Raw genomic sequence first — 144,179 nt, 5'->3', positions numbered from 1 at the left:
GGTTGAAGATCACCTGCAGACACCGCAGCGTGGAGTGTAGCCGGCGGCGGTAACAGCAGCCAGGTGCCGCCCATTCACTGCCATCGCGTCACGGACGGCCAGTCAAGCTGACAATAGGCAATATAATTGTTTTTTGCGCTTATGTCACGCCTGCACATGAAGGAACGCCTGATTCGATGCTGGCCGTGACAGGACACGATGACTGGCGTTCGGAGAAGGCTAGTGCGATAAATTGAGTAAATGCACCGTGTAGTGAGTGACCTTCCATGACTGATGCTACATAGCAGAGGAAGGTGAAGAGAAGTACAGAAGGACGACGTAGAGAAGCAGAGAAGGACGACGGAGAGAAGTAGAAAAGGACGACGAATAGAAGTAGAGAAGGACGACGTAGAGAAATAGACAAGGACGACGGAGAGAAATTTGTAGAGAAGGACGACAAAGAGAAGTAGAGAAGAGACGAAGTGAAGTAGAGAAGGACAACAGAGAGAAGTAGAGAAGGACGATAAAGGGAAGTAGAGGAGGACGACGGAGAGAAGTAGAGGAGGACGAAGGAGAGAAGTAGAAGAGGACGAAGGAGAGAAGTAGAGGACAGTAAAGGAGGACGACGGAGAGAAGTAGACAAGGACGACGAAGGGAAGTTTGTAGAGAAGGGCGACGGAGAAAAGTTTGTGGTGAAGGACGACAAAGAGATGTAGAGAAGACAACGAAGTGAAGTAGAGAAGGACAACAGAGAGAAGTAGAGAAGGACGATAAAGAGAAGTAGAGAAGACGACGAAGTGAAGTAGAGAAGGACGACAGACAAAGTAGAGGAGGACGACGGAGAGAAGTAGACAAGGACGACGAAGAGAAGTTTGTAAAGAAGGACGACGGAGAGAAGTAGAAAAGGACGACGAAGAGAAGTAGAGAAGGACGACAGAAAGAAGTAGAGAAGGACGACGGAGAGAAGTAGACAAGGACGACGAAGGGAAGTAGGGAGGGACGAGGAAGAGAAGTATAGAAGGACGACGAAGAGAAGTAGGAGGATGACAGAAAGAAGTAGAGAAGGACGACGAAGATAAATAGAGGACGACGAAGGGAAGTAGAGAGGGACGAGGAAGAGAAGTATAGAAGGACGGCAGAGAAGTAGATAAGGACGACGGAGAGAAGTAGGGGACGACGAAGGGAAGTAGAGAAGGACGAAGAAGAGATGTAAAGAAGGACGAAGGAGAGGACGAGAAATAGAAGTGGAGGAGGACGACGGAGAGGAGAATGACTATAAAGAGGAGGAAACGGAGAACGACGACGAAGGGGAAGAAAAATGAATGGACGTCAAAGAGGAAGAGAAAGAAAGGGACGACGAAGAGGAGGACGAAGAGAAGGAGAATGACAAGCAGGAAGTGCAGAGGGAGCGAGAGTTGGTAGAACAATGGGAGGAAGAAGAAGAAACGAAAGATTATGAATTAGGAGGAAGCAAGGAGAAAGTGAAAGAAAGGAGTAGGGTAATAAGCAGCAGAAACGATTCAAATTACAATATGGAAAGCGGAACGGAAAAACAAAGGTAGTGTTGACTTGGGGGGGGGGGATGCGGAGTGTCGCAACAGCAACTGCTGAGCTGTCAACTTCCTTCTTAGCTCATAATCCACGGGTGTTCCTGCTAATTAAGGCTTCAGCGTTTTTGTCGTCATATGGACACGGATGGTATTTAGCATGCGACCTTCATCTGTCGGTATCTCGTGACGTGGGCCGGTGTTACTAACCTGCGGACCACAGGGTAACTGACCTTAGCATCGAAGTCAAATGATTCACCACCTAACACGCCATAACAAAAATTCACTCTTTAAGAAGCAGTTTGTTGAATATTTCTGTACCGTGAACGAGATTTTATTATAAGTCCAAATATTGTCACTTCTGGTCTCCCTCAGCATGAATGATGTAAAAGTCTGAAAACGCGACCACAATTATACGCTAGTTGGTATGCAATCAAGTAGTCCACAGACGTTCTATTTCATATTGAATTTCTGTGTTTACCAAGAAACTAGGCTGTGAAAGTTGTAATCAAGGAATGATCCCCGTTGATGGAAAACACTTAACTTACTAGACAACCTTTGCTTCTACTGTAACGACAGCAAAATTATATTGCTGATTTATGGTAGCTTTCTGTTTAACTCTGCAGTATTAGCAAGACTGAGCACTAATATAATTAATTAGAGGCCATGAATGTGGTAAATCGAGAACTAAAAACGAGGACAAGGTAGAGTATCCACCGGCCCCTGAACGAATATTGCACACTTTTACCACAGCCAATATGGCGCTATAAACCAATTTTCAATACTTTTATCATAGCCACAACACTTTTCAATATGTATTTCAATGTCATTATTCCGTGTATATATAAATACACATACACTAGCCGTACCCGTGCGCTCCGCTGCACCCGTTAGAGATAAATATATAATAATTACATAATTAAAATAGGACATTTGATCCAGGGAAATTTCGTGTATGATAGAAGGATAAATCGTTTATTATGTTACTTAATTTAAATTGTATCAAAAAGATTAAAATGCGATCATTTTGATCCACAGACCATTCATTTGGTCATAAAAATTATTTTAGGAAATACAGGAAACGTATGTACAGAATAGCCTATCAAGTTTTCTGTGCATAAGAAGCTATTTTAATCTTACCTGTCCTCGATTCACTCAGAAGTTACTGTAATAACATTATAGCATTATGTCCATCTAGAGAAACTACACTTTCCAATGGTGAATTAATAATTAATTATACAAATCGGTTAATTTAGCTTCCGATATTACTTCATACAAACACAAATATTCTCTGTAGGCTATGTTTCATAGCTTTCCATTGTTGTTGTCCAAGGCCCCTTATAGATGAAGTCATTTGTTTTTTTATTTCATTTCACTGCCTTAGATTGCGTTGTTATTGTAATTTTGAAACTCATTTATCTCATTAAATATCAGTCCTATCAAAATTTTGCATAGAATAAAACTTATCGGAAATTAGTTTTAATGAACATTTTGTTATGTAACATTTTTCATGAAAATTAATAATAAGGGAGATATTTCGATTTATTTAATTCAAGCCCCCTTATAACTCCCCTTTTAAATAAAATGTTTTGAATGCCATATAGCCTAAATTCTAAGTTGCAACGAACTTAATTTATATTCCAATTTTCATATAAATCGGTTCAGCCATTATCGCGTGAAAAGGTAACAAACATCTAGACAGACAGATAGACATACAAACAAAAATTTCAAAAAAGCGATTTTCGGTTTCAGGGCGGTTAATTATATATGTTAGGACCAATTATTTTTAGAAAATCGAAAATTTCCAGAAAAATTTCGGCTACAGATATATATATGTATATATATATATATATATATATATATATATATATATATATATATAGTGAGGGAAGTTGGGGGAAAAAACCAGAGGCGGTATGCTACTCCAAGATTTCCCTCTGGCATACCTCGATTTAAAAAAGGCATACCCCCCTCCCTTACAACATAGACATAAATAAAGTATACATTAAATTGTTTCGTGCAGTCAGTAACGCGAATCTTTGAAGCTTATGCAACACATTAAATTTCTTAATAAAATAATTTCAAGTTCCTTCAGTTATTTACTAGGTCATTTTACAACGTCCTTTGAGACTTATCACTTAAAATAATGTTAAAGATTCAAAGTGCCTTACTTAATTATTAATAAAAAGTGCAAAATAAATGACACAGTCACTAAATTGGCAACAATGGCCACCACAAGCTACAGACCTCAGCCTTCTATACCTGATATACTACCATTGTAAATATTCCAGGGGTTGAGCTTATCAAATAAGCGTGTCTAAATATACACTGAATACAGTTCCAGAAGCTATCACTGCATTAACACATTGATTAATGCACAAAACACACTCTTAACGAACTAAATGTAATTATGAAGAATGTAGATAAGTGTCGCCCACCATCACGTTCCACTTCTTCCACTAGATGGCTCCCGACACGACATACACCAAGGAGGGCAACATTTGTAAACGAAATGATACTAAACTTGAGGAATGTTAGTACAGGTGTATAGTATTATGTGACAGGTTAGGTGAGGTTAGATTAGGTGTGTATTATGTGACAGGTTAGGTTACGTGTGTAGTATTATGTGGGGTTAGGTTAGGTTAGGTTAGATTAGATTAGGTGTGTAGTATTATGAGAGAGGTTATATTAGATTATGGTGTTGTATTATGTGAGAGGTATTTGGCGATACTGAAAACCCCGTCACATAAAAAAAATATGGTCAATTTTTTTCATTCACGTACGACGAATTTGGTATATAAGTAAAGTACGTATTTGGGGTGGGTGATCACATCGAATTTACACTACCCCATTCTATAAATTCTAGGTATTTTCAAGGTATTTTAACATTTTTCTCTAGTGCCAGGGACATAAGTAACCTTCACCAAAGACGAAAGTGGTTTCCCCTGTGAATATGTATGTAGCTAAAATATACCTCGGAATTAGACCTTAAAGCCAACTCTTAGGCACCTAAAATAGGCTCTAAAATTATCAAAATAGATACTGAAATACAGTATTAAACGGTTAAAAATATGATTTTATGCACCTAAATATGTTTCTACATATTCAAACTACAGTTAACTGTAAAAATGAAATTTCATTAGTGAGTGTTAAGCATTACGGTAAACAGTGAAGAAAGCAGGTAAAAAGTATTGTGGTTAAAAAACTTTTTATTGTTATTTCAAACCATATATGACGGAATATTTCACTGAATGGCATATGTTATGTGCAGAGGGAAGAATAATACGAGAATATGACATAACTCCGCAATGAATTGGCCGATTATCATGAGACAAGTTCTGGGTATATTATCTTAGTGTATATCATCATAAAAAATGTGCAAAATTGAAAATCAATGAGCAATGAATTGACCGATTATCATGAAACAAGTTCTGCATATCTTATCTTAGTGTATATTATCATAATAAATGTGCAGAATTCAAAACAAATGAGCAATGAATTGACCGATTATCATGAAAAAAGTTCTGGGTATATTATCTTAGTGTATATTATCATAATAAATGTGCAAAATTCAAAACAAATGAGCAATGAATTGACCGATTATCATGAAACAAATTCTGGGTATATTATCTTAGTGTAGGATGTACAAAATTCAAAATAAATGAGCAATGAATTGACCGATTCTCATGAGACAAGTTCTGGGTATATTATCTTAGTATATATCATCATAATAAATGTGCAAAAGTGAAAATAAATTAGCAATGAATTGACCGATTACCATGAAACAAGGTCACGGTATATTATCTTAGTGTATATTACTTACTGGTTTTTAAGAAACCCAGAGGTTCATTGCCGCCCTCACATAAGCCCGCCATTGGTCCCTATCCTGAGCAAGATTAATCCAGTCCCTACCATCATATCCCACCTCCCTCAAATCCATCTTAACCCATTAACGCCCAGTGGTCTATTTATAGACCCTTGCACACTCGACTACATTAGATTTTTTTATTGGTGCCCCATTGATTCAGTATTAATGATCATAATAAATATATCATGTAAGATGTTAACTAAGCTTGCCAACATTTTATCCTCCTTCAAAAATAAGAATTCATTAAGGTATCTTATTTCGAATTAGTTAGATATAAAATGATGTCGCACTGTGTAAAGAATATAATTAATTTTCCGTGTTATAATGTCTCGATATTGTTATTGATTTGTGATTTAGTAGTGTCAAGGTTACTACTATTGCATCGCACAAGAAAAACACAGATTTATGTACAATGATTGGAGCAATATGAACTGAAACGGCTGCGGTCTATAATTAGACCGATGGGCACTTATGATATCATATGAAATAACAGTGGAGAAAGGTGTGTCATTGCACTCTGTACCGCAACAGTTGATATCAGCAAGTGACTGTCGGCAGTAGTACTGTGCTATTGCAAGTAGATTAGCATCTGAAAGATGATTAGCACCTATTCGATCCCCAGAACGTGTTATTGTTGCCCTAAATTGGAAATAAATGTGATACGGTGTACGTCTGTAGTGTATACATTTTTGAACAATGGATATATTCCTTTTTACTTCTAAGTACAGTGATCTATAAAATATGCAGTAATACTTCTCGACCAATAAAGAAAACCATGCATCCTATTTTCACCAACATATTATAACAGTAAACAGGAAAAAATTCAATATTGTAATGGTACGATATATTGTTGTCCCGTGCTGTGGCGTCATGGTCTAAGGCATCCTGTCTAGGACTCGCGTTACGGAATGCACGCTGGTTCGAGTCCTCATGGAGGAAGAAATTTCGTCATGAAATTTCGGCCAGTGTATGGGGCCGGTGCCCACCCAGAATCGTGATGCACTTAGGGAGCTACGATAGGTAGCGAAATCTGGTTTCGCAAGCCAGCTATAACGGCTGGGAGGGTCATCGTGCTAACCACACGATACTTCCATTCTGATTGGATGATCGTCCACCTCTCCTTCGGATGTGGACATGAGGTCAGCAGCCGGCTGGTCGGTCTTGGCCCTTCATGGGCTGTAACGCCAAGGATTTACTTTTTTACCATATATTGCTTCATTTTCTTTTGTAATATTATGTCAGATGGTATCACTTTTGACTAATTTCTTCTGTGGCCAACATCACATTGAGGTTTTCTATTCCCTGTGTAAAAAATCTCTGGTAAGGACACAGCTGAAATGACGTCAGTAATAGGCACGACTTAGTCTTAGGCAGCAGAGTTGTGCTGAATGTGCTCGATTGCATTGTACATCCTCATGCTCGCGACACATAATTTGATAATTTTTTTTATAAGTAGAGACCTTTTGTTCCACCTTCAGGATCTTGGTTTCCGGGTTACAGAAACTGTGAGAGAAAACAGAATGGATGCCTTTACTCTTCAGGATACGAAATTACTACAGAATGCAGTACGAGAGTCCTACGATTGTACATTTGACACTAATAGTGAAATTCTGTTTGTGAAGTGGGATGACAACAGATGTGTACTTGTAGGATCAAACTGTGATGTAGGGGCTTCTGGAAGCAGGTGGGACAGAAATGAAAGACAGAATATAAGTGTGCAGCAACTACAGATCAATATTTTTTAGTAGGGGATTTTATGACGCTTTATCACCATCTTAGGTTATTTAGCGTCTGTATGAGATGAAGATAATAATGCCAGTGAAATGAGTACGGGGTCCAGCACCGAAAGTTACCCAGCGTTTGTTTATATTGGGTTGAGAGAAAACTCCGGAAAAATCTCAACCAGGTAACTTGCCCCGAGCGGAATCGAACCCGGGCCACATGGTTTCGTGGCCAGACGCGCTAACCTTTACTTCACAGGTCATAAAGAAATATGGTAAGTACATGGGTGGAGTGGACCATCATGATTGGTTAGCAGGGAAATATGCCATTTCAATCCATGGAAAAAGTGGTACTGAGATCTCTATGTCAGAATGCTGGATATGGCTATAGTAAATGGTTGGATTGTCTACAGAGAAATACATGGACGAGACTCCCTGGACCTACTTGAATTCCGACAATGCTTGGCTGTTCAATATCTCTAGATGTTTTCGAACTGCGAGAGAATGGAGCGCCCTATTTCATCACCTCGAGGAGTGAAATTTGGTATGAGGATGGCAAAACGACCCTCTCAGAAACACTGCCGGATGGAATGGTGTAAATGCAGACCAGTAACATTCCGCAAGAAGTGTGATGAAACTCTCTGTCAAAGATGCTTTGAGCCTTACCACACTCTGTAAAGACAGATATTACTAAAATAAATGTGTTCCATTATTGCTGCAGCATTGTATTGTTGCATTAAATACTAAAACTGTCATAAATAAATTTATTTATATTGGTGTAAATGTTTCAGATTATACTATATTAAATTCACAAAAAATATATTTACTTTATTGCAAATGAATACCCAGATATCATAAGTGCCCAGCGATCTATTTATAGACCGGGTGATTTTCAGTTACTTGGTGCACGGCAGAATAAACAAAACGTATTATTGGCATCTTATGGATTAAATTTATGAAATAGATATATTATCTTCGTTTTTTTAAACAAAAATAATTTGGGCGTTAATGGGTTAATATTATCTTCCCATCTACGTCTCGGCCTCCCCAAAGGTCTTTTCCCCTCTGGCCTCCCAACTAATACTCTATATGCATTTCTGGATTCGCCCATACGTGCCACATGCCCTGCCCATCTCAAACGTCTGGATTTAACGTTCCTAATTACGTCAGGTGAAGGATACAATGCGTGCAGCTCTGCGTTGTGTAAATCTTAGTGTATATTATCATAATAAATGTAAAAATTCAAAATAAATGAGCAATGAATTGACTGATTATCATGAAACAAATTCTGGGTATGTTATCTTAGTATATATCATCATAATAAATGTGCAAAAGTGAAAATAAATGAGCAATGAATTGACCGATTATCATGAAACAAGTTCAGGGTATATTATCTTAGTGTATATTATCATAATAAATGTAAAAATTCAAAATAAATGAGCAATGAATTGACTGATTATCATGAAACAAGTTCTGGGTATATTATCTTAGTATATATCATCATAATAAATGTGCAAAAGTGAAAATAAATTAGCAATGAATTGACCGATAATCATGAAACAAGTTCTGGGTATATTATCTTAGTGTATATCATCATAATAAATGTGCAAAATTGAAAATAAATGAGCAATGAATTGACTGATTATCATGAAACAAGTTTCTGGGTGTATTATCTTAGTATGTATCTTCATAATAAATATGCAAAATTCAAAATAAATACTTCACTGTCTGCTCAGGCTTTTAACATCTTCGGAGATTGTGCCCTGCTGGTGTTCAGATTTCTCCTTTCAAAATTCTCTTACGTTCGCTTAAATAGAACGGTGAAAATCAGAGTGAGAGAAGTGACCAACAGGCTTGGAGTTCACATACACATTTCCTATCAGCCCCATTTTCCCTTGCAAGGACGTGTATTTCCGCACCTTTTAAAATGTTTCCTCTTCGATTTCCTCAGTTATTCAATCATCTACATGACAATCATGAAATATTTGGTATATGAATTTCTTACAAAACACCGGACTTAAAAAAACCGACATTACTTATCAGATGACCTATATTTCTCTGCTGTTTCACAAAACGCCAGTCTCTGTGCCTATTTCAACTATCCGTTTCCCATTAGTCTAACAATAAGAAGCCCTCTTTACTTGCAGTGAATATATCAAGGCTTGGCTACCCCTTACAATCATGTCACCCGGCACACGCGACGCCGCGAGATTGGAAGTCGCTAGTTAATCCTGTCATTACAAGCGTCCAGCCTTGGATCTGCCGTCAATCATTGCGTAACGGTGCGATATAGCTGGCCCCGTAACTCAGGAGCTTTTCTTGTATGCTTATAGTCTGTCGTAGGATGAAAACACAGTTTATTTTGGGTAATTTTATAAATTTTATTAGCTGCATTTACTAAATTAAATGATCAAAATGTGCTACACTGTTGACTAGACAGTAATACGACCAATTTCGGAATTCCTCCACATAGCATTGCCATAGTATCAAAACAATACGTAAATTACGTACTGTAAATCCAAACTTAGACTTTTATTATCCTCTAGTTAGCTAGTTAACGACGCTGTTTCAACTCTTCGGTTATTTAACTTAGATTACATTGGTGATAGCGAGATGGTATTTGGTTAGATGAAACCGAGGATTCGCCATAGATTACCTGACATTCGCTTTACGGTTGGGGAAAACCTCGGGAAAAATCCAGCCAGGTAATCAGCGCAAGCGGGAATCGAACGTACGCCCAAGCTCAATTCCGAATCTGCAGGCAAGCACCTCAGTCGACTGAGCTACGCTGGTGGCTATTATCCTGTATCATGTTTTTAAATTTTAAATGATAGATTTATAATACACAACCATAATATTCCTTAATATTAGTTCGTGTTACTATAGGCATCCAACAAGGAAAATTCGGTGCGCAGAAACTAGCGGACGTGACTGACTCGCGCAGATGACATATGTACCCGTTTCCAGCATGCTCTCAAGCCTACTGCAGGGGAGTAAGAGGGGTATAGCATGCGCGCCGCGAGGAGTCCGAGCTGAGTTTTGTTTGTAGGATACCTATACCTGAAATAACCTGTACTCAACTATAGCTTTTGTAGTTTTCTTCTCTTCAGCTCTAGTCGACAATAACAAAAATCCAAGTTTTCAGGCGACGATAGAGAAACAAATTTATTTAATTTAATTTATTCATTTAACTAGCTAGCTAGTGAGTACAAATTAAAATTGTAAAACAAAAATGTTTCTAGCCACTACCGTAATAGCCAGGCTCGTGTACTGTGTGGTCTTAGCCAATAATATAACATTAAATATACGAGGACACTTTACTAAATACAGTAATTAACTTAATTCAAACCGATACATAAAACACAAGAGCAAAATAAAAAAAAAGAAGAAAAAGAAAAAGAGAGAAAAAACACATTGAATATAAATTGACAATCAGACAGAAGCCAGTGATATTCAATAAAAACATGAATATAGTCGACAGAAATAAAAGGTAAAAAAAATGCACACATCTGTTAATATTATATATCATGAATAATTATAAACAATTTGAATACTCTTTCAAATTTAAGTATCAAAATAAAGAGGTGCCATTTGAAATTTCAGAGGGAGGATGGGAGAGTGTTTGGGTGAAACCTAAAATGCAATTAACACTGGTTTTGAACTTCGGCCTCAAAATCTAAATTATTGACGTTTTTTTGTTTACAATACATTTAATTGAAATAAATAGTTATTTAGAAGGGAAAGTGTTGAAATATACAGAGTGGAAATAAGCTTTCAGATTGAATGGAGCGATAGGGTATACTTAAATGAATAGAAAACCTGTATTACGTTTTGTGATTGAATGCACAGAAATCCGGCAACATCGCCGCTAACACACACTACTCATGATACAGATGTAAGAGGTCAACGAACTCGGTGTGTCTCTGGCTCGATGTTGCCACTTACTCGCATGTGCAGTGGCTTTAAATTAGGGGGTTTTAAAATTAAATTTACACGAAAACCGTGCACGCTATTGAAATATACCAGAGGGATAAATTATTCTTTATTAGTTTTCCTATCGATATGGACAAAAATCACTATTCTATTCGCAATAGTTATTGAATAAGAGGTTGTTAAACATTTGGGAAAAACATTTCTTTTTTCTGAAAATACTATTAACTTTCTACCAATATGATGATATAGTTCTTTGTTACATACAACAGGAACTATTCGCTCTGGAAATCTACAAGGCGGCAGCTCCACCCACATAAATTCATGCATTAAATAAATAAACATAACAATGTACACAATACCGTAGCAAAAACATGCAAAGCTCTCTTGAAATGCCCGTCACAGAATTTTGTTTCACAGCGTTAGATTCGTACTCTGTCTAAAGAAGTTTCACTTTAAAAATTACTTTTTAAATCCATCGCTTTAAAAGTTATTTTTTAAATCCACCACTTTAAAAATCCCTATTCATGGAGTTGAAACGAGTAACTGGGAGAACAGTGTTTCTTGCACCTCTTTCATTCCCACGCATAAGCAAGCACTTTCGGTTTCTTCCAATCGGATATTGGCATGCTGCATCTACACGGTTCAACTATCGATTCGCGTATGCATTCAATTTGGGGAGGATATTAAAAGACGTATGTTGAAAACGCAAGTTCAAATTAAACTTTTGCATATTGTGTGTCTACACGGTGCGCGGTGTTGAACGTCAACTTCACTCCATATAATAATTAATAAATAATCTTGATTTTCAAAATTGTGGTTGAACACTCCATAGGCACTCGTATTTGCGATAATCTTCAATAAAAATAATCGTACTTGCCGATATTTTCAGCTTAAAAGGTCCAACATCATCAAAGAAAAGAATTTTCAGTTTATTCATGGCCACCCGGAACATTCAACTTCTCGCTACATCCAATTGTTGAACGAAATAACGCACAAGATACCCAATACCCACCAGCGATGAGTAACTTTCAATAATTACTGCATGCGTTCTCATTTTTAGTGGAAAAAGGTATGCACAATTGATTGCGTTTCGTTCACTCCTGCATGCATTGCTTGCATACGTAAAGTTGAAAGAAAAGTTGAACCGTGTAGATGAATCTTTAGATATAGAAGTCATTTCGAAATATTTGATAAAATTGTCACACGATAGAGAAACCCAAATATTTTTATTAATAGTAGATATACATCATATAAGGAGCTTGGTATCAAAGTTGGACAACTCCACTTTTGCTTTTTTACAAGAGAGGCGAAAAACTAGATCCTTAGAAACCAATGTCACCGATATACTGACATTTTTTTTAACATTCTCATGGGTCATAGAAATATTTTTTCATTCTCAAAATGTGATTAAAATTAATATTCAGGTCGAAATTTAAGTTTAAAAAGTGGAGTTGTCCATCTCTGAAACTAAGTCATGGAGTTGTCTGTTTTTGAAACCAAATGAAGCCATATTTAAAGTGGAGTTGTCTGTTTTTGAAACCAAACGAAGCCATATTTAAAGTGGAGTTGTCTGTTTTTGAAACCAAATGAAGCCATATTTAAAGTGGAGTTGTCTATTTTTGAAACCAAACGAAGCCATATTTAAAGTGGAGTTGTCTGTTTTTGAAACCAAACGAAGCCATATTTAAAGTGGAGTTGTCTGTTTTTGAAACCAAACGAAGCCATATTTAAAGTGGAGTTGTCTGTTTTTGAAACCAAATGAAGCCATATTTAAAGTGGAGTTGTCTATTTTTGAAACCAAACGAAGCCATATTTAAAGTGGAGTTGTCTGTTTTTGAAACCAAATGAAGCCATATTTAAAGTGGAGTCGTCTGTTTTTGAAACCAAATGGAGTCATATTTAAAGTGGAGTTGTCTGTTTTTGAAACCAAACGAAGCCATATTTAAAGTGGAGTTGTCTGTTTTTGAAACCAAACGAAGCCATATTTAAAGTGAAGTTGTCTGTTTTTGAAACCAAACGAAGCCATATTTAAAGTGGAGTTGTCTGTTTTTGAAACCAAATGGAGCCATATTTAAAGTGAAGTTGTCTGTTTTTGAAACCAAACGAAGCCATATTTAAAGTAGAGTTGTCTGTTTTTGAAACCAAATGAAGCCATATTTGAAGTGGAGTTGTCTGTTTTTGAAACCAAACGAAGCCATATATTAAACTAAAATTGTCTACTTTTGAATCTAAGTCTCTTCTAACTCGGTTTCAAAGAAAACTTACGTAAAACAGTACTTATTCATCCACAAACCGATTATATAAACAATCAGCCATGTTGGATTCGCGATGCGTGGTGGGAAAAGGTGGTACGAATGTGGGCTTCTCATTGGCTACTGAAAGAGTTGTCCTAATTTGAAACCAAACCCCAGTGAAGTTTACACTATGAATCTAAAGCGCACAATTAAGAGCTATTTTCGCTCTGATCTGTCCGTTTTTGAACCTAAACAGTTCCAGAATCGCATTCAGCACACAAAATTCTATAATAAACAAGCAATATCTCGAAATCGAAAAAAATGGAGTTATCTAACTTTGATACTATGCTTCTCATATGCTTTCGTATTAATTTTAGTGGGCCTACAGCCAAAGTGTTATGTTCGATGAGAGCATAAATACAGTCGTGTAGATAATGGTCATCCCTGAGCACTACGCATGTTGACAATGTGGTCACAGCGCCTTCTTACTAGGAAACGCAGAAAATCGAAATTGTTGAATCATTTATAGCGATAGTCTTTGCCGTGCTCATAGCAACGCTTCTTTTAAATCGCAGAGACTTCGTTTCCGTCATACGCCCAGCTCCAAGCAATGATTCACACGGTCGTAGGCCTCATCTTCCTGATTATCTACTTCCTCTATTTCCGCAGCTGCTCTTTCAGTTCTTATGATTTTTCTCTTTTTTATATTTTTTATGCTTTTTCCCTTTCATTCACTCTTATTTCTGCCTTTCTTTTCTTTTCCTCTTTGCTCTCCTTCCTCGTTCTAATATTCTTCTTTTTCTTCTATTATCCCCTCTCCTTTCCTCCTCTCAAATAATTTCTTATCATCTTAATTATCTTCCTCTTTATTGTCTTTTTCATCTTTATTCTCTTTCTCCAGGTGGAAAAATTTAAATATCTTGGAGCAACAGCAACAACTAGAAATGACACTCGGGAGGAAACTAAACGCAGAATAAATATGGGAAATGCCTGTTATTATTCGGTTGAGAAGCTTTTGTCATCTAGTCTGCTGTCAAAAAATCTGAAAGTTAGAATTTATAAAACAGTTATATTACCGGTTGTTCTGTATGGCTGTGAAACTTGGACTCTCACTTTGAGAGAGGAACAGAGATTAAGGTTGTTTGAGAATAAGATTCTTAGGAATATATTTGGGGCTAAGAGGGATGAGGTTACAGAAGAATGGAGAAAGTTACACAACGCAGAGCTACACGCATTTTATTCTTCACCTGACATAATTAGGAACATTAAATCCAGACGTTTGAGATGGGCAGAGCATGTAGCACGTATGGGCGAATCCAGAAATATATATAGAGTGTTAGTTGGGAGGCCGGAGGAAAAAAGTCCTTTGGGGAGGCCGAGACGTAGATGGGAAGGTAATATTAAAATGGATTTGAGGGAGGTGGGATATGATGGTAGAGACTGGATTAATCTTGCTCAGGATAGGGACCAATGGCGAGCTTATGTGAGGGCGGCAATGAACCTCCGGGTTCCTTAAAAGCCAGTAGGTAAGTAAGTATTCTCTTTCTCATTTCTCATCAACATCATGATTAACATCTACGGAGTGGGCGAAAAGTTCCACTTCACCTATTTATTTTTTCTGCAAAACAAATCTGTGCTTGAAAAATGTGTCGGTGATACTCGTATGACATCTGTCGGAAGTATTTTGAGGTGTGATCATAGCAGGCGACACCTGATGGACCTGAAGAAAACCATAACACACTAAAATTTCCAGCTATTCCAAGAGTGCAAGAAGGCGAGGCGAATACGAGAGTTTTATGTGTGGAGGAGATACAGTCAACTCTGGATATAGTGAACTCGGTTATAGTGAACATTCGGCTTTAGTGAACCTAAATCGTTGGTCCCGATCCGCATACATTAAAAAATACATTAATATTTCCGTTTATAGTGGACCTTCGCTTCGGTTATAGTGAACCTTGAATCCTGACAAATTCTTATTTGAAGTCAGATCTTCTTGTGTATAATTGAAAGAATGTGTTGAGAACAACATTCTAAGTTTCTTACTCCTTTAGTCAAAGAACAAAGGTAGGATTGGTGATTCCTAGACAGTGAGCTGTACTGTAAATCCAGGCAACGCGTGACGACCTTGCCTCACTCCACCGCCGAAGGGTTGACATTCAATTCTCAGGCACTCTACTGTTATTTATAATTCTCCACCGTCAAGGGTTGCCTTTTGCTCTCAGAAACATTTTCATTATAACTGATAGCTCGAAACAACGGAAAATGAAGTTGTCTTCTTTTATTAAAAGGGAACGAGCATTATAATCAAAGCATAAATGAACGTAAGATTTCGATTGCTTTCAAACTCCATCAACCCTCTCCCAGTTTCCATTAAGTGACCCGGAAAATTCCAAGGCTGAGTACGCAGTCACACCATAACGTGACCAGTCTGTTTCTAGTATTTCAACAGTGAATGTACTGTATATAAATGTCGAAGCGTAAAGTGTTTTCTTTGGAAGATACGGCGAATATTATAAGTGACATTGAACGTGGTCTTTCGCAAGCGGACGTGGGTCGCATAGTTTAAAGTAAATCAACTGTGAGTAACAATATACAGTGTAATCCATTCCACAAAAATGAAATATTTTATTTTCTTGTTTACAATTTTATTTCATTCATTTGTCATTTAAGGTTAGGGGAGAGACACTTCGTATTAGAGACCGGCAAATCACACAAGACTCACGCCCGTACCCGGTTGCCGTCAGGCTTGGGTTCCGGTGACGCTACAAAGCAAGTTAACTTTTAGCCTGAACCCATTGAGCCCGGGTTTTATAGGTTCAGTCCAGGCGGGACCCAAGAAAGCCTGCCTGTTTGCTCGTATTATAAGGTAGAGTGACTTGCATTCACGGAAGCCAGTCTGCGCTGGTTAAGATGAAACAGTACTAGTTTGAGGAGGAGAGGAGAGGAGAGGAGAGGAGAGGAGAGGAGAGGAGAGGAGAGGAGAGGAGAGGAGAGGAGAGGAGAGGAGAGGAGAGGAGAGGAGAGGAGAGGAGAGGAGAGGAGAGGAGAATGTTGAAAAGATATTGGTAACAATTATTATGAATATCAACAACTATTTTAGAAAAATATTTCATTTTAACTTTTTCCTTATCAACAATTAAAAGCCTCATGAATACCTGTAAACTGTATAAAAGTTTTTCGTTCTTCAGAATATTGATTTGCTATTTAAATTCTGAGGGACAGATTTCTTTTTATTTATGAAGCTGAAAGTTTGAATGGTTTGCATTAAATTTATATTACTACGATGAAAAGGAAAGTGCAAGTAATTTATAATAACTGTTGGCATTTAATGGTTATTATGTTGACGAGAAATAGTTTTCTTTGTCTTTATTTACGGTACGATTCAGAAGGCAACAAATTAAGTTTTCAGTAGTTTATCTATATCTATAGGCTTCTTGTCAGATTTGAATGACTTGGTTCATATTTATTATGCATCTGAAAGCAGCAGTCTGCTGCAGGTCGGCGGAACCCAACAGGCCTTTCGGGTCACTCGTAGGACTGTTTGGGAGTCACGTGCAACCACACTGCCTACCTACTTGAGAGGGAAGGTTGCAGGCAGGCGAACGATACGCAGCGTAAGCCCGCTCACGGACGTAAACAGTCATGGGCAAGCCTGATCGACAGTTTGCCGGCCCCTACTTCGTATATAGTGAACCTCGGATATAGTGAATGAAACATCCAAGTCTGCAGAGTTTCACTATATCCGGAGTTGACTGTACTTGTTTTTGTTAGGTTTATTTATACACACTTTAACATCTGTGGTAATATCGCGTGTTTAGAATCTGTGAGTATACAAGTAGGCCGTGGTTACTATTGTTTCTCTTGTGTGTTGTAGATGGTTTGTGTTACATGAACATGATTTTTGATTTTGATTAATGTTTATATTAGTGATTAAAGCGCTGGTGGATCATGGTTTGTAAATTACCAATCCGGTATTTGCCTTTTTGACAGAGGGAAACAGTGAAAAACTCCAGTCAGATTTATCGGCCATGGAGTTAGAACCCAAGATCTCCCGAATGCGAGTCCCAAACGCTACCGTCTGAGTCAGCTCGGCCGGTCAAGGGGAGACTTGTGGTGTCAAGAGCGGCAACTTACCAGAAAAAAATATGTAGTCATAATATGTCATACGCCTGGCCAAATATTTGTCTGCTAATTTTATTTATTGACAGTTATATAGCGAAAATATTTTATTTCAAAGTCTTTCTTCATGTGATCGCGCATTGTTGATCGTGGCACTTGCAACACGGCGGCACGTTTTCCTTTTGCTTTCATCTGCGATCGATCCATTGACTCGGCGACTGCAGCACAGTTTCTCGCCGAATGAAGGGTCTCCCACTTCGCTTCGCGTCTTTAACACAGCCCGTACTGAAGTTTCAAAACAATAACAACAAACATAAACAAATCATTCATTTCCTAGCAACAGAAAACAAATGAGCAGAACTTTTATAGTAAAGGACGTTTGAGACAGCCTAGTATACAGTCATATGTGACAAGACTGACTATAAATGAAACGCACCTGTGCGGTATAGGGAAATGTGGTCGAAGTGTATTAGGGAGCATGTACAAGAATAACACTGGACTGCAAAGAACAAACAGTGAAAATGTAAATGATTTTACGAAAATAAAGTAAATATTTACGCAAAGCATAAAAGAAATTGATTAATATTCTATAGGTCTACTATACCGTACAGGTCCAAAGAACATCTTTTCTTCTTCCGTAAGGAATAGGTCAGTCCAGTGGTGGAGTCTTAAAAAAAATTGCCCTGGTTCTGGAATTTTCGTTGTCTTCATCATCATCATCATCATCATCCTCATCGTCATCACCATCATCATCGTTATCACCACTACCACTACCACCATCATCATCATCATCATCATCATCATCATCATCATCATCATCATCATCATCATCATCATCATCATCACAATTTTCGCAGAAATACCTATGGAATGTCACACGAAAATACATTGTTCGACTGTAAATTACTATTATTATTATTATTATTATTATTATTATTATTATTATTATTATTATTATTATTATCTTCTTCTTCAGCCTGACAAATGTTAGGCCACAAGGCCTGTTGCGGTCTCATATAAAATTTTCACGCCATCTCTTAGCAGGACGACCCACAGATCTTTGGCCATGTGATACATAATCATAAATTGCCTTTGGGAGTCTATTATTACTCATTCTTTCCAAATGATGTTCCCAATTAGACTGATATTGAACAATGTAATCTAAAACTGGTTGAGTTTTTAGTTCCTTTAAAATTTCACAATTTCTTTTCAGATCCCATTTAGTATATCCAGCTGTTCTTCGCATGAATCGCATTTCATAAGCCGTTATTCTGCTTTTATCTGCTTTCCTCAGTGTCCATGCTTCGCTGCCATAGCTGAGCTTCGGTCGTGCCAATGTGTTGTAGAGACGTATGCGGATGTGTTTCTGAACCAAGGATGGTTTCATCACACTATTTATAATGCCCATAGCACTTGTGTATTTATTAATTTTCTGTGATATGTCCAATTTTTCAAAACTGGAAAGATTGTAACCTAAATATGGGAAACTATTACATCTTTCTAATATTTTATTATCGAGACAAATTTTACTTTGTATTGGGTATTTCCCACGGAATGCCATAATTTTTGTTTTATCTGTTGAAATTTCCATATTGTATGTGGCTGGTACTTGCTGCAAATTATATATTGACCTTTGGAGGTCGTCTTCTGAAAGTGCTAATAGTAATAATAATAATAATAATAATAATAATAATAATAATAATAATTATTATTATTATTATTATTATTATTATTATTATTATTATTATTATTATTATTATCCATATCAATAGAAGTATTATTTCTATGGGTTCAGAAGATATCGTGCTTATAACTTTCGTGGATATGAGACTTAAATTCAATGTGTTTACAAAAACATATTTAGCCTATAGATTATTCTGAGCAAGTACGATAATACAAATAATATCCCAAATTGTAAATATGTTTCGTTCGTCAGCTGTTGTTGGGAGAGCTGTACATTTCTGTGATGCACTGTTTCTAGGAAAGAGCTTTAAAATAGTTTTGAAGTAAATATGAAATATTCACAGCTGGGCCAATAGTTAATAGTGCAACTTTTGTTTTAGAATTCACATGTGTTTAATTGTATCTTCAGCTCCTTGAATTTGAAGTTCTTCTTGGCTTCTTTTCTCATAATATTCCTGTCTGATTTGTACTTGCAACTTCTATTAATGAGCACAGTCTTTTTCTCTTCGTTCTGTGTGAGACTTATTGAATGACACGAAGCTATCTGCAAATACTCGTATTGTAGATTCCAAAGTACTGTTGTTATTCCGTCTTCGTTTGTTGACACTGGACTTGTCTTATGTTCCTGGCACTCTGTTTGATAAGAAGGAAAAAAGACTGAAAGAGTAAGTGAAGTATTAAGATACTTAGAAAACAGGGAATTATGAATAAGGAAAGGACGAAAATAATGAAAGAAGAAACAATAGCCTATAGCAGTACATGAAGAAAAGAAGACCATCTGTGACCTTACAATTCAATACTTTAGGGATTATTATCATATACAAGGACAGATTGAAGTATTTGGACTATTGTTCGGAGCAAGGGGAACAATTCCAAAATTCTCAGTTGAATGTTTTAAGTTTTTTGGAATTCCTTTAAAACTTTTAAAAATTATTGCTATAGACGTAATGATATATTCTGTTCAGATCTTACGTAATCACCTGTACACCTAAATTTCTTTATATTCTATTTGATTACTAATAATTATTGAATAAACGTACTTCTCAAGGGTAGCTTCCATTTGAAAATAATAATCATAACACAAATGTTTATTTTTATTTTTATTTGTTCAGTATGCGTGTCTTTTGGCAACCCTTATTGAAGGGCAGCTACCCTTGTGGGATTTATATATAAATGCAGGAACTCAGGAAGATAAGAGAAAAGGAAAGAGAATTTTTTTACTCGGTTATTTAACGACGTTGTATCAACTACGAGGTTATTTGGCATCAATGTGATTGGTGATAGCGATATGATATTTGGCGAGATGAGGCCGAGGATTCGCCATAGATTACCTGATTGCCTTACGATTGGGGAAAATCTCAGAAAAAAACAACCAGGTAATTAGCCCAAGAAAGAGAAATTACATACAGATTAAAGACAGGAAGGGAGCAAATTAATAAGAAATAAAAAGGCAACTAAATAAGAAAGAGAGAAGGCAAATAACAAAGAAAGGAAGAACATATGAACATATGAAATAAAGATAAAAGGGAAATGAAGGAAATATGAGAGAAAGATGAGATAAATAACAAAAGAAGAAACAAAGATGGTAGAGACCAAGAAAAGGACGGTAGGAATGAAGATGTAAAGGAAAAAAGAATAAAAGCAATAAATGATCGTACAAAAATGAGGTCATTATAAGAAATAAAGTAAAAAAGAGAGAGAAAGAAAGAAAGAACGAAAGAGACGGAAAACGAAAGAAAGAATAAGTAAATACAGGAAGATAGGAAGGACGAAGCAATCATATAAAAGTAATAAATTACGGAAGAAAGAAAGAAAGAAAGAAAGAAAGAAAGAAAGAAAAAGAAAGAGAGAAAGAAAGAAAAAAGAGGGAAAGAAAGAGAGAGAAAGAGAAAGAAAGAGAGAGAGAAAGAAAGAAAAAAAGGAGAGAGAAAGAAAGAAAGAACGAGGGAGAAAGAAAGAAAGAGAGAGAAAGAAAGAAAGAATGCAAATGAATAAATTACGAAAGAAATAAGAAAGACTGAAAGAAAGAAAGAAAGAGAAAAAGAAAGAAAGAAAAAAAGAAAGAGAGAGAGGAAGAAAGAAAAAGAGAGAAAGAAAGAAAAAAGGAGAGAGAAAGAAAGAGACAGAAAGAAAGAAAGAACGAGGGAGAAAGAGAGAGAGAAAGAAAGAAAGAGAAAGGAAGAAAGAAAGAAAGAATGCAAATGAATAATGAAGAAAGGAAGAAATTTATTGTTGAACAAAAACAAGACAAAGAAGGAACGAAAAAAGAAACCCAGGCGAAAGATGAGAAAAGTAAGAAAGAAGCAAAGAAAGGAAGAATCAAGATAATAAATATGTAGAAATGAGAATAATACGAAATAAAAAACGTATAAAATATGAAAAAAGAAAAGAAAGAAATATAAAAGAAGAAAGGAAAGAAATTAACAAGAAATAAAGAAAGTGAGGACGAAAAGAAGAAAGAAAATAAAAATACAGAAAGATGGGAAGACAGATAGAAAAGAAGGACGAAATAATTATATATAAATATAGAATGGAAGAGGAAAGGCAACCAAATAAGAATGAAAGTGTGAGATGACAAATGGATATTGAAGAAACAGATAATTTGTGAAATAAAAATAAACAAAGTAATTGGAAGAGAGGAGGGACGAAGACAGGAAGAAGAGAGATAGATGAGATATATAACAATGGAAGGAAGAAAACCAAGTAAAAGAGTAAGCAATAAGAAGATCGAGGCAAAGGTAATAAGAAGGAAGAAAAAAGAAAGCAATTAGGTACAGTGGACTCTCCTAAGTTCGACTGAACAGAATTGAAAGTTCAGTCCAATAAGGGTAATGGGTGTGGCAGGTGAAATGAATACAAATTCTTATTGGTTATCCATCAACGAATACAGTACTGTACCTGGATTTCCTGCCCGCCCCGAGACTTGTGTATGCGCTTCTAGTACCACAGTGGGTTTCGACAGTTCCGACTCACAACGGCACAATTCTCAAATAGAAAAAGAAGAGTTCATTAATTTGAAACCAGTGATTAAATACGGATGTCCTAATCAATAAAATATTTTGTTTTCCTTTAACAAAGTATCACTACAAGACACAGAACGAATTCCCATTCAAATGGCAAACCCATTTCTTAGTATCCGTATAGGGACATGTTTAATTCTCTTACGTAAGCAGTCGAACTATAGAATGTCGAACTTAAGAGCTTCTACTGTACTGAGAAAATAAATAAATAACTTAGTTAGAAATAAATTAAATGCGAAAGAAAGAAGAAAATATTGAAGATACATAGAACATGAGAAATAAATACATTAAGAGAAAAAAGAAACGGAGGGATAAAGAAAGAAGTTAAGAAAGAAATCAAATTAATGAAAAGAAAAAGAAGGAAGTGTGTACTAAAAATAAACATAAAATGGAAAGAAAGCAAATTAATGAAAAATAAAAGAAAAAAGTACGTTATAAAAATAAGCATTAAAAATAAAAGAGAAGGGACCAAGGAAGAAAAAAGGGCGAAGTTTGAGAAGGATTAAGAAGGATAGGAAGGAAACAAGTAAATAACGACGTAGGAAGGATGAAATAAACAAAGAAACCAAGAAAAAGGAAGGAATTATCAGGAACATAAGTAAATAGGTGAAAAGAAAGTAAATACGAGACAAGGAAGAACTGAGTATTAAAGACCTACATAGAAAATAAGAAATTAAGGACGCAAGGAAGGAATGAAGAACGCAAGCAAGAAAGAAATGAAAAGAAGAGAGAAAGATAGAAAGACACAAAAAATAAAGAAGATATAAATAAAGGATAAGAAGAATAAATAGTAAAGAAAGAGGACAAATAAATAAAAAATAAAGTAATAAGAAAAGAGAGAAAGAAGGCAAATTAAAAAAGTATGAAATAAAAATGGGCATAGAGAATAAGTAAAGAAAAGACAAACGAAGACAAGGAAAGGAAATACGAAATAAATAAGAAAACAAGTAAAGAAATAAAGAAGATAGAGAGATCAAGAAAGTAGGGGTGAAGAAAAAATAAAGAAGAGAGGGAGTAAGAGTATAAATAAATTGGTGAAAAGAAACGAAACAAAAAAAGAAAATATTAAAAATACTGTAAGGAGAAAATAAGAAAGAAAGTTAGGATGAAAGAAAAAAAGAAAGGAACAAATGATGGAATGAGGTAAGAAAGAATGAACATAAAAAATAAGAAAGAAATTTAAAATACATGGAAATTGGATGACAGAAAAAAGAAGAATACAGTAAACAAAAGATGTAAGGGGGAAAATAAATAAATAGGAAAAAGCTTATGAAATAAAAGGTAAGAAATTAAAGAAAGAAGGGGAAAGAAAAATAATGAAAGATGATAGGACCAAAGAAAGAGACAGAAAAAAGAAGAAAGCATCAGAAACAAAGAAGAAAGAAAAGAAGTAACAAAATAAACAAACAATGAAAAAAATGAAGAAGAACAAAAGATTATGAATTAGGGAAAAGAAATGGAAAAAATGGAATAAAGGAAGAGTTAAATAATAAACAGTACCTCTTCAATTAAATGTCATTAATTATTATCTGATCCTCAGCTGAGTCTGCTTCTATTTCGAAGATCGATGTTTTGCTTCATGACATACATCGATGTTTCGCTTCATGACGTACTGCCATCAGTTAAGGGGAACTCTACCACCTTACTACTGCATCAGCTCTCTGGAGTTGTATAGAGCTGCATTCCAGTAGCGTCAATAGGCAAGAAACTGGTAATTTTACTGGCCACAATGTAAATCTGCATTTGCAGTTACGAAGGCCATGATCACCTCAAGGTCATCTCCATGGAAATCAATTAAAATAGACTTTCAATCCTTTCAGTTGCCCTTGTGCACTTTTACAGTCATGCACCATTATGCTGGAATGAACCGATATGTGGCAAAATAGAAAGAGGAATTTATACATATTCATGTAATGCGTTCATATTTCGATCTTGTGTTAGCAAAACATTTCACTTAATAGTAAGTTATTAGCTTTTGTCGTCAATTTAATATATAGTGGATCAAAGAATCGGGAGATTTTTAAAAATTGAAATGAAACTTCAGATATTGTATTAAATTAACTTTTCTTCTTCTTCTTCTCCCTTCAAGGTTTAGGTGATATCACCTGTTCCGGTCTCTATCGTCCAGCCACCTCTTGCGAGGTCTACCCAGATCCCAGATCCCAGATTAAATTAATTTTTATTATATGAAAATGTAGAATATAGTACGCCACTTGCATGTAACTACTACTTCTTGAAAATAACGTCCTTCAAATGCTCTCCACCAACGTGCATACATTCTTGTAATCGCTCTTTGAAGTTTCTCATTACACTTCGCAACATTTCGACTATGTTGTTTGAAATTTCTTCACGAATTGTTGTCTTCATTTATTCAATGTTTCTCGGTTTGTTTGTGTATATCTTACTTTTAGATACCCTCCCATAAAAATAAATCACATGCAATGAAATCGGGGGGATCGTGTAGGCCAGGGAATGTCTCAATTTCTCGATCTGACATGATTCCCAAACAAATCTGGGATTTCCATCATAGAGATGGCTGCAGTATATGCTATTGCACCGTCTTGCTGAAACCAAGTTGATACGAAAATGCCTTCTTCTCAATTGACCACATAAATTTTTTTTCTGCGCATTGACCATTTAGATAATAAGATTTTACAGAAAATCCTCGTTGCTTACTAGTCCAATACTCCATGTTTAATAAATTGCAATAATCAGGCTAAACAATGAAAATGAATCTAAGCCTACTAAAATAATCAGTATACTACCAACAACAAAATTACTCGTATAATTTCCCGTTTCTTTGCCCCAACTTGTATATACTGTATCTTCAAAAATTAAACGACTTAATACCAACATTCCATTGTTTCCGAACAATTTATTAGGTTCACGTAATCATAAGAAACTATGCCTAAAATTTATATTTTAATAGCACCTAAAAATGCCTATTTTAACGATAAAGCCTATTTTGACCTATTGAGTATGTTTTGCCTCTAATAGGCCGGAACACCCATTCTTACTTCAAAATTTATATTTTAAATTCCAAAATGTATTTTTCAGTGTTCGTTAATCGTGTCACAGGGCATATCAGGTTACAATATCCAAATGTAAATAAATTGATTTCTGCTGTAAAAAGAGTTTTCGTCAAGGCGCCAACAAGGGTTCAGATTTTCCTTGATAAATTGCCCAATGTCTCTCTGCCACCAGAACCTATACTAACCTACTGGGGAACACAGTTGAAAGTTGCAGAATACTACAACGATCACATTAGTGAAGTGAAAGATGTTGTTTCAAATCTAGAAAATGAGTCTGCAAGCATTGTTTCTACAAAGGAATTGATGGAAGATTCTGGTATTCAGAGGGATCTAGCATTTTTAAAGTCACACTTCACTTTCCTAGTGCACGCTATTGCAGCACTGGAAGCAGCAGGAAAACCACTGTATGAACAAATGGAAATATTTTATGATATGCAAGAAAGGATCAAAAGTGTTCCTGGTTATGTTGGAAATAAAGTACAGGATAAACTGGAGCAAGTTCTGCAGAGAAATGTGGGACTGAAGGACCTGCGTACTGCTTCAGATATCCTAGCAGGGAAGAACACGGATTTACAATGTAACATTCCTGTCCATCTAGTGTCAAAATTGAAATACGCTCCTGCTACTTCAATGGATGTGGAGCATACAAGTTTGTGTTGAGTGACAGACGGCATTGTTTTCTAACTGATAATTTAGAAAAAGTATTGGTAATTTATTGTGAAACTAATTATGGACATTAATGGACAAGGTTGGTAAAAAGTAATTCATTTGACTTGTCTGTGTACTGAATTTATGTCTAAAACATATTTTTCACATTTCATTGTTTAGTTTATGTATAACTAGTTATATATTTATTATTCTTCTAGTTCTAGTAATAATAATAATAATAATAATAATAATAATAATAATAATAATAATAGTTTTATTTTCCCTGGCAGAGTTAAGGCCATCAGGCCTTTTCTTCCACTCAACCAGGATCAAATCACATACAGAAAAAATACATACCGGTATACAAATATGAACTTAAAAATAATAATAAACATAATTAAGTAGAAAAGAGAGATTGAATACATATACACAATCAGTATTAACTTTGAAATAACAATAATAAAAATATATATATGTAATAAAAAAGAGACTGAATACATAATCACAAACAGAAAAATACATTCTAGTATACAAGTATTAAGTTAAAAGAAAAAAAAAAGAATTAGTACATATAAATACAATCTCACAACTAAAGGAATAGTACAATTAGTATGATCAGCACAGCACGTGTTACATTGAGACAATGACAATTACCTAGATATTAGTGTTAATGGAAAAATAAAGTAATGACTGTGTAAAATAATAATAATAATAATAATAATAATAATAATAATAATAATAATAATAATAATAATAATAAATAAAAACTATAACTGTGTATAAACACTTAAAATTATTAAATTCTAAAAGTGAATTCCTGATGATTTGAAACTTGTTTTTAAAGAAAACATTATTTTTTGTTAGAACCTATTTCCAATTCTTTAGAGACTATTTCCTACACTTTTAAGTCTATTTTAGGCACCAAAAATTACATTTTAACGACCTAAAAATCTGGTACTCTAATGATAGCTATATGACCGAAGGCCAATGCTGTCATTGAACATTGTATAACGCACTGCAGCCAAATGAATGAATGAATGAATACGCGTACTGTAGTTTGAAGAGAACTGGAACATGACAATATCTACACCCGTGAAGAAACACTACTTCCAAAAGAAATGGGAATGTGATTATTTTACAGCATTGTTGAAGAAGACGAAAGAATTGCTTATTTACTGTGTTCCATCCAATTTATTTCTACTCGTCATTTCAATATTAAACGACATTTCAACAAAGCCCATATTAAGAATTATGGAATAGACAAACTTTCGGGTAAGTTCATTATTACGAACTGTATATTGAACATTTTGTATATAAATTAAGGACGTCACTTGTTGTGTTCATTTTGAATTAAAATGAATAGTGACATTTATATTAATTTTAAGGTTCATTACTTAAATGTTACAAATTTATGTTTGCGTAGGTGTTGATAGGAGGAAAGTTTTGCAAAATCTAAAGCAGGTTAGACGCAAAGAAACCTCAAAGAAACTACCGACAGAAAATCTAGCATAATCGTAAACCTAGAAACGACATAACGCAGTATAAATGCAATGAATTTATTACAATCCTTTTTGAAAATTACAGTGCCGCCACTACACGGGCTATTCCATATGAAATCGATCAGTAAAAAACCTCGCATTTTTTTATACTCTAATTTTTTCCCTATTTATACAAGGTGCTGAGGAGAGTGCGTTTGAAAAAATATACTATCGAAAGTCAAGCGGTTTTCGTATTGTTGAGCGACAAATTTAGCGTATTTTATAAAACAAGCCTCTTTCAGCGTTCAGAACTCTGGAACCATTTACTGCAGAACAATGAACGAGAGCTCATTTTGAAGCTGACATTTGGTAGGTTATGATAAGAAGTAAACCTTATTTTTATTGTATACAGAGAGACAGATAATCTGATTTTACTTAGTTTTAGGCTTTTTGCCCATTTGTAAAAATGTAAAAAAAATATTGAGAAAAAACCTTGCATTATTAAGAGGGATTCTGCATTGTTTGCTTAGTGTCACGGCAATAAGTTTCGGGGGTATTAAATAAATTATATTCACACGCCTAGACTTGAAAGGCGCAACACAGCAAGCACTGGCCGAGAGCTGAAGATAGCGAGTGTTGGGCGTCATTTTACTCCTGTGTTTATGAAAACCTGTGATAAAGCTAGCCAAGCTATGCGCTACTAGACGAAACATCACGTGTTTATGTCTCCTGGCCTTGCTTGCCTAGGCTAGCTCCCGCCTCACAGTCAGCTGGTTAGCTCACGCGCGTACTATTTATTTTCTTTATTTGATTTTTCAATACTTTCGTATTAACGTTGCACCCGTTTATTTGTACTCTCAATGCGGAATCTAACCATATATTTTAAAAATATTTTTTCGTGGGCAAAGGTGTCTTAATTAAGAAAAATCTAAATTTCTCCATTTCCATAAAAAGTAAGAAAAACTGTTTACATGTCAATATAAACTTTATCTTTTCAGCATCAAAATAAACGATGATTTTGATCATTGGGTGAAAGGGTTTCGGAGCCACAACAGTTTAAAGTTGCTAATTTTGTGAAAATACGATAAATTAAAATATTTTTAATTCAAACACCATGAAGTTCTGATGCCTTAAACTTTGCACAAAGCATTGTATCATAGTTGTCTACGGACAGAAAAAGTTTCATTGTAGTTAAAAATTGCAAGGTCAATTTTCTCTATATTTCGGTCGATTTGAGATGGAATAGCCCACACGTAAAGAATGTCAACAACTCTAAACAGAAGTCGATCATCCCCAATAGAAGTGGAGTGAGGCTGACGTCATATTTCCCCTACTTACGGGTTCTACAGGCCTGCCCCAGGGGATCGCGACACCCACCTTGGGAACCACTGTTCTAGACCACACAGCCATCGCAAAAGTGGATTGACACATTAGACAATACAATAAAAATCTACGAGTTTAAGTGACATCAGTAGCCTTGGTCGTTGTATGTTGACCTTCAAGTTTCTTTGAAATTGCAAATCATCTGCGATATGCCAGCTCACACCTTTATCTGAGTGTCTAGCGGGTTTTTATATCAATGGAACAGCTCTGCGAATTTGCACAATCAGCAATGAAGAGTGTCGACTTAGCTTGTCGTAGAAGTGACTATGGTTCGATTACTGGAAATTTGTATGCGATTCGTAGTGAACAGAGCTACTATGATACAGATTGGTTATGGGGCTTTCTTTATTTTCATTCCACCATTGCTCCGTTAGCGTCATCGCCATTTGCTATTAATACTCTGTTACAAAATAAACAAATTTCTCTCTCATCAAAAGTACAGTATATCTGATCAAATGAAATAGTCTAAATTAATAAATTATAGAATTCATTCTAATGTATGAAACACATAGGTCTAAAATGTTTTTAGATTACAAAAAGGCTTTTGATAAAGTAAATATAATTCTTTGTTTAAAATTTTGCATGGATATAAAATTCCTAATCAGCTACTTTGTGCATTAATGGATATATAAGATGAAAACATAATAGCAATAAAGACTGGATGAAGATGGTAGTTAGAGTGATAAATGTTACTTGTAGATTCCACATCATTTCACTGCATGCTCATGAGTCCAGGCTTCGAGACTTCTGACTCAATAGAGCAGTTCAGTGGGAAATCCGTATAACGGCATACTGAGTATAGTGGTAAAGCGTACTGTGGTAGGGGTACTGTAGAATGAATGCCAACAAATACGCAAAGAGGGTTGCGAAATTCAAGAAACTAGCACACACTCTTCCTCTACCTCCAGAGCCCATTATTACTAGATGGGGTACATGGCTTAATGCAGCTATTTATTATGCCCGTACAATTGTGCAGATAATCAACACATTCAATGACGACTGTTCTCCAATCAGAATAATTAAAGCTCTGGATTTGAAGGTTCTGATGAATAATTTGGTTTTCATACAAACCCATTTTCAAACTGTGTCTGAAACTATCACACGGTTAGAAAAGTCAGAGCAAGAGATGCCGGAAGTCCTCAAATTAATTGAGGAAATGACACAGAGAATTAATGAGACACCAAGTACACCGGTTACTGAACGTGTAAAACAGAAGTGGAAATCAATTTTATGCAAAAATAACGGATATGGAACATTATGTAACATAAGCAGCAAATTAGTGGACATAGAGTCACCCGAGAATAAAGGACAGTCTCTTAGAGACTGCAATGATGTTAGGTTTTTTCGTTTTGCTCCTATCAAGTCATGCGACGTACAAACTTTGTTTAGCATATAACCGAAAAAGATTTACGTTTGAGACACTGAGAATGTATCTTGTAGTACATTGCAATTCGGTACTGTAACTGCACTTCCTAAAGACGACCAATAGGATAAATGAAGAAATTAAAATTTCTACATGTTTATTTCCACCATTAACACTATGTATAATTAAACACAAATGCTTATAAAAGACAGGAGAATAAATGCTTTTCACATTCTTTTGACATTGTCATTGTGTAATGTATATTTACTTTCAAAATGTACCTAAGTGTGTGTTTCCCCATACTACCGTACTCTACTCTAAACAGCAACGTTGTTACCTGAACACATCTCTACCTTTCGCTACCTGCAGCGAGGCAACAACCTATAGTACATGCACAGTAAACTTATTGTATCTGGTTCCAAGTCTCGAAACCTACTCATGACTATCTGCCCTTAATGCCGATTGTCTGTAAAGATGGGAACCTTAAGCTCCCGTCACGCTCTGGGCCGATTTGGCCTGTAATATGGTTTATTTTACCTTTCAATGCTTTAGAACTTGATAATATTTCGTAACATGTTACTTTTATCCCACAAACATTGGTTAGTCCGTAGTACAGGAAACAAGTAAGTAGTTTTTATGCCACCACAACTTGGAACAACTGTGCTGAGGACAATGCGACCTCTCTTTCGATTCGTTCATACTGTACGTTGCACTTCTGTATAGCAGCATATGTAAGCGACATTGTTTGTCCAACGTCTTTCATACAGCTTTACGAGTAAATACTGTAATAAAACACAGTGATATAGGTAACAGCTGATTTCATCCGGGCTATGTGGCAACATCGCTCGCTGTCGTAATACTCCAGTTAACTTAATGACACTGTATACTTCTATTGCTGCAGAACTTGATGTCCATACAACCAGTTAAAACAATGAGGATCGCTTATTATATCGGCTGTAAAGTTACCCAGTCTTCCTCTGTTATTTACGGACATATTTAGGTCTAGTGTTCGAACAAGAGCGAGAATCAATGTAATTTTTCAAGAACAAATACTGTGTAGGTAAACTTTTACTAGGATGGAAGTAAAAAAGTAGATTTAGAGATTTTTGCAGTTATTTTATTTTCGTCTGTCTTCTAAACTATTGCACGAATTTTGTTGAATAGCATACCGAAAAATTCTGCCCTCCCCCCCACAGTCAAAATAGAGACTCACTGACAGCCTTCTCTTTTTGCACCCAATAGCAGTTTTATAATACAAGAAATTGTGACTAGCTGGCTTTTCGAGGATCGAACTCGGAATGGATCCATGCACTTAGGTTCACACTGGTTCATTGTACACCCAGCAGGTATGTATGCGATGATTTTTTCCCAGTCCAACAGGTAAATTCGTGAATCCGATGTTGACAGGCGAGCTATCCTGCCTCAGCCCTGATACAGCCAAGACTCGAGTCTAGTATTATCGCCGCGCTCTCATGGTTAACATGTCGGCATCCTACAATAAAGTGCGGTGTGCTTTTAAAACATAATTTTGCCGACCGATTGTTGCTCTGTAGGTTTCACTCTAAGCGTCACGTTGTCATGTCTACTTCCTCGATAAGAATAAGCACTAGTTTGTTATATTGTTAAATGGCTATAATAATAATAATAATAATAATAATAATAATAATAATAATAATAATAATAATAATTATTATTATTATTATTATTATTATTATTATTATTATTATTATTATTATTATTATTATTTCATATACGAGTACGTTGACATTCTTAACTGTTAATAATAACGCTTTAATAATAATTTTAATCACATACCTTAATGTTCGTCCTCAGTACAAGACATTGAACCTCGGTTTTATTCCACGTGGATTAGACAAGTAGGTGCCATTTTTTTTATCATCCAATTTAATAAACCCTATTTCACCCTGAGGTATATTAGGGTTATAGTTGGTATCAAAATACATATTTTATAAGCAATAAACAATAATAAAATTATAATACAAAATTGTGGTCAAGGTTACAATTCACATGAATTATGTACAAGAATGCACCTTAATGAAAGAATGGATCGTTTCATAAAGCCTCAAGGCATGTCTCTATATTTATATCTAATGGTTATAGGAAGATATATATATATATATATATATATATATATATATATATATATATATATATATAATAGCTATTAAACATGTTATTTTAGAAGCAATAAATAGCTATACTAAGAGATGGCTTAAAATTTACGAATTAAATACATTATTTAGTAACAACAATTGGCAATAATCAGGTATTACAAGAAATGGCTCAAATTTAGAAATCAAATGCCTAATTAAAATAAAAATTAAAACCAATAGTACAATATTATAGTATGCGAAATTGAAGACTTACAGTTTCATTATAGTTGATTAGAACTAATACGATTTTTTTTTCCCGGAATAATTTAACATTTTACAGTTTCACGAATATTCTATTCAAGAAGGACATAAAATACGTATATGATTTGGAGTTGGTAAGTATATTGGTTAACGGTTTGGTAAATGTATAATTTAAAGTGTTCAGTAACAACTCAAGCTCGCATCTTTCACGGCAAAAGACTGGATAATCATATAATACATGTTTGACATCTTGAGATTCCTCCCCACAAATGCAAGTTGCATCGTCTTTAATATGGAATCTATTTAAGTATTCCCCGAATTTTCCATGCCCAGTCAAAAACTGTGTCAGTACGAAATTTGGCGTTATTACTTTACATTTATTACGATCATAGACCGTTGGAAAATATAGCTCTTTTGTAAGAATTCCCTTATCACTATTGACCCATCTTTCGTTCCATTCTTGCATATAATGTTCTTTGGCTACTTTTTTATATATTATATCGGACACAAATTGTACGATAGTGGCATATCAGCACATCATCATGAGGTGCCATTTAATAATGGAAGCAGCTTATTGGTTGCATTATTGAAATTGAGGCGAGTGATTGGAGCGGCGACATAAGAAATTTGAAAACAATAATGCAATTAAATTTCAAAGACCTGCCGAATATTATGCACGAGGCCTCTCAAAGACCTCCAGAATGTTAACCATAAGAGCGCGGCGATAATACCTGATAAACCTCAAGGTCAGGTCCGATCATTCCATGAGGAGTGGGACATTTCATCAAAATTTGAAAATTCTAAGACAAGGTGGGATTTTTATTTTAACTATTGCCTATACAAGAATATTTTGATGGGAAACTGTTTTTTTTATGGAACTGAGCAACAGACCTGGCTTCTATTCTCCGGCAAGAAGCATGAATTTACAATATTTCTCTTACATAGCAGCTGTGTTTGTACTGTGTTGTTGCAAGCATGACCTTGCACTATGAAGAACACATGCTTAGGGAGTTCTGCAGCTTAGTAATGTATCTTGGTATGAAATCGTCACTGGAGTGAAGTCAAGATGGCCTAAAACTTCAAAATCTTAAGACTAGATTATGGGTAAATAGCAGTAGCGGCCGGTGATCGAAATCCTCGGTGAGGTCAGATGCAACTAGTTTAAGTGCCTCCGATAGGAAATGTTTATTCATGATATTTTTATTTATTTTATTTGGTTATTTAACGACGCTGAATCAACTACTAGGTTATTTAGCGTCGATGAGATTGATGATAGCGAGATGATGCCGAGGATTCGCCATAGATTATCTTGCATTCACATTACGGTTGGGAAAAACCTCGGAAAAAACCCAACCAGCCCAAGCGGGGATCGAACCCGCGCCCGAACGCAACTTCAGACCGGCAGGCAAGTGCCTTAACCGACTGAGCCACGCCGGTGGCTTTCATGATATTAATTAGTACTGTTATTATATTATTAATATCATTATTACTATTATTATTATTATTATTACTATTATTATTATTACTATTGTTATTAGCCTATTATTGATGAAAAATAATAATTTCACTCACCAAATAAGCTGTAATACTGTGAGTTTCAGTGATTGTTTCAGTGTGATGAAGCAACCCACATTATATGTTGAAAATCCCCTTTCTTTCTTTTCTTTTTATTTTTTTCCCTTGACAGCAACGAACAAGGCCAACAGAGAAGTTTATTTTACACCACATTACCACTTAACCATTTATGTTGCCCATACCAGGATGCAATAGAAACTCGCGTTTTAATATTTCCTGTCAGAAAAATTGTCAGCGATGTCGTAGGTATCTCGGTAGGCTCTCTCTTTATTTAAAACTTCCTTTCTTTCAATATTATTTCTTCTCGAAAAAGGACATTCTAACAATGAATTAATTAACTACACCAGCATTATTTCTCGCATTTGTTTCTGTTTATATTTTCCCGAAATACATAACAACATTGGCCCAGATTCACTACTGTACTACGAAGTACAATAGTATAACACCCTAGCTTAAGTCATAAACTAAGACATAAGGGGAGGGAACAGTGTGGTCTCTGCCTGCCAAAGAGCTGGAATTTGTGTTATTTATGGCCTATTTAGGAAGACCATTGCTATTCCCACCCCACTCTACCCTTGAGGCCGGCCCATGGATGTGAGGAGTGAAACCTGACCAGGCCACTAGGTCAGACGAATTGTGTCTCAGCTACAACGTTTTAAGCGCAAGCTCAAAGCCCGCGAAAACACACGACGTGCATAAGCCAGACCCGGCACGAGCGATTCTGGCCTCAGGAACAAATTTTACTGCAAAACAGGTCTATATAATCAGAAGCCAGACCCGGCACGAGCGATCCTGGCCTCAGGAGCAAATTTTACTGCAAAACAGGTCTATATACATCACAAAGTTTTCAAATGCTTCTACAGCGATATATGCTTCATTCAAATAACTAATACATTATATAAAAACACAAAATTTGATTTCAGTTAAGCCAAGTGACTGAGGCCCGGCCTCACTTGCCTCAGTCAATCAGCCGCCACTGGTAAATAGTGACCATATATTGAATTTTACCTGTAACTGTTTAAAGAATTTGGAATGTTGCTCTATAAACTCACTTGCTCTTGCGGCTTCTGCTACTCTTCTACTACCATTTCACTCAGTGGTGCTTGCTTCTGATAAGTGTTTGAAACGAGCGCTCCTTTCGACTGGGGAGGGATCTGCCGGGCGATGTACAGCGAGCGGAGGCCAGTCTCGAGCTCGAGCGATTACACACGAAGAGGATTCGGACAAAACGATCTCAGATATCGTTAAGCATCGATTTCATGCAGGACACTGCTACCACAATCTAGTATATACAGTCACGAAGCTCAATACGTAGGGAATATGCATCCATAGATAGTTGCTAACCACTAGGATCGCTACTATCGCCTCATCACAGACAATGCTAAACAGTACTGGCACAGTCTATTGTTCCTAGTACCCTCAACAACTCAAGCTTCGTGACTGTATATACTAGAAACTAGACTGCTGCTACTATGTAACTTTTCGTTCTGAAAATGAATTTTAAAACGCTACATTTGTTCCGATCAAATTTCTGCACATTTAAGGGATAAAACTAAAATTATTTCAATCATTTATTGTCATAATACACTGGTCTCTTAAATTGACTGACCATATTGGGAATTATATCAATAACTTTTCCAAAACACACTGTAAAATGTTCATATAAAAAAATTCTTTCGAAAAGGAAGTAAAAACCAGCAAAATTGTATTACACTTTTTTTTTGTTTGAAATATCTCAAAGAATAATCCCATTAAATTAATGACCGTACTTAGGATTCATTCTGTATACAGTTTATTGAAATTTTGAATTTTACTTAAAAATTTTCATTTGTTAACCGCACAATAGTAGAATGTAACAGCTTACCTGCGGCAATCTTTCAGGGTGGTCAAAATCAATACATTTAAGGAAATATTGAGAAGATTAGACTGGAAATATAATTGTAGATGCATTGTAATTATCTAAGTTGTGTCATGTAATTAATTAAGGTAATATGTAAGTACTTAAGTTGGCAATAGTTGGGTTTAATTGAAATACTCAAGTTAGGCTTACTTTTGCTTATAATAGGCGTTATTATAGCATAGTTTTTATTTGTAGTCCTAGGTTTATTGTATCTATTTATTTAGTTAGAATTAAATTTATGTTTATTTTATTTTTATTGATGTAATTATTGTAAATTTTATTAATATAATTATTGTAATGTTGTTATTGTATATTATATATCACTGCCACCGGGTGTCTACCCAATTGTAGTGTTAATAAATACATACACACATACACATTATGCCCCAGTGTACCGTTAACATAACGGTTAAACAATCATTTTCCACGCCGACGATTCAGTTTCAAGTTCTGGTAAGTCGTAAGTGGAATTTTTGGAAGACTTTTGTAGGGTACTTCCGTTTTCTCTGTCATAATTTTGACAATCTCTTTGATCATTGGCACAATGTAGACGTACTTACATCTGGTGCACCACATTTACTAAGACGACAAAATTGTGTTTAGATTTGGGTAAACTGAAGTTACAGAACATCATAATTACATCAGATCTAAACCAGGAATAAAAGCAGTGGTCCGTCAAGCAATCAGCTGTTTGTAACGGCGCCAGTGGGTAGGAATTAACCCAATTTTTGTTCCCCTGAAGAGCCAGTCTTCGAAGCGTTGTGATTTTTTTCCATTACCAGAAATCCAATCTATGACTCTTCTAAATCATATTTGAAACTTACGGATTTTTGTACACCTCTCAGTGTACAATACTTGTGTTACCTCAACTTAGCTGTTTGTACACTTCTCAACACCTAACACAGTTATTTCATGTCCAGGTTATGCTGAACGGTGAATGAAGGTCACGTAGTCTCACGTACAGGATTGTTGAGAAGGCAGGAAAGATTATTTTGTTTTCACAGAAACTTTTAAATTATTTCGCTACTGTTGCTGTGACAAAAGAAATAATGAACAGCAATTCAAGCTAGACTAAAGTGAGATGAGTGTCTTTTTTTTCTTCTTAACGTGGGACGTTTAAAGACCCGCTCCCACTTAGCGAAATCGAAATCTCTGTCGCCGCTCACATCTAGTGGAATAGAATCGAACCGAAACGTGTTGCAGTTTAAAATAAATCGCATAACAACTTCATCACAGCTACGTGAAAAGACGGAAAGAAAGAAATAGATATCCAAAACGAGAACACCAAATACTGGATTCATGATATTTTAACTATTGAGGATTCCACGTTAAGAAAAAAGCATTGAACATATGGGGCTATTCCAGCAAATGACCAGTTGCCATAGAAACGCCTATCTACTACTTAGCTTCTACAATGTACTAGGGAAGGCCCATAAAACCAACGCGTTTTTCTTAACGTGGAATGCTCTATAGATAGGTTACAGATAGAGAATTTTCCACTTTATGTGACTATATTCCGAGAGATGAAATAAAATTTCGTTTCATAGCGCTCCTTTGGATTTTAATTTTTACGGGATGTTTCCGTTAATTTACTTATTTCTCTTTAAATATTATCACGAGAATAATTTTATTGTTGCTATAGTACTTTTGTGTTTTGGCATAAAATAGCGGATTATTATGAACAAAATTCATTATTTTTTCTTAGCTCATATTATTAAATTGTAATTTTCTCTGTACATACTGTTTCAGAAATAACTTTCAATAAACAAAATTACGCTACCAAAAATGGATATAGCTCATTTGTTTTTATTTGTTCCCCCCCCCCCCACGAAGGCTTCACGAAAACATACGATCATATCCGAAACAAGAAATTTTGTTCCAGCAGTAGAATAAATATTCTAGATCATGAATTCTATTCGATGCGCCGATTTCTGAAGAGACATTCTCTTAGATTCTATTTTACTAACAGTGAGTGTGAGCGGACCTTAAATAGGCACCTAAGTATTCGGGAAAAAGTCAGTTATTTCTGTAATAATAAATGAAGTTTGAATATCATAACAAAAGTATTACCACAGTCTAGTATATAGTCACGAAGCTTGAGATTATGAGGGTACTTGGAACAATAGACTGTGCAGATACTATTTCACATTGTCTGTAATGAGGCGATAGTAGCGATCCTAGTGGTTAGCAACTGTATATACTAGACTGTCATATTTCATTCAAGATTTTTTTAATGTCTCGAGCAGCAAATGTTGCATTAATATTCTTGCACTGCTTACGATATTCATTAGATATTAAAGTTCCTTGTTTTATGACTATGGCATGAAGATTCTCATCAAATGCTGACACGATTATTTGAAACCACACAATCAACCACTTAAACTTTCAATGCATTTGCAGTAATTCCGCGAAACCTCAAAGTCTTTTTGTTGGAAATTTATACAAAAAATGCTGGTTTTCCCTTTATAGATGAGATTTGGCCTTAATCAGTATTTACTACGAATGTAGTAAGGCATTTGTTCTCATGCAATGAGAAAATTCGTAATTCTTAAGTGGACTGGAATCTGACGTCTTTGTAAAAGTTTGTGAAAATATTTAAGGATATTCACAAGATTTTCTTCTGAATGCTGTTCACTCCCTAAAATGGAAACTACTTATGATAAAGAAAATGGCGGCTATATCTAAATGTTTCGAAATAGAGCATTTATTCAGATGTAAATCATTCTTTATGTTATATTATTGGCTAAGACCACAATGTACACGAGTCTGCTTTTAAGACAGTGGCTAGAAACATTTTTGTTTTATAAATGTAATTTTTACTCACTTTGCTAGCTAAATAAATAAAGAAAACTGTATTATTACTTTGTAACTGAGTTAGAGAACTTACAAATCTTTCATGATCCCTTATATACAACTGTTATCACAGCTCTACACCATAAACAAGTTTCTGAATTTTCGCTTATAGTAGGATCTACAAATTTACTGAAGAATGGGTCATTTATACTATAGATCCTCACACTTTTGGAGAATTTCTTGAACATTCTTCACGGTTTGGAAATTCGGATGTCATAGCATGTACTCCTTCCTAGAGATCGACTGAACACGAGAAATCAGGTTACCAACCAATGGATGGAAAGAAAAAATATGTTACACCCAATTCTAAGTTCAAATCGACAAATTATTTATCCTGGTGTTCACTTTAATTGCAATTTAAGACCACAGCTACAAGTATTTAGCAACTGGAAATCTTTCAAATATTTTACTGATCTTCAGCAGATATCTGCATCAAAAGGAGTGACAAGGTATGTGCCAAGAACCCAGAAATAGGTGTACATCTTTTCATTACATTTCATCAGTCAAAAGAAAAAAAAAAATATAGACTCCTGAAATTATTACACCCTCTTCTAGGTTCAAGATGGCAGCAAACATAATCTTTATTTTCCCATTTTTATTTGCATCGAAATCTCACTCATACATCAAGAACAGACACATGCTATGCATACACCAGGTAGACATTTTTCATTAAGGATAGTTCTTCGTTTTTTTTAAGTTCATTATGTGCTCTAAACTATTTACTCACACAGATGTTTCTTGCTTCGAACCACTACAGTGGATAGCAGAAGGTTTAGGGAGTTGTTTAACATTGAAATAATCCATGGCATAGTAACAGGTTGGCAGTACTGCCATGACCTGTCAAGCATTTTTTTTTTTTTGGTTATGATCTCGATTAAAAAAATTCCCCCCCTTTAGGTAAATAATGGAAGATCAAAAAAACCCAACATCAAGAATATATTTACTCTTCATTTTTTTTAATGTTTGAAACACTGTATTTGAGAGATCTCTTTTATGTGCCAAAGCTAAAAACGAGCATTTTCGCTCACTAACATACAGGAGTTTACATAACTTTATGGGAAATACACAACTTGTCTTTATACATAACATCTACCCAAAATAATTGTAACAGATAAATTTTATTCTTAAATCTTGTTTATAATTAGTAATGCTGACCAACTATATATATTCTACAGCCAAACCAAATGGTCAACATAGTTTTTATTTATTGACTTCATGTAAATACTGAACATTGTTTTCATTTTGTTAGCCAGCAAGCAAGAGAAATCCTGTTTGCCAGTTAATTAGCTGAATAAAATCAACACGAACAGTTCATAGGCCAGATATATACAACACACGTAACAACCAGGACTTATTTAAATAACCTCTTGCAACTCGTCAGTTGGTCGATCCAAGTTCTTCTCAACAGTTTTCACTTACGCCTACAGCCGATGTCCAAGCACAAGGAAAACCATTTGATCTAAACGTTACGGCTAAATCTCCATGTTACAGACATCAGCAGTGGCAGCAAATGGAATGTACACGATAAATCCCCCCCCCCCAGTATACCCCCTCCCTATTTTAACAATCTCACAGTGGAAACAAATGTACTACCTAATTTGTTTTTTACTATCTTGCATTTCTTTTAACTACAGCCAAGTTTTGTTATTAAGTGTCTTTATTTTTCTTTTTTTTTTAATTATTTATTTTAATATTTATCGACCTACAATTATTTTTTTTTCACAGGATACGATGCCACAATCACACTCAAAAAGCTATACACCACAGCAGACACTACACAATGTCACCTCCCCCTTCTGTGTGGCGCACGAGTGGTGATTCTGTAGCAATCTCATCATTCCAGACAACACAAGACATGTGATACAATATACACAAATTCATTCAAGCTATGTTCATACTGTTGTTCTTTGAAAGAGATGTGTTGTTCGAAAGTTACAAAAAAAAAAAACAAAGATGACAGAAAGAGAAAAAGATTTAATATTACAATCGTTATGCACTATAAATACAACTTCAAATATACAATGTATGTCTACGGCTGACGTGCATGTTAACAGCATTCAAAATTACGTGATCTGATGAACGATGGAAGTCAAAAATTATACATCACCTTATCCACACATGATATGTTAACACACACAATATACGTATTACAAAAAAAAAAAAAAAAAAAAATAGTTTTAACTACAACAGCCTTTTAACTTTCAACCAACACATGCCTTTGAATGGGGAACATATGCTTGTATGTAACATCCAGTTTTCGTTTTTTAAAAAAAATGTGCTACTTTTCCATTCAAGTGCCAATTGAACTAGGCTATGATAATTATATTACAAATGAGGATGCTGGCCTTGGAAGTCAACTCTGGGTGAGATCTAAGAGACGAAAACCCCCTTCTCCCCTTAAGTCTCTGCACATCCAACACGTTAAGATGACTTCCGACCGCCGCCAACAAATTATTTTTTTTTTACACATGAATGATGGGAGCATGTTTTCTTTTAACGGGGAACTCAACAGTTTATTTGGTGTATAGGTAAATGGCGACGATGAGCCCGTAGAGACCCAACACCTCGGCGAAAATGAGGATCAGAATCATTCCTACGAATAGACGCGGTTGTTGAGCTGTGCCTCGCACACCGGCATCACCAACGATGCCTATGGCGAATCCAGCAGCCAGACCACTGAAACCTACAGCCAAGCCTGCGCCCAGATGAACGAATCCCCTGCAAAATAAAAGGAACAACGTGGTAAGCAGTCAATCCAACATTACAATAACGTTTCACAGAACAAAACCAGAAATCACGTGAAAAAAAAGAAACTAAGAAAAAAAAATTGGTTGAATATTTTGAATACGAAAGCAATTGGCATCACGAGATATGTTAAAGTAATCGATGTATCGAATCTGAAACCTAGAAATGTGACGCTATATCCATTTAAAGTAAGCGAGTCACTACTTTTATGGTTCAATTTAAAAATTATACTAAATAAAATTCACCGAAAAATTTTGTACATAGAAAAACGCAGTATTAAAGAAGTTCACCAGATAAAAATCTTGCGATTGTTATGTACGAGTAACTTCCCGACATAGGATCGACTGTAACAGAAAAAAAATATATATCGACGGTAGGCCTATACAGACATGATTGCCAAATTCATTAATGTCTGGTATTTATTTACAATATAATGGCTCAAATTATAGACTATGATTAGGCATAATTGCGATAAGGAAAATTATTTAAATGTAACACTGCAGTAAAGAATATAGACATACGAAAACTAACAGGAGTAAATCTTGGCACAAGCCCACATTCAAAACCAGTTTTACAGGCACTGATAGTGAAAGCATGATTTCCTTAACCCGATATAGCTTTGTCAAGCCATGAACTAAGCGTTTTTCCTTTTCAATGATCAAGAATTACAAGGACAATAGTTACACCTTTAATAAACTTTTGTACGAAAATATAGCCTATGTAGGGTAAGATAGGTTATGGTTTTAAAATGTCGGCATGGTTACTGCATTCGGATTGGCATTCGGTAGAAAATTACACTACACAACACCGATATAAAGTAAAAATCAGCTGCTTTTAGGTAACGTTGAAAGATTCTTTGCTTAAACAGGTAAATCTCTCTTCACTTAATGCCTTAGTTCAGAAAGAAAATTCGTGGAAAACAAGTGCATATTCTTCTTGGACTTTCCTAACGCTAGCCTTAGGATTTATCCTGTACGAGTCACTCCCATCATTTCTTTGATCATTAAATCGAAGTCACCTGGTCTTCACCATCACTATTCACATATTTCTTTCTAAGATTTCACTGAAATACGACCATCGACACTTCAAAGCACCTGTTTTTTTTCTCTAATAAATCACTCACTGAACTGACACACGGAACTTAAACTAAAGCAGAAAATAACTCAGCTTTTAGTGGTATGCCACCATATGAGATGGGTGGGGCACTTACTTGAAAAGTGTGTACTTTTCTGGTTCTTCTAGTGAACCTGCTATCAGTACAGCCACCACAAGACCGTAAATGGCAAGAATACCCGCCATGACAACAGGAATGATTGATTTCATTATAAGTTCCGGCCGCATCACCGACATGGCAGCAATACCGGTACCAGACTTTGCTGTACCATATGCTGCACCGAGGGCTGTAAAGGGTTAAAAAGTATTTATTAGAAAATTTATTCTCAAGTTGTCACACATTTCTTAAAGTATGTATTAATTAGTTCATAAAAGCTAAAAACGTGCAATTATCTGCAACATTACAGTTAAAACCAATATAATACAACGATTCACTTTAAGATGCATTTAGGTAACAAGAACTTGAGTAAGGCATTTTCCAATGTTTCAAACAATCGTATATTCCATTTTACATATCTTAGGCCTACATCTACATTATCTAGGCTCCAGATTTAAACAATTTGCTCATAATTTGCTACTGTGTAATAACGGAAATTCCACCCGCCTTAGGGTAGTATGACATTACATTAGTCATGGAGCCAATAGTCAATAACCGAAGTAAAAAAGAAGGTGCCTTGGCAGACATACTGAATTATTAGATCATCATCTTTAATTATTGAATTAAGAAAAGATAAAGTCACTAAAATTTGACACTAACCACAATTACACACATTCTGAGAAAAAAAAAAACGGAAGCACGTTCCGGGAACAGTTAGTTTTCCATCTTATACGTCAACGATGACCAGGTGATTCATTATCACTTGGTTTCACACAAGAATAACTTAGTTTTTTTCCACTTTTCAATAACTACGGAGGTTTATATCTGTTGATATTATTAACTTCATAAAAAACGAATGATAACTCAAGACGATGCATTTTAGTTACCACTTCGGAAAGAATGGTTCCGTCGTGGAGCTCCATGTTCCAATCAATAGATACTTTGTACTTTACTCACCACTGAAAACTATCGCCGACGCGGCACCCATTACACCAAAGAAGGGCCCGTATACGGGATGTTCTGCGTCAAGCACCATTTTTAACTATGGAGTATTTACAGGTTCCTTAGAATGTTTCCCGATGGAACAATCTTCATACAATCACTCCCCTAAACTAGGCGGCCCACTGTCAAATATGGCCTACACAGTGGTATGGGTCATGTGATAAGTAGAAATTTTCAGGTGTAGCTGTATTGTATGTCGAGTTCCTATTGGCTACCACCGACTACTGTGTGATTAGAAGACGAATAGAAATATCACTCTCAAACGTTCCATGTGACGTCATAGAGAGGTCGGGCTTCGCCGATCAGCTGTATGCTCTGTGCTATTGAAAATAGATAAGAGTTAATAATTTGAAATAAACGATTAAATTAAAATTATAAATATTGCATATAAAATAATGAGTTTCACTTATAGAATTAATTATAAAACACTTTGACATTTATTTCAAGTTTCAAATATTGTGTTTCTCTTGAAATGTGTAGGTACAGTTGCTTAAAAAAACATATTTGTGTTACATAGGAACGTATTGCTTTTGGACCTATATTTCTAAAATTTATCTTATTTATACTTAATAATTAATGATTATACAATCAAATATTGACGATTGTACTTATTTTCTTGTGGCGAGTCTATAATTTGTGGTCACGTAGATCGAGATATTAAGTGTTCAAAGTTATACAAATGAGCATGTGTATCGCGGATCCAATATTCAATGAGACAGGATAGCCAACTCTAGACGAGGTTGGGTATGAATATGTTTCACATGTGCCATGTGCATCCGTTTAATGTGGAGATGGGTGTTTGTGGTTAGGTTAAGTTAAAAGTTTTTAATGTAGTGTTCGTCATAATTGCTGCGTTTGTCTGCAGTACTTCTCGAAATAAAAAAATAAACTGGTACAATGAAGTTTGCTTATAAGGCAAGTATAATGCCACTTCCGATTTACACGTAATTTCTGCGTTTAATAAAATTATTCAAATTCTTTCGGTTTATGATATTGGAACTTCACCGTGATAAGTAAAGCTAGAGATATAACCCACGTCAATCGCTATTTATGTTTTTCAGTTTGACTTATTGTAGGTATTTATTTTCGAAACATGAATTTAAATTATTTCATTATGGTAATAGTAATTTAATGTCTCTTTTCGCAGTTTTCCAACCTTTTGGGCACTGTATACCGAAAAGGAGATCTGCTGTTCACTCCAGATGGAAATTCGGTTATCAGTCCTGTGGGGAACAGAATTACAATATATGACTTAAAAAAGTAAGACAAATTAATCATTAGGTATTGTAGGAAGATTTCAATTAACAAATAAGCCAAATGGTGTTGCGTTTCATTGCTGCGAAATTATCTAGTTTACGTACACCATTTGTAATTAAAAAATGTATTGTATAGATACATTATATTTTGTGACGATCGTTCTCCAATTTTTCCGGTGCGCGGAAACCTGTATTTTTCTGGGTAAGTTTCTCACGGTCAGTAATGGTTGCCATTCAGCTCCATGGTCATACCACAAGCAATGTCGTAATACGACCTTCGTCCCGAAACAATATTGCGGGAAGGAAATTGGTGTACGTAAACTAGATCCTATTTACCCTTCATTCAGTGTTCTGCCCAAGGACAGGTCTTTCACTGCAAACCCAGCTTTTTCCAATCTTTTCTATTTTCTGCCTTCCTCTTTGTCTTCTCATAATATGGTCCATATATCTTAATGTCGTCTATCATCTAATATCTTCTTCTGTCCCGAACTCTTCTCCCGTTCATCATTCCTTCCATTGCATCCTTCAGAAGTGGCGTTCCTGTAATTCACAATTACCTCATATCCACATTTCAGATGCTTATTTTCACTTCTACATTTAGAACTAATATAAAGAATGGAAATTATAAAACCGGAGTTATTTTAAATGCAACATCATTTGTCATTAAAATGCTTTCCCATCCTATTCTGTCATTGCAGTGTGATATTTATGTGACTTTTAGTCCCTAGGTTGAATAGTTTATATTGCAATTCATGTTACCTGTTTATGTAATCTGCTTAGAATTGTCAAATATCTTCGACCAGATTAAGGAACAGAAACTTCTAACTACGTTTCTGCATGTAAATAATCTTAGATAATCGATAAGTTATATTGGCCTGTTTATAATCTGTAGGCCTATATTAGCATAAAATGCAGGATAATAGTAATATGCGTTACAAGAGCGGTATGTTGAAGTTCTCATGTTCAAGGAAAAGTTTGAAAAAGCGAAACGTAGTTGAGCTTTTTTAATTTCCGAGAATTGAAAGAAAACATACCGCTCGTGTATCATACATTATTTTGTGCGAAGATCGTTTATTACAGACCTGAAAGAGGAATTTCTAATTAGTTGCAATGAAATCTCCATCTTGATTTCTGTTCAATGACGGCTATTTTGGAAAACAAAAATATCTATCTTCAACATTGTTGCTTTAAAATGTTTTCTGTGTTTACTATACTCCAGCAGGCCGTGATATACGTCTTTTTTTTCCCCCAGTCTATAAATGCGAACTTAAAACAAACGGCTTCCTTAATGTTACATGCATCACGAAATGCAGTAACTTTAGTGGAGTTGTAGAGTTTACTTAATTTTTGCAAATATTTAAAAACAATAATTAACAGTGGAATTTAGGTGAAATTGCAGTGGTAAGTTTCCAATTTATAATTATTACTATATTGAACGTCTCTAAAAATAATATGTTAAAAGCCTAAAGCAATAAAATGAATATGTCACTTAAGCGGTAAGAAGAGGGAAATTGTTATGTGTGTTCGGTTGGGAATACTGAATGTGGAATTTTAGACTTACCGCAGGTTGGTTTTGCGCAGAAACCAAGCAAATACGCACGATCTCGCACAAAATTTATTATTTATATTTGTAACTTTCAGATGCCTCTTCAATAGCATTTGGGTGAAAGTTAAGCTAGGATACACCATTACGTAGCACTTACGAAATCACTGGGATAATCTCGAGGCTATGTGTCTCCGACCTCGGCCTGCCACTTAGCTAAACCCTCATTGTACTCTTTCTTACCTTGTCATAAACCGTGGTGCATCACTATCACAGCATTGGTGATTGTGATGTGATGGATAGTGGTGTATTCGAACTTTAACTGCAGTCATTTTTTAAATAGGCTACTCTTTTTAAGACACAGAAAGAAAGTTGATTGAAAACAACTCTGGCTTAATTGAATGTCCTTTTTCAAACTTCTATGAGAAAACGTCTTTTCTAAGAATTTATTTGAATCTGATATGCTATTTTAGGTAATTATTTACTTTATCGATACTGCAGTGTTGCATCATTTACATAGTGCATTATGTTTGTGTCGTATAAGTAACTAACATAACATGGCTACTTCTAATCTATCCAATCCTAACCTAACACAACCCAACCTAACCTAAGCGAACCTAACTTCTGGAGAGTGAGGGATAGTTTAAAGTATAGGCTAGTAGGATGGATGTCACATAGGAAGAAGTGGAGAAATAGTGAATACGAACAGAATCGACAAAGTAAATAAATACACTATTTGCGGATTTGGTAGAACTAGACAATTTATTGTTCATATTCTTGAAAATTACCATTCATTTTCTACTAGTATTCAATTTATGATCATTGCTTGCAAATTGCAATGCATATTTGACAATTTATTTTGATCTTTCTATTCTGTCACAGTATTTTGAGAATGTATAACTGTTTACATGTAAGCCTAGAAGAGTAGCGAGATTATGTTTCTTTAAATTATTTTCCCCCACGAATCGAACTTTTCTGAAAACTATGTAATAACTATATCTTGTGTTTGTGTTGTCATCTGATCTCTCCCATTAGTTTAATACTCTAGATCTCTTGGGTGACTTGCAATATCTAGTAGAAAGGCCAGATCTTGTACCCATAACTGATCTTTTAGAAGTGATAGGCTACATAATAACTTTTCATTTTTTGGAACAGTATTGTTTCTTCCAAAAGTAAATAAAACTTCTGTGTAGAACAACAGGCTTTCAAATTTAATTTTCAAGTTCTGGAGAAGAATAAGAAGAACAAGCTGTGATTTTGAAGTGCTCCGTACTGGATTAAGTTCACGGTTTTGGACTGCCTTGAGCACACAGTCCATTTTCTGTATTTTCGAACACAGAACCTGTTGATTTTTTTTAATAGATTATTTTACAATGCTGTATGAACATCTTAGGTTATTTAGCATCTGAATGAGATGAAGGTGATAATGCCAGTGAAATGAGTCCAGGGTCCAGCACCGATATTTGCTCATATTGGGTTCTTGGAAAACCCCAGAAAAAACCTCAACCAGGTAACTTGCCCCAACCGGGATTCGAACCCAGACTACCTGGTTTTGCGGCCAGACACGCTAACCATTACTCCACATGTGTGGACAGAGAACCTGTTGGTGAATAATGTAGTGGAAAGATTGCACTTATTGTTTGTCTGGATACTCCTCATTCAGTTTTACTTCTAGCATACTGGTAAAATTAATACAACTAATTAAAGCAACGTGATTAACACCATAGCACAAGTAAAAATACAATCAGAGTTGACAGACCAGCTGCAAATAAAGAATTGATTATAGCAAGGAGATGAGCTGGCCCCAATCTTTCTTAATCTGATATATCATGAAGAAATTATAGGTGTCAGTGGATTCAACCATTATTATCTGCCTGTCATAACAGATGACCATATAGGTCCGGAAAACAATTAAAAAAATGCATATATGGAATAGAGAAAAAAATCAATACAATAGGTAGCAATCATAGTACAATATGCAATTTAGTAAGTTTAAAAATTAAACATTATGTAAATGGTTTATGTAAAATATCTATGGATTTCTGTAAGATATTTAAACAAATATTTTTAATATCTTGGGATGTCATATCATATTGTGTTAAAATGTCAGTAGTAGGGGAGACTGTTGTACCTTTAAACACTTTTCACATTTTATTTTTTTTTTAGTTTTGGGAAATGATATTTTTTAAATTAAAAAATACTTTAAATAATTATTGAAGATTCCTTTACAACTTCGTGTATATATTTTCCTGTTCTACACATCTATTAAGGATGGAAAAAATAAAATGTAATATGTTCAAAGGTACAACAGGTTCATGTACCTTAGAACATACCCTCTTGTAAGTTGGAACACTTGTATTATAGGTGGGAATATAGTTGTAAGAACTGACAATCATATTTAAAATGTATTTGCAATCATAAACCATAGCAGTCTTCTCTGATTTAGATTTTATTTCCTGGAGGTACAAGAATTGCTTCAACAGCTTTCTTCAAGGCATCCGGATCAATTAGGGACCTCATAATTCCGGACTTACTTTGTGACATGATCTTAAAATAAAGACAAAAAGCAATAGTATTATGTACCTTGGAACATGTTCCATGGTACAAGATGTTCTGTGTTCAAATGTATAAGAGGGTGCACGTTTAAGCAAATATGGCTCCCAAAACTAGAGAATCGAATAAATCATGAAAATTAAAATATGTTATTACTCACCAGATGATACGGAACACATTGTACTTAATGAATGGTAACATATACAATCGGGTTTTATGTTAGATAACATATATCAGTGAACGAAATGTTTACTTTTGGTACTAAAAAAGATTCTTTCGTTCACAGAACTCACATTTTGCAATAAATCAAACCAAAACTACGACCAGATCTACTTAGTGGCTTTCCCTACAATCTACTTCAGTTTGAGTCCTCTAGGTATTAGCAAAAAATAAAAAACAAAAAATGTTCAAAGGTACACTATGCTAAAGGTACAACAGTCTCCCCTATTTTTATATGCCGATCCGTGGGCACCTCACCTCCCATGTGTAATCAATTGCATTATACCTCTCACTCAAGTGAGGAACACATGGGCGGTAAATGACTTGTTTTTTTTTATCAATCGCTAAGGCTTGAGATACATCCTTTTCGAACTGTACAGTTGGACCTTTTTCATCTGTCTATTAAGAGCAACTATATCCGCTTGTCTGTTACTGCCATCCTCAGATATACAATGTACTTCTACATGTACTTCAAGATTTTTTATTTTTCCTTAAATGTGAGGCAATATAAGAGCGAACACTATGATGACGTACATTGCGCAATAAATCTCCTTTACATAATCCTAGCACATGACCAAGAGTCTCAGTCGCCTCACATCCTGGAGTTCTACACTCATGAAGTCGTTCGCCCAGGTACTGATCTTACTGCTGCAGTATTGCATGACATTTTAATGGCAGTGGTCCATTCTGATGACGATAATCCTTTTCTGTCACTCATCCAAGAATTTACTTTTGGTTCATCTTGAAAAACTGATACTCTTTTTCCTTTATGCTGAAGACTAGCCCAAGCTTTAAAGGCTAGTTAGTAAGGTATGCTGATGACATCAGTATTGTATGTTGGAAAGATTCAAAAAGACAGTGGGAACAGTATACACAGATCTAGAGGAGATAGCTAAGGAGGTGTAAACACGAATAAAACTAAAATAGTAGTACAAACCAAGAATCAGAATACATGATAAAGTACTTAAATTAAATAATACAGATATAGAAAGACCAGAAAACTTTAAATATTTGGGCTTGATCGTAAACAAAAGAAAATGATGAATCAGTTGAAATCCAAGAAAGGATATAAATGGCCAACATCATCTGTTTGGTCAAGAAAAATTCATAGGAATAACAAGTTAAGGATCCATAAAACAGTCAGATCAGTATTGTGCTATGGATGTGAAACTTGTACTATGTCCTGTAAAATGGTGGAAATGTTGGGACAGCTTCGAGAGGAAGATCTTAAGACGGAGTTATGGCCTGGCTCAGGATGAGAGGGGATGGAGGGTAAGGTATAATACAGAGATACATAATTTATATGAAGATGTTAAAGTTTCCAAATTTATTAAATTAAGACGACTGTGGAGTAACGGTCAGCATGTCTGGCTGCGAAACCAGGTGGCACGGGTTCGAATCCCGGTCGGGGCAAGTTACCTGGTTGAGGTTTTTTTCCAGGGTTTTTCCTCAACCCGATACGAGCAAATGCTGGGTAACTTTCGGTGCTGGACCCCGGACTCATTTCACCGGCATTATCACTTTCATATCATTCAGACACTAAAATAACCTAGATGTTGATACAGCGTCATAAAATAACCCAATAAAGACGACTGCAGTGGACAGGACATATTATAAGAATGAAAGAAGAGAGGATCCCGAGGAAAGTCCTATCTCAACAAATTTATAGTAAAAGAAACTTTGAAAAACCTAAGAAGAGATGGAAGGATGAAGTCAGACAGAATGCCTACAGACTTGTGGGGATACGAGCATGGAAAACAAAAGCTAGAGATAGAGAGTATTGGAGGCGACATATATAGGATATGACTCAATTTTAGCACATAACAGAAGTAGTAGTAGTTACATGGATGTGAATGAATTCTAAAAAGTCCTCGGGGATACTTACAAATTGTTAGGGGCGGCTCGTCCATAAGAGCTGCGGAGCTGCAGCACTCCCTGCTTGGACAGGAAAATAAAAATAATATTTATTTTAATTTGTAGAAGAATTGTTACAGCTTTTATTGGTAAATTGCTTTATATTTCATCTGACCGGGAATATGTACTATTATCTTATGCATAATCTTTTTGCGTGTCGACTGTATTGGGATTGACACTGCATTCAAAGTCGTCCTGGGATCTGCAGGGTGGTCAGCTCATAGAGAGTGTGTCTTGCATGGTCAGGAGTTAGAGAGGTGAAGGGAAGCAGAGGGAAACTGCCACTGTTTAAAACCCATATCTCGCTGCAGTGGCTTGCAGAGCTAGGCTACAAGGGATCTTTCCTCTCCTCCCACACCGCTATTGTAATGCTGCGTCAAATGGATTCTCTATTCCCTTTAAACTTAATGACAAAATTTTTCTTTTCTTTTCACATACTTATTGTTGTAGAATCTTATCAAGTTAATATAACGAAATTAATGTTCTCTTTTGCCTTATTATTACGTATATATCCAACCTCCAGCAGAACCTAATATTTGCCTTAACTCAAAATGATTGCACGAGTAGAATCCTTTTGATATAACACGTAAAATACGAAAGAGACTTCTTTTCCAGTTTTAGAAAATTGTTGACCATCAGTATATCTGAGTATTGCTTTGGTGTGACGTCTTAATACCATAACTTAACCAGTGCAAATTTGCAAGCATGAGTGTGTGTGTGAATTACAGAATATTAATTTTATTTTTCTCAACTTTCCCTTCCGGAGAATATTGATGTAATGAAGTGAAATTAAAGGGTCGTCCATTACCCGACTTAAATCTTACTTAAGCTTCATCCAGCCGAAATAGTGCATATATGTAAGGAAGTATAAGAATGAAATTTACGCTAAGCATTTGTGGTTACGTGGATGTGAACAAAAAAAATCTATATTTTGTTTTCCTTGCCTCCTCTTTGATGGTAATGCTGCATGGATTTTTTTTATTGGGTTATTTTACGACGCTGTATCAACATCTAGGTTATTTAGCGTCTGAATGATATGAAGGTGATAATGCCGGTGAAATGAGTCCAGGGTCCAGCACCGAAAGTTACCCAGCATTTGCTCGTATTGGGTTGAGGGAAAACCCCGGAAAAAACCTCAACCAGGTAACTTGCCCCGACCGGGATTCGAACCCGGGCCACCTGGTTTCGCAGCCAGACGCGCTGACCGTTACTCCACAGGTGTGGACTGCTGCAAGGACTAGGAGTGGTGTGACAGATTTAGAACATTTGCCCCTAAAAAGCAAAATGCACGAATCTTCGCAGTCTCACCTGAAAAATGTTGTTTCATTGGCTATGTTACGCAACTCATACTGCTGTGCAATTAAGTGAAATGAACAGAACAAACATACTCAAACATAATCAAGAAGTGAGAAAAAATCGTGAAATTATTTTTAAAAAAATATTGATTGTATCAAATTTTGTGGCCGATATGAACTTCCCCTTAGGGGACATGATGAAAAAACGATTCGAAGAACCTTGATGTGATTCGTGGGTTGCTACAGTTCGTGAGTAATCTAAACGAGCCTCTCAAAAATCATTTGGAACATGCCACTGTTTAAGGTTATTCTAAGACAATTCAGAATGAACTGGTAGATTGTAAGTTGAGTATCTGCCGATCTGAAATTCAGACTGAAATCGATGGTATTAGTTTTTCTTAGGGATTAGCAAATGGTCCCACAGACATCTCCCAACTAAGTCAGGAAGTTTTGGTTTTTCGACATGTAGTGCATTTATTTTTGTCCTATAGGCCTACTTATTAGTAATGGTATCAAGAAGTGAAATTTGTAGTACCGAAATCTACTGCAGCTCTCCCAATCCACATGTTCACGAGCCGCCACTGCAAATTGTTATCGCAGACTGGAAGAAATATTGCAATTTGCACCACAAGTTGAATGCTACTACTTTTATTGAATGCAATTGTAAAGCATTGAAATACAGTAAAACCCCGATAAGACTCTTTTCAAGGGACCGGGTGTAAAACGCGTATTAACCGGGACCACATATTAGGCGGGTATACTAATTTTGACTCATATACACTATCTATTAGCATTTTTCTTTATTGAAATACATGATTCATGAAAGGTAATACAGTATTACTCCATTATGTAATTATTGTACTCTACGTCAAAGACATTTACATTATGTACTGTACTTAATTCTTTCGAAAAAAAAAGTCATTTATAATTGTTTGCCATTGCGTGTTCTCCAAGTCCTCATGTTTACCACTCTTCAGTTTCTGCGATTACATCCTCCCTACGTCGCAGCTGTAGTGATTGAGTCGCGATTTTTATTATCGTTCTTAATGTTGACGATGGGATTCCTAGTGCATCACAGAGTTGTTTCTGAGTAAGAGTACTGTTCTCATCGTACTTTCGTAAGATTTACAATTTTCCCGACACAGAAAGGGCTTTTCGTTTAACACTCATTGTATAATCACATTCACAGACACTTCAATACACAAAAGGACAACAAACTGCGCAGCAAAAATTTCCAGAATTTTATTACAGCCGAGTGAGGAATGTTGTTTGAGAGAGAGGGTTAGCAAGAGGGTGAGGTATTGTAACTGTATGTAGGCTTTAACCACGCAGGTAAGGAGTCGAATAAGGGAGCGTAGCAAGATGCTGGGGTATACTAAGGTTTGAAGTATGAAGGTTTAAATGTGCAGGTAACGGGTCGAATACCAATACTTTTCAGGTTAATGGCACCAGTAAGTTCATTGGTCAAAATGTTTCATTGCTGTTACAGCACATTGCTGAAAATTACATCGAAAATATTCCAGAAAAATAGCGTATTACGCGGGTCTTGAGCACAACAAATGGGGTATTTTATAAAGGCGTTATATATGAAATGTGCATGGACCGGACAAAAAAAGCATATTACACGGGATAGCGTAATAAGCAGGCGTGTCTTATCGAGGTTTTACTGTATTAAGGATGCTTTCTGTAGTTTTTGCAAGTCGTCTGCTATCTTTGTTATCCCTTCAACAACTATATTTCGTGACAAAGAATTTCTTTGAATGCTTTCACATTTTCAGAACAGACATTTTCAACTGTTTTTATCATGCATTCCTTAACTGAAAAGCTTTCACTGGAAATTTTGATATGTTTCACCAGTAAACAGACAGATGAATTCATTACTAGTTTTCTCTGCTGTGGTTAATTTTTGTAAATTCACTGCCTTTGAAGTTGTTCTTGATTTCCTTCAGCTTTTCTTTTAATTTACCCTCGAATTGTGAATTGTATCATAAATTCATTGCAAATAATACACACAATATTACCTCTAACCTCTGTACAAAAGTGGGTACGTTCCCATCTTTCCTGGAACTCTTTCTTTTCACTACGAACCTTTCTTTTTTTGAATGGCTTGGAAAGACACATCCGTGTAGATGGAATGGGCTGCAAAAGAAAAAATCATGGGCCACCACTTTGACATCCCTGTCCTAATGTATGGTAATAAATAATGGATTGATGGCAGTGCAAACAAGAGCATTATGATAAAACTTGTTGAACACTGTTTTGCCGAGTATAAATTCCACTTGGACTTGCTGGAATTTGTTGATCTTCAACATGAAAGCATATACTTTACCAGTTAGGCTAATGGTGCACTTAAAAGGAGCATAATCATAACTAATTTTGTCTTGTTATTTTTGCAGTAACAAATCTTCAACCCTGCCGGTTGAATCGAGATTCAATTATACAACTCTTGACTTGTCACCAAATGGATGCACACTTTTAGCAGTTAACGAAGGTAAGACTTCAATTAAACAGATTTAATTTTTACAATGGAAGCTTGTGAAATAGAAATACAATCTGATTTTTTTTACCAGTAGCGGTACTTGACTTTACATCATTCACCCCCATCTGTAAGTGATGTGCAAATCTGTAGGCACTGTGAGGTGAGGTATTTAGCACTTCATGATGATAATTCATGAAAAAATGATGTAATGTCGATAGACGAAATGGGAGTACCTTGTGAAAGCCTATCACCAAGGACCTACTTTGTCCACTACAAATTCCACTTCGATCCACCAGGATTCGAACCTGAGTTACCAGTGTGAAAAAAGTTAACGTTCTAGCTGTTCAACTAATTGTGTCTTAAGTTAGGTTGAAAGGTTTAAGTCACATATCAATTCCACATAACCTAATAAAAGCAGTAATTGAGTAACTTTGTTTTACAGTGAAACCTGCTCAAGACGGAAGTGACATGGTCCTAATTTTTTTTTCCGTTGTGGACAGGTCTCCGTATTATTCAGGTGTGACATTAAAATGGAATATTTTGTCATTCATATACATGAAAAACAAAATGGCATACCGCAAACTGCAAGAAGTACAAAATATTCCATTTAACACTCATCATATTAAATCAGCTTTGTGTCTCTTTTTACATTGAGAATCTTCTTGATTAAAATCTCATTTTCTGTATAAATATTATCGTAACTCGTTCATTAGTCATTAAGCATTACTAAAGTTTACTAATCTCATTCTATTTAATATCTAACACTATACTCTAATACTGTACTGCATATCACTGCACATTATTAATTAATTGGACTAGGAGCCATCTATTAGAAGCCTTGAAGTCTGGTTTATGTAATTTCTTTCCCAGTTCAATAGCTTGCTTTGCAGGATAGATCCAGAAATTGGCTTGTTCTTTGAAAGGTCATGAAGAACCCACTCCCACAACAGTTCATTTATTTTCACATAAACAGTTGCTTTCTGGCTCCTTTTATGTCACCAATATTGGCTGAACACCACCCACTCATTATGATCTTTATTTTTTTAAGTGTCACACCTGCGTTTTCCACAACTCTACTTCAATATTATTTCATACAGACTTTGTTTCTAATTTTCCTTTATCTTGATAACTTTTACTTCATCACTTAATGTTAATGCCACATTTTATGCTCTTTTTTTTTTTTTTTTTTTTTTTTTCTGGAAATCACTACACTTGCGTTCTGTTTAGCTACGACAGTATACGGGTATGAAGCATTGAAAATCTTTGAAGGGACTCGTCTGCTTAGTCAACAGGGTAACAAAATTTATGACCGACAGGCCAACACACCCTCGTATCCTCTAGAATTTTGCAAAGAAAACTTGTTTTTATCATAGTGACCTACATATTTCGTATATTCCTTGGAATTACACGGTGTTTCAAAATATAGTTACAAAATATATTGTGTCCAAAATATTGTTTCCGTTTTGAACAGTAGCAGAGAGTTTCCGTTTCCGTGTTGGACAGTTTCCGTTTTATTCGGGAAAAATTACACATAATACATACAAATTTCGCCGGGACCAATAAATTGTTCCGAAATAGACAGGATTCCGGATTATTCAGGTTCCGATTTGAACAGGTTTCACTGTAATAGTATTTTTCTACAGTATAGTAGTTATCCTTCACCCAAAGAAATTTTGCTCCTCCATAAATCTCTATCCTCAACATCTTCAATAAGATCTCTTCTAGTCATACTCCTTCTGATGCCATCCATCCCTTTTTCTCTTGATTTTCCTCTTTTTCTTCTTTCCTCCATAGTCCACTCCAGCATCATCTTCTGTAGTCTCAGTTTTGCATCCTCTTCACATGTCCAAACCATTTTAATCTTATTTCTTCAATTACTTCAGTAACAGTCTTTTCTACCTCCATAATTTCTCTAAAGGCCTGCTGCCTCTTGACGGAATTGAATCGAACAGAATTTCTCTTCACAGTGTATTTAAATGGAAGATAGCAGAAAGCTTTGCGTCAAATCGAATCAGGAGCAGAATTCAGGAGCTAGAATATTTATTCCACTTCCGGAACAGAATTTTTTGTTTTGGGTACGATCGTAAGTTCTTGTGAAGCCTTCGTAAAAAAACAAATGAACAACATCCATTCTTGGCAGCTTAATTTGTTTATTATTGAAAGTTATTGCTGAAATAATATGTATACAAAAAATCACAGTTTAATATGGACGAAGAAAAATTAATAAATTTTGCGCAGATTTATCCTCTTTTACGGTTCCGTTCGATTCCATTAGATGTGAGCAGCAGCAGACTTTTTGTTTAGATTCGATTCTGCTAAGTGGGAGCGGGCCTTAATTCTTTGATTTTTTAATTTTTCTCTTCTTGATTTTCTTGCTGCTTTGTGCCAGAAGTCCATTTCAGTAGACAGTAATTTGTTTTCGTGTATCCTGTCTAATGTCCAAGACCACAGATGTCCAAAAGTGACCTGTTGTGCCACTGAGCGGTTACAAAATGTCTCTCACTACAGTCATCCATGAAGTTAGTATGAGTATAGTGAGGAACAGGCCAAGAGGGGGATGCTCTACTTTTTACTACTGACTATGTCACGCTTGCACAACTCACTTGAGTGAGGGGAAATTAGAAGATGTTTCATCACGTCACAATGGTAGATTTGGGGACTTAGGTTGTTCCCCTCATTCAAGTGCAAGCATATCCAAAACTCTGCCCCATATAACAGAACACTTTGTATCAATTACTTATAAATGAAGATTTTTGTGTTTTGAAATATTCCTACTACAACGAACTGAGTTCAACATACCAAATATATTCCTTTCTTCACTTATTCTTTTCTAAATTGCAGCTACACTCTTCCTATCAGCTTTTGAAATTGATTCCAAATATTAAAATTTATCGACAAGTTTAATTTCTTATTTTTAAGTTTCTAGCTCTTAGCCTCCTGTCTACAAAATTAGACAGATATCCTATTTCTTGTAATTTATATTCAATCCCCATTGAATAAAATTGTTATTATTTTTATTTTATAAACACTATTTATTGAATATTCTATTCACGAAATAGTCTTAGCAAATGTTGCTTGTCACTCCCCTCCCATCGGGAGGGGTGGCCTACACTTCAGATCATTGGCCTGACAGGAGGGTTGGTGTACACTCCAGACTGTTTGAGGGGGAAATGGTACATGGACTTAGAAGGATGGTGGGACTGGTCATTAGGGTGTTGAGGTTTAGGTCAGTTCGGTGTGGGTGTGGTCAATGGGCTCGCAACTCATCCCAGGGGCGTACAATAGACCTCATGTCACGGTGCACAGGGATGTTCCCCCTCCCAGTCTCATAGAGAAAGTAAAAAAAAAAAAAAAAAAGTCGCTCGTCAATTCATCTTTTCAGATAATTTCACTCGTGGTATTACTCGTGATAATATTACAGTTTCCTTTTCATTAAGATTTTGTCTCTCCCGTGTTTTTGGTTCTGCCTGATTGCCCAGTTATCATATTGCTGACTCTGAATGTCTTCTAGAAGGGATATTTAAAAATTAACTGATTTCTGTATTGTGCGTCGTCTCTTCAATGTTCCAGAGGGCGAGGCCCACATGATCAGCATGGTGAGCCGTAGAGTTATTCACAAATACCGTTTTAGGAGGCCTGTGGCCTGTATAAGATTCAGCCCAGATGGAAAACATTTTGCTGCATGTAAGGATAGCAATGGTAAGTAAATGTAGAATATGATTTCATTTTATTCCATATTGACCAAGAGTTACTAGGTGAAATTATAAATTTGAAAATCTGTAATCTTAGTATGGCAGTTACAAAACATGTAGTTCAATAATTGCATTTTAAATATTAGCTATTAAGCTTTTTTAAATACATATCAGCGGTGAAAACGAAAATGTCTCCGAAAACATTCATTAGATTATGGTGTGTGGATAAGCTTCAGGGCTTCTACCGCGTTGTCTTGGTGTTGGTGGCTGACGTTTCGACCTCTGTGTTGTGGTCATCTTCAGAGCAGTTGTTGGATAAGGAAATAGTCTGCGAGCTGGTATATATATATATATATATTAGGTTGTAGGTTCTCCTTCTGGCATCTGATTGGTCCTACGTTGTCCAATCCGGTTGAGGTCTGTATGAAGGGACCTTATGTGGGCCAGTATTTAATATGAATACTCCCCTTCATACAGACCTCAACCAGATTGGACAACGTAGGACCAATCAGATGCCAGAAGGAGAACCTACGACCTATCACCGCAAGTACTCCCCCCATTGAGACTACTATATATACATATATATATATACATATATATATATATATATATATATATATATATATATATATATATATATATATACCAGCTCGCAGACTATTTCCTTATCCAACAACTGCTCTGAAGATGACCACAACACAGCGGTCGAAATGTCAGCCACCAACACCAAGACAACGTGGTAGAAGCCCTGAAGCTTATCCACACACCATGTACACCAGCCGCGGAAGCCTACGCGAACATTCATTAGATTATGTTTGACAAACATCCACTTAAATTTTCTAACTCTTGTTAAAATAAAAACTGTTGTATCAGCATATTGCGTACTGCATATTCAAGATTTGTCCTCTCTATATTTCACAAAAAGGGAGAATATACAAGGTGATTCAAAAGTCCGACGAAATAGAAAAACTCCGTTATTAGTGCAGATAGTGAAAAATGGAAAAAGGGGAAAGTTATCAGAAATATGTAGTTTTGAATCTAATGTGCTTAAATTTTCAATGTAGAATGCTCAGTTGAGATTGTATACTGGTACAAGTCTCAATGAGAATGGAAAATGTCCTTTGCTATATGCTTCGTCCTTGAAGGGAGCACTGCTCGTATTTGCTCCAGTTGCCCAGCCCTGATCTCAAGTGTTACATTATTCAAGTGATATGTGAAACATTTTTTTTTCCAGTGTTTGTCTTCAAGGCTCCGGGTCCTTATACTGGCCAGTTCAATCCATTTGTCATGGAGCGGGTTTTTCATGGATCTTTTGATGAAACAACTTGCTTGGACTGGTCTTCTGATTCAAGGTAACAGTAGTTTCATGTCCTTTGTATCTATATTTTGTGTTTGATATTTGAAGGACTCAAAATTAAAAACATAAACACCATCTTGCAAATTTTGAGTTCACATTCTAGACTCTGTTCCAACCAATAAGAGAGGTGATGTAAAGCAACCATCTTCATGAAAGCACACTACAGTCAAGACATTTTTGAAACCGTATTTTAATTACATTTACTAAAGCTTCAACACTTTCAGTGCCACTATTCTATTAAAATATATCAAACAAATATACTGTAACGGTTTATATGTTATTTTTTCATGAGAACTCTGGAAAAACAGGTGTTACCCACACTTATGCAGTGAAATATATTAGAACTTGCTCATAGTTTACAAAGATAGGCAGTGCTATTCTACAGTCCCTCCTCAAGACCACAAAAATAATAAACATTATAATATATATATATATATATATATATATATATATATATACATATATACATATACACACACAGTCAACTCCGGATATAGTGAACCTCTGTGGACCTGTTGGAATGCTAGAAACAGACTGATCAGATAGAAATGACAAATGCTGTTACTGTGTGACTGTGTACTCAGCCTTGGAATTTCCCGGGTCACTTATTGGAAACTGGGAGGGGGTTGATGAAGTTTGAAAGCCATCAGAATCTTACCTTCATTTTTGCTCTGGACATGATGTCTGTCCCCTTTTAATAGAAGAAGACAATTTCATTTTCAGTTGTTTCGATGCTATCGGTCATAATGGAAATGTTTCTGAGAACAAAAGGCAACCCTTTTACGGTGGAGGATTAGAAATAACAGTAGAGTAGAGTGCCTGAGAACAGAATGGCAACCCTTCGACTGTGAAGTGAGGCACTTTGCCTGGATTTACAGTACAGCTCATTGTCTAGGAATCGCTAATCCTACCTTTGTCCTTTGACTAAAGGAGTAAGAAACTTAGAATGTTGTTTTCAACACATCAGTGTTGTACAAGAAGGTCTGACTTCAAATAAGAATTTGTCAGGATGCAAGGTTCACTGTAACGGAAGCAAGGATTCACTATAAACTGAAATATTAATGTACTTTTTAATGTATGCGGGTTGGGCCCAACGATTTAGGTTCATTATAGCCGAATGTTCATTATAACCGAGTTCACTACATCCAGAGTTGACTGTATATATTGTGACAGCCGGGAAACGATCTCACGACCTGCAGAAGGAGGGCTAGGTCGGCCATAGCTCGTCGCGGGAAATGAACTTGCGCGCGCATCTGCTTCCTGTGGCATGTGCTGTGGCGTAGAGAGGAGAGGAGAGGAGAGAGAGTGACCGCAGCAGAGAGGGAAGAAATCCAGAGAATTCGGGAGGTGCCATCTTCTGGACATCCGTGGAAATTTCTAGCATCGTACTTTCCCGAAACTATGGCTTGGTTATAAAAGAAGAGTCACAAGTGAGCTGAGGGCAGTTGTTGTAGTCTTTGGACAGCAAGCCAGCCAGTCTTGTGTAGCAGTGAAGCCAGCTTCGAGACCGGAGTTCGACTTGGGTGTGTCCGCAGCTGTGTGAGCGCCCGAAGTCCTGAGTTCGAGTGCAGTGGACCGCAGTTGGGGGACCTGAGTTCGAAGTTCAGTGGACTGTCTCTGAAGGTCTGGGGTTCGAGAGTGACTGAGCTAGAAGAACTAGCCAAGGCAAACGAACTGTGAACTGAGAACTGACAGTTCTGTTTTGTAAATAGTGCTTTGTGAACATTAGTTAAGATTAACAGTTCATTGTTGTTCTCAATAATCCAAGTAAATTGTCATTGTCGTCTGTGGAGTGCAATAACGAAAACTGTGTTACTGTGTGGAGTGGAAATCCCATTGTTGATGGAAGAGTTTAAACTAAATTATTGGAAGTGACTATTGTTGAAACAATAAAATTACATTCTTGTTTTGTAATAAAGTTACAATATATTTTATTATGTACATTAAAAGGATACATTAAAAAACTATGTATACATAAAACAAATATAAATTAAAGAAATGACCTCCATATGAGCAAACGCTTATTGTCGGGAGTTCAAAACCAGACTGTAGGTAAACAGAAAGAAGAGGAAAACAAAAAACAGAAATTAAGCAATAATATAGCACAGATTACAAAAACAAGAGCCTATATGATAAAAGAATTTTGTATGCTATGAGTCCATCATTAACTTATTAGTTTATTATATATTTGCTATATCAATTACATAGGACGAATGTTTTCGCTTTTAAAGAGCATCTTCAGGATGTTTAGGTTCTATTTGTACTTAAACACTTTCATACATAGTATTTACAAATGGTTTTTTAAAATATAAAACATAAAATGTTGACAAGATAAAACATGTGCAAGCAATGTTTGTTATAGTTATTTATGTTATAAGTTCGTAAAGGTTCTCTTTTTGGCACTGTGTAAAGTGTGTTCACAAACATACGAGGGCCAAAAAGATAACTCTGTGAATGTGTGTCATACAATGTCTTTTGTACATTAGCACAGATTTACATAAAATAAATATTTCGGAACAACTGGATAATACCCACGGCAGACCAATATCGATAGTCGACGCTACTCACTGGCCACTAGTCACCGGGCCATACCGAGCCATATCAAACAAAAGAGAATCGAAATGGTGGTAGTCAAATTCGCGGCTATATTCTTAAATAATTCATTCCATTATTCAAGTTCAAGGTTTTATTTAGTACAACGGCAGTTTTTTGAATGCATCAAAAGAAAATGCAGATGTAGTAAGATCTTAAACTAGTTTATCACAAGGAAATGAACAGGAAGAAAGATGTGTTTCACGGAATATCATTAAAATGACGGAAAGTAAATTTCCGGTTAATGTTCGCCAAAGCGTAAAGTACGTAATTATGACCGCGTTGCTGTTTTATTTCTGGCCTACAGAAAAATACCTAGCCTTTTACGAAAAAAAAAAAATTAGGGACCATGAAATTATTCACCGCTTTCATTATAGGCCTATTATTGTTTATCAATATTACGAATCAAAAGCTGTCATATTATATAATTTTAACTACTACATGGACGAATGAAATCAAATTTTATGTTGAAATTAAAAAGGTTCGTCAACTACATGAAAATGATAACATTTATATTACATAATATGTAAATGAACTTCATGTTAAAATCTCCTGTCACTTCCCTATCCCTAAACTAACGTAACCAAAGCTAAGCTAACCTAACCGAAGCAAACCTAACCTAACCTAAGCAAAGCTAACCTAACCAAAGCTAATCTAAGCTAAGCTAACCTAACCTAACCAAAGCTAATCTAAGCTAAGCTAACCTAACCTAACCAAAGCTAACCTAACCTAACCTAACCTTCTCCCATTCCTCGACCTCATATCAATTATCACGTGCAGCACGCGACAGGATCATATTACTTGTCTGCGCATGCGCGGACTTGATTAATAAAAACCTGAACTAACCAAACCTAACCTTCGTAATATATGCAAGATCTGTAACCGGAGCAGGAAGGGATCTCAATCATTGAATCTGCAATGTACACGCGAAAATAAATTCAAGTAAGGATCACGCTCCCACTGCATGAGAGGTTCACGCATGCGCTACAGCAAAACTTTTTGTCGCGAGCCTCTCATCTATGCCAGTCGTCATAATTTACTCGCAATATTTACGCAAATACACATTATCGCTAACAGTGGTGCTATCGCTCAATAATGTTCAGAACGAAGGAGGTAGACAGAGAGAAAAAAAAGAAATATAGCAAAACTGTTTTGTCTCGAGACTCTCATCTAAGCCATGTAATAAGTCACGTAATCTGCTTGCAATATATTTGCGCAAATACACATTGTAGCTAACACTGGTACTATCTCTCAGTAATGTTCAGAACGAAGGAGGCAGAGAGAGAGAGAGAGAAAAAAACAAATTTCTCCCGCCAACTACGCCACATACCAACGTCATGTTCTCACATTGGTGACATTGTGTATTTAGTTAAATTTGGTGTAAACGTAATGGCACGGTTCAAAGCGACAGTGGTAATTCTCCAGTTTAGTGAATATTTCAAGTTGGAGAGGTTATAAGATCATGATGTCAGAGCCACTAAACTCAGAACCATTAAGAAATAAGTATCTGTAGAATGACAGCTTGTTTTATTCATGATCACGATTTCATGGCCGTCTAAATTGCTGGTAAAGATAGCCATCAGAAATATAATAATATGACATCAATTATTTCAATTTATTTAACAAATGACTATTTCTTTTAAACATGAACTGAAATTGCCGAATTCCACATGCTTACAGTATACTATGAATGAGTTAATTGAAGGTATAATTAAAGCAAATTATAGCATACTCGAAAGATAAATGCAATAAATAATCTTAATGAATGACAACATTTAGAAACTCTAATATAAAACCACATGAAAAGGGTGTGTTTATAAGGTTAGATGTTGTTATATTTTTTATGTATTGAAAAATATAAAACATAATTGCTCTTGTTGGGATCAGAAAAGCTGATCCTTTTCTCTAGAGAACATTTACGTTTGTATATTTATATTTATTTTAAGTAGTAACCCTTTTTGTTTTAATTCCTTCTCAGCATAGATATGTAATATTTAAACAGAAAAGTGAAGTGAATATCTTATTATATGAACCAAAGCCTTCAGCTCAGAGCATGAGGAGTGTGGCAGTCTTTGACTTAAAAAATATTCGAGTCTCTTAACTATTATGTTACCCCTAGAACATAAATATTGGGGGACATGTTTGTACTGATAGTCTAGACGGTATTTTGAAGACTGTCAGCTACTATATGCGCCGTAGCATTTCTGGTACTGTATGTGACGTCACAAGCTTGTACAGTAGAACAGTCTACAAAGTACTTCCCGAGTTCGTTTGTTCACGTGTGAGTGTTTCAATACATTGAATAAGCAAAACTAACATTTACTGTGTGTGTGTAAGATAAATAAATGGAAGAAGAGACTATAAAAAAACCAAGTATTGCACAGGCAGAAGCGGAAAATAGTGTTTAAGGCATATAATTATTTTAAAAACGTTGACAATCAGAACACTCCCGGCCATCTTGATGCTGGCTGCAATGTTGCTAACGTGCAAGATATGACTGCAGAAGCATGTGTTGTGGAATTGAGAACCGTGTAAAGAATATTGCTAGTGAAGGAAAGAGGATTTTTTTGGTGTCATGCTTACAGTAATCAATGGTTAAGGTCATTATTGTCTTTTGATAATTTAAATTCTCTCCTCCGCTATTTGTATCGCACATACTCGTGAAGTACGATGTGGCAATGTTGTATGCTGCCTTGCCCTCTCTATCTGTCTCTCTTGACGCAAATGTTAGCAGACTATCGCTTCCAAATTGCCGTCGACTCTAGTATATCCTGTTGTATGCTGTACCAAGAAACAATATAACATGGTTTTACTGTACTAGAGTTGAAACTTGATTATGATTTTGATTTGTGACAGGATTCTGGCTGTTGGTTCAAAGGACATGTCAACACGGCTGTACACTCTCGAGAATCTCGCCAACTTCAAGACATACTCTCTGGGCAGTCACACTGACTCTATAGTGGCCTGTTTCTTCGAGAAGGATTCCCTAGATATCACAACTATCAGTCGTAATGGCCAGGTTTGTGTTTGGGAATGCAGCATCGATATGGACTTGCTTAAGCCTTGGGAACCTCCTCCCAAGAAGACTCGACAAGATACACACAGTGACAGTGAGGATGATGTTGATACCTCGAAAGCTGAGGAAAATCCTGCAGTAACAGAAGTAACAGCAGGTAAGCCTATTTTTATACTGTATTCTACAAAACAAGCCCTCTAAAGTCATATTATTGTGAGTACCGAAGTATGTATGATATTTCCGTGCAGGAATTCTGCATTACCATATGATGAAGGATGGGTGGAGCGGAGAAAAATTCTCTCTGGCACCAGGAATCGAACCTGGGTTTTCAGCTCTACGTGCTGATGCTTTATCCACTAAGCCACACCGGATTCCAGTTCCGATGCCAGATTGAATCTTCTCAGTTTAAGTTCCACCTCTTAGTTTCCCTTTAGTGGCCAACCCTCATGCACTGTGTCACAGATGTGTGACAGTGGCACAATGTCCAACACACTATGTGCAGAGGTGCACTCATTACGAGTAACTAAATGGCCGGGATCCAACAGAATGAGCGCTGTCTTAAATCACTAAGGCCCGGTTTCATAAATATGGTTAATCTAAAGATTATATTAAACCTAAGATAAACCTAACCATGAGTTTAACTACAGAGTCTCGGTTAAGTTAAACCGTAGTGGAATACGATTTGTATTACTGCTAGGAAAGAAAAGAAGACAATTACAACTGTTTAATTGTATTATTGATTTAAAATAACCGATGCTCGTGGAGAATCTTCATTAAGAAACATCTTTGTTCTTCGATATCAGAGAGAATATCATAAAAAACCTAAAGAGGACCAATACCGTGTACTTCAGTATGCTTGTCAGACTTAACCTCAAATAGTTTCTTAACGCTGGCTACCAACTTTATACTCTCCCAAACACAATGCAACCAAACTAAACCTTGCATGACCACCCGCGACGTAACTCCATACAGAATCGACTGAGTAATGAAGTAATAATATTAGTGTGCGTATTTTATGTGTTGTCTAGAATATTTATGAAACAGAATTCATTCAGACAATAAAATTATTTTTACGAGTCTAGTAAAATTAGGTAACATTACTAGTGTGTTTATAAATCAGGCCCCATAGTAAATTTTACCAGGAGACTGTCTGCCACATGCAGTACAATGTGCATTAGGTTTATAGTAGGTTTACGGACACCTCCGAAATCTTCTATCGTTTTCAGTATGGCTACTACCAGAGGAAAAATAGCGCAGCGTAACTAGTAACTGATGAGAGATTCAACAGAATGTTTTCAAAAATAAAAGAGAAATCATTTATCTTTTCATATAATCTTTAAATTCAAATCCTAAAACATATTTTTGCACTTCCTCGTTTTTCTGTTGCATGTTGTATACGACTTTCAATTTTTCGAAACAGGTTAGGAGTATAAGCCTAATTCTGAAGGTTAGGACTGTCTGCTCTATTCTGGTGCACTCTATTCCGAAAAATTCTTGGCTGCCGTGTAATATTAATCACTAACATATAGTCACTCATAAGTTCTTGGAAAACATGTGCAATATCCGTGTGTATTGCTGGAACCGTCATCTTGCATTGTTGAGCCTTGAACTGCAGTTTAAACAGCAGAAATCTGCCGATCAAGTTAAACTCAAGTTAACTCAAGATTAACTGGTAGTTAAGGTTTATAATATGAAGCAGAACGAAAAACTTTAGTTTAAACTGAATGTAAGGTTTAAATGGGATTTATAATATTGACCCTAAGTGATTATTTATGTATATCATATTATTGTGATGTACCAAAGTACGTATGATATTTCCGTGCAGGAATTCTGCACTACTGTATGATGAAGGATGGGTGGAGCGGAGAAGAATTCTCTCCAGCACCAGGACTCGAACCCGGGTTTTCAGCTCTATGTGCTGACGCTTTATCCACTAAGCCACACTGGATTCCAGTTCTGATGCTGGATTGAATCCTCTCAGTTTAAGCTCCACCTCTTAGTTTCCCTTTTAGTAGCGAACTCTCATGCACTGTGTCACAGATATGTGACAGTGGCACAATGTCCAACACACTATGTGCAGAGGTGCTGAAAACCCGGATCTGAGTCCCAGTGCCGGAGAGAATTTTTCTCCGCTCCACCCATCTTTCATCTCTAAAGTCAGCTGATTATGATTGCAGGTTTTGTTAATATGGTCATTCTACAGTTGTGAAATGCTTGGCATGGAAAACTAACCATCCATCCCCATCTCCACCTTAACCTAAATGAATGAGAGAGTGGGTTTAGTTTTTTTCTCTACAGTGATGCTATGATAGACTAGTGTGTACTGCATTGTTCTTTGCAGACACCACAAATGACGACAGACTCTTTTACAAACGTCTGGCTCGACATTACTTGTGTGATTTGATGAGAAAAGAACAAAGAAATGTGAAGTTAACCTGTGCTGCCTATCACAAGATGACACACATCCTTATTACTGGTTTTTCAAATGGATCCTTCTTCCTACATGAACTTCCAGAAGTCAACCACATCCACTCTCTCAGGTAAAAAGCTTAAAAAATTTTAATTTTCTGTTGTCAGAATTGGTGATAGGGAGATGAGTTCGAGGATTCACCATGGGATTACCTTATATTTGCTTTACAGTTTGAGGAAAACCTTAGGGAAAAACACCCAAGCAACTACAGTGAAACCCCTATTTTACATTTTTACCAAATCTTTGAAAAATATTGGAGTGCAAGAGGTCAAATGACTTTATTGTCAAACGCCTGGCATTAGAAAACAACAACAACATTTTTACCAAAATGAATTATTATTCAACATATAATTATTAATGAAATAAACATAATTTCATTCTTCTGTTTGGACCACTGAAAAAAAATTGTAAAATTGAGGAAAGTGTGAAACAAAGAAAAAGTTACAGGATAGTATACAGATAGAATTGGAAAAAATACAACAACAGTATCTGTTATATCACTATAATTACTAGAGCTAGGAATTTTAGGTGTAAAATTTTGGTCAAAAAGATGCAAAAGAGATGCCTTAATTTAGTTGCAAAAGGTGTGGTAAAAGATGCAAATTTGAAATGTTTGTTATAGTAGTTATTTATGATTAGAGCTCGGAATTTTAGGTGCTAAAAGTTAATATTGTTCCTCGGTATAGTTTATAAAATAGAAACCATGTCATTCTTGTCATTCTTGTCATTCAGTATTTTCCTTTCAGTACCGTTAAAGGTTCTAATCCTCTTAACTACCACTTATAAATAAGCCATGGTTTACAAGATACATTACCCAGTCCTTGTGACTCTGTTATTTATTATTACTTATTGGACTCCTGTGAACTAGGCTTAAAACCTTCCTCATGGGCACCACCAGGGGGGTGTAACTCAAATGATAGATGTTGGATGCTCATAGATGTTCCTTAGTTTGCCGCATGTGGTCAGGACAGCGCTGGCTGTATTTCGATCACAGAGTTTGTAAAATTAGCAGTACAAAACTCTTTGGTTTCGAAAGTTCTTTGGTTATAAGTTTTGCCAATATGACAGTTTTAAACACATATTATTAATATCCATTATTTACAGAATGTGTCAGTTTTATAACATTCGGATTATTATTACTATTACTATATAGCTAATCTGCATTTTCATTCGAGGACAAAGTAGCCATACTAGTGTACTGTGTATGACCTATTAACCTCATTTGTTCAGTTGATCAACTGTTGGATGTTGGCATTCCTATTCTGTTTAAATCTTGTATAAATTATGGAATGGACGAACATGGCTGCTTAAGGAAGAAATTTGAACAGATCGAGTTAATTGAGAAGTTACTGGTGCTTTCCTGCAACAAGAAATAATTCGCAACGTTGAAGGTAAGAAAGAAATACGTTTGAGATTACATCTACACGGTTCAACTTTTCTTTCAACTTCACACATTCAAACAATGCCTGCAAAATTGGTATTTAATAATAACGGAAGTGCACACAATGTGCAGGATAATATATTATTTTAGCTTTCGCTGCTGCAGAACTTGGTCATTGAAACTAATCGGTTTTTACTCTCCATCATATGGTATCTTAGTATTTTAATATTAATATGGCATACTTTGTAGATAGAAAATCTTAATGGATCTTAATTCAACATGCGCTTTAAACTTGATTCTTTCAATATTCTTCCCAGACTGCGTGCGTACGAGCATGAAAAACTGAACCGTGTAGATGCAGCTTAACTGCACCGTCATGTTTTCTAATTTAAACTGAATTCTTCCATCATATCTTAAACGTTTATTAAACTGAGATCTGTAATTGTTTTCAGGGATAAACTTCAGAACGCGATTACCTTCCTTCTACCACTACCACATGATGAACTTACTTCTGTGTTGAATTACAAGAGTGTATTAGGCCTAACTGCAATTACGCCAAGAGCTTTAAAGGTAAGCTAACAGAGTTAATATACACTTTGGGTATGAACGAACATCTCATTTTTGTATATAGCTAAGTTAAGTTGGTCAGACATCTTAAAATTCGTGGGACAGAATCTGATATGACTAAATATGTTGTTCCCGGTTTAATTCTTTACAGTTGCGTTACCAAAGGATGGCGGCGTACCCTAGCTTGGTAACGCAATAGTAAAGAAATGTCGTTCCCGAAAAAAGTTATTTTAGAAAATTTGACTTTACAGTTAACAGTAGTACCTTTACTGGAATAATTTTGATAAAATAAAAAGAGTTAAATTGCCGGATATATTTATTATTTTTATAGACTCGTGGATAGAATTCTTCCAGGAATATTTCACAAATGTTGATTATACTGCAATCCTTCAATTGTTCTATGAAATGTAGTGTTATTAATGCATTATATGATACTAGGCTACTGCTCGTTTGTTTCAGTTAATAGAAAGACAAATGGCGGAGTTTTACACTGTGAATGTGCTGCAGTGTACTGTCAGAAATCGGATAGTAATGAGAAGACCTGGTTATTCCTGTTTCCTGTGCCAAGTAATGCAGCACAGCTTAAAAGGTAAGCAATGGCATTGGCATAAGCTCAATGCAAAGATATCCTTATATATCGTCAGTAAATAGTCAGGGTTGGTAAACTGTAGTGATTTTTAAATTTAAGTGAGAATTATTTGTCGAATTCAGATTTGTTTATTAAAATGAGTTTTTGCCTTCTTTTGTAATTCATTTAAACTTAATTTGTGCATTAGTTCCTACATAATTGTGTATTTTTTAATGTATTATTTTAAGTAATTAACAATATCGCTTCAAAAATAATTTACTATGTTTACACATAGGCCTCATTATTAATACATGAAGAGTTACAGCACTAATAACCTGCACTTAATGATAATAATAATTAGCTTAGACTTAGGCAAGATATTATGCTCAGTTTGTTATTCATTAGAAAAGAATTCAACTATTTAGGGAGATTAATATTTACAAATAAATTTATCAGAAGAGCTTAGCATTGTGTGTTTTCAAAATAAATACGTAGTCCATTTGGCATTGTGCAACTTTTACTTTGAATATTGTTATGGGCTACAACTGTTCATTTCAATCCTCAGCATCATACTGTGCTTTAATTAGGTGGTGATTCCGAAAGTAGCTTCTACTTGACTACCTGTACCATGTGTTCTGTTGCTCCTTAATTAGGAGTTGGGAAAAGACATATGAGAAGCAAACTTTCAAAACCTGTCCATTTCTTCAGAAAATGCTAGAATTATATGTCTGTAATAAACAAAGATTTTTCTGTGGTGAAATTTTATATGAATTCATAGGAAGAAAAATATATTTCACCATAGAAAATATTTTGTTCATTGCAGAGATGCAAGTTTTTGGCATCTGAAGTGTATTTTGTAAAAATGGACATGTCAAGTTTTGCAAGTTTGCTACTCATATATTGCTAATAGTTTTAAGAAGCAGCAGAACAGTCATATGTAAAAACGTTTATATTTTTTTTCTTCAGGAAGTTAATTTCTCATCTTAATCATGTTAGGTGCATATAATTTTAATCTGTGATATAAGTAGTAACAATTATCTGATGTAAATAAAATGAAAATTATTTTATTTACATCATGATTAAATCATTAATTTAAATTAATACCAACCCTGGTTTGTGCATTTTTTGAAGATAATAATAGAATTTTCATTGTAACAGGTACCACATGTGGGCAGCTGTGGCAGAAAATCCTCATCCTTACAGAAGGGCCTATATATGTGCAAGCCATTTTCGCAGTAATCAGTATAACGGTAACTTCAGGCACAACTTACTAAGAGGGGCCATTCCATCAAGAGATGCTTGGTATCCCACTCAAGAACTACGACCCACTTCATCACCAGCCTACTTACATTAACCTTTTTCACCACCTAACATAATTGCTTCATTCATTGCACTTCACTGTGGCATCAATTTGAACCTGTATTCTCTTTCAGTGACTGATTCATTCATTGTATTTATCATTTAACAAAATTGTGTCTAACGATCTTTAAGACCCTAAGTTAACATTACATAGTAATATAAATACAAATAATAATTACTAGTACAATGAGCATTTCAGTTGTGTCAGCTATAGGGCATAGGAGGGAGTCCAGTGGCAGCGATACGAATCTGCAGCTTCTGCAACTGGTGAGATTTGGGTGCTTTATATAGAATTTTTAGAGAGTAAATATGTTGATGTTTTCTAATGCCAGGCATTTGACAAAGTCATTTGACCTCTTGCACTCCAGTATTTTTCAAAATTATTGTCATGGTCAGCCACTGAAGCACAGATTTTGAGGTGTTCCAAATCCATTTCTTGGTTTGAGTAGCACAATGGACAGTTAGGAGACTGATATATTCCAATTCTATGCAGCAAAATAGTCCCCCAATCGGATTTCCAGGCGGGACTACTTTAATGGTACAGAAGCAACTAAATTTCTTATAATGTAATGCTTGTCGTTTAACATCAGCTAAGAAGAGAGTAAGTATGGTACAATATTTTGTCTCTTCTCACTTTATAGATCTCTTGGATATGGAACAAGTTTTGATGGTGAAATCATTGTAATAAGTGAAAGTCTCAGGAATCTTCTATGCCACATCAATAAATTTAAGAATGCAGTTATATTGTCAGACTCCAAAGCAGCTATTCTATCAATAGTCTCTGAATACACACCTTCATCTCAAAGAGCAGAAATAACTAAAATGCTCTCTCAATTAATATCACTCAATAAAAGAATTGTATTCCAATGGATACCATCCCATTGTGGAATCCTGGGAAACGAGAATGCGGATGCTATAGCAAAGAAGGGCAGCACTGCTACTTACAGACCTGTTACTAAATCTACGTATTACTCTGTGAAAAGATTTATTAAATCTACATACTTAGACTTCAACAAACAAAATTTGATAACACAATCTCAAGGGAAAAAATGGAACTCTCTGCATCATAATCCACACTTAATTCCCGATTTACCACGAAAATCGTCTGTAGCTGCATTTAGATTGGCAACAGGCCATGACTGTCTGGCCAAACAAACACCTACATAGAATTGGAATATATCAGTCCCCTAACTACCCACTGTGCAACTCAAACCAAGAAATAGATTCGGAACACCTCAAAATCTGTGCTTCAATGGCTGGCCATGATAATATCTTCGAAAAATATTGGAGTACAAGAGGTCAAATGACTTTATTGTCAAACCCCTGGCATTAGAATACAACAACAACATATTTTGAGCAATGGGGCCACAACCAAATAAAACACTCAGTATCAAAGCTCAAAATTAGGAAATGTTGCGAAGTATAGACTTATCTCTAATAAATTGTATTGCACTTTTTCTAATATGTTCAGTGTTTTGAATCAACTATACATCAGAGAATGAAAAATAATTTTTTATTTGTATTTCTTAATGGTGTTTTTATTAAAAGTCTAAGTTAATTTTATGTCTGTTGTACACAAATAGTTTTATTTGTATTCTTTATCAGTGGCGATTATTGATTACTTAGATTTTTAATATCCATATATTTAACTAATGGCAGTTACTTTTAAAAATAGATGTTCAGCTCTGATGGTGTAAAACAAATAAAGTGGTGTTTTATAAATGTTTATGAATGTGCGTTGTACTATGTATGTCATAGCAAAACATCTTATGACTATTTTGAAGCTAATGTTTGACATAAAAAAATTAAAGAGCGAATTATATATCTGACCAATAATAACTTTGAAGTCAATATTCCAAAGTCAATCTTTGTTTTTATCTTCCAATACATGATGCATAACATTATTTAAAAATAGTGCTTAAGGTGTTTTGGAGAGAAGTATCCTATCCTATTCGCATCCTGTATCTCAATTACATATTTGATCTAGAAGATGCAAAAACTTTTATTAGTCAAATTTGATAAATTAATTTAATAAAAGGGTTAAAGGACGGTGTTAAAAAAGGGAGTGTGTTAATGGTTTTCAGTTTCATGTTCAACCATTATATTTATATTCACATGTTAAAACAAAAATGTGATATAAATATTGTGGTTAAACATGTTATTTAAACTGATAAACCATTACACACTCCTATGGCGATATGAAAAATACTAGTATGTGTTGGTATAATAGTTATCTGCAATACCGATCGGGCTCTAATGTTGGCATAACGGATACCTGTAATACCGATCGGGCCGTGTAACAAGGGATGTAGTTCCGCATTCTGCCGCTATGTGTAACGAGATGTAGTTCCGATGTTTTGTCGCCAAGTGTCTCGACGTCGCGTCAATAGCGTGTCGAATGTAATGCATTGAGTTGGGGGTCTTTCTATTTATTTGTCTATGGGCACCACATCCATTCATCTACACTCACTGTCATTCTTAACTTTTAGCACCTAAAATTCCGGGCTCTATTTATGATACAGATTTGTAAAGGTTCTCTTTTTGACATGAGTATAAAGCACACGAGGGCCAAAAAGGTAACTTCATGAATGTGTATCATTACAAATGTTGCTTGTACATGTTTTATCTTGTCAACATTTTATATTTTGTACTTAGAAAACCCATTTCATCAAGAAATTTTGTCTCCGTATATGTAATGTAATTGGTTTGGTACCGTTTGAGATGTTGGTGATAATGCCAGAAAAATGAGTCCAAGGTTCAGTGTCAAAAGTTATCCAGCATTTGCTCTTAATGGATTGAGAGAAAACCCTGGAAGAAACCTCAACCAGATAACTTGTTCCAACCAGGATTTAAACCATGGCCCACTCATTTCACAATCAGACACTACTCCACAGTGGTGGACCCATCTGCATTATAAATATCTGTAAGATTGTAACTAATGTTGGAAACAATCAAATGATTATTCGATTACTAAAATATATATAATTCAATACGTAGAATTCTGTAAAAATTGTGGCACAGGTTAAGAGATGTTCATTTGGTTACTGGAATACATTTCAAATGTAATCTTTCATTCTGTATTCTCAAAATTGGACATAAATTATTTACAAGAATTGTACCCCAAAAAATTTACTTGGTGAAGAACAAAATGGTTCCCAGAAGGGCAGATCTTATGCTGATGGCTATTTCACCTTAAAGCTTTTAATTGAAAAATACGACGAATTTAATAAAGATACTAATATGACATTGTTGATTATAAAAAAGCATTTGATCATGTTAATAGGAAGAAGTTACTAGAAGTTTTAGCAGATGATGAAACTCCAAATAAAATAATATATACAATTTTCCAATTATACAAATCTAACCTAATAGCAGTAAAAATAGGAGCAGAATTTTCTGATTGGAATTGTGAAGTACAACAGGACTGCCCTTTATCACTGCTCTTGTTTAACAACAATGCCATCATTAGATACAAGAGGCAGTTCATGGAAACATTCATCTCCATAGTAATAATATAGTAAAATCCCTCGTATTCAGCACCCAAATAACCGGCAATACCAAAACAATGGCACTTTTGGCTAGACCAAAAAAAAAATAGTCGTTCATGTGAAAGGAAAGAATCAGATGAAGATGTGAGTGGGTTTCATTGATCGCACATGCCGCATATTGTGTTTACTCTTCACGTTGTTCACGAGTGAAAACATAGACTGAAAACCCCATTATGTCCCTGTAATAGATCGGGTAGCATCGGTGAGCTGTCACTTGGGTCTTGGAAACAATTTGTAGAGACATCTTTAAATTTACCGCTTGAACTCGCCCATTTCGAAGGGATGTCTAAATAGGAAAGTGTGAAATTCTTTGTTTGTACAGCAGGTAAATGTTTCGTTCGAGTGATAGTATATATAAACAAGCAGACATTAGAGATATGTTTAAAAAGTTCAAATCATTGAGCACTACATCATCGTCTTCATTGTTGTGATGTTGGCTACACTGTTATTCATGTCACAAGGCCATCATTTAAAATTATCATAAGGTTACGAAAACTTTTAGTATTTTTTATGCTGTTATATATTACTGTATTACAATATTATGAACTGATGAATGTACGTTACCATATTCAGTACTAAAAATAAACATTGTACGTATTTCAAAACTTTAGTTTTAAATATCTATATGAAAATTATTAAATTTCAACATGGAAAAAAATGTTTGTGCAGTGCAGTATGTCTTTACATAACCTACAAACATATTTTCCAATTATCCAGTAAAATAAGTTACCCGGCACTGACTTTGTCCCACAGTTGCCGGATCCCAGGAATTCTGCTGTACTATAGATACCCTCTTGTATGCAGATGACCAAGTTGTTCTCGCTAACACAGACATAAATTACAGTACTTGATTCATCATCCTAATATTACTGCTCAAGATTTTATCATGGAAATCTCAAAAACAAAAGTTATGGTCTTTCAAGAAAAATTACCCATTCAAAGCAAAATTTGTATTAACATTTCAATATTGGAACAAGTAAACTCGTTTAAATATTATGTTGTGCCTTAACATATCTTGAAGAATGCAATTTAATACTCAAAATTCAAAATTATAACATCTCCATTAGAATTATCAACCAAGTTTTAAAACAACAAAGGTCCAAAAACACACGATTGAAGGCTTATAAAGCTTTGGCAAGACCCACTCTCTGTTATGGTAATGAAGCATAGACCGTACGAATCCAAGATGAAAGATTCATAATGTCTGCTGAGATTAGTTTTTTGAGAACTGCTGAATACAGCCTTTCACGTCACATAAGAAATATGGCAAATCTATTTTCTTTTTCCTTCAAAGGATATTTTTACTTAATATAGAACTAAACAAGAAAGGGCTAAGAATATCAATTAAAACACTTTATACCATATACAGAGAAATGCCGCTATTAAGAATACCGCAATTACGAATTTTTCAGAATAATGAAATAATTTTTTAGTCCTAGCCATTTTACTATTACCAATTTACATGTTAAAAATGTTCATTTTAAAGAATACATAAGTAACGAATTATTCAGTTTAATGTAATAATAATTCATCCCACTACAAAGAAAAAATGTTACTTTAACGAAATTAGTCCTAATAAGCAGTTAAAAATTACTTAAAATAAATTTGAATGAAAATAAAATAAACGAGTTATTGCTAGGCATCGGTCACTCTTGGTTTCAGCACAGTATAGTAGGATACAGTCACGAAGCTCATTACATAGGGAATATGCATCCATAGATAGTTGCTAACCACTAGGATCGCTACTATCGCCTCATCACAGACAATGCGAAATGTTACCAGCACAGACTATTGTTCCTAGTACTCTCATCACCTCAAGCTTCGTGACTGTATATTCTAGACTGTGGTTTCAGTGAGTTTTCTGAATGCACTTCTGTAGACCGATTGTTGTGATTTGAATTTATATTTAAATGAAACTATTTAATAAAATCGAAGAAGTAGAGAGAGGAGAGAAGAAAAGTGAAGTTGCAAGAAAATATGGCATAAGTGCATCGACACTTTCAACATTTCTCAAAGACAGAGTAAAAATTGAGAAAAGTATTGAATCTGACGTCATTGGACCTCAAAGAAAGAAGAAGTCAAACTGTTAAAATAATGTGTGTTACCACAGTTTAGTGGCAGCTGGGTAGCTCAGTTGGTAGAGCAGCTGGCTACAGACTGGAAGGTCCGGGGTTCTATCCCGAGTGGTGACGGGATTTTTCTCATTATCAAACTTTCAAAACAGCCCCGAGGTTCACTCAGCCTCCTATAAAATTGAGTACCAGGTCTTTCCCTGGGCTAAAAGGCGGTCAGAGCGTGGTGCCGACCACACCACCTCATTCTAATACCGAGGTCATGGAAAGCATGGGGCTCTACCTCCATGCCCCCCAAGTGCCTTCATGGCATATGACGGGGATACCTTTACCTTTTACCACAGTTTAGTATATACAGTCACGAAGCTTGAGGTGATGAGAGTACTAAGGTGGTACTAGAAACAGTAGACTGTGCCGATACTATTTCACATTGTCTGTGATGAGGCGATAGTGGTGTTACCACATTCTGGTATGTACAGTCACAAAGCTCAATACATAGGGAATATGCATCCATAGATAGTTGCTAACCACTAGGATCACTACTATCACCTCATTACAGACAATGCGAAATAGTACCTGCACAGTCTACGATTAGGGAAAATACGGGAATTTTACTTGAAGCAAGTAAAGAAATAGATTTGGAAGTAAATACCGAAAGGACGAAGTATATGATTATGTCTCGTGACGAGAATATTGTACGAAATGGAAATATAAAAATTGGAAATTTATCCTTTGAAGAGGTGGAAAAATTCAAATAGCTGGGAGCAACAGTAACAAATATAAATGATCATCCAATCTGTTGTCAAAAAATCTGAAAGTTAGAATTTATAAAACAGTTATATTACTGGTTGTTCTACATGGTTGTGAAACTTGGACTCTCACTTTGAGAGAGGAACATAGGTTAAGGTTGTTTGAGAATAAGGTGCTAGGAAAATATTTGGGGCTAAGAGGGATGAAGTTACAGGAGAATGGAGAAAGTTACACAACACAGAACTGCACACATTGTATTCTTCACCTGACATAATTAGGAACATTAAATCCAGACGTTTGAGATGGGCAGGGCATGTAGCACGTATGGGCGAATCCACAAATGGATATACAGTGTTAGTTGGGAGGCTGGAGAGAAAACAACCTTTGGGGAGGCCGAGACGTAGATGGGAGGATAATATTAAAATGGATTTGAGGAAGGTGGGATATGATGATAGAGACTGGATTAATCTTGCTCAGGATAGGGAACAATGGCAGGCTTATGTGAGGGCGGCAATGAACCTCCGGGTTCCTTAAAAGGCAGTGAGTAAGTACAGTCTATTGTTCCTAGTACCCTCATAAACTCAAGCTTCGTGACTGTATATACTAGACTGTGGTGTTACTGTATCAAGGCCAAAGGTAATATTTCGAGTGATCGATTCAGAACCCAATCTCGTAGATCATAATATTTCAAGAAATCAATTCGATAAGATGGCTGTAAATGAAACAACACCTAACCTATATAACCCTGTTCAACGTACTTTTCGCTTTGTAGAACTTAATTTTTGGTCCTAACAAGGCCATGATGAATGAAAAATGTTGTAAAATATGCAAGAATAATAATATTCACTTGTCGAATATGCATAATAATCATTATGGTACCGATTCTTATTGAAATTGCACTATAATATGGATATACAGTATAACCTAACCCAAATATGTATCTGTTATTCCATAATATGGGACACAATTTGTAGGTAAATTTAATCAATTTTCGGTTTAACGAAATTTCACTAACGAAAATACAGTAGAACTTGGTTATAGCGACCTCGTTTTGTGCGACACCTCGCCTATAACGTCAAATATTCTGTGGTCCCAACTAATTCCCCATAAGACATATGCTTTTCTACCTTGCTTAATACGACAAACGTATATGCGTCTACCTCGCATATAACGTCATTTTCAACCTCAGTTTGGAATACAATTTTCTAAGAACCAAAGTATTTTAAGAAATATTTTGTTGAAATCTGGCAAATCCTTTACTGTTCCCTTCTATCATAGACCTCTGGAATGCAGGCAGATTCCCCCCATTGTAACCTGCCCGAATTCATGCGGCATTAGATCAGTTTCGACCGGAAGTTTTCACTAAGTGCACGCATTTTAACACAGTATGGCCACTAAAAGAAGTGAGTGACACTTTAGAAGCCATTAGAATTGTGAACATTTCTATGAAGCTAGGAGAAGAAGCAGTGAAATTGCAACTGAAATAATGAACATAGAATTTAATTTAGAAAGTGTATATTGGGCAAGTAGGAGACAACAGAGTAAAATGACTGATTACTTCACTCCTCAGTAAATAAGTTTGGTGAGTAATGAACAAACTGTTTCAATACACAATACTGTATTTATAATTTTACATGTATTTTATTGTGTTCATGGTATGCTTAAAAGTGAATACATAAATCTAAAATCATCATCATCATATCCGTCACGTATTAGACCCTACAGGATCTGTTACGGTCTCATGCCAGCGCTTTCGTGGTCTTCCCAATTTCCTCTTTCCTCTTGTGCATAAGTAAGAATCTGTTTAGGCCATCTTGTGCGATCCATCCTTTCGACATGTTTTTTCCACTGAAGTCGATATTGTTGAACAAAATTAACTATAGGATCCATTTTTAGTTCCTGCAATATGTCCACATTTTTATGGTGTTCCAGCAAAGAGCATCCCGCTGTTCGTCTCATGAACCTCATTTCAGCTGTAAATCTAAAATAAGCCTAATTATGTTTATTATTTTTCATTTTCCACCTCACTAGACTGATAATATGAATCTCGGTTACTACGACACTCATTTATAACAACATAATTTTCAAGGTCTGGATGTCGTTATAACCAAGTTCTACTGTAATTACAGTATCCCCTCATGTTCGTTATACTGATATCTCACTGTAACCACATATTGTTAACATAATTAATTTTACTATTAACATACAGATACTTCTAACTTATTCTTTTATCTCATTGCAGCATATCAGACCAAAAAATTTCGTCAATAGCACTGAACAGCACAGGTGACTGGGTGGCTCTCGGGTGCGTGGGACTAGGCCAGCTGCTGGTGTGGGAATGGCAGAGTGAAACATATGTCATGAAGCAGCAAGGTCACTTCAACAACATGGCATGCCTTGCGTACTCCCCGGATGGACAGTATATAGTCACTGGTGGCGAGGATGGCAAGGTGAGAAATTTTGTTCTTTATAACAAAATTGTAGGCTCTTAGGCATGCTTCTCACTTCCCTTTATACACAGTGTCTATAGCGAAATGTCTTTTCTTATCTGTTCCCAATACAAAGTAATGAAGATAAGGGAATTTTATTCATTTTCGAAGTCATATCTGTTATTAAGTTTAAAAAATGTGTGTGGCTGTGTCCTGACAGCCGTGAGTTTTATAATGGCAACTAAACAGAAGAAATTAACTATCGGATAGAAATTGAAAATAATAAAGGCTGTCGAGTTTAATTCTCAAATAACACTATCACATGTGACAAAAGGCATGGTTTACCAACTACTTATTTATGGGGAATAATGAATAAAATGAGAAATTTTCAATCCCAGGTTTCAGTGTAGTTCGAGTTCAACCAAATGGAAAAACATTAGTGCCTCACCATTAGAAGAGTTAGAAAATATTATAATGAAATGTATTAAAAAAAATTTTTTTTTTATCCAATGCCACCAGGTTGTCTTTTCGACATTTCTGCTCTTCTCTCCTAGCCGTGGCTTAGTTGTAACCCACTTCTGAGGTTGGGGCGCCTGGAAGGCGGAGTTACATTACCCCGATGATGTGATAGGATGATTATGATAATGTGGTGCCAGGAGAGGTCTTAAATCTAAACTTAACCTAAATTCCAGACCATGGACGAACACAGGAATAATCCCCTTTAAGGAAAAATTCCTGTGCTCTAACCGGGAATTGAACCCGGGACCTCATGAACTATAGCCAGAAGCTCTGACCACTAGATCATGAGGCTGGTCATTTTAAAAAATATAATTGTAGGCCTAATTAAATAATTATATAAAGTTGGTTATAACATATATGTTACAGAGGTGTGAAAATTATTAGAATAATCTTAATTTTAAAGGTTTTTTAATAGTTCCTTCACAAATATTAATTGAATTGATGAATATTGGTATATATTACTATACTGATGTAGGCTATATTTACTACTAACAATGCCGGAAAGCATTGTTGTGCATTGGTATTTTTCTTATTTTACAATTGTTATGGGAATTCAGAAATTATTATATTATGTTGGCGGAATTGGAAACATAAAAAATTATATGCACAAAACAGATGTATACGTTCATTTGAACCTTCACAACAATGTAAATGCAGAGAACAATTTCTTTAAAGCATATCTTAATTAATTTTTGATGATTCCAATTCCGCCAACATAATATAATAATTTCTGAATTCCCATAACAATTGTAAAATAAGAAAAATACCAATTTACAACAATGCTTTCCGGCATTGTTAGTAGTAAATATATCCTACATCAGTATAGTAATATTATATACCAATATTCATCAATTCAATGAATATTTGTGAAGGAACTATTAAAAAACATTTAAAATTAAGATTATTCTAATAATTTTCACACCTCTGTAGTACTAGTTATTTTAGCCTTTCCTTCCCATTTTGTGTAAACCCCTTTTAAGGAAAACCTCTATTTAAGGGGGGAAAAAAAAGTAATCCCCCAGAGATTCGTTAAAAAAGGGTTCTACTGTATATGTTGTGTGACGTTTTCTCAAGTTTTCCAGAAAAAAATCGTCCAGATTTTTATTTTTGTGCATGTTTCTTAGAGTCCTTTCCATTGCTAGAGATGATTTTTGAACAATCTTTTTCATTATTTGTTGAAATGTATTTGTAAAAGTATTGTTTCGTTATTAGTTTTGCTTTTCTTACTGAGAATTTGAGAGATTTTTTTTATTCCAAACATACCATTATTAGAGATAACTCTAAAAAATATAAGATGGGGAAACAATGTACAAGATTATGTGAGCTTCAAAAAATAATCAGAAAGAATTTCACAATATTAATTTCACTGTTAACAATTAGCTTTAACAGCTGTTTTACAGATGTACATACTTTTGTAAACATTATAAGTTTGTAAGGAGAAAAGCAACATTATTTGCAGTGACATTTTTTCATGAAGGGCTTTCATGTTGCAACATTAGAGCATGTGGTTGTTTGACACAAACCAGTGGAATTAAATTTCTTATTCAGTATGATAAATATTCAGCATATCATAGCTATGTACAAAGAACTGCGTCTGTTTGGCTCTTTGGAGAATAGCTGTTGGTAACTCATTCAACAGACAGATATATTGCTCTTTATCTATCTTCTATGCTAAGGGAGGTGGTAATTAGCACTGGAATGTTTGATATTTCTTTATGTAAATTACACATTACATAATTCCAAAAAATTTCGAACGAAAATAAATTGTTATTGGTTTTGATTTTGTTCTTTGAAGGTGAAGCTTTGGAACACGAGTACTGGCTTCTGCTTTGTCACATTTCACGAACATACAGCCAACATCTCTGCTGTACAGTTCAGCCATAACAGGAAGTTCATCATCTCAGCATCACAAGATGGCACTGTCAGAGCTTATGACATGACAAGGTGTGTAAGAAATCGGTTAACATTTTTTGTATAGTCAAAATGATATAACGTAAGGTACAGTCGCATGTCGCTACTTTTGCAGAACTCTCGTACTGTGATGTATGAACAACAGTGCAACCCGAAAAGTAGCAGCTGCCAAACCATCTGCTCGCTATTTTTTCATGCTGCACACAACCTAAAATTAGCGACGTGTGAACAGGATTCTCAGGGTTGCAGTTGGAGCATTTTTGATATTGGTTTTGTTGAAACTTTTGCAGTAGCTGAGAACAGTGTTGCCACCCAAATGTGGCATTGATACTTTATATTGTTTGAATATGTTTTAATGTTTGACTTGATGAAAATAAATTATTTGTAAGAGTTACTAAATGTACAGACCAGTTAGAGTATATTTGCTGATGGTATAATCCATTTTTTTTTTCTGTAGCGCAGTGTCAAATAAGAGGATTGCCAACATTGCTTTCGAGAATATGCAATTGGTTATCATTGAAGCATATGGGTTATTTTTATAATAACTTTATAATAAAAATAATGTCAATTTCTGAATACTAGTTAGTACAGAAAAATAATTAATAGACCTATTTGAACCAAGAGAGTGCTTATGGAATTAGCATACTTCGATTCCCACAAGTAAAATGCAGGAATTGCTAGTGTAATGCAAATTTCAGAAGACGATGTTAAAAATAATGCGCTGTCTTCGGGACAATACAATAAAAAAGGATTAAAAAATAGTAATCTTATTAATACTCGCAAAAAGTTCGTATACCATAACATTACGGCCTATCCAACCCTTCATTGTAGTTCTCAGAGATTGTACTGAAAATTCAAATTGTTCTGTGTTTCTATTCTTTCTTCATCTGGGCATCGTCTGCTTTTTGTAGTTCATCATTTTGTTCTCAATTTTATATAATTAAAAGATGTGATAAGTAAACTACCACATGAATTTCATAATTTGAAACTTTAATGCGAACATAACCACAAAAGTAGTGAAGAATCAACACGGAGATGCAAAACTGCAGCGAACTGCAGTTGCAAAAGTAGTGCCTTGTGTGTGTGAACAGACTCGCAACTTACTTACTTACTTACAAATGGCTTTTAAGGAACCCGAAGGTTCATTGCCGCCCTCACATAAGCCCGCCATCGGTCCCTATCCTGTGCAAGATTAAGCCAGTCTCTATCATCATACCCCACCTCCCTCAAATCCATTTTAATATTATCCTCCCATCTACGTCTCGGCCTCCCTAAAGGTCTTTTTCCCTCCGGTCTCCCAACTAACACTCTATATGCATTTCTGGATTCGCCCATACGTGCTACATGCCCTGCCCATCTCAAACGTCTGGATTTCAAGTTCCTAATTATGTCAGGTGAAGAATACAATGCGTGCAGTTCTGTGTTGTGTAACTTTCTCCATTCTCCTGTAACTTCATCCCGCTTAGCCCCAAATATTTTCCTAAGCACCTTATTCTCAAACACCCTTAACCTATGTTCCTCTCTCAGAGTGAGAGTCCAAGTTTCACAGCCATATAGAAGAACCGGTAATATAACTGTTTTATAAATTCTAACTTTCAGATTTTTGGACAGCAGACTGGATGATAAGAGCTTCTCAACCGAATAATAACACGCATTCCCCATATTTATTCTGCGTTTAATTTCCTCCCGAGTGTCATTTATATTTGTTACTGTTGCTCCAAGATATTTGAATTTTTCCACCTCTTCGAAAGATAAATCTCCAATATTTATATTTCCATTTCGTACAATATTCCCGTCACGTACTCGCAACTTTCAGTCGCAAATTTTGCAGCATGAAAAGTAGCATCAGCGCCCTACTTTAGGCTTACATGTGAACATGACATGCAATTTTTGCAGTTGCAGTTGCAGTAGAAGAGTTGCGCAATAAAAGTAGCAACGTATGATCATACCTTTATTATTTTTAACATTCCTCTACTTTGAGAATGAGGCTAAGTTAAAAATTAGTTTGTTTTTGAGTGAAAGAAATTACAGCTTTACTTTAGATGCATTGCAAGGCTAACTTGTTGACGAAGAAGACTTCATTTTGTCACAATATATTTTGGAGATTATTCTGGAGTTATGTATCAGTAATTGAATACATGTTTTCATTATTCTTTTGATGGAGATTCTTCAAAATAGTTTCTATTGTGCAATTGATAATATTATTTACCAAATTGTAGGCATTGTAAAAAAGGGTCTGTAATGGGTAGAGATTCTTATTGATCTGTGAATATCTTCCCAAGGATAAGCATTGTTTAGCTGAAAGACCTACCCTCTGGCAGAAAACTATGAATGAATGAGATTTTAATTTTGTGCACTTTGTTTATAAAACAGTTTTATTGGTGATAAAATGGTTAAAAATATTGTATTTATTGCATATACATAATTAAAAAGTATAGATACAATAATGTAAAAACTTGTTGCGTATGTAATATATCTATTAATTAGTGCTGTTGATCGATCAAAATACCTAATCGATTAACTATTTGAATTTAGTCGATTAATCGAGTTTTGATCAATTTGAAAAAAGTTTTAATATACTGTAATACACAATTGTTGTTAAATTTAACTTGTGTTCGGTGATAAGCATAAGTATTAAATGTTGTATGTTTTTTTCTGTCAAACACTTCTCCACAATCGTTCAATTGAAATCCAAATGTTTTACTGGGTTTACCTTTCAAATTCTCATATGACATTTTTCACAGACGACAGAAAACTGATTTTTTTTCTTTATCAAACTAAACACACAATATTTATATACAAACTCAGTACAGAAACTGCAACTGCAAAAATACTGCGGTCTAAATAGAAGACTGGCTCCTATTGTAATCAAATTATTAGATTTTAGAAAGAGAAGAAGATAGTTATGCTCTCACTTGCACACAGTGTAGACATGGCTATTTTATAAGGAATGGGGAGGACGAATCTCAGAAAAGTATGTATTTCATATGCTAGGAAGATGAGCTGACAACAAGATGGAAGTTTTCTTGGAAAACCATAAAACTTAATAAGGATTTCGCATTGTTTCAACTTTCAATAGAGGTAGACTAGGTCACTGTCCTCATATCTCCATATCTTTCTGAAGTGTTTGTGCAAAGATTTTCCCTACGCTACCTGCTTTGCAATTGAGGACCGTTTTTGCAAAACTTGCTAACTGTAAAAACTAAATTTTATAGGAAACACAAAAAACTGAAATAACTGCAAGTTTTGCTATAGCTCTCACATAGTAGAAAGCAAGTTTTAAAAAAACGATCACAATTTTGACACACTACTGTGAAGGAAATAATAAGGTTTTCCTAAGAAGCCTTTAGCATCATGTAGAGGCCTGTTTTATGTTAACTAATCCACCAAAATCTCAATTTTGAAAATTTTGCAGTTAGCAAGTTTTGCAAAAACGGTCCTCAGTTAGAAAATAACAGTACTATTGTGCTTTTAAGTAAACAGTTTCCGAGAGAGGAATATTGTCGGAATTTTAGTATGAGTTTGTATTAACAAAATAATAATTAATATCACTACAACTGATTAATTTTAATCGACTCGATTATTCGATTAAATATTTTTGATCGATTAATCTATTAAATCCCACAACACTATTATTAATGCAAATATAACCTAAGAAATGAAAAAAATTAAGTTTGTTAAATAAAATCTAACATGGAAGTTATAGTGTGACAGGAATAGACATGAGTGATCCCGCATTGCGTTGCAGTTAGCAGTAAGTGATGACTCTCCACAGCAATTGATGTAGCAGTTATTGATGCATACCGAGAGAACTGTGCGCCCTAGAAACACGCTGTTTTCACTGTTATTATTTTCTAAATAAAATCTTTATTATGAGTACCCCTTTCATTTTAAGTTAAGATTAATTATTAGATTGGCAGCAGTCGGAAATCTGTTGAGCTAGTGACAAGAATATAATTTATGGCAAAGAACGTAATTCCGATTTTCACATTATTTCATAATTTTCGGGAGGTTTGGAATAGTACATATTTTCTAGGTTGTTAATGTTTTAAATCTCATAATTACAGGATTGCGGATTTTTATGTAATTACATATTTTTTCCTTAGTATGTATGTATCTGCCTGAAAATTAAAAATATTGTTGAATTAGGCTGGTTAGACCATTATATTTAATTTTAATACTACATATTTTTACATATTTCGCACAATACTACATATTTTAAGTTAATTGTATATTTTTATATAAAATTAACATCCATGCCAAATGTCCCTTGTAAAGAAAATTAATATTTCAGTGTGAATTAAAACGAAATTATAAAAACATTTATGCAATTTTAAACTCAATGTTCTCAGTACATAATAGGATACATGTTGCAGCATTCAGGACAAGACAACCACTTAGGTAGTCATTAGAAAATTTGATGCAGTTCTTGAAAGAAATCGGGATTATGCCACTTTGTTTACTGTTATCCAGATGTTCATCAGAAAAACGCAGAAACCTCCAGAAGACATTGCTGTCATTCACGTCCATTCGTTTAAATATGACCAGTAACCTCATGTGATGTCGAGAGATTATTTTTGATGTATAAAAACATACTATTCAATCACTGACACAACTTCAAATCCTGAAAATATGGAGGAATAGCATGTGGTACATTGCGCTTCATGCCTTGATTAACATCAAAATCTCATCAAAAACTATATTGTGACATATATAAATGTGTAATTTGCAAGAAATTAATCTTATTTAGTTAAAATAAAGCTGTTTTTTTTTAAATAAATAACAATTTATTTTTAACTCCCTGCGCAATTTTGGTATTATATATTTAGTACATATTTTGAGGCTTTTAGTTACATGTTTATGTAAATATTTTTAGGGTCAATATTACAATAAAAACCAGACTCTAATAATTAATTATATACATATTTTGCACCTTTTAATACATAACTATCCGAACCTTAATAATAACAAAGTATGTCATTTAACGACCTCATTTGTTTGTGTTTCAGATACCGAAATTTTCGTACATTCACATCCCCTCGTCCAGTGCAGTTTGCTTGTGTGGCATTGGACTCAACTGGGGAATTTGTGGCTGCTGGGGGACAGGATGTGTTTGAAATCTATCTCTGGTCGATGAAGATAGGCAGACTGCTGGAGGTACTAGAGTTTGTATACAACTCTAATTTTTATTCATTTTATAAGATATTTGCGTGCTCACGTATGTAAAAATAACTTGTGTCATGTTTTGTTTTGAAATTTGCGTCGGCCTTACACAATATTTTGAGATTTTAAAGTGATTGAAATAATGTGTATAATAATTTGCTTTTTCTAAATTAAATATTTAATAATTGTAACATTTAATATACATAGTCCTGTGTGTTATAAAAGTTCCAAGCATTGATTACAAATCATACTACGTATTGAACATTATATCTAGAGATGATAAAGTTTTGCAATCACAATAAATGTGAAAAGATTTTTGCAATCATGATAAATGTGAAATGTGTCCAAATGCTGAAAAAATAACTAATTTTATGCTAGTTATATTACTGTAGTTTTTAATCCATGGTAATGTGCAAAATTGAGTAAAAAATGCGAAATGTATGTGTTTCTGCTAAGTAAGTGCGAAATTACATTTTACAAGTCCTTTTTGTGTTTTTGTAAAAAATCAAAATCTGTCTAAAGGCCCTATCACATACAGGTTCTTATTTTTTAAAAAGTTAGCCAATGTTTACATTGTTCGTTGCATGCCGGGCAGGTCCTTGGACTCTAACCTCCGTAGGCATTGCCACAGGGAGGAAGAAACACTTGCCCATGTCTTAGGGTCCTGTCCATAATTGAACTTCTCAGAAACTCATGCCACCATCGTATTTGCTCCTTCATAGTTGAAGAACTTAAGAAAATTTATTTTTCTGTTTATGAATAAGTCCATGGCCTTGCAGTTAATGGTAATTGTCGTAGGATCTACATAATCACTTTTAAAGAAAATAGTTCTAAAGGATACATTCTCGACTCTACTGTTGGATTTGTACATCACAAAGTTCAGCCTGATGACGTGAGCAATGGGAAGAGGAGCATTTATGAGCCTATGTTGGATTACTATAAAGCCAAATACAAGTTACCGAGATACAGATATTCTTGAGTGATGGTGGGAGCATGCAGCACTATACCACGCTATATTGTGGAAATTTGGAAAAGTCTCAAACTACCCATCAACACAATTAAAAGCATTGTTATCATTGCAATTAGTGGGTCATTGCATGCACTAAAAATCGTTTATATTATAATGTTAAATGTTATAATGTTAAATGTTATTTTGATCTCAAATTTCATATTAATTTAGTATATTTTTATAACATTTATTGTATATACTGCATACTTAAATCCTATGTTGTTATTCCCGTTTTTTTTGTCTCATTTTACAAACCTATGGATCAACAATTGGCTCTCTTCTGACAAAGGAAAAATTTTGCAATCTGTACAAAAGAAACCAAATGACCTGGAAATATACAAAAACTTGCCCAGACATGTTCAAACATTTTTAACAAGAGCCAGAACAGGTCACATTGTCACACAATTGTACCTGCACCGATTTCACATTTCTGATAATCCTACTTGTCTGTGGTGTAATAATCATGATGAAGATCTGGAACACATTCTTCTATACTGTCCATTCATAAACCACAAAAGAAGTAAATTAAAATCATCAGTACCAGTTTCAGAAGACACAGCCCTGCAGTATATATTGACTACACCCCACCTCTGGTTACTAGCAACAGGCATCTATAATGAACACCGATCAAAATACCCCTCATTTCTCGTAAAAAACAACTGAATAGACTACAGTGGACTATAGTGGACTTTATGTTGTCAGCAAAGAGTTGGATGCATTAAGAAGATTGATTGATTCCCGTTATTTTTGTTTACCTTGTTTTTTTTTCCGGAAACCTGTAAATTGAGGAGGTTGTTTTATAATAAACTATATATAGCACAGAAATGTAACCTACCTGATAACATCTCTATCGTTATCTGTACCATTACATCGAGTTTTCAACTAATCTGTCTGGTGTTGGTGGTAAAGCTGCCTATGTGATCTCACTCACAAAGAAGTTGTATGTGGTAGTGGTTAATTGTGATTGAATACAAGATAGGTGTGGATAATATCACATCATTAACTTTTCTCATGTTTCTTAATGTTCACAGTTTCATTGTAATTTTACTTATTCCTTTACGTAATTATTATTTTTAAGATTTTTTAACTGGAAATGCTCTTGTTAATACATTGATGACACTGAATTCTCACCACCAAACTTTTCATTAAAAATATTTCTTCCAAAACATCATCATCTTAGTCCAGGCACGAAATTAGGCCATTGTTGGCCTGTTCCGGTTCCAGCTATACAGGATCCAATAGACGTTTCTGTGGACGTCCAGGTCGTCGTCGTCCTTGAGGGTGGTATTTTAGCATTTCTTGGGGTGTCCGGCCAGCTTCCATACGAGAAATGTGTTCAAGCCATCTGTTTCTGTATTCTGTAATTTTTCTTCTAATGGTTGCATGTTGAGTTCCTGCAGTATATCCTCGTTCCTCTTGTGGTCCAGAAGTGTGTATCCTGCAGTTCGTCGCGATATTTCATTTCAGCTGCTCTTAATCTGCTGATATCTCTTTGTTTCAGAGGAGAGTTGGTAGTGCAAGGGTTTTATATAGCTTTATTCTGGAATGTTTCTGTACTAAACTTGGTTTTAGGGTATGGTTTAGCAGTCCTAATATTTGTAAAAATTTGTTAATTTTTCTGCTTACATCATTCTCTCCTTCATATGATATATTACAGCCTAAGTATGAAAAGGAATTTATCTGTTCTAAAATCACATTTTCAACAACAATTTTGCTTCGGATTGGGTTTGTACCTTCAAATGCCATTATTTTGGTTTTTTCTGGTGAAATCTTCATGCCATATTCTTCTATGATTTTATTCAGTTTAAATATACCCATCCAAAATATTATTAAATGCTAACTGTGACTTTTTAAAGTATTACATTTTTATTTTAATTTGCTAAAATCTACCACCTCTAATTATATCATTGCTGTTCTTGATAAGTGTAAAGTATTTCCCATAATTTACACTTTCCCTCAGTTTACACCATTTTTCAGAATCTCTTGAAAAGTGTAAAGAGGGGTTCGACTGTAATTGTAATTGCAATTGTAGATACTGAGTGGGCATGAGGGTCCTGTGGTGAGTGTTGCCTTCAACCCAAGTCCTGCCAGCACAGCTCTGGCTTCTGTGAGCTGGGACAAGACTCTGAAGTTGTGGAACGCTGTGGAGTCCGGCAGCACTCATGAGACCATCCAGTTGACAGCAGATGGTAAGAATGTACAGTGGAAGGTTTTCAGTTCATTTTCTGGTACTGTACATCTAACAAGTACATAGTAATATCAGCGTATCAGACAGTGGCGTAGCATGAAATTTTGAGCAGGGGAAGCTAACTCACGTTGTCTTTCATGCAATATGAGAAAACGTATTACAAAAATACAGTCTTAAAATAAATAGTAGTCAATTTCAAGTCAGCAGTCGAAGATTGGTTGGAACATCGTAAGTAACACCAATAAGGCATGACCTCAAATGATACGTAATAAAATATGATTTCACGGTTTACACATATCTCTTAACAAATAGACACGTATACATATAACATTAGCTCACTCCCTGTCATACTTAGAGAAATCACAGTATTAGTATCATTACGTAAGTATGCGTCTGTCTTTTGGTTGTGTCCTTCATTGACAGCAAGGGAGTCGGTCATTTGTTTTTTAAATCACACTTTTGTTCGTCTTGATAATACAATTGTCCTAAAAAAATTCAAGTAAATTAGTGTCAGGAACTGTTATTTCGCTCATTATTTATTATATCAGCCACAATGCACACTAACACTTCAACTGAACACAACTGACGAAAAGGGATAACTCGGAAACTACTTATTTTAAATGTTAAAGCTAGCTTCTTGCGAGCCTTGCGACTAGGGTAGTTTAGTTACAAAGGGATGGAAAATCTGCGGGGTGGATTACACAGAAGAAACCAGTCTGCTTGGAAGCTGGTGTGTGCAGGCTTCTTGTTTACTGCTGCATCACAAATCATCCTGAGCTGCCGCATCACAATATTTAACGCGTAAATATAAATTCTATTAAAATTAATAAATAATTTTCTCCATAAACTGCAGGGTTATTATGAAATTATTATTAACTGGGGAAGCTAAGCTTTTTAGCTTACATTGACGCTACGCCACTGGTATCAGATATCATATTTTTATAGATTTTTGCTGATAGTTAGAAGCTGAATGAGTAATAATTAGAGCTTTTGATAGACTGCTAATATTATATAATATGACTGACATGATTAACAAATTTGTCTGCTAGGTCTGTACGTGACATACAAGCCAAATGGAGAAGAAGTGGCAGTGGCGACACTGGATGGGCAGATTACTTTCTTCCACTGTAAAACATCGGTTCAGATTGGCAGCATTGAAGGTCGGAATGATCTAGGCAGTGGACGTTCTGATACGGACCTTGTTACAGCCAAGAAGAGTCTTCAGGGAAAGTATGTTGACTTAGTTTATGTCTAGTTTTTGTGTGCACAATAGAGATTTTTTTTTCTATTTTGTCAGCTTCATAATGTTCTCATACATCATAACCTTATAGAATTTTTTTATATTAATATCATGTTTAAAGTACCTAGAATTTCATTTTAAAAATCAGTGTACATATTTCGTACATGTACTATAATTCAAGTGTTAACATTTTCCATCTACAGAACCAGTATATTAAATATAGTGTGTACGTAAAATCATGATGGAATTTAAAATGTTTGTGTAATCGTGTAACGAGGTGTACCTTTAGCCAGAGATAGTGTGTCAGCTTTCGATGCTGGAGATCTGATTTCGAATCTCATTATATCCAAATGGAATTTGTGACTGACAAAAGTCAATGCTCAATGGTAGAAGATCTATTTTAGACAAGAAAATGGAAATGGTGACAATGGATGCTAACAGAAGAGAAGTTAGATGAAATTGAAAGTCTGTTTCCAGATGTCATGCTGTGTAATTTTTACATATGGAACAATTTAAAGAAGAAAGTGTATGAGTACAATTCCTACACATTAGAAGAATTGAACGACAAAGTTGTTATTGTGTTGTTGTTTCCTATGGCATGATGGGTTTTACTCCATTTTGCTTTGGGTGTCCCAAGCTAAGCAAAATTATCAGGTTGAAATTTCGAATAGGTTTGCCACTTTAGAAAGTTCCGACGAAGTTGAGAAAGAATTAGATGTTAATAGCATGTGGGAAAATATCAGAGATAGTATCAAAATTGCAGCTGAGCAGAGCATAGGTTATTGTGAAACTAAGAAGAAGAAACCGTGGTTTGAAGAAGATTGTTGAATGGTAGTAGAAAGAAGGAAACAGGCAAAATTGAAATTCTTACAGGATCCAGTTGAGGAGAAGAGAGAGAATTATTTCAATGAAAGACGGGAGGCAAGTCGTACACTTAGGAACAAAAAGAGAGGTTAATTGAAGGAAAAACTGAATGAGGTAGAAACAAATAGTAAGAATAAAAACATTCGAGATTTATATAAAGGTATAAAGGAATTTAAGAACGGATATCAGCCAAGGGTAAACGTGATCAAGGAGATGGAAAAACTATTTTGCGCAACTACTAAATGTACATAGGCCAAATAGAAATGATCGGGACGAAATTGAAATACAAACTGCTGAGCCATTTATACCTGAACCCACGCTTTCAGAAGTCGAAATTGCGATAGAAAATCTGAAAAAGTACAAGTCTCCAGGTATCGATCAAATTCCAGCAGAATTAATACAAGAGGGTGGAAGTGCATTATATAGCGAAATTTATAAACTTGTACTTGCTATTTGGGAAAAGGAAATTGTACCAGAACAATGGAAGGAGTCCATATTTGTACCTATTTTTTAAAAAGGGGGACAAAACCAACTGTGGTAACTTTCGAGGAATATCACTTTTGTTGACGTCGTACAAAATTTTGTCCAATATTCTTTTGAGAAGATTAACTCCGTACGTAGATGAAATTATTGGGGATCATCAGTGCGGTTTTCGGCGTAATAGATCGACTATTGATCAGATTTTTTGTATTCGACAGATAATGGAGAAAAAATGTGAGTATAAGGGTACAGTACATCAGTTATTCATAGATTTCAAAAAGGCATATGACTCGGTTAAGAGGGAAGTATTATATGATATTCTTATTGAATTTGGTATTCCCAAGAAACTAGTTCGATTAATTAAAATGTGTCTCAGTGAAACATACAGCAGAGTCCGTATAGGTCAGTTTCTGTCTGATGCTTTTCCAATTCACTGCGGGCTAAAGCAGGGAGATGCACTATCACCTTTACTTTTTAACTTCGCTCTAGAATATGCCATTAGGAAAGTTCAGGATAACAGGCAGGGTTTGGAATTGAACGGGTTACATCGGCTTCTTGTCTATGTGGATGATGTGAATATGTTAGGAGAAAATTCACAAACAATTAGGGAAAACACGGAAATTTTACTTGAAGCAAGTAAAGCGATCGGTTTGGAAGTAAATCCCGAAAAGACAAAGTATATGATTATGTCTCGTGATCAGAATATTGTACAAAATGGAAATATAAAAATAGGAAATTCATCCTTCGAAGAGGTGGAAAAATTCAAATATCTTGGAGCAACAGTAACAAATGTAAATGACACTCGGGAGGAAATTAAACACAGAATAAATATGGGAAATGCGTGTTATTATTCGGTTGAGAAGCTTTTATCATCCAGTCTGCTGTCCAAAAATCTGAAAGTTAGAATTTATAAAACAGTTATATTACCTCTTGTTCTGTATGGTTGTGAAACTTTGACTCTCACTTTGAGAGAGGAACAAACGTTAAGAGTGTTTGAGAATAAGGTGCTTAGAAAAATATTTGAAGCTAAGAGCAAGGAAGTTACAGGAGAATGGAGAAAGTTACACAACACAGAACTGCACGCATTGTATTCTTCACCTGACATAATTAGGAACATTAAATCCAGACGTTTGAGATGGGCAGGGCATGTAGCACGTATGGGTGAATCCAGAAATGCATATAGATTGGTAGTTGGGAGGCCGGAGGGAAAAAGACCTTTGGGGAGGCCGAGACGTAAATGGGAAGATAATATTAAAATGAATTTGAGGGAGGTGGGATATGATGATAGAGAATGGATTAATCTTGCTCAGGATAGGGACCGCTGGCAGGCTTATGTGAGGGCGGCAATGAACCTTCGGGTTTCTTAAAAGCCATTTGTAAGTAAGTCCCATATAGTCCTGAAGGACAATGTTAGGTCAGAAATTTCCCACGTAGGCCCAAAGAATTTCTTTCTATAAATTAGAACTTTTTAAGGAGGTACCAGTTATACAGTAGAACCTCAATTATACATCATAATGGACTGGAAGGGGTTGATGGTTAAGGGGACACTATGGTGAATTAAGAAAATCCACTTAAAAATTTATTGTGACTCTCTACTTAGACTGAGCTCAAAAAGCTCCCATGACTATTTTGAAGCTTTTGAGATAATATAAACTAAAAATTATGAAAATTGTGATACAAGGAGTGTTTTTAATGATGCCAATATAGAATACATTTAAAAAATATAATTTCAAAACTGTTAGCCCTAATGGTACCAAATTTTGTACAGATGATAGTATTGTACGCATGCTCATGTAGTTTAAAATTCATAAATTTTGGATGAAAATTGTAAAAGACTTAAAACTCACGTAGTGTCCCCTTAACCAAGAATTACTGATACTGGTAATCTGTTAATAATGGAATTCTTCAAGGATCAATATTAGGTCCCCTACTTTTTCTAATATTCATAAATGATCTTGCCCCCTAATAAAAGATGTAGGTCATCCCATATTATTTGCAGATGACACAAGTATAATAATTACAGCCAGTAACTCCAACACATTCCAATCTTCAACAGAGGAAATTATCTTCAAAATATGTGACTGGTTCTCGGTCAATAAATTAGTATTAAATTGTAACAAAACTAACATAATTAAATTTAAATCCTGTCCAAATTCAACCTCGCAGATTTCAAGCGCAATAATTAACAATAGGTCCCTATTAGAAACAACAACAACCAAATTTCTGGGCTTAAAAATCGATGTGTTAAATTGGAAAAATCATATTAAAGAAATTACCCCCAAACTAAATTCAGCATATTTTGCTATTAGATCTATGCAAAAGATAGTAAATATCAATACCTTAAAAACAATATACTTTGGATGCTTCCACTCGGTAATGAGTTTTGGAATAATATTCTGGGGAATTCCACAGATAGTAACAGTATAGTCCTACTACAAAAAAGAGTAATTAGAATAATAGTGGTGCCAACAGACAGATAATCTGCAAAATGGATAACCAGGAGAAAAAATCGAGCTTCTACTATACCTAGACACAGGCAGAGAACATTTCTAACAACTGCTATGAAATGGCTAGGTAATGTTTTCATGTATTATGAAAAATTCAAGTATTCCGGCTTTTCTGGCTAGAGTCATGTCACTTTTTTTTTTTTTTTTTTTTAATTATACTGTATGCTCCGTTACATAGTAACACTACATACAATTCTTTAACTATTTTAAACCCTTTGAATTACAATTTGGATTAGGATTACGAATTAACTATTTGGATTACAATTATCATTACAATTCCTCTAGTTATAATAAGAACCAATATTGTCATTTTGCCTTAAAGTTTGTCAAAGTCGATTCTGGTAACAAATGTAATAAATTCTTTCAAGTAGATCTTGACGAGATCACAGTTACTTATCGGCCACTGACCTCCTTTTAGTCTAGTGTTTAGTTTTAATGCATCCCTTTCACTTTTGAGTAAGGAACACTCATATATCAAGTGATCCACTGTCTGTTCTTGTTGACCGCACTTGCACGTTGCACTTTCAGCAATTTTGAATCTGTAATAGTAATCCCTAGTCTTACCGTGACCGGATAGGATGGCTGTTATTTGGCCGTTAAGTGGGATCCTCTGTTTTAGTCGATCCTGCACTGCCGGGAAAAACCCTTTGCTGGAATTTCCTTTGGTTGTCTTCTCCCATTGGTCCTGCCACCTGCGTAGTCCTTTCTCCTCTGCTTCCCGAAGGATGTGAGTTCTAGGGATTTTATTGTATATTACCTCCCCACTGTCTTCCTGTGCAGCTTCCTTCGCCAGCTGGTCTGCTATTTCGTGTCCGTAAAGTCCCACATGTGCCTTCACCCAGTTTATGTGTATAGTCCAACCATTGTCCTGCAGACGTTTGATTTTAGCCTTTATTTGTTCTATTGTTGTGTTGCGGCATGTTTCTCTATTAGAGTGATGATCATTGCTGGATTTTGGAACACATTGCGTACTTTAAAAACTGTACTACACAAATGCTCACACATACACACTCACACTAAAATTAATCTTTGTCGTTTTATATATATTGCATATTATTATTTTTCAGAGCCTTTACGAGTTTGTGCTACAGTGCAGATGGCAGTTGCATCTTGGCTGGTGGACAGTCGAAGAATGTCTGTATATACAATGTTCGAGAAGGCATGCTGCTCAAGAAATTTGAAATCACACAAAATCGTTCTTTTGATGCTGTTGATGTAAGTCATAGAAAGACTTTCTTCTAATTAATTAGCATTGCATTGTGGGTGACTAAAAGGAAGGGCGAATATTCTCCATTCTCTTTTCTCGGTTTCCAAAATGATTGAATGGAACCTAAATTAACATCACTTATTGAGGCAAGTCTGTTCACCACAGATGGCAGCACAAGGATTTTGTGAAGTGACAAAACGATCTTGGACACCTTTTAATGAGTTTGCATTGTTGTTGTTGTTTTCTAATGCCAGGCATTTGACAAAGTCATTTGACCTCTTGCACTCCAATATTTTTCAAAGATATTATCATGGCCAGCCACTGAAGCACAGATTTTGAGGTGTTCTGAATCCATTTCTTGGTTTGAGTTGCACAATGGGCAGTGAAAATGGCAAGTTGTAGCCGATTTAAGTGAACACCATATTTTAACGTTTTGGTGGCTACTTCATTCACACACAACCCCCAGAATGTCGCAAATGCTGGGTAACTTTCGGTGCTGGATCCCGGACTCATTTCACCGGCATTATCACCTTCATTTCATTCATATTCCAAATGACCTAGATGTAGATACAGCGTAGTAAAATAACCCAGAATGTCTGGAGGTCAGCACTAGGAACAGAAAAGTAGAAAGAGGAGGAAGGAAAGTGAAATGAACCCCTAGGCCTCGAATGCTCTCATGCTGTCGGGGTCGAAGAAAGTAAGAGTTCAGTCAGAGGATTGGATAGGAAAGGGTAAAGAGGTAATTAGGTATTGAATAGAGGAAAATTATACCAAATTCAGTCATTAACTCATCAAGCTGACCAGTGCTAATTGATGAGTAGCCCCTCCCTTTAGTTCAGCTTGTAAAATTATGCTTACTAACAGCTGCACCACAGGAAGGTAGGGATGGGACAGTGGGTATTTGTCCAGGTTGGTTCCTTAAAGCCTTCAATGGGAAGGATTAATGGCTCTCCCCCCTGTATCTGACAGATACCGGTACCTGTCTCTTTTCTCGGTTTCCAAAATGATTGAATGGAACCTAAATTAACATCACTTATTGAGGCTAGTCTATTCACCACAGATGGCAGCACAAGGATTTTGTAAAGTGGCAAAACGATCTTGGACACCTTTTAATGAGTTTGCATTGTTGTTGTTGTTTTCTAATGCCAGGCATTTGACAATAAAGTCATTTGACCTCTTGCACTCCAATATTTTTCAAAGATATTATTATGGTCAGCCACTGAAGCACAGATTTTGAGGTGTTCCGAATCCATTTCTTGGTTTGAGTTGCACAATGGGCAGTGAAAATGGCAAGTTGTAGCCGATTTAAGTGAACACCATATTTTAACGTTTTGGTGGCTACTTCATTCACACACAACCCCCAGAATGTCTGGAGGACCACACCTGCTTTTGGTCGACGGGTCCATTGGACCTAGCTGGGAGATCTTGTTGATCACCAGCTTTCCCTCCTTAAGCCACTGGAGGACGATTTTAGTGCCATAGCAGGTCAGCACTAGGAACAGAAAAGTAGAAAGGGTAGGAAGGAAAGTGAAATGAACCCCTAGGCCTCGAATGCTCTCATGCTGTCGGGGTCGAAGAAAGTAAGAGTTCAGTCAGAGGACTGGATAGGAAAGGGTAAAGAGGTAATTAGGTATTGAATAGAGGAAAATTATACCAAATTCAGTCATTAACTCATCAAGCTGATCAGTGCTAATTGATGAGTAGCCCCTCCCTTTAGTTCAGCTTGTAAAATTATGCTTACTAACAGCTGCACCACAGGAAGGTAGGGATGGGACAGTGGGTATTTGTCCAGGTTGGTTCCTTAAAGCCTTCAATGGGAAGGATTAATGGCTCTCCCCCCTGTATCTGACAGATACCGGTACCTGTCTCTTTTCTCGGTTTCCAAAATGATTGAATGGAACCTAAATTAACATCACTTATTGAGGCTAGTCTATTCACCACAGATGGCAGCACAAGGATTTTGTAAAGTGGCAAAACGATCTTGGACACATTTTAATGAGTTTGCATTGTTGTTGTTGTTTTCTAATGCCAGGCATTTGACAATAAAGTCATTTGACCTCTTGCACTCCAATATTTTTCAAAGATATTGTCATGGTCAGCCACTGAAGCACAGATTTTGAGGTGTTCCGAATTCATTTCTTGGTTTGAGTTGCACAATGGGCAGTGAAAATGGCAAGTTGTAGCCGATTTAAGTGAACACTATATTTTAACGTTTTGGTGGCTACTTCATTCACACACAACCCCCAGAATGTCTGGACGTCAGCACTAGGAACAGAAAAGTAGAAAGGGTAGGAAGGAAAGTGAAATGAACCCCTAGGCTTCGAATGCTCTCATGCTGTCGGGGTCGAAGAAAGTAAGAGTTCAGTCAGAGGATTGGATAGGAAAGGGTAAAGAGGTAATTATGTATTGAATAGAGGAAAATTATACCAAATTCAGTCATTAACTCATCAAGCTGACCAGTGCTAATTGATGAGTAGCCTCTCCCTTTAGTTCAGCTTGTAAAATTATGCTTACTAACAGCTGCACCACAGGAAGGTAGGGATGGGACAGTGGGTATTTTTCCAGGTTGGTTCCTTAAAGCCTTCAATGGGAAGGATTAATGGCTCTCCCCCCTGTATCTGACAGATACCCTTTTGCAGCCGAGTTTGCATGTACAAATCTTAGTATCTTTATATCTGACTATTGATCAGATTTTTTTGTATTCAACAGATGTTTGAAAAAAAATGGGAGTGTACGGGTATAAAAAGTTATATACATCAGTTATTTATAGATTTCAAAAAGGCATATGACTTGATTAAGAGAGAAGTTTTATATAATATTGTTATTGAATGTGCTATTCCAAGAAACTAGTTAGATTAATTAAAATGTGTCTCAGTGAAACATAGAGCAGAATCCATATAAGCCAGTTTCTGTCTGACACTTTTCCAATTCATTGTGGGCTAAAGCAAGGAGATGTACTTTTATTTTTTAACTTTGCTCTGCAATATACCAAAGGAAAGTCTAGGAAAACAGAGAGGGTTTTGAATTGAACGGATTACATCAGCTGCTTGTCTATGCAGATGACGTGAATATGTTAGGAGAAAATCCACAAACTATTAGGGAAAATACGGTAATTTTACTTGAAGTAAGGAAAGAGATAGGTTTGGAAGTAAATCCCGAAAGGACAAAATATATGATTATATCTCTTGATCAGAACATAGTATGAAATGGAAATATAAAAATTGGAAATTTGTCCTTTAAAAAGGTGGAAAAATTCAAATATCTTGGAGCAACAGTAACAAATATAAATAACACTCAGGAGGTACTTAAATGCAGAATAGATATGGGAAATGTCTACTATTATTCGATTGAGAAGGTTTTGTTGTCCATTCTGCTTTTAAAAAAATCTGAAAGTTAGAATTTATAAAACAGTTATATTCCTGGTTGTTCTGTATGGTTGTGAAACTTGGACTCTCACTTTGAAAGAGGAACAGAGGTTAAAGGGTGTTCGAGAATAAGGTGCTTACGAAAATATTTGGGGCTAAGAGGAATGAAGTTACAGGAGAATGAGAAAGTTACACAAAGTAGAACTGCACACATTGTATTCTTCACCTACCATAATTAAGAACATTAAATCCAGACATTTGAGATGGACAGACCATGTAGCACATATGGGTGAATTCAAAAATGAGTATAGAGTGTTACTTGGGAGATCAGAGGGGAAAAGACCCTTGGAGAGGCCGAGATGTAGATGAAAGAATAATATTAAAATGGATTTGCGGGAGATGGAATATGATGGTAGGGACTGGATTAATCTTGCTCAGGATAGGGACCAATGGCAGGCTTATGTGGGGGCAGCAGTGAACCTTTGGGTGCTCTAAAAGCCATTTGTAAGTAAGTATCTCAGTATTATGATTTTAACATTTTGCTAAGTCTGTGACATAAAATGTACGACAGTTTTATATTGTAAGTAGAAAACTAAAAAATGGCTGTTAACTTGATCTCAGTACAATGAAAACTGATATAATGATAGGTCCCGTTGTAATGGTAAGTTTTATTGGTCTCCATTACAGTGGTGGACAAATTTTGGAGGAACCCCAATGGAAACATTGTAATATTTTTTTTTTAATTCATTTTGTTTTCATGTTCAGTATTTCACTTTTCACTTGGTATTACCCTCTTAAAAATGTATTCCCGTTGCTTCCTCTACCCTCTTTCGTACTTTTGTTGATCAATCTATTTTTAGCTATTTGAATACTTAATGAAAATGTAATTAATTTAAATCTTTGCTATGATCAAATCCAGATGTGCAAGGAGTATTTTATTCTATTCCTTTACTGTGCTATGTGCAGGATTTCATAAACCGAAGAAAAATGACTGAGTTTGGTAACATGGCATTGGTAGAAGAGCGAGAGGAGAGGGAAGGTGGTGATGTTGTCATCAAGTTGCCAGGAGTGCGGTCTGGAGACATGGCAGCGAGAGTTTTCAAGCCAGAAGTGAGGGTGTATTGCCTGCAGTTTTCACCTACTGGTGAGTTCACATCTACCTTTATTTTAGGTTTACGTAGGGCATGAATCATAGGCGTCAATATTCTATCGTGCTCGCCCTTATTGCTTCCTACGATAGTGTGGAAGTGTGAATTGTTTGGAGGGAAGAAATCAGTTCAGACGTGGCCATGGACGACTATGATTTGGCTGGACCTAAGATGGTTCCATTTAGGTTTGCTTTGGCTACTGTGCAACAGGAGCATACACAAGGGGAGGGGTTACCGGGTTTGAAGGGTTTGAACTCCCCCTCCCCCCTTGAACTTTTTTTTAATCACATATTTCGATTTGAATGTTTTGTTATCCATAATCGTTTTCCCTTCTTTAATTTTCACTGTCAGAGTAACAAAATCTACATCGACATAAGGCATATAGTCATCCTACCCCTCCTTCAATATAACCCCTGTGCCTGGTGCTGCGGCAGGTTCGAATTATAATAATGCCACCTTTATCTTACAGAGATCTACTGCCTACGACTGACCGCGCAATAAAATTAATTCGACGTAATATGAAATTTAATTTGTTGTGAAACATATTGGAAAGGTTGTTTTGACAGTTCTGCAGTGCAGATGTTAAATATTGTGCATTGTCGATTTTAAACTCATTTTAATAGTGGTATTCTCTTGTTCGTTAGTTTGAGTTCTGACTTCATAGTAAAACGTTTATTTAACATTTTGTACATTTGACAGTTCATATGTTTAATAATAATAATAATAATAATAATAATAATAATAATAATAATAATGCACAAAATTTAAAATACCGATAATGTAAATTGTAAACAATATTTTAATAATGACCCCCCTCTTGACAAAATTCTGCGTATTCCACTGGCGCCCTATTATATGTAATGTTTGTACAAGTCCAACAGGTGGCATTTGTGAATCCGACACCGACAGGTTAATTTTAGTAACACAACGATGTCCTAGATCTGTTACACTGATTGTACTCCATGCGTTGCTATTGCCAAAAAACAGACATTGAAAAACATCTCTAATTGAACCGATTATTTTTGAAAGGTCACATGTCCATTTTTGTCAGTTATTTTGCTAATGGTTCTTTATAGTGCATTCAGATATTTTTTTTATTGGACGACAGAGGTGTAAAGTTACATTTACATGCATAAATTAATGGTAACATCACTAAAACTTAAGTGTAAAAAATAATATTTATGATGGGCTTGTGCCCTTTCAATAATAAACAATAAGTAAAATGTAATAAAATGAATAAATGCGTTTTAACTATTATTGACTAACAAATATTTAAGAATATAACCGTTAAGAAAATTATTATTTCGCTACGGCAATATGTCTTATTTCTCAAATAAAGCAATTTAAAAGCATAAAAGCGTTTAAGTTTCTTCATTAAATACTTCCTCTGTAGTTTTCAGTCATCTTCATTGTTTTTTTCTTCTAGCGGCTACTGGGAAATATCTTCAGAAAATTGGAGTTATTCAGGAAGTACATACTGGATAACCTGGCTGACATCTTCGACTTTCTTCTTATATATTGGAACTCTTCCATAATATGATTTACTTTAAAGTAGTTTCAAGTCATTAGAATACATCGCATTAGTTCTATGCAGTAACTTGAATGTGTGTGTCATTAGTAACATAAATATATTCATATGCAACCACTGCAGGCCTACCCGGGGACTCAGTACCAAAAACCATCACTAAATACTGTGAAATTTAAAAGTATATTTTCTGATCTTTAGGCACTTCTTTTCCTAATGATTCAACTACTCGCCATTTTGTAACTGTTGTAAACAAAGGATTGAATCATGAGATTTTATATTGTACATCATGCAAAGAGTGATGGTAGGTCACATGTCCTGAACACGTGCCCTTTCAATACTAAACGGAAAATTCTTTACACTGTAACATTCGGTAGAGTGTACATACTTGTGCCTTTTCTTCAGCAAACGGTGCGCTACAGTAAGAAGAATATGATGGTGGTCATAACTCAATTTGTCAAAAAAGTGGACATGTGACCTTTCAATAATAATCAATTCAGTTTCACAACCACCTTCTCAATCATGGTTATACACCTTTCTGTTGAATTGTTGTCTGTTCTCCAATGGCCGCTTTTGGGATCATTTAACCCATTTTGCTTCTAGCCTCTCAGTAAAGAGCAATAAAATTTTCTGCACTGCTGTGCTTTTTTCTTCAGTTTATTGCATTGAAGCAGATTTTTTTTTGTTCATTGATGATCCTGGTAGTGGACATTCTTTTGTGTTGTAAATTCCAGTCTTGCAAAGATGTGTTGCAAGGCAGAAAGACAATATAGGGAAATTGCAGCAATTTGAGAAGACGAACTAATGTGTGTTAATCCAAGTTTTCTTAAAAGGTGTGAGAAATGTGTGGTGGCACAAGGACATCATTTTCAGTATCTTCTATGACAAAAGTAGGTGGTTGTTTTAATTTGCATGAACAATCTACAGGGTGTTCCGAAACTATTCGTTCAAAATAATACAGGAGGTAGAGAACATCAAAACAAATATATTTTGTAATGGTACATATGGTCCCTGAAGGCAATTTCTGATCCTAGGGACGATTTACACAGAAGGTAGTTTAGCATGCTAATTACATCAGTGGCATTCACAGGAACTGCTCGAATGCGCGACCATTAGCCTTCTTCTGTTTCCACAACGGTTTCATACACCAGCTGCTTCATATGCCCCCAGAGGAAGAAATCCAGACACGTGAGGTCAGGTGACCTGGGTGGCCAGGCCACGGGGCCACCTTGGCCGATCCATCGATTCCTTCTCGAAATATATTTGTTCTCATGTTCTCTACCTTCTGTATTAATTTGAACGAATAGTTTCGGAACACCCTGTATATGCTTGACTTAAGGGGCTATGAATTCCGACTCTATCGGCAAACAGCGTGCTTCCAGCTGCCATGCACTGCCATACGTTTATGGATGAACGTCTATTTGAAGGCTCTGTATTTACGGATTTTTTTATTTACCTCTACAGGTCAATCATGGGCAGCCGCCACTACAGAGGGCCTACTTATTTACTCATTAGAGACAGGCATGGTGTTCGATCCTTTTCAACTAGAGATGAGTATTACACCAGATGCTGTTAAGAAAACACTCAAAGATTGTGATTATGCTAAAGGTAAGTAATAGATCAATTCATTATACAGGATGTAAGGGGTATAAGTGCTACTATTTTAACTGATGATTATTCATGCCATAAGGAAGAAAAAATGTCCTCAGAATTTTGTTCTAATTGCAATATTTAACTAATTATTAAAGTTTAGAATATGCTGGTTGGAGAGGAGGAGGTTTACAAGTACACATTACAGCTCAAGCGGGCACAGACATACCGGTACAAAACAGATGCTCTGTTCTAATGCAGGGGCGGACAGGGCAATTGTTTACATAAAACGAGTAGCAAATACAAACTTTCAATCTTATTAATAGAACATTATGTTAAATTTACATTTTATTTAACAATATTGCTCAATTTTTTATTGTACATATAAAAAATAAAAAATAATGGTTTACTGTACAAAATCACACCAACTTTTTCTCTAAAAGCAAAATTTTAATCTCTCCTGCTTCCGTAAAGCACTATCATTTTTAAAGAAATTTCTCGTAGTGTGATTTTCGAAACAGGATAAGAAACTCCCAGTTTCTAATAATCGTTGAGAAACTGCTACAAAAGTTCGCTGATTAGGTAACCTTCTTTGAGGAAAATGTTGACGGTACATCCTTCTTGCCGCACTTGAATTACGAAGACTTTCTCCATAAATTAATAACATATCATGATATTCATGAATTGTGAATGACATTGTCAGTTGTTTATCGAATAGTCCTACCTGTACTGAAATGCTAGTCCACTCAGCAGGAGCCCTATGTACAGGGAGCTTGAACTCAGCCGATCTGTACGTCTGTGCAGACTGCTGTCAGCAGCATGAATCCTGCTAAACATGTTACCACATCTCTCACGCCAGAATATTAACAAATTTAAGCATGCATTATTATTTAATTTCACGAACACGTAATAGAACACATAAATGTTTATTTAAACTAATATTAACTTTTTGCTAGTTATACCTACTGATGTAATTGTTCTTGTAATTTTACTTACGATATAAGCAATATAACGCAAATAAAAGAAGGAAAGAAATATTTTTTCTGGGAAAATTATGAAGTTTTGACCCTATGTTGTATGGACATTTTCTGATCCTGTAGACTGTCCCCGATGACTATGAAAAGGACGGCACTTATACCCCTTACACCTTATAGTTTCATCTTGATTGGGTTGGGATGTTTCTGGTTATGTCTCCTGATATGTGACACCTTCCTGGTTGTCCTCGTGGCTTGTCGTGTTCGTCATGCTTGCCTAGCATTACACATGGTCTGACAGAAAGAAGAGTCACTTTTGAAATTGAAATAGAATGCAAAGTAAATGAGTTTAAAATGTGAATTTATTATTAAAAATCACTGTATCAGAAAGCATTTCACTTACAGTAACCATTTCTTGAACATTAGACCAATAAGATGGCGTCTATTGTTAATGTATTCTTGCAGTCAGGACTGGAAACTCCTCAATGCTCGTTGCAACATTTCAGGAGAGATTTCTGCCATTTCACATATGATGTTCTACTTTGGAGTTGAGCTGTAGGCCTAGCCCTCGGTCTGTTTTCGTACACCTCATGTGCTCTTAGATTATCCCCACAGGGTTGCCAGATATCCTAATTTAGGTGGGATTCTTCCAATGTCCCTTGTGGAATCCTGATTAAAGGCATTCGGGATTGGTAAAAACCCCAATTTTACAGATATTAGAGCATATTTAAACAAATTAGCATTTATTTCCAATTCTCCAATATTTTTATTTGTACACTGACTCAAATGACAACATTGTAAAAGAGGTAACTTAGCTGATTGTGCAAGACCAGAGTCCTATTGTAGTGTTGGTTAATCTGTTTCAATATCTAGTCACTACTCTCGGAATTAATAAAGAGTGTATATTTTAAATGCTTTCAGTTGAAAAAAAAAGCGTTTTTGATATCATATTTTTCTCTATTGACAGACATAATAATATATTATAATTATATACTTAGATAGTTTAGTGAAATAGTTTCAAACGTGGATTTATCATAGATAGTGAAACTATTGCTGTCCTATGTAGAAGTTGCTGCAGGTGTTGCATTTGAGTTTGTTTGAGTTTTTTTATTTCGTTTGAAAAATTTATAAATTCTCTATGAGGACAAACAGTCATCATTAAATACCGAAATTGCACTAAAAAAATTAGTCTTTCCTATTGTTAATCAACAGTTAAAACATTGTCTAATAATCTAAGGGCAGTGCAGTATTTTATAAGAATTGTAGGTGTCCTTAAACTTTTTGGCAACACTGTACATGCATTTTTTTATTACAGAAAATAAACAGAAATCTGTGAGTATAGTAAACACTTGACTACATTATAGAGGTCGTGTTGTGTAGGGGAAAAAGTCCGTAAGTTTTTGTTGCAGAATAACGAATGAGTATTTTGTGTTTGCAGCCCTCATGATGGCCATCAAGTTAAACGAGCAGAATCTGATTCAGGAGGTCATAGAGTCTACAAAACCTAGTGATGGTAAGTGGGATTGTCATCCTGTACAGGCGCTATCAACTGCTAAAATAATCCTAGTTGAAGTAATGGTAGTTCAAATGGCACATACTTTATCATTATACATCAAGATGTTGCCCTGGGTAGCATAGTCGGTTTAGTCCTGGCCTTCTGTGCTCGAGGTTGCAGGTTTGATCCCGGCCCAGGTCAATGTCATTTAAGTGTGCTTAAATGCGACAGGCTCATGTCATTAGATTTAGTGGTATGTAAAAGAATTCCTGAGGAACAAAATTCCGGCACACCAGCGACGCTGATATAACCTCTGCAGTTGCGAGCGTCGTTAAATAAAACAATTTAAATTTACATTGAGATTCGGTAAAGTACTGGAGAAGCTTTTGCTTTTGTTTAATTACCTGAGATATTAAGATCCCTTTTCAAAAAACAGGAAGCAGGATGGCAAGGGTTACTTTCAGAAGTTATGTTTGGTTGCTTTTCTACATTCAGTTTTATTATCTTATCCGTTCATTAATAATACAATACAGTACAAATGGCTTTGAAGGAACCCGCAGGTTCATTGCCACCCTCACATAAGCCCACCAGCGGTCCCTATCCTATGCAAGATTAATCCAGTCTCTATCATCATATCCCACCCCACTGAAATCCATTTTAATATTATCCCCATCTACGTCTTGGCCTCCCCAAAGGTCTTTTTCCCTCCGATCTCGTAGCTAACACTCTACTGCTGTCACGCCAGGAGAAGGCGGCTGAAGTACTTAGACGGGGTGGAGGGGAAACAGTCGAGCATGCGCACCTCGCTGTTCACTGCAATATTCCTGTTTCACAAACATCTACTGCACGTGTCTATGAATCTTTGCGACTTTGTGAAAACAATAGTGGGGTTTTTATTGTAGTGTTTTATTAGTTTCAACAAGACAATTGTTTTCAGTATACCGCAAATCTTTGTATTGCTATAGTTATCCTTTGCTTTTCATCTTAATAGTGTTGATAATAATATAGTTTATAGAATTTATGCTGTTGTATACTGTTATTTAGGTTTATAGCAGTTTTTTGTTTATTGTAAATATGTCGACAAAGAGGAAACAAGGACTGACAATCTATAGCGAAGAAAGGAATATTATTAGAAGTGCAAAATCATTCTGTGATGAAGAAAAAGAACAACAGTGCCTTTGCATTTCTCTTACGAAACCTACAGCAAAGGTAGAAAAGTACTCTAATCTATCCACAAGAACAATACAGCGTGTAAGGAATGAAATGAAAGACTGCACAGAAGAAAGTGCGTTGTCGACACCCGAGGTAGAAAAAAAAAACGGAAACGTCCAGACTACCGAAATGCAAATGTAGATGACTTTGACCGAAGATTGACAGAAAAGATATAATTGAGAATTTTTTATTTGAAAAAGAAAGAGGGCCACTGGGGTAGCTCAGGAGGTAGCGCGTTTGCCTGCTGATCTGCAGTTGCGCTCGGGAGTGAGTTCGATTCCCGCTTGCGCTGACTACCTGGTTGGGTTTTTTCCGAGGTTTTCCCAAGCGGAAGGCGAATGTCAGGTAATCTATGGCGATTACTTGGTTTCATTTCGCCAAATACCATCTCACGATCATAAATTCAATCGACACTGAAGAAGCTAGTAGTTATTACAATGTCGTTAAATAACAAGTAAAAATGAAATAGTACCAAGCTGCAACAAACTTCTACCCTTTTACAAGAGAAAATTGATTTGAAATGAAAGACAACATTAAGACGAATACTGAAGAAAAAGGATTTCATGTGGAAGAAGTGTACAGAAAAAAAATTGAGGAAAACACTGTAAATTAGAATACGTGAAGATATCTACAGCAAATAGGAAAGCTTAGGAAAGTGGAAAAACCAGATTTTGTATCTGGACGAGATACGGATAGATTAGGCCTACCAATTTAACGTTTCCCAAGTGCTGGCACGATAAAAATGTTACGGGAGTTTTGACTACCACAAATGTGTCCAGAACACTCATTGTAGTCCATCAGGATGGGGGGGTGGGGCTAATGGCTTTGTTGAGAGATTCGAATTAATATACACGGCTGGAACATAAACAGACGATTATCATGGACAGATCATACTCCAGCAATTTTGAAAAATGTGATAATGATAGTCATAGCGACAACACCGAAGATGCGGAATCTTTTATGTCTGACTCCGTTCCCTTGTAGCCAAGTAAGTGGACTGAAGTTTTCAGGTCAGAGTGTAGCGTAAAGTTCCCCCGTCCCGCCTATCTACTTTCCGCGCCAACTCGTAGCGCGAAGACAGTATATGCATTTCTGATTCGCGCATATGTGCTACATGCCCTGCTCATCTCAAACGTTTGGATTTAATATTCCCAATTATGTCAGGTGAAGAATATAATGCGTGCAGTTCTGTATTGTGTAACTTTCTCCATTCTCCTGTAACTTCTTCTCTCTTAGCCCCAAATATTTTCCTAAGAAGCTTATTCTCAAACACTCTTAATCTCTGTTCCTCTCTCAAAGTGAGAGTCCAAGTTTCACAACCATACAGAACAACCAGTAATATAACTGTTTTATAAATTCTAACTTTCAGATATTTTGACAGCAGACTAGATGACAAAAGCTTCTCAACCGAATAATAACAGGCATTTCCTATATTTATTCTCTATTTAATTTCCTCCTGGGTGTCATTTATATTTATTACTGTTGCTCCAAGATATGTTCATTAATATTGTCATTTAAAAATACTCTATTGCATAAAAAGTTTTTTTTAATGTGATGCATTTGTTAAAACAGAATCTGTAAGAGATGCAGAGGTGGTTTACCAGTAGGCTAAGTAAATACAATTTCTTCCTTACTCGACTTTCTACAAACGACCTTAGTAAGAAATTTAAATGAGTCTTCACCTTCCGACCAAATATTAATTCGCGGGTGCTTGTATAAAGGGGGTTAAGTCAAATTGTCAGATATGTAAATGTCTCTCCTTTGGTACTGAACATAATGCCTTTATCACAAAATACGGAGCACTATAGCTGCGTCATCAATGGAAGAATGACTTAACTCCTTCAACACAAGGAAGAAGTAATCTTGGCGAATTCAAATCTGTACTTATCCCATTTTGGCCAATTCGTACTTAACCCCTTCTACACAAGCACCCGAAAATTTAGGTGGTGTTTCACACTAGCACAATGCAATGTAGTTCTATATAACAGATATTTGTTTACCAAAGTGGAGATATTCTATTCCTGGGTTCAAATAACAGTTTCCTTTCTGAATGTATATGTTGTTTTCTTGAATAAATAAATGATTACAGTATATTATGTAAATATTGAAATGGGAAATAATGGTGGAATGATGAAAACTGGAATCCCGAACTAAACTCTCATGAACTTCGGCTTTCTCTACTGCAAATCCGACTCCCCCATCACAATCTTCATAAGCTAGTGCTTTTCCAACTGAGCTATTCAAGGCAGCCTAAGTCATTCCTTAAATTAAACTTAGAATTCACAAGCCTTGTTTATTCTGCCATTTATCGAGGATGAAAGTGGAGGGATAAAAATTAGAGAAAAAAGGTAGTGGCAAATTTTTGGATTGCCTGTGGAGGCATGTGGGGGCATGTAGAATATAAGTTTTTGTTGATATGATTGCAGTGGAGCTAACAGTGAGGTCACTCCCAGAGGCGTACATGGAAAGAACACTAAAATTTGTGGCGTCCAGCCTGGAGTCTACATGTCACATCCAGTTCTACTTGATGTGGGTGCAGCACATCCTCACTGTGCATGGTCCTGTGTTGCAGGCTCACTCAAAGAAGGCCCAAGTCATGCCTATCTTTCTTACTTTGCAGAAGAACCTCACCAAGAAGTATGAGGATCTTGCTAAAATGTAAGTGCTGCGTTATAACACAAGTCATACCAGGTTTTGCGTGCCATAGTGAAGTTGTTGTTGTTTTCTAATGCCAGGCGTTTGACAATAAAGTCATTTGACTTCTTGGACTCCAATATTTTTCAAAAATATTATCATGGTCAGCCACTGAAGCACAGATTTTGAGGTGTTCCGAATCCATTTCTTGGTTTTTGTTGCACAATGGGCAGTTAGGGGACTGATATATTCCAATTCTATGCAGGTATTTGGTCAAACAATCATGGCCTGTTGCCAATCTAAATGCAGCTACAGACGATTTTCGTGGTAAATCGGGAATTAACTGTGGATTATGATGCAGAGAGTTCCATTTTTTTTCTTGAGATTGAGTTATCAAATTTTGTTTGTTGAAGTCTAAGTATGTAGATTTAAATCTTTTCACAGAGTAATACGTAGATTTAGTAACAGGTCTGTAAGTAGCAGTGCTGCCCTTCTTTGCTAGTGCATTCGCATTCTCGGTGCCCAGGATTCCACAATGAGATGGTTTCCATTGGAATACAATTCTTTTATTGAGTGATGTTAATTGAGAGAGCATTTTAGTTATTTCTACTGTTTGAGATGAAGGTGTGTGTTTAGAGACTATTGATAGAAGAGCTGCTTTGGAGTCTGGCAATATAACTGCATTCTTAAATTTATTGATGTGAAATAGAAGATTTCTGAGACTTTCACTTATTGCAACAATTTCTCCATCAAAACTTGTTGTTCCATGTCCAAGATATCTATAAAGTGAGAAGAGACAGCATGTAACATCTGCACTGGCACCTTGTTCTCTGGAGATCAAGGATCCGTTGGTGTATAAATGAAGCCAGTTTTGTGGAGGGTACCTAATATTAATTGTCTCTAAAGACAATTGTTTCATTATGTCAGTGCTTACTTCTGATTTCAGTATTTCTTCTGTTAAATTTAGATTATATTCTACATTTAATAGAGTTAAAGAGTTTGGTTTAATTTGTAAGTTTTCTTTTAAATTCGGGATATTGATTTTTTGCTTTAATTCTTGAACCATGGATATAAAACTTTTTTTGAGTTTTCAATCTACAGAGAGGACTGTATGAATGTCAATTGTTTCCTGGTAATCGATAAGTTTTTCATATTGAATCAGTGCTTTTTCTTCTATTGTCATTTTGATGCTGTTAATATTAGTGAGGAATCTCATAGAATCTATTGGAGTTGTTTTGATTCCACCAGTAATGAGCCTGAGAGCTTGGTTTTGAACATATTCTATTTCGTTTATGAAAGGTGAAGTAATTAAAATTTCTCCACAGTATGTCAGCACTGGCTGTATTAACATTTTGTATGTAGTGTTCAAAGTATTCCTAGAGCATCCCCATTTCTTTTCTGCTAGTCAAGTAGAACATACACAGCATATTCATGTTACAGCTTGGTGCACCATCTGCATGGTCTTATCTACTTGTTTGGCTGTAACTGAAATATTTAGTCATTGCTATAATATGGCATATTGTGATTGTTGTGTAGCTAAATATTCTGTCGAGTTATTTCACAAACAATGAAACATACACCACATAGAACAGACATACATACTAAACAAAGACAACAAACACGCAGACAACACCATATATTGGCACAGGTACGTAGATGACTTACTAATACTATACAAAGGAAACAAAAGACATTCAAAACCTACATCAACACACAAACAAAATACACCCAAAGCTACACTACAGATTAGAAATTGAAAACAACAAATCCATAAATTTTCTAGACATCACAGTAACAAAAGTCAACAACAAACACACATTCGAAGTCTACAGAAAACCCACAACAACAACACACATACACAACACATCCAATCACTCAACACAACACAAACAAGCTGCATTCCGAACAATGGTACACAGACTACTCAACATACCAATGAACCAACATGATTACAAAGAAGAGCTAAACATAATCAAATGCATACCACAAGAAAACGGATACAATCCTAACATAATAGACAACATAATACGTAAGACAAAACATAATCATAAAAACCATAAGAATACAACACAAACACAAGAACACAAAAAATACATCACACTAACATACGAAAACAAAAACACACACAAGATTGCAACCTCATTCAAGAAATTAAATTACAACATCGCATACAGAACAAATAATACTCTACAAAAACATCTCAACACAGAAACAACACAAACAAACAAATACAGCTACATAGGACAGACAGGCAGATCATTTCAAACACGTTACAAAGAACACATCACAGTCATAACAAAATTATAAAACATTGACACATAGCAGAACACATCACAAATGCCAACCATACATACAGACATCAACACAGACATGGAAATTCTACACATCCAACCAAAAAGCCAGAAACTAAACACACTAGAACAATACGAAATATACAAACTCACAAAAACACATCCAAATGAAATTCTCAACACACAACTCAATTTCAGAACACACACACTCTTTGACTCCACATTACACTACACAAACACACCCCCACAGGAAACAAAACAAAGTGCGCTAAGACCAGGAACAACCAGTTCTGATGATGGCCAATAGCAGGCCGAAACATGTTAACAAGGTAACATAAAATTTGACATGTGAAAGACACATAATTACGTTTTCCACAATGAAAAAACTTTACTATATTGGTATAGGTGTGAAATTGTAGTATTTATAGCAAAAATGTTTAAAAAAATGGCATTTTATAGCATTACTGATGGATTCCATGCATTATGAACTGACGTTCAGAATACATTTTTCTATAAAAAATCTTGTTTAAAATATATGATACAGTTAATCAATTAAATTTGACCACATGGTTTGAAAAAGAAGGTATTGGAGGTTATGTTAATTCAGAAAATTCATTTCAGAAACAAAATTTGTGTCCTGTATTGAATGTAATATTTTTCGTTACCTACTGACATAAATGTAAACTCATTTTACAGTTGACATGTTCTTTTCTCAATTTCTCTAAAAGTTCAGCCCGAAAATGATTTTCAAAAAATCCAGTTGGAGAAGAAGGTTTTAGCTTTCATGTACAAAACTGAGATGAAGTAATGGACTACTCTTCCAATTTGCGAAGTAAAATAGTAAATCTTTCAAAGCAGAGGTCGTCGATCATGCTCGGATGGTTGCTATGAATTGTGGAACCTAAATGGAGCTGCGTCCTGTGCCGTGGTGTCATGATCTAAGGCATCCTGCCTAGGACTTATGTTACAGAATGCGTGATGGTTGAGTCCTCTTGGGGGAAGAAATTTTCTCATGCAATTTCGGCCAGTGTATGGGACCAGTGCCCACTCAGCATCATAATGCACTTGGGGAGCTACAATAGGTAGTGAAATTTAGTTACGGAAGCCAGCTATAACGGCTTGGGGGGACCACCGTGCTAACCACACAGTACCTCCATTCTGGTTGGATGATCGTCCACCTCTTCTTCGGCATGAGGACGTGAGGCCAGCAGCTGACTGGTCGGTCATGATTCTTCATGAGCTGTCGTGCGTCTGATTGAAAATGGAGCTGCGAACATAATTTCAGTGAATCGCATTACATTTTGAGGGAAAACTGAAACCGCTCTGAAAACAGGTTTCAACCTCTAGAAGGAAACTGGGGCATTTTGGGGTCACGAGAAAACTTTTCGGAATATTGGAATGTAATAGGGTCATTTGCAGAATTTGTATAACAAATGACGTCCATCAATTCCTACCCTTCCCATTATTGCATTTATAACAATAGAGTTATAAATTCCTAACAGTGAGTAGTTTCAATAATAATGTAGTAAACGTCACAAGAATTATTTCCTTCATGTGAAATATTTCACGAGAATAAAATAAAATTCTCATAGTAACAGCTAAAATGCTGTGTCCATACTAATTAAGTTTTTAATTAAGATTATGGCCAGATAAAGGTTCGTTTAATAATGTAATTGAGAAAAAAATCAAAGAAACATTTGATATTATCAAAACTTATTCATTTATGTCTGAGTTTATATTTCCTTAAATATTATTGCATAACTACTCTAGTCCAGTAAGTCAGTAAGGGTCTGTTACACCATTTTGTTCCTATGGATACACAGTTGAAAAAGAAACCCCACAGATGTCAGCACAAGCCAAGATGATGCACAAAGAGTCATTTTGATTGTACTGCTATGTTCACCCATTTTGATTTGGCGAGATTGTGTGTCATACTCTTGCTTTATGTTTTAGTCTAAGCGTGCATTTTTACTCTGTCAGATCTGTTTGTGTTGTGTTTTCCACAAATAACATATAAAGTCAAGATCAAGAGGACATAATAGTGCACGTGTGCAGTAGTTAAGTTGCTATTTTGAAGATTTTTAAGCAAAAAAATTTTAGGTTAGCACATGCTTATGTTTGCTTTGTCATGTCTGTTACCTGTCAGATCTGTTACTCCGTCATGTCTGTTACATCATTCAAAACCGTGCTGTAAAGCAAGGTGAGTGTACAGTGGTTGATTACTATGGCAGAGACATTGCACTATATTAATACATGCAGAATATGCACTAAATAGTACTTTAATTTTGACGTTCTCAATCGTCCATTTGTTATACAAATTTTTCAAATGACCCAGTACCAAATACTGGGATTGTCTCAGTAAAATCAGGATGGCTGGTCACCCTGCTATTAGCACAACCAGTGTCTCGCCACTTTCTGAACAATCTTACAACAGAGAATTTTGATGGCACACTTTACTCGAAGCGGAGGGATGTCAGGCAATACTGAGGGGCTAGATTTCCCCTCCACTTCTCGTTCCACTGTGCTCAGATTCTGTGTAATCATCTCGACAATCATTCAGTGTAAGTGTAAATCTAGCCATATCTGCCTTTTGCAACTTTTTGATTGAAGATACAAAAGTGTAAAATATGAGAGTGGTACTGAAAGCCAATAAGCTGTAGTGTATGTATCTGGGACAGAATAATAAAAAAAATAAGATGTTTCAGTAGTATGGAGAACATTTGGCTTTGGATGTTAACAGTTTTAGGATCATTTATGAAAGTTTTTATGCATATGTGTTGTATATTTTTATTGCAGATGCGACTTCAACAAATACACTATGCAATTCCTTGTAAGACTTGGACAAAGCAAAGCTGCAATAAAGCAGGAGGACGAGGAAGAAGAAGAAATGGAAGTGGCAATGGAAGGGAATAAGGAGGAGGATGACAGTGACAATGACGACATTGTCAGTGATGAGGAAGAAGAGGAAGAAGGAGAAGAGGATGAGATGATGGAGGTTAATTCAGTGAAAGGTAAATCAATTTTATTGTATCTGTGTAGAATAAATTGTACAGGACAAGTCAAAGCTAAGGGACCAACACTTTTGCCATCTCTTGGCACTACAGTCTGGTAAACAGATCGCTAGCTCTCATGGATAACATTCTTTCAATTTCACAGGACTACAGTCTGGTAAGTGATCTCTAGCATAACTTGTGAATTATTTATTTAAGGAACTGGGGAGAATGGAGGTGATGTTCGGTCTCCTGAATTGAACAGAGTACTGTTTATCATCTTTCTGAAATGAGTTCATGCTGAACAGTATTGTGATGTTTTGGAGCATGTTAGGAAGTCTATTGAAAGGGAATGCTATATCATAGAGTGACTGTGTGTCCTAAAAATGCAAGGTCATTTATTGAAAATGCCACGAAAAGACAGATGTAACATTCACTCATTCATGGAGTTCTGCCCAAGGGCAGGTCTTTCACTGCAAATTCTCCAATCTTTCCTATTTTCCTGCCTTCCTCTTAGTCTCCACATATGATGCATGTTTCCGTGTATCTTAATGTTGCCTATCATCTGATATCTTCTTTTGCTTCGAATTTTTCTTCTGTTCACCATTCCTTCCAGTACATCCTTCAGTAGCCAGTTTCTTTTTAGCCAATGACCCAGCCAATTTCTTTTCCTCTTCCTGATCAGTTTCAACATCATTCTTCCTTCACCCACTCTTTCCAACACAGATTCATTTCTTATTCTGTCTGTCCATTCAACATGCTCCATCCTCCTCCATACCCACATTTCAGATGCTTCTAGTCACTTCTCTTCACTTCGTCGTAATGTCCATGTTTCTGCCCCATACAATGCCACACTCCACAAAAAGCACTTCACTAGTCTCTTCTTAGTTCTTTTTCCAGAGGTCCGCAAAAGATGTTTCTTTTTCTGTTGAAAGCTTCCTTTGTCATTGCTATCCTCCTTTTGACTTCCTGGCAGCAGCTCATGTTACAGCTTATAGTACACCCCCAAGTATTTGAAGCTGTTCACTTTTTCCATTGCCTCATTTCGAATTCGAAAGTTTGAAACAAATCTATAGAACAGAGAAACTACTTTTCCAATGTACTTTGTTAAGTTACTTATGGTCTTATGGATGTTTTCTTTATGAATTATGGGTAATTCAGTATAATTTCAATGCTTTTTATTGCCATATTTTTGTTGTTTTTAGAGTCTTTTTAGGCGCCTAAAATACCATTTTTTAGTGCCTTTAACTTTCGATGTCTAGCAATATATTACTCGTCAGCGACGTATTCTGTGGACGGGGAAAGGAACTGACCATTCTACCTCATCTCCTGGCTTAGTTGCCTCATGAGTAATGCCTTTTTGGTGTCAGTTATGAGTACAGTCCGGATTTTTATGTAATTGCATATTTTTTCCTTAGTATGTAGCTGTCTTAAAACTCAAAATGTTGATGATTTAGGCTAATTTAATTTTAGTGCTGCATATTTTTACATATTCCGTACAATATTATATATTTCAAGATAATGACGTATTTTTACATAAAATTAACATCCGTGTCATATGTCATTTAATTAGATAAGTGCCATGTATAGAAAATAATCATTATTTTAGCATAAACTGAAACGAAATAATAAAAATATTTACAATTTTGAACTCAAAGTTGTCAGTATATAACGGGATACAAATTTCAGCCTTCAGGATTGGACAACCACTCAGGTATAACCTGGTACTCGTTTCCCTGCTAATTCTGCCATCTTGCACTTCGTTCTTGATCCTGGAAAAACTTATGTGATTGACAGGTCTCACTATATAATCTCATGTCAGTCGATGTCTAAGCAGCTAAACTTTTAATTGTCTATTGTTACGTGGTGTTTACAGAGAAGAAGAAAAGGGCGAGTGTCTAGGATACAGGGCTGCAAATGGAGAAGATACGTTTTGTTATACTGGATGTGGCTTTACCTCTTATTCTAATATTCACTTGATTGCTTCGTAAAGATCTTACAGAATTCTAAAATTGCTTGTGAGGTGGTATATATCGATTGCAACTTGAGTTGAATTTTTGAAAGCATAAAAAAATTGGAAACTATCGGACTTTCACTTACGATATCGATAGACATCGTTAGTAATGTATAAAAAAAACTCATTCCTCTCCTTGAAATTGGAAATAATTAAGTCGTGAAAAAATTCGAAGCAGTCATTGAAAGAAATCGGAGTTATGTCAGTTTATTTACTGTTAGACACATCCTCAGTAGAGAAACGTGGAACCCTGTCAGGCATGTTGAAACTGATTTTAGAAATAAATAACAATTTTTTTACTCTCTGTACAATTTTGATATTACATATTTAGTAGAGTGACCAGATTCACATCGATAAAAAGGAGGGCATTGTTCTTAAAAAAAAAAAAAAGAGGACAAAAAATATGTATACTTAGATTTAGGCTTAGGCTTACATTAAACTTTAAATTAAATCAATATCTATTTTACTGGAAAATAATTATGAAAAACTTAATAATAATGATTTTACAGTTAGCTAGCTATGAAAGTCAAGGGAACTATAATAATTATTAAAGAGGACAGAAAATATCTATTTAGATTCACATTCGCACCTCGATCTCTCGATTTACTAGCTACCTCTGAGCAATTACCATAACAAGAAAGAGCAAAAAGAGTTATGATCGTTGGCAAAGAGTATATTCCGTCAATGCTGCTGCCACCTACTTAGCAAATTACTTGAAAAAGACGTCAAATCAGATAATTTCAAAATATCAGGCATACAAGTTATGAAAAGGAGGACATTTCTTGATTTTTAAAAATCCGCCCGGACCCCGGACAGAGGCCTAAAAAGGAAGACATATCTGAACAAAAGAGGATGTCTGGTCACCCTAATATTTAGTACATATTTTGAGGTTTTGTTACATATTTTTAGAATCAATATTAGATAAAAATCCAGACTCTACATATGAGGTTCCAACCTGTATTCGAACAGTTGACTTAATTACAACATGTCATAGGGAGAACCTGGCACCATAGTATAGTCCAGATCACCTTACTTAATACCCTAAGGGTGAAACCTAACCATTCTTCCTCTATTACTACATATGCTAGTGGATTATAGTGATTTTCTAGCTCTCAGGTTGGATTTTCTTTTACCAACTTCGTTTCGAATTTCGGTACTGATAAATACTACAACTGGCAGTTATTTTCTAACTGTTATGTTGGCAGCAACAATAATTTCAGTTTGCAGTAAAAGAAATTATGAAAATGCAAGTAGGTAAATATATTTTTAGGTTAGGTCTCATTAATCGTAAACTGTTTAGTCAAAGCAATGAATTTCATGTTGCCAGACAAAATAGATTTTAATATTAGATCATACTAATCCTGTTGTTGTTGTTTTCTAATGCCAGGCGTTTGACAATAAAGTAATTTGACCTCTTGCACTCCAATATTTTTCAAAGATATTATCATGGCCAGCCACTGAAGCACAGATTTTGAGGTGTTCCGAATCCATTTCTTGGTTTGAGTTGCACAATGGGCAGTTAGGGGACTGATATATTCCAATTCTGTTGTTGTTGTTTTCTAATGCCAGGCGTTTGACAATAAAGTCATTTGACCTCTTGCACTCCAATACTTTTCAAAGATATTATTTCAGCCACTGAAGCACAGATTTTGAGGTGTTCCGAATCCATTTCTTGGTTGGAGTTGCACAATGGGCAGTTAGGGCACTGATATATTCCAATTCTATGCAGGTGTTTGGCCAAACAATCATGGCCTGTTGCCAATCTAAATGCAGCTACAGACGATTTTCGTGGTAAATCGGGAATTAACTGTGGATTATGATGCAGAGAGTTCCATTTTTTCCCTTGAGATTGTGTTATCAAATTTTGTTTGTTGAAGTCTAAGTATGTAGATTTAATAAATCTTTTCACAGAGTAATACGTAGATTTAGTAACAGGTCTGTAAGGAGCAGTGCTGCCCTTCTTTGCTAAAGCATCCGCATTCTCGTTTCCCAGGATTCCACAATGGGATGGTATCCATTGGAATACAATTCTTTTATTGAGTGATATTAATTGAGAGAGCATTTTAGTTATTTCTGCTGTTTGAGATGAAGTTGTGTGTCTAGAGACTATTGATAGAATAGCTGCTTTGAAGTTTGACAATATAACTGCATTCTTAAATTTATTGATGTAGCATAGAAGATTCCTGAGACTTTCACTTATTGCAATGATTTCTCCATCAAAAGTTGTTGTTCCATACACAAGAGATCTATAAAGTGAGAAGAGACAGCACGTAACACCTGCACCAGCACACATAATATGCGAGAAATTCAGGAGGAAAATACACTATATCATAAATTTTTTAACTATTTAGGAAACACCTCGCAACATAAAGATGAGATGTGGTAAATAAGCAAGACATTATTATTGTTAATACTGTATTATTATTATTATTATTATTATTATTATTATTATTATTATTATTATTATCATTATTATTATCATTATTATTATCATTATCATTATCATCATAATCATGATTATCATTATTATTATTATCATTATGATTATTATTATTATTATTATTATTATTATTATTATTATTATTATTATTGTCGTCGTTGTTGTTTCAGTTCGTCGCATTGTGATTTTACCCTCTTTGGTGATATCTGCTATTAGTTGGTAACACTGAAGAGACGGCCAAAGTAGATTTTTAGGAACTACACTTACGTGATCCTCGCTGTAGATACTGCATGAGACAAGCTGAACTAGTGCAATATAACCTTCCAATGAGTCACGTGGTTAATCTATAAACGTAAGATTATTTTGTATGTTACTGCATAAGTGAAGCACATAGTAGTTCATTTATACATTTATTTATCTATTTGTTACAGATATGGATTCTGATTCAGGAGACTGAAACTTGCCATTGTGCTGGAGAGATTATCAGGGGAGAAGAGGCTGTGAAATATGTACTACAACTTAGTGTTGTAATATTTAAGTATATAAAATAAAACTTTTATACTACATATGCTTTTTCTCTGAAGTTTAAAAAAGTTAATGCAATATTTAATCGAAAACATCACCATCAGCAACAAGACCAATACCACTACTATCACCAACAATAAGACTACCGCTACTATCACCAAGCACTGCCACTACTAAGACCATCACCATTATAATCAATATTAAAGACCACTGCACTACTACAGGCACCAGTAACATGACCATTGCAGTTGCCGATGACGAGCCCACCACCACTGCAAACTAATACCTGTTCCTTTCCTAGGACTTCTTAGTCTCATCCTGTTAATAAACTATCATGCAGATGATACTTTCCTATTGCATAGTTTGTGCACCAATTGAAGAGGCACACAGTAGCATCGCGATTAAGGTCTTGTGTTGCAAACCCGAAGGTCACGGGTTCGATCCCTGATGGGTCATCGCTTTCCTCCATTGATGTAATCCTTTCGGCCCCACTATAACCTTGGGGTTCACTCATTCTGTAAAGGTGCGTACACACGTAGCAAACAAACGAAAGGCAAACAAATGAATTTGCTGATTGAAATCGGAACGTGTGGACGACGCAGCAAAGGCAAACCGATCATTTGATTTGCCTTCGGTAGTGATCCGTCACTTGTCGGTACATCAAAGGAAGTTGGTATTCACTGTGGACAGGATTTGCCACTTGTTTGCAGTTTGTAGCAGAATGCAGCGATTAGTTTAATTTCACCAACAGGACGTTGAAACTCGAGTGCACTGAAGAAGCTGTCATCAAACTTATTGATGTATATAGGAAGCAGGAAATTTTATGGCCATATTTTACACAGCAATATTTCGAAGTATGTTTCTGAAATGAGACAGAAGTTGTGAAACTGTCCCAATTCAATTCCATGTAAATCATGAAGCAAATCAGTGTCTCTATATCGATTACGACTTCCGTAGAGTGGCGTCTGCCACCATCACCTTTTGTTTTTTAACTTTCCTTTTGTTAAACTGCCTATAATAATAACAACAGCTACACTTTCTATAATTATATCTTGTCTGCTATTACTGCTGATAATCAGCAAATGCGAATGTTCTCTGACCATTTGCTGATGATTTGTATGTTGCTCCGAACAGCGAATGAACAACGAAGTTTGGCTTCATCATTCATTCATTCATTCATTGTTCGTTCACTACGTTGTATGCACCTTAACAGAAATTAGTAGCAGGGGAATTTCCTTGGGAATAAAAGAGGCAAGCTGTAGAATTCATATCCTTACCGTATCTAATATCAATTGTTGCCTAAAACAGAAACCTTGTCCTCCTGATACTCTGTGGGCCTCCAATAAGGATAACTTCACCTTTACCTTTTGACTTACCAACTAAAATAACTACTGTCTCATGAAATAGTACTGTATGTTCAATGACTAGGACATACAACATTTTTGTCAATTTTGTTGCAGTTTTAAAATGTTTAACACTACTTTGATTTGATATACGATACATTTCATATCAACAATTACATCCATGTGATGTGGACCTCACAATTTTGTATCTGGTACCACTGTTACACTCAATATAATTAGAAACCTGAATTTTTAGCATCTGTTTTTTTCCAAGTTATTATCTATTTTTTTCCCAAAGGAAACTTTGTGCATTCTGCCTTTCAATTCTCAAAAGATAACATTGTGAACAGTTCAGCATTTTCCTCCTTCATATTACATGGTCTGTCTGAAACAACAGCACCATACTGTGATAAAACACGTTCACTGTCAACACTGTTTGTTGGTGCCCACAGTACTTGCAAACAACATTCTGAAAATGCTTTATTCTCCAACGGGGCAATTGCAAAATTTACAAAAAACTATCTTGGTGTCTGAAGCATATTCATGAACAATTATAGTTGTTCATCCCATTTTACGAAGGAGCATGTGTCTCACAAATTCAATCTACTTTGCCAATATAACTAGAATAACTACTCAATTCTGCTGTGATCTCAAAAGCAAATGGCTGAGTAAACTGACGCGACGCATTTTAGCCAAGCTCATATCGAATATAGAACTTGATAATCGATATTACGATATATATGTCAACCTCCGACCTTCATTATCAATATATGAAATTTATCAAATTGAGCAAACAGTTATTGTTAAAGAGATAATCGATCGACATGTTTGAGTATTTAAGAAGTGTATATATACTACTGTTTGTGAAAAGTGCAACACCCAGAAAGAATGCCACGAATGACTCCAACTCGGGGAGATGTGTAGAACAGTGCACCACCAATAATTGATTACGTTTCTAGAGATATGGTGTACACATAGGCCCAACAGTGATTTCTCTTGTGTCACCAGCAAGGTCAGTGTTATGCCTTGCTCAGTCGTGCAGAGCTTCCAAAGGAAGTGGAAACATGAAAGTTAGTGAAGGTGTGTCTCGTCAACGTGGAAGGGCGCAATATCAGCACGTGAGTGAGTTCGAACGGGCAGAATGGTTGGTCTCCGGGAAGCAGGTTTGTCATACCGTGACATTTCGGCTCGTACAGGGCATGCTGCTACGACAGTGATGCGTGTGTGGAACCAGTGGATAGAAGAGGGTCGTATGCAGAGACAAGCAGGTACTGGACCACGTAATGCGACCACAGCAGATGACCGCCATCTTGTCCGCATGGCTGTGCTGGACCGTACAGCTTCATCAACAGTGTTGAGTCGACGTTGGAGTACTGCAACAGGTGTGGAGCTGTATGCGTCAATGGTTTGTCGTCGCCTTTTGAGGGCTGGACTATGGATCGCATGTCGTTGTGTCGGCTTCCATTGTCCAGAAACCACCATCACCTCAGACTGCAATGGGCACGTGAACGCTGATACTGGCATGCTGAGTGGCAAAATGTAGTGCTTTTGGACGAGTCCCACTTCAACTTGTCCTGCAATGATGGCCGCATACATGTTAGATGCTACCATGGTGAACGCATTCTGAGAGTCTGCATTGTTGAGCGGCATAGTGGACAAACACCTATTATGATTGTTTGGGGTGCCATTGGATACAAAATGCGATCTCACCTCCCATGTATTCAGGGCAATCTGAACAGCTACCGCTACATTAGGGAGGTTTTAGAGCCTGAGGTACTGCCCCTCCTTCAGGCAACTCCACATGCCATATTTCAGCAGGACATGCCTGGTCACATGTGGCGAGGATTGTGCAAGCCTTCTTTGAAGAAGTATGGGTATCACTGCTTCCCTGGCCTGCACGTTCGCCAGACATGTCGCCCATCGAACATGTCTGGGATATGGTTGGTCGGCAACTTGTTCGTCATGGTCCTCCGGCACCCACACTTGACGCTTTGTGGACTCGCATACAAATTGCATGGAGGGAGATTCCCCAGCAACATATCCAGGCCTTCTTTGATTCCATGCCACGATGCTTAGAGGCTCTGATTGCAGAGCATGGAAGCTTCACACCATACTGAATCTCACGGTCACAGATCAGGTACAGTTCTGTAATTCTAATCATTTGTGTATTGTGATGTACCTAATATGAGTTGTCAGTTTCATTTCAGTCACATGTATCCTTCTTGGTATTGCATTTTCCACAAACATTAGTGTGTAATATGTTGTTGTTTTCTAATGCCAGGTGTTTGACAATAGCCATTTGATCTCTTGCACTCCAATATTTTTCAAAGATATTGTTATGGTCAGCCACTGAAACACAGATTTTGATGTGTTCCGAATCCATTTCTTGGTTTGAGTTGCACAATGGGCAGTTAGGGGACTGATATATTCCAATTCTATGCAGGTGTTTGACCAAACAGTCATGGCCTGTTGCCAATCTAAATGCAGCTACAGACGATTTGTGTGGTAAATCGGGAATTAACTGTGGATTGTGATTAGTGTATAACATATAATGTGCTTTTCGCTTGGAAAATAGCATTTTACTGATAAATTTATTTATTTATTTATTCTGGCGTAGTTAGGGCCATCAGGCCTTCTCTTCCACAACACCAGGAATACAAATACAATAATAGAAATAAACAGAAAAAAATACACTATTAAATAGCATTTTTCTCGTGATTTCGCAATTTGATAGGAAATTCGCATTTTTCTCATTTTCAATTCTGCTAGAAAATCGTGGTAAATCACCTTACAGATGAAGAAAAATACTTTCTAACCCACAGTTAAAAAATTCACGGATTTCGCAAATGCGAAATTTTCAGGTCCCTACTTATAATTTAGATTCATACCACTTACTTATATTCCCTCATTATTGTATTCTACTCTTTCTCCTACACTCATATAACTGTATCTTTTTTTTTTCTTCTTTTTTTTTTTTTTTCCTCTTCACTATTTGCTATAATCTCTTACTTCTGCCCCCATCTAAATTCTTCTATACTCCCGCTTTTAAAACCTAATGATTTAATTTAATTAATTCAAAATTGTCACTTTTACTACTCCTTTCGTGATTTCCAGTTCACTTATATCGAACTCACTCAGTGTACTAATAATACTTTTTACTAATCTTTACTGAGCCATTATTCAATAAGTTCGTTATTATGTCTGTTTTTTGTGTGGTTCATATTTTCTTATCTCACTTATTTTCTTCATTCTAAGCTTCACTACCTAACTACCTTCTCCACCATACTCTTCGCCTATTTTCCTTGTTCCTATGCTGATGGAGTATGAATGTAATTTTTTGACGTGTATAATGCAATTTAGTTACAAAGTTTTCACTATTACATACGAGGAAATTTATTAATGAAAAAGTATACTGACAAACCATGAGCATTATTTGTAGTTTTTTGAAAATGGTATTACATGATTCCCTAGATTTGGCACCAACTATTATTCTAATTACTCTCTTTTTGTAGTAGGAATATACTGTTACTATCTGTAAAATTTCCCCAGAATATTATTCCAAAACTCATTACCGAGTATGCAAAGTATATCGTTTTTAAGGTATTGATATTTACTATCTCTTGCATAGATCTAATAGCAAAACATGCTGAATTTAGTTTGGGGGTAATTTCTTTAATATGATATTTCCAATTTAACACATTATCGATTTGTAAGCCAAGAAATTTGGTTGTTGTTTCTATTAGGGACCTATTGTATCAGACGTTGCTTCGATTTTCATCTGCCACCACGCATTGAGCTTTCAGAATGTAAGAGGGGGCAGCATCTATGAAAACAGAACTTCGAGACGTGGGAAAAAAACATGCGAAGATCGTGCCAAGGTTACCAGCACAAACGTGACATGATTACTAGCGTCAGTTTGTCGTAAATATAGGTGTATATGGACTTTGTGGGCAGACTATATAATGCCGCGGGAAAATATTTTATTATCTCGAAATATAGATGCTCGACTTACGAAGGTCGACTATATTAAATAAATATGCTTGTTAAGTTTAAAATTCTTTGGGGAACGTTTTCGGATCTTTCTGATGATAATCTGTCAGATACTGAGCTACGGCTAATTTTCGGAATAAATATGAATGATAAAATTCAGTTTTTTATTTTTTACAAGAGACCTGTTCCAGAGTCTCTGCGTGTTAGCGATTGAGAAACAAGGAAGCGTTTTGAAGAGGATTACATATGCAAGTTTTTGTTGGCATTCATTTTAAGTGTTTTCTTTTCATTACGTAATTCTAAAATCTGGTTTCAAGGTCGCTGCTGTTACTAAAATTACATTTCATTGTTGATCTAAACTACATTGTACCACGTAGAGAAATTCCTTAACATTCATTCGTTAGTTTACACCGTCGTTCAGTCGTAAGTTACTTTTCATTATACCGCATTGGTTTGTAAGTCTGAATCAAGGGGAGGAATATAAGAAGGCGAAGGAAGGAAGAAAGAAAAGTAAATAGTCTGTGTGGATGTGTGACATGAACCTAAAAGGGAGAGGTTAAACTAAGGTGAAGAAAGAAGAAAAATGTTAAATGAGCACATAAATATTAAAGCACAGGTGTATATTACAAAATAACAAAACAGAATATTAAATGTGAACATAAATACTCGTAATAAAACACAAATACATAAATATGTAATATAATAAATAAAATATTAAAAGATCACATATACAACACAGAAGTACGCAATAATAAAATAGCTAAGAAGTTAAATATGTAGATAAATAAAAAAAAATATCAGTGTATTGTAATAAAATTTAAATGAACACATACATACAGGGCCCTTACTATACAGAATGTAAATAATATAAATTGCCAAAAATTACTGGTGGTAGAGCATAAATAACTGAAGAAAAAAGACAAATAATGGTTATCTTTAACTGTCAAGGTTTTCCCAGAAAAAAATGTGTTTTGTGTGTCTGAGTTTTTTGAGAGGAAAAAAAAAAAGAATAGACAGTCTTTATTTAGGCTGCTTTGACCGGTATGTACGCTGAAACAGTCGTTTGTTGCTCTGTTGTGTATTGGTGTGTTGGGCGCAAGGTCATTGCCAATGACATTTACGTTCTGTCGAAATGTAAACAAATAGACTACTATCAGTCTTGAAGACATTGCATTTTACAAATTAAAAATAAAATTATAAGAAATAATTAAATTTCAGTATACACTTGTTTAGTAGACCGATATGTTTTCTCTATGTACAAGTAATTTTGGCAGTGTATATACAGAGGTGTGAAAATTATTAGAATAATATTAATTTTAAAGGTTTTTTAATAGTTCCTTTACAAATATTAATTGAATTGTTGAATATTGGTATATATTACTATACTGATGTAGGATATATTTACTACTAACAATGCCGGAAAGCATTGTTGTACATTGGTATTTTTTTTATTTTGCAATTGTTATGGGAATTCAGAAATTATTATATTATGTTGGCGGAATTGGAAACATAAAAAATTATATACACAAAACAGATGTATACGTTCATTTGAACCTTCACAACAATGTAAACGCAAAGAACAATTTGTTTAAAGCATTTCTTAATTAATTTTTTATGTTTCCAATTTCGCCAACATTATATAATAATTTCTGAATTCCCATAACAATTGTAAAATAAGAAAAATACCAATGTACAACAATGCTTTCCGGCATTGTTAGTAGTAAATATATCCTACATCAGTATAGTAATATTATATACCAATATTCATCAATTCAATGAATATTTGTGAAGGAACTATTAAAAAACCTTTAAAATTAAGATTATTCTAATAATTTTCACACCTCTGTAGTTTACATTCTGATATGGCTGCCGTACCACGGGATCCATCTTCCAGCGATAGGTCGAGCATCAGCCGGAAAAATTCTGCTTACAACGGCGAAAGGAGAAATGGATTATGAAACCTACCTTACAGTAGATGTTGCATACAAGCTTCATATCGCGAGTATGTGTTGTCACTCGTCTAAGCTCAACAGCTGAAATTCTTATTTCATGCTCAATATTAGACTGAAGTTCCTCTAATGTGTGCGGAGTAGTGCGAAACTCTTGTCTTTCAAAGTCCACCATAAATAAAATAATGGTTAAATCTGGAGAGCGCGACGGCCACAAACAAATATTAGTCTTATGATCGAACACCTCACTCATTTTATGTAATGATTCTTGAGCCGTATGTGCGGTCTCAGTGTTTAGTTGAAATCAACCGTACAATTTTTCCTCTTCTGTCAACTGCCGAAGGAACAGCGTTAAGATTGTTTGATACCGATCCGCATTTGTCTCACGATAACATGGACCTGTTATTCTCCTTGCACTTATCGCATGCAACATGTAAATTTTCTAGCCATAATGGGGGATTTCATGCAGAATAACAGGTTTTTCGGAAGATCAATACCGACTATGGTATTAGTTGAGAGCCCCATTTAGAAGAAATCAAGATTCGTCTGAGAAGAAAAAGAGCTGCTGATCACCCTGAACTCAATTCAGAAACCAATTATTGCAATAATGCGCTCATTGAACCTGATCACCTCGCAAAGCTTGAACACGTGTGTATTCGTATGGTTTTTGGGTTCCCGAATTAGCTCTGTGATAGCACGTCTACCTCCAGACTAGCCGCCTCGAGTTCGATTCCCTGCCGGATCAGAAATGTTTGTGTAAAATTTATACCTCGGGACTAGAAGAGGTGACTGTGCACAGCTTCTACTCACTAGACTCTGTACCAATATGCCTGGGTTAAATCCCAAATCTCTCCGCAGTGCATATGAAGATAAGGCATATATGTCACTGTTGATAGTGATTCATCCGTTGGACGGGGACGTTAAACCTATGGGCCCGGTGATATTCAACAGGAGTTGGCTACGTGCTGGCACCGGGTTTCCCCTTCTCCCTTTCTAATTTTCAGCATCATCCTCCCCCATTCCCTACACTACACACACACGAACACTTACACATATACTCGCCCAGCACACGACATAACTCTCTCCACAGATACACATCATGCATAGCGTGGTCCACTGAAGTGATGTGCAACTTGAAAAATGGATCACAGCCCTGCCACCTATCCGCAATATGCGGAACCTGAATCACGCAAGTGAAGTGGGCAGGCATTAGATACACACATGTGTATGGTTTTTAACTCTAATGACATTGTTACATTTCTTGCAGCAAACTGAGAAACGTTTGTCTGTTGTGTACGTTTAGCTATTGATTTTTGTAGTGAACGCTCTAGACTGGCTCCGATTTCCTCCTATCCTGTTTTTCCTCCGTTAAAACTGTTCGTGTTCGGGAATGTTTTTGTCCGACATTGTGGTTCCGAATTTCATCACCATTCCTTTTTTTTTTTTTTTTTTTTTTTTTATGGGACATGATATTAGCATTCCGCTCGCAATAACAACTGAAAAAAAATCGCATAGCGTGTTAGGCTTGTTGCTATGGTAACAACCGCTGAGTTGCCAAATGCTATTTTGCACACCACAGTCTAGTACAGCGGGTGTCGTGATTACGTCGTGTAATCACAGACATTCAAACGGGTAGGAGGAGTTTCCTGTACATTGCTGTGTGCTTCATTCCCGTACTGAAAACAAGCAGTGGGGGTATCATGTCGCTCTACAAACTCTGTCACAGGTAAAGAAAGAAATAAGGAAGACTTCAGGGAGTGAAGGAGTACTGGATAAAGCAATAGCGGCATTATTAAGCCTATAAGAATCGGAGATTCATCAAATTCCAATGATTCTACTCCCGACAGCGAGAGCAGTGGCAGTAAAGTAGACATGGAGGGAAAGTGCCACTTCCCGCCGATTGAAGCCATCTGCTTTGAGTGGTGAGTACAAAATTATTGTTCCCTTATTGTTAATGTTAAAGTTCTGTATCTTAACAATGCTCCTTTTTATTATAGTTTCCGGACATGACTATACAGGGTGGAAGTGAAATAACCCTGCAGACTTTTAGAGCGAATAGCCTACCATATTGGTGGAAAGTTCATAGCTTCTCAGAATTTTTTTTTTCAAGTGTTTAACACCCTCTTACTCCGGAACTATTGCGAGTTAGATCGTGATTTTTGTCCATGTAGATAGAAAATCTAATAAAGAATCATTTATCCCTCTGTCATATTTCAATAACATGAGCGCTTTTCGTGTAAATTTAATTTAAAAACCACTAATTTTAAGCCACTGAACGATGCAACCACATCGCAACTTTGTAGCTAGAGAAGGAGGCGCGAGGCAGTTCACATATGCTGCGTTCGTTGACCTCTTACATCTTTATTACGATACGAGAATGTTAGCGGCGAGGTTTCCAAACTGCTGGAACTTCAAACTTAATTTTCTAATTAACCGTGCAGCTAATCACAAAACGTAATATAGGTTTTCTATTCATTTAAGTGTACCCTAGCGTCACTTTCAATCTGCAGGGCTATTTCACTTCCATCCTGTATATTATTGTTTTCACGAGTATCATTCTTATTTGTTAATCTGTCGTCTTTCTCCAGTGATTTAAAAATGACGAAACATGATTTACAATGTAGCGATAACATTCTGATATTTCTTAGCAATCTTGTTTTTGTTTACATTTTACTGCCGCTTCATTCGTGAGTATCTTAGTTTTTAAAATATAAATTCTGATGTAATGGCTCGTTTTATTGGGTCAGATGTGAAGAATATGCTATAATTTGTTATACTTTCTCTTTATTTTATGTATCACAGTTCTATGTAAAACATGAATCATTATACAGGGTGTATTTCATATCATATAAGGAAGAAAAAATGTCCTTACACTTTTTTTTCTAATTGCAACATTCAATTATTAAAGTTTACAATATTAGACGTTTCACAACGTTGCTGGATGGGGAGGAGGGGGTTTACAAGTACACAGTACAGCTCAAGCGGGTAATAATAATAATAATAATAATAATAATAATAATAATAATAATAATAATAATAATGATGTTTTATTTTCGCTGGCAGAGTTAAGGTTATAAGGCCTTCTCTTCCATTCAACCAGCCTTAATCAATACAATACATATTTAAATTACAAATATTTACACTACACTTAAAAGGTTATCCAGCAATATTCTTCAGTTTTAACGACTAGTAGACTACATATTTATTTAAATTTAGATAAACCTATAAGGTAAAGTAGTAACTTAATTTATGAGCTAATTTAATTCAATCAATTATAATTAATTTAATATTTGAGATAGCTAGTAAAATGATGAAAATTAATTTAATATAAGCTTACTAGGACTATGTTACAGAGAGAAAAAAAAAATATATATATATAAATCTAAAATATATTTCTATAATGAGAATATTAATGTAATTGCCATTAGAGGTTTTAGTTTCATTATAAGTAACAAATATTAATGAGCAATTAATCTGTTAAGTAAGAATTTATGTAATTTTGACCTAAATGAAGTTATTGTCCAACAACCCCTTACATCACTCGGAAGCGAGTTCCATTTTCTAGCAACTGAAACTGTATAAGATGAAGAATATAAAGATGTCTTGTGGTAGGGTATAATGAGTAAATTGTTATGATGAGATCTTGTACTTAGCTCATGATATGCGGATAAATTTTGAAAACGAGAAGCCAAGTTACAGACATACCGATACAGATGCTCTATTCTAATGCAGGGGCGGACCAGGACAACTGTTGTTTAAATAAAACGGGCAGAAAATACAAACTTTCAATCTCTTTAATAGAATATTATGGTAAATTTCCATTTGATTTTAAAATATTGTTCCATTTTTAATTGTATGTCTAAAAAAGAAACAATAATGGTTTACTGCACTAAATCACACGAACTTTTTTTCCAATGCAAAATTTTAATCTCTCCCGCTTCCGTAAAGCAGTATCATTGTTAAAGACATTTCTGGTTGTGTGATTTTCGAAACGGGGTAGAGACTCCCAGTTTTTAATAATCGTTGCGAAACTGCTACAAAAGTTCGCTGATTAGGTAACCTTCTTGCGGAAAACGTTGACGGTACATACTTCTTGCTGCGCTTTAATTTTAAAAGGTATAGTTAGTTTGATGTATCAGTTACGTAGCATTTTTGTTTTTCATGACAATGGGACCTTAGCGAAAAAAATTATTGTAATTTTGTCATAATATTGTGTTATTAGTATATGATTATATCTCGTGGTCAGAACATAGTACGAAATGAAAATATAAAAATTGAAAATTTATCCTTTGAAAAGATGGAAAAATTAAATTAACTTGGAGCAACAGTAAAAAAATAGAAATGACACTCTAGAAGAAATTAAACGCAGAATAAATATGAGAAATGCCTGTTATTATTCGGTTGAGAAGCTTATGTCATCCAGTCTGCTCTCAAAAAAGCTGAAAGTTAGAACAGTTATACTAACGGTTGTTCTATATGGTTGTAAACTTTGGACTATCACTTTGAGAGAGGTGCAGAGGTTAAGAGTGTTCGAGAATCAGATGCTTAGGAAAATATTTCAGGCTAAGAGAGATGAAGTTACAGGAAAATGGAGAAATTTAGCCTATACAACGCAGACCTGCACGCATTGTATTCTTCACCTGACATAATTAGGAACATTAAATCCAGACGTTTGAGATAGCAGAGCATGTATCACCTATCGGCGAAACTAGAAATGCATATAGAGTGTTAGTTGGGAGGCCTGAGGAAAGAAACCTTTGGGGAGGCCGAGATGTAGATGGGAGGATAATATTAAAATGGGTTTTAGGGAGGTGGGATATGATGCTAGGGACTGAATCATTCTTGCTCAGGATAGGGACCGACAGGGAGCTTATGTGAGGGCGGCAATGAACATCGGGGTTCCTTAAAAGTCTTTTGGATGTGTGTAGTATTGTGTTATTGAATACGGCTTGGATTTTTCAATTTTTAAGAGAGTTCATGACAATTTATTGTGGGCAAAAGATAAAGGAGTGTCGTATAAATGAACCAACATTTCCGACATAACGTTTTGAGCTTAATTGAGGAGCAAAGGCATTAGATCCCGCTAAAACCATTTGTACCGTTTACGGAGAGAACATCCTCGAGAAAGTACGGCACGAAGTAATGGTTTTCTCGTTTCAAGAAGAACCACTTTGACAAGACTGATTCTCCATGTTCAGAAAGATCGATTTGTATGAATGCAGTTTTAATACTTTAATTCACGACGTAATTCACGACGATCCACGTCATTCAACTTGGGAATTGATTAGTATGATGAGTAGTGACTAATCAACCATCGTACGACATCTGAATTCTTTGGGCAAAATTAAAAAGTTGTATGTATGGGATATGATACGTTTTAAGCGAAAACAACAAAAATTAGCACGTTACCGTTTGTGCTTCATTGCTTCGTTCAGCTCGTTAACATCGATCGTCTTCTCTCAGATTCTTCTGGTGACGAAAATTGCTGCCTCTATATCAACATCAAGAACAAAAAGAAATGGCTGCGCTCTATCAAAAAAGCAAAGCTTGTGTCCATCCACATAAGCGGATAGGACAAAGAAAGCGTTATCTGCTATGTAACCATCACCTCTGAGATTTAATGCCCACAACTCAGTCGCCTTGAGGCCGCGATTGAAGAAAAACGACCGGGAAGACTGCATAAAGTGATTTTGTAGCATCATAGGCTAATACTCGACCGCATACTGTTAGCATTACAAATGCCGTTATCCAAGACCTCGGTTGGGAGATTATTTCACAACCACCATATTTTCGTGATGTCGAATCTCCTGAAAGAACAAAGTTGCTTTTCAAAATTATTGGCTTGACGAGTTCAACTCCAAACCACCGGATTTTTTTTAAGGCGTGGAATCGAAAAACTACTAAAACTCTGGGATTCAGTCGTAAACAATGCGGGAAAATATAATGCTGATTATTTTATGTAAATAATTTTGGATTTAAAAAGCTATGAATTTATGCATAAACCTAATATTACATACTCTGTAGTTTGCTGATGAACAATTTGTAGATAAAATTATGATGATAGGCTATAGAATACGAGACGAAGAAACTTACATAAGAATGTGGTAAATGAGTTGTGTTGTTAATATGGACAAAACAATTAATTACTAGTACATGGCAATAGGGAGGTATGTAGGCCTATCAGGATTTGACTTTGGAAGATGAAATGAATTCAGCTAGTCACAGTGAAAATACAGCATCCTAGAGAACGTAGTCACTTCTAGACGGGAAATACACCACTGCTTATAAATACACCAATGTATAGGCCTACGAGCCAATCTATTAGTTTTTTCCTTCTTTTCGAAGCTCCAGAGGTCTCTCTTGTTTTCGAAGTCATTCATCACAAATTTGGCTCTAGGGAGCATGAATCGGAAAACTGCATTGAAATTTTAGAAATGAAAAGCAAAGAAAACTTAAACGAGTGTCACTTTACCACTGTACGTTTTACGCGTTGCGTAACAATTCAGTTTATTTGTCAAGTTGCGAATAACAATTCATCTAAGTACCGTCTGAAAGTCATAATGAAAGTACATTGAGTTCCTATGCAGACCGGTCCCAAGGAGTAATATTCCGTCTGCTTAATGACGGTAGTGCGAAGCGCCTGGCCCGAGGAAGTTAAGCGGTAAGGGAGGTATGTATGTATGTATTTATTCACACTGCAATGGGTATATACCCGGTGGCAGTGGTAACTAATTACACTCAATAATGGCAATAATAAACTTATTAATTAAAATACAATTAATAATAATACTAATAATTAATACTAATACTACTACTATTAATAATACTACTACTACTAATAATAATAATAATAATAATAATAATAATAACAACAACAACAGGGAATATACTAAATTAAATGAAACGATCACTTAAAATAACATTTGAAATATTCTAATTTGTATCTTAAAACTAAGATCGAACTAAAACCCACGAGTATATGTTCATATCTGCACAAGTACCTTTCAACATTACACTCATTTCGCTGTCAACTCACTCACTGCCCTGGAACTACGACACATTTCACTGATTCTATCCTGATTTCACTAACACTTCAAAACATTTCACTGTTCAAATTCTTTGCACTGCCACTATAAACTATAAAGCTTCACTGACAGGAACACGTTTCACTTACACAGCACACTTCACTGACACGACATACTTCTTCACTGATACAGCACACTTCACTGACACAACATAATTCTTCACTGATATAGCACTTCAATAACAACATATCATTAACACCCTTTAAATACTGTGTATAATTACCGTCTATTAGTAAGGTCCTTAAGCCTATTTTTAAATGCATTTTTGGTTGTTGGTAAAGCCTTTAGTAAGTCTGCAGGTAAAGCATTCCAGTCCCTGATAGTACGATTGAGAAAAGAAAACTTTCCAGTGTCCGTCCTCTGTCTTCTTTCCCTCAATTTATATGAGTGGTCGTTCCTTGAAGAGTAATTTGGCGGCTGCAACCTATTTTTTATTTCTCTCCAGGCAGGCTCACCTCTGTATGTTTTGAACAGTGCGCATAATCGAATTCGCGTTCTCCTGTCCGTGAGTGGGATGAAGTGGGGTCGGTCTGCGTAGGGAAGCGTGCGGCGTGAATGTACAGTACATCACACAGTGACTTTCAAATCATGAAGATGTTGTTGAATTAAAACCTGGCTGTCACTTTCAGACAAAATTATGTAATTATATGTTATAGTTCCGCCATTAAGAAAGTATAGTGTGCGCATAAAGTCCGTAATATACCTATAACATGTGTATGACAAAAGATGGAATGTACCTCTTAGGAGTCCAAAACATCAGTATGTGTCCTGTGGTCTCTGCATAGCCAAATGCGCTGCCTTGCTCTGTTCATGTTCATCACCATTTTTGGGGTCACTTTCTGGAAGGCTGAGTATTCCCCCCCCCCTAAAAAAAGACATTGTGGCTGTGAGAACTGCGTTAAATCGCTCATTCATCTGAAAACATATTTAGGTGTCGGGACATTGTTGGAAATTGTTGCAGCATCACAACATAAGCATTCACACATCTGTCCATACCGGAATCTGATAATTCATTAACTTTCAATGGATTCCAACATTTCACTTGCAGGTCTAATTTCATGTGTTTTTACTTGGCTGAATCTGATATTACCAACTCAGCAGCACGTTTTCGCGTGGATTTAACCGGCAATTACTGGAAAAATTCAGCCACACCTGCACAACCTTGTGAATTATCTTCCACTTCTCGGCATGTCGTGAACACTGTCCATTGCAAAATTCTTCTTTTCCCATTGTAATGTCTTCTTCGTCGATGCTGCCTTCTCAAACCTCACAACGAATTCAAGTCATCTGTGATATTTTTAAAGAGGTGCCGTTAATTTAACACTTATGCACCCACACAGCAGCTACCAAGCACTCCTCAACAATGCAATCACTTGTATCAGACTTCTCAATAATGCAATCACTTGTATCAAACTCAATAATGCAATTACTTGTATCAGATTCCTCAATAATGCAATCACTTGTATCAAACACAATAATGAAATCAGTTGTATCAGATTCCTCAATAATGCAATCACTTTTATCAGACTTCTCAATAATGCAATCACTTGTATCAAACTCAATAATGCAATCACTTTTATCAGACTTCTCAATAATGCAATCACTTGTATCAAACTCAATAATGCAATTACTTGTATCAGATTCCTCAATAATGCAATCACTTTTATCAGACTTCTCAATAATGCAATCACTCGTATCAAACACAATAATGAAATCAGTTGTATCAGATTCCTCAATAATGCAATCACTTTTATCAGACTCCTCAATAATGCAATCACTTTTATCAGACTTCTCAATAATGCAATCACTTGTATCAGATTCCTCAATAATGCAATCACTTTTATCAGACTTCTCAATAATGCAATCACTTTTATCAGACTTCTCAATAATGCAATCACTTGTATCAAACTCAATAATGCAATTACTTGTATCAGATTCCTCAATAATGCAATCACTTTTATCAGATTTCTCAATAATGCAATCACTTGTATCAAACACAATAATGCAATCAGTTGTATCAGGTTCCTCAATAATGCAATCACTTTTATCAGACTTCTCAATAATGCAATCACTTTTATCAGACTTCTCAATAATGCAATCACTTGTATCAAACTCAATAATGTAATTACTTGTATCAGATTCCTCAATAATGCAATCACTTTTATCAGACTTCTCAATAATGCAATCACTTGTATCAAACACAATAACGCAATCAGTTGTATCAGATTCCTCAATAATGCAATCACTTTTATCAGACTTCCCAATAATGCAATCACTTGTATCAAACACAATAATGCAATCAGTTGTATCAGATTCCTCAATAATGCAATCACTTTTATCAGACTTCTCAATAATGAAATCACTTGTATCAAACACAATAATGCAATCAGTTGTATCAGATTCCTCAATAATGCAATCACTTTCATCAGACTTCTCAATAATGCAATCACTTTTATCAGACTTCTCAATAATGAATTACTTGTATCAAACACAATAATGCAATCAGCTGTATCAGATTCCTCAATAATGCAATCACTTTTATCAGACTTCTCAATAATGCAATCTCTTGTATCAAACACAATAATGCAATTAGTTGTATCAGATTCCTCAATAATGGAATCACTTGTATCAGACATTGCTTTTACTTTCATCTGCCACCACACGTTGAGCTTTCAGTGTCAAGAGGGGGCAGCACCTACGGAAGCAGAATTTTGAGAAAACACTTGCAAAGGTCGTGCCAAGGTCACAAGCACAAACGTTGCATGATTGCTCATTCAGTTTGTCGTAAATATAGGTGTATACGGACTTTGTGCGCACATTTTAGTGTCCTTCGTTTATCTAGAAAACTCCTTCCATCCTGTGAATGCCTGCACAAATAAAGCAAATTCATATCTTTTCTCTCTTTGAATGCGAAGTCTTGTTTTAGTTATGAACGTATAGGTACAGATTAAGAGTTTCCTTGTAAATCCCCAAACTGTACTATAACTCATTTGAAGATGGCTGGAAATATGACTACTCATTCCATAATATTTATTTCTACTTATTTCATTATATTTTGTCTGAAGCACCTCTTCTGCAGTGACGTCGTTTATTACCTTTGGTTTTCCAGATTTCTTCTTTTCAATAACAGAACCAGTTCTCTCAAACCTCCTCCATAATTACCAATAGAACAGGAGCCTTCTCTTTTTGCTAAACCTTCTAAATTTTATTAGACCTCGAGAAAGAATTCTATTGCTTTCATAATAACATTGGACTTGGACCAGCTCTATCTTAACATTTAGCGACAGATCTGCTCTTCTCAAAAAGAGCAAATCTTAAGTTCGTGATTTTTAGCGGTTCATTCAATCATTCATTCATTCATTATCTTCCATAGATCTTACATGAGCAATGAAGCTTTAAGATGTGGAACAAGTCAAAATTTTACAATATTACAATTACAATTTTTACAAATTTGTACAATATTTTACAATTTTTACAGTTTTACAATGTAGTAATTTTCTACCATGGTGAGGTGAGGTCCGAGGATTCGCCAAAAAGATTACCTGGCATTTGCCTTTTGGTTGGGGAAAACCTCGGAAAAACCTAACCAGGTAATCAAATCAAAGGGGGAAATGAAGTGATGCCGAGGACTCGCCATAGATCACCCGGCTTTAGTCCCTCGGCTGGGGAAAACCTCGGAAGAAACCATTCATTGAGACCAAAGGGAGATCCAACCCAAGCCCGAAAGCAGCTCCCGATCAGCAGCTCAGCGAGTCTGCCGACTGAGCTACATCGATGGCTCTACTAAAAAATACAATACATAGCCAATCATATTATTAAATTTACAAACGCAAACGATCATTCATCAGTTGATCTATATGTATAATACAAAACAAGTTAATTAAATTTAAGGGCTAAACAATTCCATCAGTTGTGATATACACACATTGATAATACATATCATGCAAACTACTTCAAATTACAAATACAAACAATTTATCAATAGAGCTATAAAGATTACTGTTCAATTTAAAGCATATACAATTCATCGGCCAAAACTATACAAACATATACAATACAAAGTAAGCAGATTAATTCAATTTACAAGCATACTTTCATTAAGCTATACAAATTTGTACAATTAATATCAAGTAGGTTAATTCAATTTATAATCATAAACAATTCATCAGTTCAGCTATACAGACTACTATACAATTTACGGCATATACAATTCATCAATTGCGCTATACAGACTACCATTCAATTTACAGCATGTACAATTCACCAGTTGAGCTATACAGACTACTATACAATTTACAGCATATACAATTCATCAATTGCGCTATACAGACTACCAATCAATTTACAGCATGTACAATTCACCAGTTGAGCTATACTGACTACTATACAATTTACAGCATATACAATTAATCAATTGCACTATACAGACTACCATTCAATTTACAGCATGTACAATTCACCAATTGAGCTATACAGACTACTATACAATTTACAGCATATACAATTCATCAATTGCGCTATACAGACTACCATTCAATTTACAGCATGTACAATTCACCAGTTGAGCTATACAGACTACTATACAATTTACAGCATATACAATTAATCAATTGCGCTATACAGACTACCATTCAATTTACAGCATGTACAATTCACCAGTTGAGCTATACAGACTACTATACAATTTACAGCACATACAATTCATCAATTGAGCTATACAGACTACCATTCAATTTACAGCATGTACAATTCACCAGTTGAGCTATACAGACTACTATACAATTTACAGCAAATACAATTCGTCAATTGAGCTATACAGACTACCATTCAATTTACAGCATGTACAATTCACCAGTTGAGCTATACAGACTACTATACAATTTACAGCATATACAATTCATCAATTGAGCTATACAGACTACCATTCAATTTACAGCATGTACAATTCACCAGTTGAGCTATACAGACTACTATACAATTTACAGCAAATACAATTCATCAATTGAGCTATACAGACTACCATTGAATTTACAGCATGTACAATTCACCAGTTGAGCTATACAGACTACTATACAATTTACAGCATATACAATTCATCAATTGCGCTATACAGACTACCATTCAATTTACAGCATATACAATTCATCAATTGCGCTATACAGACTACCATTCAATTTACAGCATATACAATTCACCAATTGAGCTATACATATATAATTTACAGCATATACAATTCATCTATTGCGCTATACAGACTACCATTCAATTTACAGCATGTACAATTCACCAGTTCAGCTGTACAGACTACTATACAATTTACAGCATATACAATTCATAAATTGCGCTATACAGACTACCATTCAATTTACAGCATATACAATTCATCAGTAGAGCTACACAGACTAGTATTCATTTTAAAAGCATATACAATTAATCAGCCAAACTATACAAACATATTAATAGTAATTGCATCTCTCTTTCTCGAATTCAGTTTTCGAAATATGTCTTCCAGTAGGCACGTGAAAAGAATTTGGAAAAATTTGGATCGCCTCGTCTTACACCCCGTTTTAGTTTGAAGGGTTGCCCTTCCCTTTCTGTAACTACTTGCTTGTTAGATACCCGGCACTAATTTGTGCCCGCTTATACTGTGTAAAAAATAGTTATGACTCACTTTGTACCGGGCTGTGCTGAATAGTTGAGTGGTGAAGTAGTATAAAAAAGAGTAGAACTCGTCAGCATGTTTACACACTCGATTGAATGGTTCTTGTTATCAAGCCTGCATCTTAAACTTTGACTCTCTTCTGGGGAAAAAAAGTCTAACGTGTCTTTGAGGTTGAACATCATCTGCATTCCATCCTTACAAAACAACTTATAAAGAATGAATCTTGTTTTTAACAAAACGTGTGTCCTTGAAAGTGTTGAAAACTTCCTGAGACTCTAGAAGTCATCCTGATTGGTCAAGTTGACACTGTCGCGTGTCCCAACGCAGATGAGTGTGACTGAATTAATGACTATAAAATAGTGTTTAGCATAGCATTTCATCATAAGATGCGTACGATAAGTAAGAAGTCGTGTACCGTATTCATTAGTTTTATGGCACGTAACAGAAACTATGGCAGCCGGGTAGCTCAGTTGGTAGAGAAGCTGGCTACGGACTGGAAGGCCCGGGGTTTGATCCCAGGTGGTGACAGGATTTTTTCTCGTTGCCAAACTTTCAGAACGGCCCCGAGGTTCATTCAGCCTCCTATAAAATTGAGCACCGGGTCTTTCCCGGGGGTAAAAGGCGGTCAGAGCGTGGTGCCGACCACACCACCTCATTCTAGTGCCGAGGTCATGGAAAGCATGGGGCTCTATCTCCATGCCCCCAAGTGCCTTCATGGCATGTTACGGGGATACCTTTACCTTTTTTTTTTACCTTAACAGAAACTATACCGGAATTAGAAGGCTTCATACAAGATATAGGCCTACAGACTCTTCAATCCATCCTTGCTCCTTTCAGTTTTCTATTTTGTGTACAAATAAATAACTATGCGAATCAGTAATATTGCAGCAGTTTCACTTTCCCCTTATGTATTGCCCTCTTTCTCTTCTCTTCTCTTCTCTTCTCTTCTCTTCTCTTCTCTTCTCTTCTCTTCTCTTCTCTTCTCTTCTCTTCTCTTCTCTTCTCTCTTCCGTTCCCTCCCCTTTTCCTAGCCGTTTGAATCGAGATTCGCAAGTTCAGACTAGGGATAATCCCTTATTGTACATTAACAAGTAGAAGAACCCTGTCCTTAAAAAAGGGCATCAGGCAAAATTTGTCTGCCATTTCTCGCCTACGTTCAATTTTGACGTAGAATAACCTCTGCAGTTGAAAGCGTCGTTAAATAAAACACGACTGTTAGTCCTACTAAACTACTGATATTACTACTGCTACTACTAAACTACTACTGGTACTACTAAACTACTACTACTACTACTAATCTGTTATTTCTACTACTACTACTACTACTACTACTACTACTAATCTGTTATTTCTACTACTACTACTACTACTACTACTACTAATCTGTTATTTCTACTACTACTACTACTACTACTACTACTACTACTAATCTGTTATTTCTACTACTAAACTACTACTGCTACTAAATTACTACTGATACTACTACTACCTGCTACTACTAAACTACTACTGGCACTACTAAACTACTACTACTACTACTACTAATCTGTTACTTCTACTACTAAACTACTACTACTGCTACTAAATTACTACTGATACTACTACTACTACTACTACTGCTACTGGTACTGCTAAACTATTACTACTACTGTTACTACGACTACTACTATTACTACTAAATTACTACTGCTACTGTTACGCAAGTGATACTATTAATAATAGTTTTATTTTCCCTGGCAGAGTTAAGGCCATCAGGCCTTCTCTTCCACTCAACCAGGATAAAATCATATAGAAAAAAATACATACCGGTATACAAATATTAACTTAAAAATAATAATAAACATAATTAAGTAAAAAAGAGAGATTGAATACATATGCACAATCAGTATTAACTTTAAAATAACAATAATAAAAAAATATATATAATAAAAAAAGAGACTGAATACATAATCACAAACAGGAAAATACATCTAGTATACAGTATTAACTAAAAAAAATAATTAATACATATGAATATAATCTCACAACTAAAGGAATAGTAGAATTAGTATGATCAGCACAGCACGTGTTACATTGAGACAATGACAATTACCTAGATGTTAGTGTTAATGGAAAAATAAAGAAATGACTG

The 144,179-nt window shown here is 35.6% G+C and overlaps 2 protein-coding genes and 1 long non-coding RNA gene across 3 annotated transcripts; 2 read left to right on the top strand and 1 right to left on the bottom strand.

Annotated features, from left to right (window-relative positions):
* Nucleotides 1–39,291: 39,291 nt before the first annotated feature.
* On the bottom strand, nt 39,292–43,930 carry LOC138698392 (V-type proton ATPase 16 kDa proteolipid subunit c). The gene is made up of 3 exons (XM_069824264.1): nt 43,624–43,930; nt 42,667–42,856; nt 39,292–41,429 (listed from the first exon to the last, which is right to left on the bottom strand). Exons 1-3 carry the CDS (start codon nt 43,700–43,702, stop codon nt 41,225–41,227), a joined length of 474 nt encoding a protein of 157 aa, XP_069680365.1. The 5' UTR covers nt 43,703–43,930; the 3' UTR covers nt 39,292–41,224.
* A 465-nt stretch (nt 43,931–44,395) lies between these two features.
* Nucleotides 44,396–122,060, top strand: LOC138698391 (periodic tryptophan protein 2 homolog). The gene is made up of 19 exons (XM_069824263.1): nt 44,396–44,583; nt 44,816–44,928; nt 54,845–54,939; nt 58,498–58,626; nt 59,854–59,971; nt 65,425–65,741; nt 67,926–68,124; nt 80,542–80,749; nt 83,043–83,191; nt 88,168–88,315; nt 91,363–91,519; nt 92,568–92,748; nt 97,677–97,824; nt 102,148–102,325; nt 105,319–105,462; nt 107,857–107,931; nt 111,552–111,783; nt 116,847–117,061; nt 121,926–122,060. The coding sequence occupies exons 1-19, from the start codon at nt 44,566–44,568 to the stop codon at nt 121,949–121,951; spliced, it is 2,850 nt and encodes a 949-aa protein (XP_069680364.1). The 5' UTR covers nt 44,396–44,565; the 3' UTR covers nt 121,952–122,060.
* LOC138698394 (uncharacterized) lies at nt 69,687–73,632 on the top strand. The gene is made up of 3 exons (XR_011331863.1): nt 69,687–70,005; nt 70,462–70,591; nt 71,729–73,632. It is a non-coding gene; the product is annotated as an uncharacterized lncRNA (long non-coding RNA).
* Nucleotides 122,061–144,179: the final 22,119 nt, after the last annotated feature.

This window comes from Periplaneta americana, chromosome 4 (assembly GCF_040183065.1).
Source record: "Periplaneta americana isolate PAMFEO1 chromosome 4, P.americana_PAMFEO1_priV1, whole genome shotgun sequence".
NCBI classification, from domain to species: domain Eukaryota; kingdom Metazoa; phylum Arthropoda; class Insecta; order Blattodea; family Blattidae; genus Periplaneta; species Periplaneta americana.
Note: the sequence above shows the minus strand (reverse complement) of the source record. Positions and strands in the feature narration are given on the sequence as shown.

Excerpts from the sequence above, each read along its gene's own strand:
- LOC138698391 (XM_069824263.1), top strand. Across the intron at positions 65,742-67,925 it reads AGTAACAGAAGTAACAGCAG|ACACCACAAATGACGACAGA; the intron begins GTAAGCCTATTT and ends TGTTCTTTGCAG. Across the intron at positions 117,062-121,925 it reads GGAGGTTAATTCAGTGAAAG|ATATGGATTCTGATTCAGGA; the intron begins GTAAATCAATTT and ends TATTTGTTACAG.
- LOC138698392 (XM_069824264.1), bottom strand. The coding sequence starts at position 43,702 with ATGGTGCTTGACGCAGAACATCCCGTATACGGGCCCTTCTTTGGTGTA. Across the intron at positions 42,857-43,623 it reads GTCGGCGATAGTTTTCAGTG|CCCTCGGTGCAGCATATGGT; the intron begins GTGAGTAAAGTA and ends AACCCTTTACAG. Across the intron at positions 41,430-42,666 it reads GAAAAGTACACACTTTTCAA|GGGATTCGTTCATCTGGGCG; the intron begins GTAAGTGCCCCA and ends TTTATTTTGCAG.